The following is a 140,663-nucleotide window of genomic DNA, read 5'->3' as shown; positions in this document are numbered from 1 at the left end:
ACTGCTTCCTCACCCCCTTTCTAGGGGAGTTGGTGCCATTTTAAAGGCCCGATATCCTTTTCTCACAAAAGCCGTGGTGTGGAGCCCTTTCCTTTTCCCTCCATTGGAACAAATTATAAAAATTGCTCTCCATCGACCAATGTGTACAAATTGTACATACTTTAAAGAATTATGACAGTAGAAACAAAATCTGGTATATCTGTAAAATAGAATGCTATTTGGCAATAAAAAGGAATTAAGTACTGATTCATGCTACGATACGGGTGAACCTTGAAAATGTTGTTTTGAGTGAAAGGAGCCAGGCACAAAATGTCAGGTATTGCATGATCCCATTAGTGTGGAAAGTCCAGAAAGGCAAATCCGTAGAGACAGAGATTAGTGGTTGCCTAGGCTGGGGGTGGAGGGAACGGGAGTGACTGCTGATGGGGACAAGGCTTCCTTTGGGGCAATGAAAATGTTCTAAAATTAGATTATGGTGACGGCTGTACAACCTTGTGAATATTCTAAAAACCACAGAACCGTCCACTTTAAAGACATGAACTCAGTGGTATGTAAATGATATATCAATAAAGCTCTTTAAAAAAAAAAAAAATTGGGGGGCCGGCCCGGTGGCGCAGTGGTTAAGTTCATCCGTTCTGCTTCGGCGGCCCGGGGTTGGCTGGTTTGGATCCTGGGCGCGGACCTACACACCGCTCTTCAAGCCATGCTGAGGCGGCATCACACGTAGAACTAGAAGGACCTACAACTAGGATATACAACTATGTACTGGGGCTTTGGGGAGGAAAAAAAAAAGAGGAAGATTGGCAACAGATGTTAGCTCAGGGCCAATCTTCCTCAAAAAAAAAAAAAAGAATTGGGGCTGGCCCCCGTGGCTTAGTGGTTAAGTTCCACACACTTCCCTTCAGCGGCTCAGGTCCTCTTCCTGGGCGTGGACCTACACCACTCGTGTCCATGCTGTGGTGGCGACCCACATACAAAATAGAGGAAGATTGGCAACAGATGTTAGCTCAGGGCCAATCTTCCTCAGCAAAAAGAAAAGAATTATAACCAAACCGATACCAATGTGCCTTCTAGCTGGGTGGAGATACATTCTCCCACATCTCCCCACCCACCTACCCCACCAAAGAGAGGGACCATCACCCTCTTTCTCTCTGACATATATGTTTCCTTCTGGCATTCTCCACAGCGTCTTTGGTGTTTTTTTAATGTCAACTCTCCCATTATTCTTTTTTTTTTAACCCTTCCATTTTTTTAATAGCAGCTTTATGGAGGTATAATTCACGATACCATATGATTCATCCATTTAAAGTGTACAATTCGGTGGTTGTTAGTATATTCACAGAGTTGTGCAGCCATCACCACAGTCAATGTTAGAACATTTTCATCACCACAAGGAGAAATCCTATACCTTTTAGCGTTCGCCCCCTCCCCAGCCCTAGGCAACCACTAATCTACTTTCTGTCTCAGTGGATTTGCCTGTTCTGGACGTTTCATACAAATGGAATCATATAACATGTAGTCTTTTGTTTCTGGCTTCTTTTCCTTAGAATCATGTTTTCAGGGTTCATTGCTGTGGAACATGCCACAGTACTTCATTCTTTTTTTATGGCCAAATATTATCCCGTTGTACGGATAGGCCAGGCTGTATTTATCTGTTCATCAGCTGGTGGCCATGTGGTCTTTAAATATACAGATCCCTGTAGTGTAATTACCTAAAGCTAAGAGGACAATGTCCTTGCGGGACATACGGGGGTCAGCGCTCTGTCAGAATATTGGATGTCGGTAAGAATTTTGCCCATTTACCAGGTGCTCAAAGCATTTCACGTGAATATCCCATTTAATGCTCAAATAACCAGATGGGGTAGGTACTATGACCTCCATTTGTTAGCTGGAGCCCTGGTCTGTATTACATGTAATATACCCTTGGTCGCCTAACTGGTAGGAAGAGGCAGAGCCAGGATATGAAGCCCGGCGGTTAAACCCCCAGGCTGGTGCAGGCTCAGCCAACCCACAGTCCTGCCCCGAGGTTGTTGGCATCCTCTGTTCTCGGGTTGCTGATTCAACCCTGCGCCTCCTTTTCCCCGGAGGAATGATCCAATTTAAAATGCTGTAGCCAATTCACTTTGAGGCATTTATCCTCCTCTTGTGAACCAAAGGGCACGTATACAGGGTCCCATTGCAGCTCCCCCGTTCACGGTAGTAGTGCAGGTCGGGAAAAACCTAGGTGTCCATCAGTAGGGGATTCGTTCAACAGCTGCAGGGGTAGCGTCTTTAAAAAGAATGAGGCAGCTCTGTACGGTCTGAGGTTGAGTAACCACTGTGTTCCACAGTGTTTCATGAGAAAACCTGCAGAACTGTACACGTATGCTGCCGTTTGTGGGAAAAACATTTGTCTATGCCGTTTTCACCGGGTGCATCTGAGTGAGTGACAGTGGTGCCTCCGGAAGGGGATTTGGGTTCCTGGGGAGCGAGCCGGGAGGCTTACTTTTCACTGAGTTCCCACTTGTCGCTCTGAGTTTTTGACCATGTGGATAGAATGTCCCGTGTTGAAACGCATACGGTGAGGCGAGGCTGCACCCCCGTTCGCACCGTTGCCGCCCAGTGGTTCTCCGGCATCCCCCGGAGAGCGGGTGCGGGCCCCTCACAGCCGGACGGGGTGTGGGTCTCCATCACTTGCACGTGCGCAGCGGGAGGCTGATACGGCTCAAGTGTGCGAACCACGTCTGGGCGGGAGGCCGGGGGCGGAAAGTCTCGCCGGTTAGAAACGAGATGGGGCGGAGGCGGGCGGAGGCCGGGCAGAGGGGGCGCAGGGCTCCGGAGAAGCGGCCGCGCGCAGAGCCCCGGGCCCGGCGGCCGCGCGCACGAGGGAGGCCGGCTCGCGGGGACGTCGTCCCGGCTCCAGGCCGCGCGGTGCTCCGGGCCTTCGTCACCCGCGGCTGTTTTCCCGCTGAGGCGTCCGCCCCCGAGCCTGGCGGGGGCAGGGGGGAGGGCGCGGTGGCCGAGTGGGCAGTGACCGCTCGCTTGTTTCCGCAGTTCTTGACCAGGCTGACCGAGAGGTTCGTGCTGGGAGTGGACATGTTTGTGGAGACGCTGTGGAAAGTCTGGACGGAGCTCTTGGACGTTCTCGGCCTTGACGGTAGGTGTGGGGGGCGTGCATGTGAGACGCTGGTCTGTTCTGGTGGCTCTCACGGTGGGGAGGGGGTGCCCGCGGTGGGGGGCCCGGGCAGAGACTTGGGGAGGTCTAGTGAGGATGCCAATGAGCATTTTCTGCTGCAATAGTTGCGTATACGCACGGCCCATCAAAGCCGCGCGTCGCAGGTGCTCCCTAGGCTCAGGCGTGACTGGGCAGCGCCGACCTGTCTGCCCCCGGGCACACCGCACGCGCCGAGTGGGTTCTCTGGGTGGTTGGCATCCCAAACAAGCTACTCCAGGTATTTAGGCTGAAAGAGATCCAATCCAGAGGATGAGGCGCTCACAGAATCGTCAGAAGGGCTGAAGGAGCCACGTGTGACCCCTGGGACACTGCCCGCCTGGCCTGCCAGGGGCTGCTGCCCCGTTCCAGGAGTCAGGAGGCTGCCGCTGGGACCCAGGAATTCAAGGACACGGCCTTGGGCCAGGCCCCGCCTCTCACTCCAGGAAGTCTGCAGTGGCCTCCTGTGTGAGGCCCCCAAGACCACCCCGGGGCTCCGTGCATTGCTAGGGGTACTCGCAGGACTCAGCACACGGTGGTGCTCACGGCTGTGACTTATCACAGCGAAAGGACAGGACGCACAAGCAGCGAAGGGGAGGGCACGTGGGTGGAGACCAGGCTGAGGCTTCCAGAGCCCTCCCAGGGGAGCCACACAGGACACACTCGATCCCCCAGCTCCTGTGAAGTGTCGTCCACCAGGGACACCCAGGAGAGACTTAGCACCCAGGGTGTTTATTGGGAGCTGGTCACGTTGGTACCCTCTACCTGGCCCATCCCCAAATCCCAGACTCCTCAAAGGAGAGCAGGTGGTCAGCATGAACCGCGCTGTTTGTACGGCCAGTCCGGGCGCAGAGAGCCCCTCATCAGGGAATGGAGGGAGCTCTGCCTCCAGTGTGGTGGTTTTGTTTTTTCCCACACCACCAAGCAATGAACTCCATTCTTCTCGGACACCGACTAGGTGTCTCAATTCTGGGTTCTACCTGGAGATCGCGTCAGGTCCCACAGGTGAAGGCTCCGTCCCACAACGGTGCTTCCACTGCAGACGCCAATTTCAAGTCTAGGTTGTCACCCGTCCTTCACACCGACCAGCTATAAATCAGAGGTTCCCATGACCCCCTCCTCGGGTTCAGTTGATTTGCTAGAGCGGCTCACAGAAGTCAGGAAACCAGTCTGCTCACTCGACTCCTGGTTTATTACAAAGGATGTAACTCAGGAACAGCCAGATGGAAGAGACGCATGGGGCAAGGTCTGTGGGAGGCGCCTCAGAGCTTTCCTGTTCTCTGAGTTCAACCTGGGAATCTCTCTGAACCCCCGTCCTTCTGGGTCTTTGTGGAGGCCTCATTACATAGGCACCATGCCATTGGCCATTGGTGATGGAGTCACCCTCAGCCCCTCCCCCTCCCCAGAGGTCAGAGGGTGGTACTGGAAGTTCCAACCCTCTAATCACAATGGTTGGTTCCCCTGGCAACCAGCCCCCATCCTGTGGTTGTCTAGGGGTTTCCAAAAGTTACCTGATTAACATAAACTCAAGTGTGGTTGAAAGGGGCTTGTTATGAATTATCGACACCCTCATGGCTCGCATCACTTGGGAAATTCCAAGGGTTTTAGGAGCTCTTGCAAGGAATGGGGACGAGGACCAAATATATATTTCTTATCATAAATCACAACATCACACTTCAGAAATCCAAGTTCCCGAACGCCAGCCAAGGTCCCACCTTGCCAGCAGGCCTTCCGGAGGGCACAGCCTCGGGCCCCCTAATAGGGGGCCCTGCACACACGCCTCCTAACTCAGCTTCCTCTCTTGCCCTCTGTGGTCCCCGCTCGACAAATCAGCCGGAGAGATTTTTTTTTTTTAAAAACATGTCGGGTCAAGTCACTCTCCTTAAAGCTGCCCAGTGACCTCCTGTTGCACTTGGGATGGACACAGGCTTCGCACAGGACTGTAAGCTCCTAGGATCTGCCCAGCCCCTGGCCTCCTTCCCGTTCCTGGACGTGCCCTCTAGTCCCTTTAGGTGTTGCCTGCCTGGGGCGATCCCCAGCCCTTTGCCTGCTCAGGTCTTTCCCATCCTGGGTCTCTGGTACATGACGCCTCCTCCAAGGGGCCGATCCTGATGACCCCACGTAAAGGGACCTTGTCGTCTGTTCTCACACTGCCCATTCCTTCTCTTTATGGCACTCCTCAGCTGTAACGTCCCGTGTGTGTGTGTGTGTGTTGTCTCTCCTCTGGTACCTCAGCTCCTGTGAGCGGGGCCTTGCCCATCCCCTCCAGGCTGCACCCTCAGCCCCGGGTCTGCCCCTGGCACAAAGGGGCACATCATTAATAAGAACTGCGGGGCTGTTGGCTCCGCTGCTTTGCTGCTGGTGTGAGTTGACTTGTGTGCTCCCCAAAGCCCCGTACCTGTGTGTGTGTGACCTTATTTGGGAAGAGGGTCTTTGCAGGTGTAATCAAGTCACGATGAGGTCATCCTGGCTTAGGGTGGCTCCTAAATCCAGTATCTGGTGACCTTATAAGAAGAGGGAAATTTGGACACAGACACAGAGAAGCCCACAGGGAGAAGACGGCTGTGTGACGACGGAGGCAGACATCGGAGTGAGGCAGCCAGGAGCCACTAGAAGCTGGAAAAAGCAAGGACCCTCCCCTAGAGCCTTCACAGAGAGCACAGCCCTCCGGACACCTTGGTTGCAGAATTCTGGTCTCTAGAGCTGTCAGAGAATACGTTCCTCGTATTTAAAGCCGCCAAGTCTGTGGTCATGTGTTGCATGACCTAGCAGCCCTAGGAAACTAATACAGCTCCATTTTGTGCAGAATCTCTCGGAATCCTCCTGTTGGCCCTTGACACTCTCACCTTACAGACCGGAGACCTGGGCTTGAGGTTGAGCCACTGGCCGAAAGCTGCACAGGTTGGGGCTCCCTGGTCCGCACCTGCTGTCGCCCCCCCAGCCACTCAGAGCCATCTGCAGCCGTGAACCATTGAGTTCAACCTCCGAGAGGCCTTAGGCCAACTCAGGGCACCGTGCTGCTCGGGCCAAGAATCGGAGGCAGCAGCATGGCCGTGTGAGAGGGTGCCGTGCAGCATGCAGCCCCTGGGGCGGGCGATGGCCCCTCCTGGGACTCGGGCTGAGTCAACACATAACCCAGATACAGCAACTGTGTGCAATCCCGCTTGGAATCCCTATTCACTTGCCCGGATTGTGAAACGCGCAGTCTTTCCACCCCTGACCAGCGAGCCCTGGAGAAACAAACCTGATTGCAAGAAATTGCGTGCAGCTTGGAGTGAAGAACTACAGAGTAGAGACAGCCTCCTACCCACGTGGGAGAGGACCGGAGCAGAGTCGCTCTGCAGCAGAACGAGGAGGCTGTGAGCGCCCACGGTCATGATGAGCGTAGCTGGCACACTCCAGAGGCAGGAGTACCCACCTCCATGTGTGATTTTCCCCTTGTTATTTGATGCAGAAGCTTCAAGCAACCGAAGGCCTTTGGGATTTGTGTGTTAGGCTTAGAAGTTTGAGTGTGTGAAAGGCTTTACAGGAAACTGTTCCAAAGTTGGATATTCTTTTTTTTTTTTTTTTGTGAGGAAGGTCAGCCCTGAGCTAACATCCGTGCTAATCCTCCTCTTTTTGCTGAGGAAGACCGGCTCTGAGCTAACATCTATTGCCAATCCTCCTCCTTTTTTCCCCCAAAGCCCCAGTAGATAGTTGTATGTCATAGTTGCACATCCTTCTGGTTGCTGTATGTGGGATGCCACCTCAGCATGGCCGGAGAAGCGGTGCGTCGGTGCGCGCCCGGGATCCAAACCTGGGCCTCCGGTATCGGAGCGCACACACTTAACCGCTAAGCCACGGGGCCGGCCCCCAAAATTGGATATTCTGGTAAAAAATGTTTCCAAGAGCACAATCCTCTAATTTCCTCCTTCAGAATTTTTCAGGGTACAGGTTAAAATGGAGACTCCTTAGTGCAGAGTGGTCTGTTGGAAATCAAATGCCAGCCACATATGTGATGTTAAATGTTCTAGTTGCCACGTTAAAAAAGTAAAAAGAAACTGGTGAAATTAATTTTAATAAGGTATTTTAGTTAACCCACTAGATGAAAAATATTATCTCAACTTGTAGTCAATATGAAAAATTATTAACGAGGTGTCTTACATTTCGGGGGGTATTAAGTCTTCCAGATCCAGTCTGTCTGACACAGTGCATCTCAGTTCACACTTGCCGCATTTCAAGTGCTTGGTGGCCACATGTGGCCAGTGGTGTCCATAACGGACAGCACAGTTTTTTTCCACTCCAGATCTGCTGGCTCAGACACCGTTCTGGGAAATAGAGCATCTGTCCAGGAATTGGAAGGATGGATTTAAGTCTCTCATCTTCGTCAAGTTGTTCACTTTCTCTGCAGCCTCAAGGCCACTTCTAACAAAATGGGGGAAATATGAATTCTGCCGCGATGATGCATCAGGATAGCACAGGGAGTGGATGACTCTGGAGACTGGCCTCCCTGTGTCAAAACCCCAGCTCTGCCCTGCCCTAGCTCAGGGACCCTGGGGAAGTCCCGCTCTGTGCCTGTGTCCTCGTGTGGAAAATGCTGCAAATCTCATCATCACATGGTGAGGATCAAACGACAATTCATGCAGAGCAGTCAGAACAGCGCCTGGCCCACAAGAAATGGCTTGTGAAGGGGCTCTGCTCCAAAGAGTAAGTCATCGTGCAGTTCTGGGGCCCGCCTGATCTCCATTCTCTATGCTGAGGGCTGTCTGCGTCCAGCGCCCAGAGCCAGCTTTCCCCTGTCCGCCCATGGAGACTCTACAGATGTGCGATGACTTAAACCTGGGCCAAGCTGAGAAGCACGTCTGCCATCGAAAGGTTTAGTTTTCTTTGAGTGGTACCTGTTACGGGTTGAATTGTCCCCCAGATCCTTCTGTTGAAGTCCTAACCTCCAGTATCTCAGAATGCGACCTTATTTGGAAAGAGAGTCTTTGCAGATGTAACTAATTAAGATGAGGTCATGCTGGAGTAGGATGGGCCCTGAATCCAGGATGACCTCCTAAGAAGGGGAAATTTGGATGCAGAGACACACAGGGAGTCGGCCATATGAGGATAAAGGCAGAGATCAGGGTGATGCTTTTTCGAGTCAAGAATGCCAAAGATGGCCAGCAAACCACCAGAAGCTGGGGAGAGGCCTGGAACAGATTCCCCCTCCGAGTCTCAGAAGGGACCAAGCTTCATCTCCGGCTGTTCACCTCCAGGACTGAGAGAGAGTGAGTTCCTGTTGTTTAAGCCACGCAGCTTCAGGTCCTTTGTCACGGCAGCCCCGGAAACTACTGCAGTACCCTTTGCTAGACGGCAGGGCAGCCAGAGTTGCTCAGGTTCTATTTAGGATTTTCAGGGCCTGTGGGGAGTGAGGTTGCTTCTGACCGCCCTCCCTTGATTGAGACGGCAGTTTTGAAGTCCGTGGTTGAATGTGGAGTGCAGGTTAGCATTCTCATCTCCAGGCCAGGATTCGCCCAGGTGGCCTTGTACCTGCTGATCACTTGTCATAGCCCCTTGATAACAGGTAGTACGTATTATGTGGCTGTGTACATACAGTCGAGTCTAGCGGTTCTCAAAGTCTGCTCTGAGGAACCCAGGGGTCCCCGAGGCCCTTTCAGGGGAACTGTGAGGTCCTCCTCTTTCCAGCAACATGTCTCCATGAGGCCACGCATTCTTATGTGCACCAGTAAATTTTTTTTTTTTTTTTTTTTTTGCTGAGGAAGATTGGCCCTGGGCTAACATCCATGCCCGTCTTCCTCTACTTTATGTGGGACGCCACGACAGCATGGCTTGACAAGCGATGTGTCAATGTGCACCCGGGATCTGAACCTGCAAACCGCGGGTCACCACAGCAGAGCGCATGCACTTAACCACTGCTCCACTGGGCTGGCCTCTTCAGTAATTTTTTATATTGATTACGTGTTGATAATATTTTGAATATATTGGGTTAAATACAATATCTTAACATTAATTTTACCTGTTTCTTTTTGCCTTTTTAATGTGGGTACTAGAAAATTTAAAATCACACGTGGCCCAGATTTGTGGCTGGCAATTTATTTATGTGAATTCAAAAACAGATTCGAGGATCCGGCTCTCTTAACAAGCCAGATATTAAAGAGATTTGCAAAAATTGCAAAACAATACCACACTTCTCACTATATTTTTTTTTTTTCCGTTTTGTTTCAGAAAAGTTATTTTTCATAAAAATATATTTTTTTCTGTTAACCTATAATGGGTTCATCGTTACTTTTAAATGAATTAATAACTGTTTAAAAATTGTTGGCAACTTACATCTTCCACTCAATTTTGCTGTGAACCTAAAACTGCTCTGAAAAATAAAGTATTTAAAAAAAAAAAGTAGTGATTAAGAAAGATTAGCCTGAAAGTATGAAGTGTATTAAAGTACATAATCAAAAAGAAATTTTTTTTTAAGTTCAGAATGTATTAAATATTAGTTTTAGTTTCTAATATGGCAAATATAAAGAGAGAGAACCCATATAAATAAAAGCTCTTGGGGGGCCTGAGACCAAAAGGTTTGGTTTAGTCTCATCTTCTACAGGGGTTCCAGGTGAAATTCAGCTCCAAACTCAAAAGCACGTTTAGTTAAAATGCTCCCGATGACTCTGGAAGGCACCATGAAGAAGTCTGGCGCTCCGACTGTCGGAGGGTCTGAGCATTCAGCCCTGGAGAAGGTTGCTGTTTGTGGGGTTGGGCCCCAGAGGAAGTGGCCGCCTTGTGCACGACAGTCTGATCACCTTTGGGGGATGTGGCGAGGGTTCGAGATGTTCACGCTGTAGATGCGTTTAGAGACTTGAAAAGCCCTGGGTTCCAGTCTTCCCATCTCATGCTTGCTCTGGTCTACGCTGACCCTCTCCACATCATCATATCCCGCTTCACCCCGTGCCCCTCCTTCCCCGATGCCTAGAGTTGCTTGTGCATCAGCCAGTAGATCCCAAAGTGAGGCTTTCAGAGCAACAGCGGCAGCAGCGACATCCCCGGGACCTTGTGAGAGGTGCGGATTCCCGGGCCCACCCCAGACCTAGGAATCACACGTTCTGGGGGTGGGCCCAGCTGCCCGCGTCCACAAGCCCTCCAGGGGCTGCTGACCCACTCGCTCACCTGTGAGAACTGCCGGTGCAAGCTAAATGCACTCGGGATGTAACTCCCCGTGAACTTGGTGAACGACACTCTGAGGAGACAATCGGACATTCCAGGAGGGAGGACCTTCTGCAAGGAAACTAGTGTTCAGAAAGTCCGTGTCACGGGACTCTTCTGGATTAGAGGAAACTGACCAACGTGGCCAGTTGCAGTGCGTGAACCATAATTGGGTCCTGGTTGGGTGGGGGAAACAGATATAAATATATTCCTGCATACCTGGGGAAGTTTGAGTGAGGTTATGGAATTTTATATTCTTAGGTATGATAGTAGCATGGTGTTGAGGAGAATGTTACTTTATCCTTAAAAGATGAAAGGCATCAGAATTGGAAAGAAAGAATTAAAACTGTCTCTTTGCAGGTGACATGATTTTATATGTAGAAAACCCTAAAGACTCCCCCAAAAACTGGTAGATCTAATCAACGAATTCAGCAAAGTTTCAGGGTACAAAGTTAACGTACAAAAATCCATAGTGTTTCTATACACTAACAACACATTATCTGAAAAAGAAATAAAACGATCTCATTCACAATGGTGTCAAAAACAATAAGATACTTAGGAATAAATTTAACCAAGGAAGTGACAGATCTTTAAACTGAAAACTACAAGACGTTGATGGAAGAAATTGAAGACACAAAATAAGTGGAAAGGTGTCCCATGTTCATGGTCTGGAAGAATTAATATTGTTAAAATGTCCATAGTACCCAAAGCCATCTATAGATTCAATGCCATGTCTATCAAGATTCCAATGGCATTTTTCACAGAAGTAGAAAGAACAATCCTAAAATCTTTATGGAACCACAAAAGACCCCGAAGCCAAAGCAATCCTGAGAGAGAAGAACAAAGCTGGAGGCATCACACTCCCTGATTTCAAGCTGTACTATAAAGCTATAGTAACCAAGACGGTACGGTACTGGCGTAGAAACAGACGTGTAGACCAATGGAACAGAATCGAGAGCCCAGAAATAAACCCATGCATATACGGTCAACTAGTGTTGGGTAAGAGAGCCAAGAATACTCACTGGAGAAAAGACGGTCGCTTCAATAAAAATGGTGCTGTGAACATTGTATGTTTGCATGTAAAAGAATGATACTGGAGCCCTATTTTACACCACTCAACAGTGAACTCAAAATGGGTTAAAGACTTGGACATAAGACCTGAAACCATCAAACTCCTAGAAGAAAACATAGGCAGTAGGTTCTCTGACATCAGGCTTGGTGATGATTTTTTGGATTTGAGACCAAAAGCAGAGGCATCAAAAGCAGAAATAAACAAGTGGGACTACGTCAAACTAAAAGGCTTCTGCACAGCAGAAGAAACCGTCAACAAAATGAAAAGACAACCTACAGAATGGGAAAAAGTATTTGCAAACCATATATCTGATAAGCGGTTAATATCCAAAATATATAAAGAACTCATACAACTCAATAGCAAAAAATATTCCAATTACAAAATGGGCAAAGGACCTGAATAGACATTTTTCCAAAGAAGACACACAGACGGCCAACAGGCACATGAAAAGGTGCTCAACGTCACTAATCATCAGGGAAATGCAAATCAAAACCACAATGAGCTATCTCCTCACACCTGTTAGAATGGCTATCATCAGAAAGAGATAAAAGTGCTGGCAAGGATGTGGAGAAAAGGGAATCCTTGTGCACTGTAGTTGGGAGTGTAAATTGGTACAGCCACCATGGAAAAGAGTACTCAAAAAATTAAAATAGAATTACCATATGATCCAGCAATCCCACTTCTGGGTATTTATCCAAAGGAAATGAAAACACTGTGTGGAAGAGATATCTGCACCCCCGTGTTCATTGCAGTGTTATCTACAATAGCCAAGACATGGAAACAACCTAAGTGTCCATTGGTGGATGGATGGATAAAGAAGTTGTGGTGTGTGTGTATATATATACACACACAGTGGAATATTATTCAGCCACAAAAAAGAAGGAAATTCTGCCATTTATGACACCATAGATGGACCTTGAGGGCATTATGCCTAGTAAAATAAGTCAGACAGAGAAAGACAAATAGTGTATGATCTCATTTATATGTGGAATCTTAAACAAAAACAAAAACCAAGCTCATAGAAAAAGAGATCAGATTTGTGGTTACAAGAGGTAGGGGGAGGGGGAATTGGAGGAAGGTGGTCACAAGGTACAGACTTCCACCTGTAAGATAAATAAGTCCTGGATGTAATGTACAGCATGATGACTGTAGTTAACACTGCTGTATGATATATATGTATATATATATATATATATATATACACACACACAGAAAAGTTGTTGAGAGAGTAGATCCTAAGAGTGCTCATCACAGGAGAAAAACATTTTTTTTCTTTTCTTGTATCTGTATGAGATGATGAATGTTAACTAAAGTTATTGTGGTAATCATTTCACAATGTATGTAAGTCACTATGCTCTATACCTTAAACTTATACAGTGCTGTATGTCAATTATATCTCAATAAAACTGGCAAAAAGATGCATGCTGAAGTGTGATGTGTGCATCTTTCAAATGATTCAGTAAAAAAAAGTACGTGACTAGAGACATGAAGTGCAATATGGCAAGGTGTTAACAATTGTTAAACTTGGGTGGTTTCAATAGGAGTATTTATTTTACTGTTCTTTTAACTTTTCTGTTTGAAAATTTTCTTAAGTCGGGCACACAGAAGATGCAGCTCCTCCATTTCACTTCATTCTTAAGATGGGACTTCATGTGTGTGTACCAGTTACGGTTAGGTTTGGCTGTGAGTAACAGAGACCCCAAATAACAGCAGCTTAAACAAGATGGAAGCTTATTTCTCTTTTGTGCAAGTTCACAGGTAGGTGGCTAGGCAGGTAGGTGGCTTGTCCTCAGGACAGAGGCGCCTTCCATGTTGTTGCTCCCCAATAGGTGACTTCCCTTCCCCCATGGCCCAAGACAGCTGCTCCCACTCCAGCTATCACATCTACATTCCAGCAGGCCGAAGAAGAGGAGGTAAAGGGCACCTTCCTGCTACTTTTAGGAAAAATACCTTGAAGGGACCACATAACATTTCTGTTTACCTCTCCTTGACCAAAGCTTAGTCATGTAGCTGCAAGGGAGGCTGGGAAACGCCTTTATCTTAGGTAGCCATGTACCCAGCCTAAAACTGGGCATTTGTTACTAGGAAACACAGGAAGGAAGGAAATTGAAAGACAGTCTGAAGGCTCTTCCCTGCCATGAAAGGTATTTGAAACCCACGACACGGCAGGCAGTCTTATGAGCTGCCCTGTCTTCTCCTAAGACTTAGTCTGAAGGTCAGTGAGGCAGCTTAGTTCCTTGAGTTGTTGCACAGGCCCAGCAAGTGAGCTGAGCTGCCCAACCCCGCCTGCAGAGAAACCCCGGGCTCCCTGTAACCAGTCTCTGTCTCTCTTTTCTGTTTGCAGTCTCGAACATGTCCCAGTATTTCAGCCCAGCCTCGGTGGCCAACAGCCCGGCCCGCGCCCTCCTGCTGGTCGGCGCCGTCCTCCTGGCCTACTGGTTCTTGTCTCTGACCCTGGGCTTCACCTTCAGCCTCCTGCACGTGGTGTTCGGCCGCTTCTTCTGGGTGGTGCGCGTCATCCTGTTCTCCATGTCGTGCGTGTACATCCTGCACAAGTACGAGGGCGAGCCGGAGCACGCCGTCCTGCCGCTGTGCTTCGTGGTGGCCGTCTACTTCATGACCGGGCCCATGGGCTTCTACTGGCGCAGCGGCCCGAGCGGCCCCAGCCTGGAGGAGAAGCTGGGGCACCTGGAGAACCAGGTCAGACTGCTCAACATCCGCCTCAACAGAGTCCTGGAGAGTCTGGACCGCTCCAACGGCAAGTGACAATCAGCCGGCCGGCCGGGGCCCCTCGCGCCAGCGCCCTCTCTCCGAAAACAGAAAAGGAGAAGGAAAAAAAGAACACCAAACCCCAAACAATCTTAATAAACGTTCCCGAGCAAGAGAGTGGCGCTTTGTGAGGGTATTTCTGGCCACGTGTCGACTCCTGGGACACGTTCCAAGTGGAGTGATAGATCATTTGTGTGGAACTACCTGCGAAGTGTCATGAGTGGAGAAAATATTTTTTAAACAAAGGATATAACCGTCTTAGCTGTACAGTCAGAGAAGTTTATCTGTGCATAGCGCATAAAGTTAATTTTTTCAAGCATTTAAATACATCTTTTGTAAGGTTTTTTAATAAAGGCAGATCGAGTCAAGTTTATTGAAACTCTACGTTGAGGGGAAGAATACGCTGATTCGACGCTCTGGAAAAGTTTCGATGCTGGCATTTGTTTTTGCAGCGTACGGACGGGTGGGTGAGGTCTGTGTGCGTTGTTTTCATGTTCCCAAACTGTGAGCCTCATTCCTTGTTGTTTTTGGTTGATGCCTTAGTTGATGAGTGTTGTCGCTTCTGAATGTGGACGGGTGTCTTCGAGGATAAACCTGAACCTCTTCTGAATCCTAGCGATCCCCGCCAAGCTGCCGTCAATTATATCATTAGATGAAGAAATCATTGTTTGTACAAAACCTGAGATTTTTTTTTCCCCTCTGTATTTTGATGTGTTTTAACCTCAGCGTTTTGTAAAGGAAAATTCGAGGACCTGACAAGTGTCTTTGGGGTTTGAAGCCAAAAGCTGCTGGGTAAGCCTCGAGGCTTCTCAGGAATCTCGATCTGATGTCCTAATTCTGCCGTTTGCCAGCTGGGCCTCTGTAGGAAAGGTATGCTCTCGAGCGTTTTTTCTGTTTCATTTTGTTTTTGATTGACTGAAGACCTTAGAAGGAAACCACACCATAGCAGCTAATAACGTTTTCAAGTCTATTGCTGCTTATAAAGCATTCTCAGGAACCATGAGCAGCAATAAAGAAGCTTTGGAGAAGATCTGAATTGTTTTTCCTGCAATTTTTACAATACACGTGTGAGGTGCTTTTTCTCTGAAGTCTGTGGTGCCCTCCACTTAGGTGGTCTCTAGGGGCAGAGAGAGGTACATGCGGGGCAGATGGCTGCGGGGTCCTGGACAGGGGAGCCTTGCAAGGCTCAGATGGGGGGCTGGTGGAAACACCCCCTTTCTGGAGCCCCCAAGGGTGTTGTAAGCCCAGGGCAAGGAGAAGTCACAGCTTTTGCAGGACGCAGTTTTGCAGGCTGCCGGGGGTTGAGACTGTCTCCACAGTCCCTCCCTGCCCCTCTCTGCGCCCCGGCAGTGCCCCACAGAGCCCCTGGATGCTGATGTGCAGAGACCATGCCAGATCGGGAAGAAACAAAACCTTACGGTCCACGTATCATTTTGGAGAGAACTCAGCTGTCTGCCCACTTTTCTGTGGTGTTTCTGTGAGTTGTTATTTTTGGTTGCAAGTATCTGGAAGACAAAAGCAGACGTGTTTGAGGATGTTTATGAAACTTCTGTGTTTAAGGTGCACGTAATGGGGCCCAAACTCTCCCGCATTCGGTTCACTTCCTGAAATGCATACATGTTCTCCAGGATTTGCTTGGGCAGATCTTTGTCCGTGGGCATTTCAGCTCGTGGTTTCTGGGTTGAAACCGTTCCAGTTTTGTCACTGAGATACTCATAGGCAAATCTTTTTAGCACAGGGTATAAATAACTCTGGGGAGGTCATCTTTGCCCTCCTTCCTTTTGCTCATTTGGCTTTTGTGTATTTGGCGTGTTTAGGTACTAAAACATTGCTTTGCGTATGTTGGCCAGGGGAAAGTTAGCATTCTCTGCACAAAGCTTTTGAGTCTTAAACCATCACTGGTCTGGGTATAATATCCACTCCCTGCCCCCTCCCTGCCTCGCACATGAAACTTGAAGGGTACGGTGCTGTGTTGAAATCTAGACAGGAACACCACTCTAACTCGAGTCAGTCGAGGGGGGCAGGTGCGTATCTGGGCGTTGGTGGATTGAGACCACAAGCACCAACTGAAAATTGCTGTTGAGAATACCCACCATTTTACCAAATTCGCTAAGTGTAGGCTCTGAAGCCAATTTTACAGTTTGATGCGCTCAAGTGAAAAATGTCTTGATGTTTAATGAAAGAACCTGCACTTAATTAAGAGTCTCACTTCAGGGTAGAACCTTATTTGAAATTCTGATAGAAATCCTGGATGGTAGGTCTGAATTACTCTTGCTTTTTAATGCATAAATTTGACTTTTGTTCGGGCGTATTCTTAACCCCAAAGGGTTTGTGATTCTTTTTTCTCCATTCCGTGGAAGGGCACTTGGCCTTCCCCCGCCTCCCCTGTCTCTTTCTTTTCTCTCTCTTTTGTACGTGGAAAAATGTATTTTTGTACCATATCTCATACCTTGAAGAGAAACCGTTTTTGTGTCTTCAGGGCTGTAGACTACATTAGTGCGACACTTCATTCGATGTGGTATAAAACCATCCTGATGAAAAGTGCTGTGGATCTGTGATAATGAAGAGGCGGTTTCTGAGATAGCTTCAAGTTCATCAGTGTTAATTTCCCAATGCTTCAGTATCACCATAAATACCAAGCACAGAAAATAGTCCAGAAAAGAAAAAGGACCAACTCTCTCTAAATTGCTGGATTTGTGTGGATCTTTTGGGGTCGATGTTTAGACATCGACTAAACATGCCAGCAAAGATGCTTTCGTGGCGAGTAAGCCTCCCCTAAGTACGTTTTCCAATACCAAGCAGCATTTCCTGCCTTCTGGGGTTTTCTTGCTTTACATTTCAGTGATATCCCATATCATTTCTGGGAACGAAGCACAGCCACGGAATTTCTGGAAAGCTGGCTTTGTGAATTGTGCCGGGGTCCTTAACTTAGAAAGTGAGTGACGGCATGGAGAGGTTAATGTCATTGGAAGAAGCTTTACTACAGCTCCACAAAGATGACGGGCACAGCATGCCATGCAGGGCCACACGAAGCCTGTCACACACAGGGTCGGGAAACGGGGGACCTGAGACTATGCCTTGTGACTGTGGTGGGGGGCAGTAACTGGGTGGGGACATCCCCTGTTGGGCACTAAGTGTAAATGTGCAGGTCGGGGCCAGTGGTTGGGAGGATTGTAATATGACTTCTGCACGCCCACGAGGGCTGGCCTATGGGGAAGTTGTACCTGTACCACTTTGGTCATTAGTCTGGCCCTGTGATTGAGTGGCCTTATGGAGGGGTTAGGAAGAACATGGCAGATATCCAATGCAGAATCTAAAACACGGTTAATACACCTTGTCACCAGTGGGAATCCTGAATTGCTTCATTTCGATGCTTCCTGCTACTGCTGAAGATGCTTTTGATGAATGACAGCTGCCTTACGAGTTGATACCTCATAACTTCTCCCTGATGGGTTTTGAATTGGCTGACTTAACCGAAAAGCCAGCTCTCCACATCTAGTTAGCTCATGTTAAAAGGAATTCCTAAGGCCCTGAGGTGTCAGTCCCCTCTCCCAACTTTTTTTTTTTTTTAATTATGTATCACCATTCTGCAAAGGTTTTGTTTACGGCCATTTGAGTAGTTGGACTTTGCTCCTTACTTGTGAATAATAGAATTATATATTTTGGCAGGACCTAACACAATTAATTAATTAATACTGGACAACCCTCAGTATGATGTATGGTATCTGGAATAAACAACCTTTGTTCAGCATACTGAATTCTGTGCTTTGCTCCTCAATGATCCCTTGATATGTCGGAGATGCACCAGGACCAGTTTCCCCTTGTGGTGGCGTAAAGAGCTGATCGTCATTCGCATCGTCTCCTGAAACCCTGTGGCAGCTAGCGGCGTTACTGACCCTGTGTCCTAATGTCTTTTTGCAGATTTAAAGGTTTTATTCTAGTGTCAATTTAATATCCGCATGTGTGTTAAATCTCTGAATACCGTGTAATTAAATTGATTTCTTGTGATGGTGATGGTGATTCGTGCTCACTTAAAATCCAGTGAAGCAATTATTTCCCTCTTAACTGGAAATCATCTACGTGAGGTGTGGTACCCTTTAGCAACAGTGTATTCACGATTCAATTCGTATTTTGTGTATCTGGTTATAAATTTTATATAGCATTTAATTTGACACAATATAAACCCATTTGATTTAAATATAGTGGTGTGAGTGTGTGTGTGTATGTGGTGTGTGCACATTTTAGTCCCAGGAGCCTTGGGAAACTGTACAAATATCATATATAGACAACAACGTATAAGGCTTATTTTTTTTTTGCAAAGCGGTACATACGTTCCTCTTATTTATTAAATCACTGGCTTTGGTGTTGTGTAGAGATATTTGTAGACTGTTTTCAGAACAGAATTAAAATATTGTGAAAATTACAGCTGCATAAATGTTTATTGTAATTTCGTTGTACGGACTTCCTAATATATTTCCTCACTTCCAACGAAGTATTTGTGGCGTTTTCCCGATTTTGACATGTAACAGTGATTCTATGATTCTGTTCCCCAATCTCCTACAATCTTGGATTTAAGTGTTCAGTGTGGGGTAGAGTTGCCAAAATACAGGACGCCTGGTTAAATTTGAGTTTCAGATAAAGCACAAATTTTTTTCTTTTCTTTTTTTTTTTGTTTTTTTGCTGAGGAAGATTCGTCCTGAGCTAACACCTGTGCCCATCTTCCTCGACTTTGTACGTGTGTTGCTGCCACAGCATGGCTTGATGAGCAGTGTGTAGGTGTGTGCCTGGGATCTGAACCCGCAAACCCTGGGCCGCTGAAGTAGAGCATATGCCAAACTTAACCACTAGGCCACGGGGCCGGTCCCTACAAATACTTTTTTAATATAAGTATGTCCTGTGCAATGTTTGGGACATACTTATGCCAAAAAAAAAATATTTGTTGCTCATTTGAAATTCAAATTCAACCGGGCGTCCTGTATTTTCGTTTGCTAATTCGGGCAATCCTAGCAGGGCACTGCAACTGAGTACACCCCTCCACCCCACCCTGATGCTTTTGTGGGTGCTAAAAATTGTTTCCCTAGCAAACATTCAGCAACAAATGTAACAGAACAGTCAAGGTAAATACACTCATGATGCAAGAGTACTGCCCCCGGGGTGTATATGTATATAGCACAGAAAGTCTCACATGGGTCCGTCCCTAGAGCACAGTTTGAGGCTAGTCATTGTGATGTGATTTGGAGGTCATCTGGGTGGCCCACCTCTGGGCGAGTGAGCAGGTCAAAGGCAGGGACCCCACACCACGGAGGAGGACGCAGCGATTAGCAGTCACAGCAACTGCGCCGGGTGAGAGCAGGAACCAGAAAGATACGACAGCGTCATCCATTTGAGTGAATTAAATACATGCAATTAGTCATTTTGCAAGAGCACATTAAAAAAAAAAAGATTCCAATAGAACACAGCGAGCTGGGGAGGAGGAGGGGAGCTGGTCATGGGGACCAAGAGGAACGTTGAATAAATGGGCACAGCCTCGCCAGGACCCGGTGATGCCGTGTCAGGCAGAGGAGGGTGATGAGACACAGCGACGGAGAGACAACCACACGCCCTGCTGCGAGTGTGAGCAGACTCCTGCCCCCAACCTGGCCTCGTGTTACCTTGCCCGGCTTCTGCCATCCCTTCTGCCCGCGCCGCCAGCTGCCTCCAGCCACAGCCACCGTTCAGCCGGCACGCGGGGAACCTAATGCCCAGGCAGCTGGGTGTGGCACCGGTCCCCTTCACACCCGTTTCCAGTCCGGGCCTCCGACAGCCTGTTTCCTAAACGGCCTTACGGAGGAGTGACTGGCATACGATGAACCGCACATGTTTCGAGTGGACAATTTGAGACCTGGATATATGTCTCTACCCATGAAAAGGCCGCCATCAACATAGGGAGCATGTCCGCCATCCCCAAAAGTCCCTCGTGTCCCTTTTCAGTCCCTCCCTGTCACCTCTCCCCTCTCTCCCTTCCCCAGTAACCCCTGATCTGTTCTCTATCCCTGTACATTCATTTGCATTTTCTAGCGTTTTCTATAAATGGAATTAAACAGCATGTACTCTTTTCCACCCTGTTTTCTTTCGCTCGGCATAATCACTTTGAAATCCACCCAGGTGCTTGTGTGTGTCAGTGGTTCACTCCTTTTTATTGCTGGGTAGTAGTCCACGTGTGAATATATGTCAATTCATTTATCCATTCACCTGCCAATGACTTCTAGTTGTTTCCAGTTTGAGTCTATTACAAATAAGGCTGCTATGAACACTGATGTACAGATCTTTGTATGAGCATATTCTTTCATTTCTCCTGGGTAAATACTTAGGGGTGGAATGGCTGGATCATATAATAGGTATATGATTAACTTTTAAAGAAACCATTTCGCAAATTGGCTGCACCATTTTACATTCCCACCAGCTGTGTATGAGAATCCCAGTTCCTCCACATCCTCACCAACACTTGTATGGTCAGTTTATTCCCCCAAAACGTATATTCATTTACTGATAGGTAAGGCTAGCCATCTTTAATTAAACCAAGAAATGCTTATTTCTGACAAGTATAAACAGAATTTCAATAAACAGATATGTCTAAACCTTCTTAACTATATATACTAGCCGGCACTTGATCTTTATGGTGGCAAAATAACCACTCAAAAAGAATAACATGCATATATCCAAATACCTGTTCTAACATAGAAGAACCAACCATGTGATTGGAAGGTTGGAATTTTCAGCCCCAACACTCAGCCTCTTGGGAGGGGCAAAGGGGGCTGGGCACTGAGTTAATCCCCCATGGCCATTGATTTAATTAATCATGCCTATGTGATAGAATCTCCATAAAAATCCCAAACCACCTGGTTCTGAGAGCTTCCGGGTTGGTGAACGCATCCACGTGCCGGGAGAGTGGTGCACTCCGACTCCACAGGGACAGAAGCTCCTGCACTCGGGACTCTTCTGCACCTCAACCCATGTACCTCTTCCTTGGCCGGTCATCTGTACCCTTTGTAATAGCCTTTAAAAAAAACCCAGTAATAGTGAATAAAGTGTTTCCCTGAGTTCTGTGGGCCGTTCTAGCAAACTATTGAACCTGAGGAGGGGGTCGTGGAACTTCTGATTTGTACCAAGTCAGACAGAAGTATGGGTGACCCGGGGCCCCACTACCTGCGATTGGCGTCTGAAGTGGGGGCAGTCTTGTGGACTGAGCCCTTCACCTGTGGGGTCTGCGCTAACTCTGGGAAGTTAGTGTCAGAATTGCTTCATGTGAGGGGAAACCCCACACATTTGGTGTCAGAGTGTTGTGAGTAGAGAAACAGCTTTCCTTGAGATGAGTTTTCAGGACCAAGAGTCCCACAGGTTGATGTAAAAGGCAGCGGGAGAGGGATGGTGACTATGTGCCCCCTTAAGTGACAGCCGTAATTCTCATATACAGAGCCTTCTGCGTGTCGGCTCTGCTCTACCTGCCCAGGCTTGCTGCAATTGCACAATCGCTCTGCTAAGAAGGGATTATCTCTGTAATACAAATGAGAAAGCCCAGGCTCAGCAGAGAGGTTGAGAAGCAGCACCCACAGTCACACGGCGGGTTCTCAGGGAACCTGCGTTGAAGCCCAGTCTTGCAGGCCACCTCCCTAAAGGCAGAAATCACGAGACCCTTTAGGATCTCCCTCCCAGAGAAGTTGTGGCATTTGAGTGATTTTTTTGAACTCGTATCAATGGAGATATTAATTAATGGCCCTGATGAAACAATGACTGTATATCACGACAATCGAACAGCTCATATAACCACCATCTTCTCTATGGTGAAGAGCGGCAGCTGGGAGTGATGATAAATACTATCTGTTGTTTTACAGCTTACCAATTTTTTTTTAAATTTAAGCGTTACCTTACAGCACATTCCTGTTTTGTATGGGGCTCAGAGAGGTTAAGTGACTTGCACAAAATGGCACAGCTACTCGGGGAGTGTGGGGAGCCAGGACTGAACCTCAGCAGCTCTCATTCCACGTCCAGTTTCCCACTCCGTGCTGAGGCGTAGAAAGCGCCCTCTGTGTCGTCCGAATCTACATAGAGTGATCTTTCCTCCGGACAGTTTGAGAATCTATAAATGCATGCATTTGGCCATTCTCATTCGATTAAACCAATCTCTGGCTGCGCTGGGAAAGGAGGAGTTTATGTACATTTACAGCTCATTAGACACATCCAGGAGAACCTCTGCTCGGACGGACCTTTTCTGGACACTTTTAGTCTCGGGTTGCCCTATCAAACAGGCTAAACCCGACTAGGATTTAGGATCTTGTTGCCGGTAGGGTGGCCTTGTTCTTGCCTTAGGAATCAGACAATTTGCCCTGCATTATGACAATAAATTGTCACCTGTCTTAACATTTATTTTTCTGTGTCAGAATTCTTCTGGAAGTGTTTTAAGCCAATGATTGCAGGTCTCTCTGTTTATAGGGTTGGTCAGAAAACAGCATCATTAACAAGAGCTGATTTTAGAAAGCTGAGAACTCAAATATAAGCTATACATATTCTATACATAGCTTTATGTTTAGAAAAATGTTTAAATGAATAGAACGGGAGAAAATAACAGAAAAGGAAGTGAATCAGTATGCAGCCCCACCAGAGCCTGAAGCTATGCACCCAGGTTAAATTATCTTCCCACTTCTAGAGTTGTATGATTGGAGCATCCTTTTCCTCTTTCATTCTACTTTAGTGTTTTCAGTCATGTTTACATATTTTGACATTTATTTTAATTTGGTTCTGGCTCCCATCTTCACAAAGGTTTCAAGTTAGACTTTAGAACTTGTCTCTAAGAGTGATTATTTCTACAGTAAAACAGGTTCACCGATAGTTTTGAAAGTATATTCAAATTCATCACACAACTTTAAACTTTAAACACACCCTCTGTCGTAAGTGTGCAATGAATTAAAATCTTTAATAAATCCCCAAATTTTCCTCTGAAAAGCACAAAGCATTGCAATGTATATAGTCTAACATTGTACGTATTAAAATAGTTGGCATTAATTAAAAGCATTACCTTATTAAATGTAAACATTTAAAATAGGCATTTAAGGGCTGGCCCCATGGCCTAGTGGTTAAGTTTGGGGCGCTCCGCTTTGGCAGCCCGAGTTCGGTTCCTGGGCGCTACACCCTTCGTCAGTTGCTGAGGTGGCAACCCCCATACAAAACAGAGGAAGACTGGCACAGATGTTAGCTCAGGGTCAATCTTCCTCAGCAAAATAAAATAGGCATTTAAAATGTAACCCAGTTTTAACATTTCTTCACTTTTTTTCCTATACTCAAAAAAATTCAAGTGGCCTGGCCCACTTTTTTAACCTCTGAGTTTGGGTGGGTAGTGTATTACTATTTAGAGAAGAACTGCTCCATCAACATTGAAAAACTGAACTCCTGCAAGGAAAGGCAGTCATTTTTCTAGGGTTTTGTGTTGGGGGAGCTGGGCATTCTGCAATGAAGATCTGGGTCTCCAACGACGAGGACAACGCTGCCTAGACATGCCTGCGTCACGTGGTCGTGTCATGGGTCCACAGTCACCTTCACAAGGTCCTATAAGCTCATCACACCTCACCCCAAGGCAGCACGACCTAAGCAACGGGGCAAACCACATGCACATATATTCTGGCTCTGCCCTAAAGGGGCGCGTGATACTTCTCATGTCCATTTTGTCTTCAGGAGGGGCAATGAGTCTGGTGGGACCAAGTGGGATGGGGAGAGCATCCTATCCCCTCGTAGGCACCTGCGTTTGCGGGGATCCAGCCTGGGGGTCCCGCGCTTCTCGCCCCGCAGCCATGTAGGGGGCACGGCGGAAAACATGCCTCCTGGCAGGATCACAGCTGCAATTCAGAAGAGCCCAAACCCTAACTCAGACCATTCTATCGAAAGTCGCCCCTCCTCACCTCCATCCCAGCCACTCTCTGTACTGCGCCCTTGATTATTTCTCACTTCCCACTAACTTGAGTGATTTGCAGAGTCGCTTCACTTTCTTCCCACTGGACGCGTCTCCCACGTACTGGGAGCCCCAATCTGCATATACACCTGAACATATAAATGAAAGGATAAAGCTTCCCCAGACACTTCTCTTGCCCCCCAGGAGTCAGGCTCACGGCTGTGACTCAGTGAGGTCAAGGGTGACTATTCCGGGATTGGCGGAGACAAGCAGGGGAAAGACCGACTCTCCGGGGACCCATCCGGTTGTCAAGGTGACGGCGCTCGGCCTTCACGGTCGAAGGTGACCCCGCCCCGCTGCCCAGCTCCAATTGGGCACGCCCTTTTCTGGATCCCCTTTCGGATTGGCTGAGAGGCGCGGCCCGTGCACGGCGGGGCGCCTTGCGATTGGTTGGCGCTCGGGGCCGCCATCCGCGGCGCGGCGGCCTGGGCCGATGTGGGGCCAGCTCCCCGCCAGCCAATCAGCGTGCGGGCTGAGTCTGCCGCCCGCCGCGTGGCGCGGATCCTTCCGCCGCGCCGCGCGCGAGGCCCCGGGGGGCGGGCGGTCCCGGAGGGCCGGCGGGGGGAGCTGGGGGAGGCCGCTGTCCCGCCGGCTGGAGGAGAAGCGGCGGGAGCCGGGCGGCTGTGTCCGGAAGGGGCTTCCGCTGCTTCCAAGGACTCCTCTAGCTCATTGATACTCTTGCGTCACATCCTAAAGAAGATAAAAATAAAAAAATTTTTAAAAAAGCCACCACCAAAGGAATCATGAATATAAATACATGAAAGGATGCTAATAAAAATAAAAGAAAGGTGTAAATTGCCCAAAATATCCAAAAGAAATGCCCAATGTAGACGAGAGAGGCAGGTGAATTCTGAGCTGGGGGTCCGGATGTGTGCGGGAAGGAATCTGCCCGCGAGCGTGCGGGGCCGCTCGGGCCGGCCGGGAGCCCGCGGGGGCGCGCGGGGGACTGAATTTCTTTCGGTGGCAGTGCGGCGGGTAAAAACCGGGTTCTGGGGGCGAATCCGGGCGCTTCCCTGCATCGTACCCACGTGCAGTGAGTGTGGTGGGGGGAGGTTTCCAAACAAGGAGCAGCCTTCGGGAGACCCTTGCTGTGTGCATGGGAGATGGTGTGAAAAAGGAAAGGGGGGGGGTGTGATGATAAGATTTCCTTGCATCTTATTACACCGTCGAGCCCCTTCTTCACCATCTGTGCCAGATGAAGACTTTGTACTGGAGACTTGGTATTTTTCATAATCCTTTTCTCTGGAAGCCTGGCTTCTGCAGAGAGAGCTTTACACTTACCCCAGAGGAGAAAGAAGCCAAGTCAAACTAGAGGGTGGTGAGTCACCTCATCTGGTCACCCTTTCTTGTCCCGTTAAAAAGAAGCAGGAGAGGAAACCATAGCAAGCTTCACAGGACTGGTATGACTGGTCTAAATCTCTTTAGGATTCAGTGAGGCCTCTGCTGGCGGGAATACCTGTTTCACCATTAGCACTAGGTTAATAAGGATTCGTACTGTCCAAAACCCTTTTTATAGTATCCCATTGAGTTGGGGGCATGTTGAGTGCATGAGTGTCATCCAGACAACAGTGAACAAGTAGCCTGTGCCCTCTGAGTGTTTGCCGTGAGCCCACAGTGGTAGATATCAGTGAGCTGTAGGGGACAATGCATTCATGTGACAAATATTTGTTTTGTGCCTGCCAGGTGCCAACACAGGAGAAAGGTCCCTCCTGTCATGGAACTTCATTGTAATGGGGCGAGACAGAGGATAAAAAAGTAAACAAATTAATCAGGATAATTTAGTCTCGCACTGTGAAGGAAGCAAAAGGAAATAATGTGTAGAGAGCACCTGGGGAGGGTGGGAGGATTGTTTAAATAGCTGTTGGCTGGCTGAGGAAGAGGGGGTGACATTTGAACTAATGACAAATGTCTGTGTCAGGTGGTCCCAGCAGAAGTGGTCCAATACATCGAAAATCAATTTGCCGAAAGCCCGTTCGCCAAATAATAAATTCACTGGATTTGCAGAATTGGCCAGATTTACCAATTTACTAAAAAAAAACAATGTTTTATGGCTTAATCTTCTTGAACTGGATTCAAAGAATAAGAATATAGTCTTCTGATTATTTTTTCGAATATGAGAAAATGTGCTTCATGAATATATTCTTTGATTCAGCCTACTGAAGAACATCCAGCTGCAGGACCTTGCTGTGATCCTTGAATGTACTCGTCTCATTCTGTCTCTGGCTTGTAAGCTCTGGCGTGTGTGGCGGAGGGGCGCACTGTGCCTGTCGTGTACACTCTCGCAGCCCCTGACCAATTCTAGGCTTTCCCATTGGTCAGAAACAGTTTGCTGAATGATTGAGTTCCATGTCCAGACTGTGCCCATGGAGATCTTTCTCTCCAGGCTTTAGGAAAGAGAGGGCTTACAGTGGGAGGCTCTGAGCATAGATGGACATTTGGAAGCAGTCACATGAACCGTGATCCTTTATTATTTATTCCAGAGATCTTTACAGAGCATCCCTGGGTGCCAAGCTCTGTACTAGGCGCTGGTACTGAACAAAACTGACAAAGACCCTGCTGTCATGGAGCTGATGTTCTAAGGGAGAGCTAGATCATGAACAGGTAAACAAAAAGAGTAAGCTCTAACACTGCAAGTAGTCACAGGGTACATTCTCCTTATAAAAAATGGGAACATGGCAGGGGCCAGCCAGATGGCGTAGCGATTAAGTTCACGCGCTTTGCTGCGGCAGCCAGGGCTTTGCAAGTTCGGATCCCAGATGCCGACCTACGCACCACTCATCAAGCCATGCTGTGGCAGGCGTCCCACATATAAAGTAGAGGAAGATGGGCATGGATTTTAGCCCAGGGCCAATCTTCTTCAGCAAAAAGAGGAGGATTGGCAACAGGTGTTAGCTCAGGGCTAATCTTCCTCACCAAAAAAAAAAAAAAAAGGGAACGTGACAGACAAGATTACAGCATCTTTTGACATCTCTTCCATCCTGGTCCTGTCCTGCCTCCCCAGAGGTAACCACTGTCAGCAGTTGAATGAATATCTGTATTAGTTTCCCGGGGCTGCCATAACAAACTACCATAAACTTGGTGGCTTACAACAGTAGAAATTTCTTCTCTCACAGTTCTGGAGGCCAGAAGTCCAAAATCAAGGCGTGGGCAGGGCCGTGCTCCCTCTGAAGGCTCTAGGGAAGAATCCCTCCTTGCCTTGTCCAGTCTCTGGTGGCTGTCAGCACTCCTTGGCTTGTGGCTGCATCACTCCATGCTCTGCCTCCGTATCACATGGCCTCCTCCCTTGTGTCTTTCCTCTGTGTGTTTCTTATAAGGACCCTGTCATTAGATTTAGGGCCTTTGTGGGCAATCCAGGATGATCTCATCCTAAGATCCTTACCTTAATTACATCTACAAAGACTTTTTCCAAATAAGGTCATAGTCACAGGTTCTGGGTGGACATATCTTTTGAGGGTGGGGCTCCATCACTCAACTCACTACACTATCCTTCCTACACATATATTAATGTATGGAAAATATACATGCCAAAGAAGAAATCTATTTTTTAACACAAATAGCGTCAGGTATGTGTTTTTCTACAATTGTAGATATCATTCTGTAATTTGCTTTTCCTCCTCAACAATCTCTTTGAGAACTATGCTGTTTAGAGGTTGATCTTATGATTTTTATCTGATGCGTACAGTATTGCAAGGTATGGACTATATCACTCTCTCTATTACCCATTCCCTATTGACGGACTTACAGTTTGTTTCCAAACTTTTATCCCAGACTTGGTGAAGTAAAACACTCAATGTCATCAGTTTTGGGCCCTCCTTTTATTTTTATTTTTTTAAATTGTGAGGTGTATGAAGCATACAAAACGAATGAATAGTGTGTGTGTACAGTGTAAAGAATGATAAATGCACACTGTGTACTTATACCCAGCTTAATAGGGCATGACCAGTGGGGAGGGGAAGCCCCTCCCCAAATCCCACTCCCACTTCCTTTAGAAGAAACCAGTGCCTCAAACGTTGTTAAGCATTTCTTTGCTTTTCTTTATGTTTTTCTAACATGTACAGATTCCTAATAAGATATTTTGGGGTTTTGCCTGCTTTTGACCTTTCTGTAAAAGGAAACATACAGTTTCTACACTTCTGTGGCTTGCTGTTTTGCTCAGCATTATGTTTTTGAGACTCATTAGGCTGATGCATCTGTAGAGCGGTCCTTTTTCGATGCTGCATTGTATTCCACTGGATGACTATCCCACCATTTTCTTATCCTAATTCCCGGGGAGGATGTTGGGTTGGGGCCGCATTTTCTCCTCTGCTTCCCCATTGGGGCTGGAGAGGAGGTGGGGAGGTTGAACTCTGGGACATCACTTCAGGCACATCTGGCCCTGGGTAAGTGACATCCACCCAATTGCCACATCCCCGTGGGTGGACGGGGAGGGCCGAGGCAACCACACCATGAAGGCCACAAAAAGAGATCCTCAAACAACACTTTGGCCTGAAAGACTCTGGGAACTTCGCTGAGTCTCTGACTGGAATCACTCCTTCACCTTCTTTCTGGCCCGGCCTGGTAGAGCCTCGTAGCTGCAGGAAATGGAAATATGTCGGCTTTTTGCCCCTTCCGGTCTTCTCTCCTTTCCTTTAGCCCACTCCATTACTCCTTTGGTTATGATTTGGGGAAGATCAGTTTTATTTGTGCTACAACTTGTTCTCATCTCATCTGGGCCCCAGGACTGCTTGTCTAATGCAGCAGCATATCCTCTTCGTTCTAGCTTCCAAAATATCTCTACGCGAATATAGATATTTAAAGATGTAAATCTACATAAGCTTATGTTTATACATAGGTATCTATGTCTAGATCTATAAAGAGCCCTTTGCTCATCATCTCCGCCTTCCACCCTAGTCCAAGCCACTGGGACACCACATGTGAACTTCTGCAATATCCGCCTAACAGGTCTCCCTGCTTGCACTCCATCCTATGCCCCAAACCCCACCCCACTCATTCGCTTACCACACAGCAGCTAGAATAACCCTTTCAAAATGTAAGTCACATCACGTCCCTACTCAAAACGTTCCAAATGGCTTCTCAAGTCCTTACGCCAAGGCCCTATATGGCCACTACCATTTGACGGGGCCAAGCATGTCCCAGGGCCTTTGCACTTGCTATGCCCTCTGTCTGGAAGGTTCTTCTCAAGGATCAGCACTGGGCTAGATGCCTCACTTCGTTTAGGTGGAGAATCTTCACTTCTTCTCCTCCCCGTCTTTGTGGAACCCTGGGACACAGGAGCTGTGATAGAGGGGTCCGGGCTGGGGGATGTGACCCTCCCTAGTTACATGATGGCCTCATATCTTCAGACCAGGTGTCCAGGCCATCGCATGTGGGCGATGAACTACCAAAGTGAACAGGAGCCCCTTCAGGGGAACGCACACGTGAAATATGACCTTTGGTGACTGGTCCAGTTGGGATGCTTTTGGCAGCAAGTTATGATGCTCAACTCCCAGTGGCTGAAGCCATGAGGATGGTTACTGTGTATTCAACCAGAGGCCCAGGGCTAGCTTGCTCCGGCGGCTCCGCAGACGATCTAGGCTTTTCCCCCTTCTGCCCTGCCATGGTCTGTGTAAGGGCTTTCTTCACCCTTGTATCTCAGGGTCACGAAATGTCCATCGCACGTCCCTGCAGAAGGACCTCGCTCTCAGGGGACAACTTTTCCAGAGGCCCCTCCTAGTACCCAACCCTTTGGTCTCATTGGCCAGAACGTGGTCACATGCTCACCCCCAGGCCAATCACTGGCAAGGGAGAAAAAGGAGCACTGTGATTGGCTCAGACTAGTGGGTCTTTAAATTGGGGCACATTGATCCCTGCGGGATACACAGAGAATTTCCAAGGGATGTGGATGCACAGATTCTTTTAATGCAATTAATTTACAGATCCTCAACCACATAGTACTTGGTCCTTACAATTGCCAACAATTGCCAGAGAAAGTATCTCTGTGGTCCAACGTCCTTCGCCAACCGAACAACAGTAACAGAGGCCTACTCGGAATGCACCCCAACTTTGAGTGTGTGCCGTGCCCGGGGGTGTAAGCAGCAACCTGGCACCAAAGCTTCCTGAAATGGGTGAATGCCATTCTCTCCTCCTTCTCTGGCTTAGACATTTCTCCTAAGGGTCAAGATTAGTTTGGGTTGAAACATTCTGATTTTAGAACAACCACAGCAGTGAAATTTACTGACACTGATTCTTTTAAGTGAAACTGGAGTATTTTCCAGTACTTCTAAATTTCTCAAGATACATTGAAGAACATCCATGAGTATATTTTTAAATGCAATTTCTTTCAGATCTGGTGTCCCTTTATCAATAAGAGAGACAGCCCCCTCAGGGGAGGGGGCTATTCTGTAAGCCATGTTTACGTAGCAAGCACCTTGTTTTAAGTTAGAATCTATGTTTATTCGTGGTGGCCGGGAGATGGAAGCCGTTTAAGATTAAGTGGTGGAGATGGGAGGTTGCTTCATAAAACTCCAATGGTGTAAAAAACTGTACTTGGGGGAAGCTGATTGGGCTGTTGTGAGATGGAGTTACGGCAGGAATGTGGGAAGGTCCCGCACAGCGCTAACGCACAGTAGGAGTGCAATAAATAAATCTTCAAAATATATCCAAGTCTCATTTTTCTCTCCATTTCCACAGCGGCTACCCTGGTCCAGCCACCATCATCTCTTGCAACATCATCATAACTGGTCTCCCTGCTTATACCCTCGCTCCCTGAAGACTATTCTCAACTCAGTAGCCAGAGGGATTCCCATCACAGCTGCAATCAGAGCATGTCCCTCTTCTGCTCCAAACCTTCCAACGCTCTCATCTCACTCAGGGTAAGAACCAAAGTCTTTAACAGTCTCCAGGAGCCACCTGAGCTGCCACCTCTTCCTTCACTGACTTCATCTTCTACCCCAGGTCTTGCAAGTCAAAGACACAGGCCTCCTTACATAGTTCTCTAACCACGCCCAACACTCTCCTGCCTCAGAGCCTTAGCACATGCTGTTTCCTCTGCCTGGAAACTTTCCCCCCAGATACCAGTAGCTCATTCCTGTCACCTTCTTCAAGTCATTGGTAGAAGTCACCTCTTCAATGGGACTTTCCCTGACAACCCTGTTTACAAAGATTTAATTTATTTTTTTCTCCGAAAGCCCCAGTACACAGTTGTATGTCATAGTTGCACATCCTTCTAGTTGCTGTATGTGGGTCGCGGCCTCAGCATGGCCGGAGAAGCAGTGCGTCGGTGCACGCCCGGGATCCGAACCAGGGCCGCCAGCAGCGGAGCGCGCGCACTTAACCGCTAAGCCACCAGCCGGCCCCTGACAATCCTGTTTAAATGGAGATACTCCTCCCATGTTTTCTACTCCTCCCTGCTTTCTTTCTTTCCATAGTACTTAATACCTTTTATCATACGAATAATATTATACATATCATTCTAAGCACATTAGGATACTCACTGGTACACTGTGTCTATTACCGTGCGCATTCCACTACGTATGACATATACGATGTATCTATTTGTTAATTGTCTGCTCTCCTCCCCACACCTGTCCCCCACCCTTATCGCCCGTTGCTAGAAGGGCAGCAATGTTGCCTTGTTCACTGCTGTACCCGCAAAGCTCCGCACGGTGCCGGGTCCCCAGCAGGCGCTCAGCAAACACCCGCAGGAAGAACAATCGGTAACGACTGCAGGAGCGCCCGACCCAGCCGGCGCTGCCTTAACCCCTCCGCGCCCCACCGCGCCTGCGCAGCCCCACCCGCCCCTCGCGCGCGGGTTCGAGTCCTGGGCGGCGGGGCGCGGCGGCGAGCACTCCTTTGCGAGGCCGGCGCCCGCGGAGGGTTACACGCGGAGGGGGCGGGGCCTGCGAGGGGCGGGGCCCGGGTGGGCGGGGCTTCCCCGGGCGTCCCGCGCAGGCAGCCGCGCCGGCTTCATTCGCGCCGCCCGCTCCCGGCCGACAGCCCGCGTCCCGCTGCCGCCGCCGCCGCCCGCCGCCCGGCGTCCTGCTCCCCGCCGCCCGCGCAGCCCCGGACCCCGCAGCCATGTCCAAGGAGCCGCGGCCCGGGCGGGGGGAGATCCTGGAGAGCCAGGTGGTGTGGGAGCCGGACAGCAAGAAGGACACGCAGATGGACCGCTTCCGGGCGGCCGTGGGCGCCGCCTGCGGCCTGGCGCTCGGTGAGTGTGGGCGCGGCCCCCCCGGGGGCTCCGGCCGCCGCCCGGGCCAGCGGCCCTGAAATCGGGCTCCCCTCGGGTCCGAGAGACCGCCTGGCAGAGGGGCCCTCCTCCTGGGAGCCGGGGTGCCCCTCTTCCCGGGCGCTGCCGTCGGGGCCCCTCCTGGTTGTTGGAACGGTCTCCTGGTCCACTTTCCCTCTTCTGGGAGGCAAACTGGACGTGGGGGCCCCAATCCAGGGGGTGGGGCACCTTCTTACTGGGGGCTTTTGCCCCTTCTCTGTGCGGGGTGTCACCTCTGAGTTCAGGCTGCCGGCATCCTTACTGCAGCATGTCTCCCTGGGAGAGTTCCCCTCTTCCTGGGAGGGTCCCCCCTCTGGCCTTGGAGCCCCGGTGGACTGGGAGGTCCCTTGCTAGGCGTTCCTCCTTGTGAGGTGAGGTGCTCCCTGGGGTCTTGCTCTCCAGCCTGTGGAGCTTCCTCACGGTAGGGCCTCTCTGATTTTCAGCTCTTCCTCTCTGTGGGGGTCACTTGCCAGGCAATAGTGCCTTGTCCTGGCGGCCCCGGCTGACCCTGCTAGAAGGCCAGCACGGAATTCCAGGCACCCAGGAGGAGGATGGTCAGGGAGGAGCCTTTCTTTGGGATTGGGGCGGAACTCCTTCCCCTCATGTCAAGACTCCCAGCCCCAAACCGAACCTAGTCTAGGGCCCTCCTGCCAGCCACCGCCTGGCCCTCAGGAGCCCTCTGGCTGGCGTGGGCTGGGCAGAGCAGGCCCCTTTTCTGGGTGAGAAGCTCTTCCCATGCTTTCCCCCACCTCTAACTGGCTTGTCCACTACCTGCTGGACCATCGCCCTCAGGGCTCTTCAACCCATCGTGGCCTTTTCCTCCCCTCCACACCCCCTCAGCTGGCTTTGGGGACTCCTGTATTTCTCTTGGTGGCATCACCGTCCTCAGTCAGCCTCACGGAAATGGAGCGCCGGGTCACCTGCCTTGCAGGGACGTCCACCTCGCAGCACTGCCTTCTTCTGTCTCCCTCTTCCACCCCAGGGCCAGCACTCCTGCTGGGCCCTCCTTCCTCTTCCCTGAACACTGGTTGGTTTTCCTGCTTCCTGCTTTTCCTCCGTCCCCTGTCGAGTGCATCCTGCTTGGTTTGCCAGAGCAAACTTGAAGCAGCCTGACTTTGTCACTCCTTGGCTCACAGTGGCTCCTTGTTGGCTCTGGAATTGCACACAGTGCCATCTGGCAGCTTCCAGGCCTCCACAGCCTTCCACTGAGCTGCTTCCCAAGACTAACCCAGCTCTATCCTGCTCCCTCCCTCCTGCTCACTCAGAGTGGGCACCTTGGAGACAGGTGCCGTCTTATTACTCTCGGGGCCTGTCAGGTAGTAGTTGGTCAGTTAATGTGTGTTGGATTGGGAGAGAACAGACTTGATCCCCAAGAAGAGCCCCAGGGAACATTCTTCTGTTACCTTGCCACGATTCCGTCTCTTTCCTCTGCCAGCAGTAATGGTGCTTGTCCAGTCCTGATGCCTTATGAAATGCTCTCACATACGGGCAGCCCTGTAAGGTGGCTGACACTGATCTGTAATCTGACTCCCTGGATTTTAAACTGGCTCCGTCACCTCCTAGCTGTGTGATCAGGAAGAATTCCCTGGGGCTCTGCAGCCTCAGTTTGCTCATCTGGAGAATGGGCTTGTATCATCGAGAGGATCATTGTATCATAAGGAGAGGACTTGGATCATGGGTGGCTGTGAGGGTGACAGGAGATGATCATGCCCAGCACTCACCTATACCCGGCCTGTGGGGGTTGCTGAGTAAACACCACTGAGCACTGGTAGCTCGCCGTCTGCCTGCTGACCTCTGCGTCTTTCGAGGCATGTGGACTGGTGGGCCCATGGGCCGGATGGCACCTGCAGACTTAGTTCAGCGGCTCACACACTGGGAGACTGCGTAGGACAAGCAAGATTTCCAACTTCTTTTGAAAACCCAAAGGCCTCTGATGCTGGGTCTGTGTTCCCACGTGACAGCAGTCGGCTGAGCTGAGCGGGGTTCCTCTCTTGGTCTGGGGGTCGTATAGAGCTTGGGTCTTGCCTTTTCCTCCTCTTGCACTCCTGATGGGTGACCCCACCTGCTCTCTCCTTTCCTTAGGCCCGGCCCTAGAGGTTTGAGGCTTTGCTTTAAGACCCAGCTCACACGCTGCCTTCTCTTTGGTTAGTCTCTTGGACAGTTTTCTCCTTCCCTCCACTCTCCAAGTGCATGTAACTTGGATTTTCATCTTGCCTTGCCTTTTCATTTATTTCTGGGCATTCTTATTGCCTAAAGACAATGCCCTGGAACTTGGATCCTCTGCGCCCCCAACAGTGGCTTGCGTGCGGCTGGTATACAGTATGGAGTGATGCTGTTGACTGGATGCACAGAGGGAAGGCACACATCCTCCAGGCCCCCTCAGCCTGGCTCCAGCTCTGAGGATGGATGGATGGATGGGGGGCGTTCCCCAGCCTGGCTGCCTCTCCACAAGCCAGACCAGCGTGAGGTTTCTATGCCTGTGACTCAGGAAGGGCAGGGCCTCAGTGGAGTCACACATCCTCTTTCCACTCTCAGGGCCATGGGTTGGCTGGTTCTTGTCACTGCTCTGGCAGAGGTCACCTGAGGACTCCCTGCACACCCACAGAGACCTTGGGGTCCTCTGGACACAGCCCTCCTTGGGAGCAGCCTGTGGCCCCTGCCCAGCCTACGCGCCTGTGATGTGAGGCCTCTTGCGCAGGGCCCTGGGGGACGTGCCGTGTGTACCAGCCTGTGTAGCTAGGGGAGTGACACCAGCTTTCACACGTGCTCTCTTGGAGGTCTGTGCTAGGGGTCTTTCTGTAGGCCACGAGCCCGGATCCCCTCTGTGTCGAGAACCTGGGATAGAGTTTGCCAGCAAATAGAGGGCTTGGTCTCTGCTCTCCAAGGGCTTGAGTGTAGCTGGGGAAGAAAGCTCCTGGAAAGATAGCGCTTCAGTTGAGTCGGTGCTGGGCACCCAGTGTAGGGCAGCGTGCTGTCGGCCCTCTGAGCACTGCGCTGTGCTGGCTCTGTCAGAGAAGGCGGTTTAAAGGGGCCGGCCACATCTTGAGCTGAGATTCGAAGGTGGAGGCTGGTCACAATTCTCGTAGGTGGAGAGGAGAGGCTGACGTGGGAAGCAGGCTTGTGAACTCAGACGCCTACAGGGACCAGACAGGTGACAGAGATGCTGATAACAGTTATGACTTAGTGAGTTCTTTCCACATGCTGGCCCCATTTGGGCACTTTCCATGTATTAACTAACTTAATCCTTAGTAATTGGCCAAGTCGATGCTGCTTTTATCCCATTGCCCAGCTGAGAAAAGGAAGCTCAAAGTCTTGGTTGAGATCTCACCGCTGTAGGTGGTGGAGACGTAGTCCGTTTCCAGAATCATCGCTCTTAACTACTGTGTTATGTTGCCTCTCACGTGTGGGCGAAGAGCCGGGCGGGGCAGCCGTTACCAGCGCTAGCTGATTGTCGCTGTGTGGTGTGACAGTGCGTTAGTTATCTGTTGCTGCGTTACAAATTACCCCAGGACTCAGCGACGTCAGACAACGATAAACATGCAGTATCTCTCAGTTTCTGGGGGTCAGGTGTGTGGGAGGGGCGTAGCCGGTGTTTCTGGCTCGGGGCCTCATGAGGCGGGCTACAGTCCAGTTGTCAGCTGGGACGGCATCATCTGAAGGCGTGACAGGGGCTGGAGGAGCCTTTCCAGGTGACGGGCTCACGTGGCAGCGAGTCAGTGCTGGTTGTGGGCGGGAGGCCTGTTTAGTGTCCTCAGGGCCTGGCCCCTGGCTTCTCACAGAGCGAGTGATCCGAGGGAGCAGCGTGCAGAGGGAGTATCTCCTATGAACCCAGCCTCGCGAGTCATACTCAGTCATTCCCATGACATCCTGTTGGTTACACAGATCCGCCCTGCGAGGTATGGGGAGGGACAACACGGGGACGTGAATGCCAGGAGGTGAGAATCATTGGCTGGCTCCCACAGCCAGGTGCTCTCTTTCCTCAGGAGAAACCAGAAGTCTTGAATTGCCTTTGAAAATTGTGGTTTTAAGATGTTGGCAGCTAGTTCAGTTGAGTCTTTATGAACCCTGTGCAGACTGAACCAAACATGCCTGTGGTCGGTCGTCTTGTTTTCCGGATTGCAGCCTGTGAGCAGAAGCCTGAAGGGGGCTCTGCGCATCTGAAGAACCGTATTCGCTGACTTGGCCGAGCTGGCGGCGGCGGCGGCGGGGGCGGGGGGTGGGGGGTAGTTTCTGCACAAAGCCCACCCATTCTCCGAGTCGTCTGGGGTCCCTGTGCTGTTGTGACCGCTCATTCCCCAGCTGGGCAGGCGGTTACATCTTCCTCTCTCGAGGATGCTGTTGGTGACGGACTTGGTGAGGGGCTTTCGGGGTCTCCAGCAGAGGCCAGGATTTCGGGCCTCTGCTCCGTCTCGTATCAGCTTGGAGGAGTTTTTGGTGCTGGAACTCTGCGATTTGTGAGGAGCGAGGTGAGTAAAGAAGGAGAAGCAGGCTGTGGGAGAGAGGAGCCGAGGGGCCTGTTCGTCTAGTCCTGCTCCCCACAGGTGCATCGGAGCGCCTCTCCCAGAAACCGCCCGGGCCGGCGCCGCCCTCCTTCTGGACTCTGGACTGAGGACACGGCGTCTCCTGCTTCCTGGCACTGTCCAGTCCTGCATCCCTGTCTCGATGTCTTAGCGCCTCCTGCACCGTCAGGTGGCCAGTGTGTGTCCCACTCCTGCCCAACGTGAGGAGTGGGGAGAGTGGCTGACACATTCGGGCACTTTCCCCCTGCCACGCGCCGTTCTTCGTGCTTTCAGTGTTTCGCCTTGTTCAGTCCGCACAGTGACTCTGTGACAAGGACTGTTATCTTCCTTATGGAGAGAGAGACTGAGGCCCAGAGAAGAGGCCTTCCTCGTCTGAGGTCTTGCAGTTAGAGAGGCGGGATCTGAACCCGGCCAGGCGAGCTCGGAGCCTGTGCTCTTTCCGCACGTGCTCGATGGGTCCTCACCACAGCTGCTGCGTTTTTGTTTAATTGTGGTAACAGTGGTTTATGACAGTATATAAATTTCAGGTGTACATTATTATGCTTCTATTTCTGCATAGATTACATCATGTTCACCACTCAAAGACTAACTACAACCCATCACCATGCACATGTGCCTAATCATCCCTTTTGCCCTCCTCCCTCCCCCCTTCCCCTCTGGTAACCACCAATCCAGTCTCTGTCCCTATGTGTTTGTTTATTGTTTTTATTATCTACTACTTAATGAAGGAAATCATACGGTATTTGACCTTCTCCCTCTGACTTATTTCGCTTTGCATAATACCCGAAATGTCCATCCACGTTGTCACAAATGGCTGGATTTCATTGTTTCTTATGGCTGAGTAGTATTCCATTGTGTATATATACCACAGCTTCTTCATCCATTCGTCCCCTGATGGGCACGTAGGTTGCTCCCAAGTCTTGGCTGTTGTGAATAACGCTGCAGTGAACACAGGGGTGCATGTATCTTTACGCATTTGGTCACCACAGCTTCTTAAAGGAGCAGCTGTTGTTATCCCCATTTGACAGATGACAATGCTGAGGCTGAGAGGTGAAGCAGCTTGCCCAAGGTCCTCGTCTAGAAAGTGGCAGAGCTGAGATTCTAATGCAGGTCATCCATCCTGGCCCTGGAGGCAGGGTTAGCTCTCCACTGTCACAGGAGGATCCAGGGCCAACAGTTTCCAGGTGACACACAAGGGAAACTGAGTCCTAGAGAGGCAAAGTGGCCTGTCTGAGGTCCCCAAGCTTGGTCTCTAGAGTCGGCGCTGGCCCCAGCTTTCCAGACACAGTGTCCCTGCATGCTTGGTTGACTTGGCCTGTGGCCCCTGGCTTGAGTATATGGGGTGGGGCTGGGGGGGAGTGCTGGCATCACTGTTATGATTCAGATTCCCTTTCTTTGTTTCTTTCTTTCTTTTTGTGAGGAAGATCAGCCCTGAGCTAACATCCATGCTAGGAAGATCAGCCCTGAGCTAACATCCATGCTAATCCTCCTCTTTTTGCTGAGCAAGACCGGCTCTGAGCTAACATCGATTGCCAATCCTCCTCCTTTTTTTTTTTTCCCCCAAAGCCCCAGTAGATAGTTGTATGTCATAGTTGCACACCCTTCTAGTTGCTGTATGTGGGACGCGGCCTAAGCATGGCGGAGAAGCCGTGCGTTGGTGCGCGCCCGGATCCTGACCGGGGCTGCCAGTAGCGGAGCGCGCGCACTTAACCGCTAAGCCACGGGGCCGGCCCCTGGATTCCCTTTCTTTCTTAAGCCCGGAGCCCTAAGCTGCCATCTGTCTTCTCATCAAGGCTGTGCGACCTCTGGGCCAACTCTCCCCACTTCATCCGGGTTGATCATTCTCCATCTCTGCCGTGCACCCGCTCACTCCAGCTCTCTTTACTTGGGCTCTGGGCTTCCTCCCGTGTCCTAACCCTGCCCTCGCTGCCCGGGCCGGCCCCCTCCTTCCTCGGCCCACCTTGCTGCCTGGCTCCCAGCGATCACTCTCCTCTGGCTCCTGAGTCCAGCTTACCTGAGGACGACTATTGGATGCCACAGCGAGAAGAGACACAGCTAAAGGGCAGGGATCATTGTGTCTCTTCCTCTGTGTACCCTTCAGGGCTGGGAACAGCGAGGACAGTGAGAGAATTGAGCTCAGCCATTGAATTATGCCATTTTTTTCTGTGCTGTTGGTCGTAGTCCGGCTGTGATCCTGCTGTGATCGTATCCCTAGAGCCCAGCATGTGACTGTATAACCTGCTGACAATGTATTGTGATTAAAAAGGCCCAAAGAGGATACGGGACTCTCCCAAGGTCCCAGGATTAGAACCTGGTGTGAAGAGCATGCTTCCGTTTGTGTGAAAGTCGGAGAGAGGAATGTATTTACTCACACATAAAATCTCTGGAAAGACACAAAGAAATCTCTTTAACTGGTTACCTCTGGGCAAGGAAAGTTAGATGGTTGTGGGGTAAGAGAGGGGGACTTTTTACTATATAACCTTTTATACTTCTGTAATTTTGAATCATGTGAATGCATTGCTTACTGAAAAATCAAAATAGATAATCCAAAAAACCCCTCACAACATTGTACTGGCAGGAGAAGTCCTCAACAGGCTTCCAGTTTTGAACTTCTGGGTTTTCAAATCTATCCAATGTAGGTTTCATGAGTTTGGATGGTATAATAATAGCGAACTCTTACTATAGTTCTGATTATGTCCCAGGCCCTGTTCTAAGCGTTTTATACACGTGCTCATGTAAGTCCTCACAGTAGCCCTATGAACGGGGGTGCTATCAATTTTCTGCATTTTACAGATGGAGAAACTGAGACAGCATGCTTAAGTAGCCTGCCTGAGGTCGTGCGGCTAATAAATGGCCAAGCCAGGATTTGAACCGAGGTTCCTGGCTCCAGAGTCCCTGTTCTTCGGCATGCTGGTTAAGATACAGAATCACGCCTCGTCGCTCTTGTTCCTTTTGGGGCCTAGCAGTGCTGTGTTTGCTTCAGTAAAAATTCAGATACTGTGCCCCCACTGCCAAGAGCATTTCTCCTCAGATGCCTTCGAACCCCTTTGTTACACCTGTAATTCCTTAGATGTGTCCATTTTATTATTGAACTGCCGTGACTTTCCTTCCCAGTTTTATCTGAGCTATGTGCCATTTTATTTTATTTTTAGAAAATTATGATGACTTATACCACTGGTCAGTTGAGTCATATTCAGACTTCTGGGCAGAGTTCTGGAAATTCAGTGGAATTGTCTTCTCACGCATGTACGAAGAGGTAAGCAGAGATTTTGTTATTTGATTATCTTTTTATGGTTATGTTTCAAGGTGAAGTGTTAATTTTTGGGAATACTGAATCATATCTTTTAAAACCTCACATCAATGAGAAAAAGTCATTGCCCTGGAGAGTTGGCAGAGAATTGTGTTGGGGTCACGAACCCCATGGAGACTGCCACCTCTAGGCTCTCTGATGGGTGTGGACCCCAGGTCACATCCTGGGAACCTGAGCGATCCTAAGTAGTGGGGCATTGTTTTATATTTTTTAAATTGTGGTAAGATACTCGTAGCATGAAAATTACCATCATAACTACTTTAAAGTGTACAGGTCAGTGATATTATGTATGTTCACATTGCCTTTTTTTTTTTTTTTTTTTGGTGAGGAAGATTGGCCCTGAGCTAACATCTGTGCCCATCTTCCTCTATTTTGTATGTGGGATGCCGCAACAGCATGGCTTGATGAGAAGTGTGTAGGTCCATGCCCGGGATCCAATCCTGCAATCCCCGGGCCACCAAAGCAGAGTGCACGAACTTAACCACTGTGCCCCCAGGGCCGGCCCCTCACATTGCTGTTTTTTAAACTAGCAGTAGTTTCATCATTTTTTTAACCTGGATTTTAGAGATTTTTTTCAACTCCTTACACTGTAAATCAGTCAATATCTGAAGAAAGAGAGTCCTGTTATTCAGAATATAATTATTGTGTTTTGGCTTGATTATGGGGTGAACCATTCTGAAAGGTGCGTCTGTAGGCACTTGAAGAAGAGAACCAAGGTTCCCGCCCCTGAGGGAAGAGGTGAGGGGGTCACACTCCCGGAACATTGTGTGTGGGGGCAAGTGGGCCCTGTAGCTGATCTCCTGGTTTTTAGCGTGTCTGGTCAGAGCCTGGGCGATGGGCAGGTGCCACAGCCCTCTTGTTTACTTTCTGTCTCCCGCATCTCTTGTAAGTAGGTGCTTAATAAATATTTGTTGAAAGAGTAAATTAGTGGGGACAGTGTTTCCCTTTGGTGTTAATTTCTTTTTTTTTTTGCCTCTATTGAGGAATAATTGACAAATATAATTATATATATTTCAAGTGTACAATGTGGTGATGTGATGTACATACACTGTGGAATTAGCACATCCATCACCTCACGTAATTAACTCTTTTTTTTTTTTTTGTGGTGCGAATTTTTTTTCTTTCTTTTTTTTTTTTTTGTGAGGAAGATCAGCCCTGAGCTAACATCCATGCTAATCCTCCTCTTTTTGCTGAGGAAGACCGGCCCTGAGCTAACATCTATTGCCAATCCTCCTCCTTTTTTTTCCCCAAAGCCCCAGTAGATAGTTGTATGTCATAGTTGCACATCCTTCTAGTTGCCGTATGTGGGACGCGGCCTCAGCATGGCCGGAGAAGCGGTGCGTTGGTGCGCGCCCAGGATCTGAACCGGGGCCGCCGGTAGTGAAGCGCACGCACTTAACCGATAAGCCACCGGGCCGGCCCCATGTGGTACGAATGTTTAAGATGCACTCTCAGCAGCTTTCAAGTACACGATGCCATATTAGTGACTGTAGGGCATTCATTTCTATTTTCAGTTTCAAGCCTTAGGCTGGTTCAGACTAACGTCTGTGAAACGATTTAATGATGCTTTGGTCCAGTGAGTTAGCTGGCTTCTGGGAAGTGGAATCACTGTCGTTTATTCATGCTGTCATGTGTGTGTCCTGGTTTGCTGTCATTCTCTACAGGTCGTGGACAAATCGAAAGGGATAGCGGACGTCCCCGAGTGGTTCAAAGGCAGTCGTCTCAACTACGCAGAAAACCTTCTGCGGCACAGGGAGAACGACCGAGTCGCCCTTTATGTTGCAAGTGAGTCTGATAACTTGTCGGATTTTCCTCGGTCATTGTCCTAGATGCCACTTAGATGTGGGACCACGAGTTTGAACAGGCCCTGAAGCGTTCAGAAACTGCGCTCTATGATTTTCAAACAATATCTTGGCACATTTCTTCTTTTTTTTTTCATTGTGGTAAAAAACACATAACATTAAATTTACCATCTTAACCATTTTTAAGTGTACAGTTCAGTAGTGTTAGGTTATTCACCTTCTTGTACAGCAGATCTCTAGAACTTGCTCACCTTCTAACACCAAAATGCTGTGTCCACTAAACACTAATTTCCCCTTCTCCCCCCAGCCCTTGGTAACCGCCTTCTACTTTCTGCCTCTGGAATTGTGACTACTTTAGATACTGCATATGAGTGGATCATACAGTATTTGTCTTTTTGTGACTGGCCTGTTTCACTCAGCATAATGTCCTCAGGGTTCATCCATGTTGAAGCAGGTGACAGGATTTCCTCCTTCTTTAAGGCTACATAATATTACATTGTGTGGAGAGACCACATTTTGTTTATCCCTTCTTCTGTCAGTGGACACTTGGGTTGCTTCCACCTCTTGGTTATTGTGAATAATGCTGCAAGGAACACAGGTGTGCAAATATCTCTTGGAGGTCCTGCTTTGAATTATTTCAGATATATACCCGTTAGTGGGATTGCTAGATCATATGATACTTCTCTGTTTAATTTTTTGAGGACCCTCCGTACTGTTCTGCAGTGGCTGCTCTTGGTGCCTTCCACTGTAATTGAGATGTCTGTTGACTTGTTATTATCACTGGGAAGGGGAGGGGACAGTCGTGTGATCTTGTTTTATGGAGAAATTGAGACACCTGATATTAAGTAACTAGCCCGGAGTCACTGGGACAGTTAGTGATAGAACCACAGCTGGAATCTCCTCCCACGGGCTTCTCCTTTTAAAATAAAGTTTAAAGAGTTCCAATTTATGTACTAAGCAGCCTCCAGAAGAGTTGGTATAAAATGTTTTAAATACACCAGGAGTTTTCTTAGTAAGGAGATACTTGGGCTAGCCCCCTAATTAAATTAGGTTTTTGTAAAAGTAGCATTGAATTTATCTGGTGTTGGCAGGGTTTGAGGTATTCATATAAGTAAATTTTCCAGGTGACTGCTTTTCCCTGTGAGTATGAAGCTTTATTTGCCCATTTTAGACACAACTGTGGGGAAATAGGCTTAAATAGAGGAACCTTTTGTCTTCATGACTCAAGGTGTCCAGTGTTTGGACGCTGCCAGAATCAAATGCTCTCAGGAGCTAGTGAGGTGTGTGGGATGGTTTGCCACATCCTTTAGAAAAGGACCCAGGTTGCTGTGCTCTCTGCTGTCCTCTGCCTGGGTTTTGTCATGTTCCTGTCCCCTCCCTGGCTGCCTGCTCTCTCCTGGCAGGTGCCACCATCCTCGCCTCTAGCAACCCTGGTCTTCACCACAGTCACTATTTTTAGTAGAAGTGGTGTGGGAAGTGAGATACTCGTGCTTGTCCAAGTGGTGCCTGAACTAGGAGTAAATGGGGTCAGAGAGGATTTGAGAGTTTGAGTCCCAGTTCCACACTCAGTAGCTGTGTGACCTTGGGCAAGTCACTTAACCTCTCTGGGTCTGTTTCTGCCTCTGTAAAGTGGAGAGGAGGATAATACCTACTTCAGGATTATTGTAGGGATTAAAGGAATGAATCTCTCTCTGTGTCTCTGTCTCTCTGTCTCTCTCACAGCTGTCCTCGGCGCAGAGGACATGTACTTAGTTCTCAGTCGAGGTTATACCTCGGAAATCCCTGTGCAGCTTTTAAAATCATGGCTGTTCTGTTCCCAGTGTGAGAGCACATCTTCCAGGGGTGGGACCTAGGCTTGTGTATGTTTTTGAAGTGCAGAATTGCTTCTGATGCGCCTCCTGGTTGAGAAGGACAGCCCCATCTTTTTTTTTTTTTTTTTTTTTTTTTTTTTTTTTTTTTTACATTTTTATTGATATTTTAATGGTTTCTAACATTGTGAGATTTTGGGTTGTACATTTTTGTTTGTCCTTCACCCCATATATGACTCCCTTCACCCCTTGTGCCCACCCCCCACCCCCACTTCCCGGGTAACCACAGTCCAGTTTTCTCTGTCCATGTGTTGGTTTATATTCCACATATGAGTGAGATCATACAGTGTTTGTCTTTCTCTTTCTGGCTTATTTCACTTAACATAATACGCTCCAGGCCCATCCATGTTGTTGCAAATGGGACGATTTTGTCTTTTTTTATGGCTGAGTAGTATTCCATTGTATATATATACCACATTTTCTTAATCCAGTCGTCAGTCGAGGGACACTTAGGTTGCTTCCACTTCTTGGCTATGGTGAATAATGCTGCAATGAACATAGGGGTGCATAGGCCTCTTTGGATTGTTGATTTCAGGTGCGTTGGAGGGACAGCCCCATCTTTATGGAGGGTGTGGCTGCTCAGTGTTGTTTTGCCCCCTTCCTGGCTCCTAGCCCCGATGCAGTGTAGGCTGAGTGGACAGGTCGCGTCGGGAGGTGGCAGTAGTGCTGCGTCTCTCCTTGCCCTTTGAGGAGGTGTTTGCGCATCTACCCATCCATCCCTTCTTCCACTTGCTGCTCAGATCTGTCTCCAACGCCTCCCTGTGGTGGAGGTGCTGGGAACACAGCCTTGAACAGGACGGATGAGGTCCCTGCTCTCATATGGCTGACCTAGCCGGGGAGACAATAAATAAGAAAACACATATAATAAGATTCCGGGTGGCTCCAAACGCTTGGAAGAACAGCTAAAGCACCGTGATGGGAAGGAGATGATCGGGTGGGCTGCCGAGCTCTTTTAGACGGGGCTGCCGGGGAAGGCCTGTTTGGAGGAGGTGAGATTTAAGCAGAACTTGGGTAAGAAGGGGGAATCATGCAGAGGTGGGGGAGAACATTGCAGGCAGAGGAAGCAGCAAGAGGGAAGGCCCTGAGCAGGAGCGAGCGCTGGGTGTGTGGGGACGTGAGAGAGGCCCTGTGGCCGGGAGAAGGGCAGGAGGTGGGGTCAGGGAGGCCGGCGGGGGCCAGGGCGTGGAGGGCCTCGAGGGCCATGCCAGGAGTTCCGGGCTGTGTGGGAGGCAATGGGCCGCCCTCAGAGGATTTTGAGCAAAAAGGAGCCCTGTGATCCCATGGTGACCCCAGCTGCTGGGTGGAGAATGGGATCGATCGCATCCTGGGAAAGCAGAGTGTCTAATGTAGGAGTTTGCTCAGCACTCCATCTCTGGGTCCAGAGACTGTTTCTCTGACCTGTGGCAGGGATGGCTCCGATATAAAATTCTGGGGCTTGTGGAGGTGTCCTCAAGCTGTACCATGCTTTAGCAGAACCGTTAGATCGAGTCCTGGATTTATAAAAATAGATGAATGAGGGTTTCTTTAAATTCTTTAGGTATAATAGGACTTGGCTTACACCAGTATTTCAATAATGTGCCAGTTGTGTAAAGTGAGGTGTGCCCACAAGGTGGCACAGGTCACGGGTGGGACAGTGTAGGGGACTTGCAGGAGGTCGAGGTGGTGCAGTCTCTGGGAGGGGGAGAGCCGAAGGGGTTAGGAGATCTGTCTTTCTTCAATTGGGATATAATTCATGTAACGTAAAATCCACCCTTTTAAAGTGTACAATTCAGTGATTTCTAGCATATTCACAAGGTTGTGCAACGACCGTTTCTATCTAGTTCCAGAACATCTCTGTCACCCCAAAAGGAAACCCCATACCCTTTAGCAGTCACTCCCCATTCCTCCCCTAGCCCCTGGCAACCAGCAGTCTGCTTTCCTTCTCTATGGATTTGCCTGTTCTGGACGTTTCGTAGAAATGGAATCGTACAATATGTGGCCTTTTGTGTCTGGCTTCTCTCACTCAGCATCATGTTTTCCAGGTGCATCCATGGTGTAGCAGGTGTCAGTGCTTCATTCCTTTGTATGTCTGAGTAATACTCCACTGTGTGGATGGAACACATTTTGTTTCTCCATAACAGACTCTTAAAGGGCTGTCCTGCCCCCAGCGCTGCCATGCCCTTGTAAACCTCCCTGGGCAGCAGCCCTCTTGGCACCTTCTGTCCTCTTGAAGGACTAGAATGCTGGCTCTCCTGTCTCTTTCCTTTTCCTGATCCTTTAGATGTGTGTGTGCGCTTTTACCGAGTCTGAGGCGCTGCGAGAGGTCCTGGTTTCTCCTACAGGAAACTGAGAAAGGTCAGATGTGAATCTTCTTTAAAAAACAAAACAAACCAAACTTAAAAACCAGTAATATTTCTGATTGCTGGTGGTGAAACCACTGGTCAAAGTGGCCACGAAAGCCCTGTGAATAGTGGGGGAGCGTTGCCTGATACGGTGCCTGACGGGGAGGGCATGGCGCAGAAAGACTGGGGAGGGTTCTGCTCTGCACCAGGAGTCAGAATCGACTCTGCAGCGCTAACAACAAGGTGGGTAAAACCAGCCCGTCTTCCGGGTGGCTGGGTTTGGGCTGAATTGGCTACGCACCTTCTCTCTCTCAGAGGTGTGTATTGGCTGAACCTGGCCCCTTTTGCCTTAAGCCCAGCTCTGTCTCGAGCGTGGGCTGGGAGGTATGGTTATACTGCCGGGTCTGCTGTGTCCCTTTCGTCTTCTCTCGCCTGTCCTCCCTCCTCCCCACCCCGCCCTCCCCTCCGCTCTACATATTGGAGCCCTTGTTTTAATGAGCTCTCCCCTTGTGTTTGCAGTGGGAATCGTGCCCTCCAGCCAAGGATCGAGTTTAGTTTACAAGCTGGGCGTCTTTCTCAAGCCGCGTCTAAGTCGGCTGGTTATTGGCTTGGGGACTCTGGAATAAGTGCGTTCCATTTTCCCTGTGCTTTTCTGGTTCGTGCCTCCCCCCAGCTGTGTACAGGTGCTCATGGGCTCTGCTTCGCGCTCACTCAGACCTCCTCAGCCGAGCTCGTCCTTCCTACGTTTAATTCCGGGCTAGGTCACAAGGTGCCCGCTAAAAAGAGAGTATGTGCATGTCGCCTTCATGCTCCGGTGAGTAAGGAGTGACGACGCTCCTTAGCGTCGTCAGCGTTTAAGTTGTTAGAACACCCACCTGTATAGCACATTGGTCTTTGAACAGTGAGTTTCAGGTTACTGAGTATTTTTATGGGATGGAAAGTTATCTGGGTGGGAATATGGGAGAGGTAATGAAAAGGCTCCCCACCCAGGGAGGTGAGAAAAGAACCCTGGGTGGGCACATCTTCCTTTAAGTAAGTAGGAAGAGCCAGATTTATACCAGAGGGAAATCAGGGTGTTTATTCACTTTGGAAAACAGATACTTCATATTGTAGAGTTGAAAAACAGTTAGCAATCAGGAATAAAATATTTGTATCAAAGGTAGTGGTGGGAGGGTTAATATCTTTCCTCTAGGGAGTACATCCACACACTTTCTACACCTTCGCAGCATGGAGTCTTAGTTTTCTATTGCGTAACAGGTTGCAGAACCGTGGTTTAAAGCAGTAAACGCTTACAGTCTCATGGTTTCTGTGGGTGGCACGTTCAGAAGCAGCTTAGCTGGGTGGATCTGGCTTGGGGTCTCTCGTGAAGCTGCAGTGAGGACGTTGGCGGGGGCTGCATCCTCTGAAGCCTTGACGGAGGCTGGCGGATCCACGTCTGACACGGCGCACTCCCACGGCTATTGGCAGGAGGCCTCAGTTTCTCACTGCACAGGCCTCTCCCTGGGTGCTTGAGCGTCCTCAAAACATGGCCCTGGTTCCCCCAGAGCGAGCCAGGTGGAAGCTGCAGTGTCTTTTGTGACCGAGACTCAGAGGTCACTGTCAGTTCTACGGTAGCCTGTTGGTTTCCCAAGTCAGGCCCCTTCGTTGTGGGAGGACCCACGTGAGAACGTGAATACCAGGGGCAGGGGTCATTGGGGGCGTCATGGAGGCTGGCTAACCACACCGTCTTTTCCATTCTTACCAGTCCATTTAGGTGAAAGTCAGTTTTAACGTACATTTCTTTGATCGTTGGTGAGGTTGATCATTTTATTTTCTTACTCATATGTGTTTTTTTGCAATATCAAGGTTTTCTACAGTGAGCTTGCATTGCCTTTATAATCTGAGAAAAAAAAGCATTATAAAACCGAGCCAAAGGTGGACTACTACTCAGCAATAAAAAGGAGTGAATTACTGATGTTGTGTGCACCAACTTGGATGACTCTTAGGGGCGTTGCATTGAGTGGAAAAAGCCAATCTCAAGGGCTATCTGCTATGTAATTCCATTTATGTAACGTTCTTGAAGTGAGATTATAGAGATGGAGAACAGATTAGTGATGCCGGGGATAGGGGTGATGGCAGCAGAGTGACTATAGAAGGTAGCAGGAGGGAGATGGTGGTGATGGAAATACCTGGAGCCTGACCATGGTGGTGGTTACGGGAAATGCTGTGACATGACGGAGAACCACGCACACACATTGTGTCTGTGGCAGTCTCCTGGCTGTGACTTTGTACTGGAGTTATGCAAGATGGAACCAGTGGGGGAAACTGGGCGAAGGGTACGCGGGACTATCTTTGCAACTTCCTGGGAATCTATAATTATTTCAAAATGAAGTTAAAAAAATACCACAACCCCAATCAAAGGATTTTTTACTTAATAAAAGCATTCCTGATAGTAAAACAATCTTTAAATGGCAAATTCTGTGAGGGCATTTCAGAGGCTCACTTGCACACAGCCTTTCTTTTCCGTAAAGTTGAGTCAACTTGCGTCTTGGTTTGCACTCTCTGCGTCTGTGTCATGTCTCCCGGGAACGTATTTCTAACCTGCATTTAAACAGGTGCGAGCTTTCGTCTGTGTCTGTGACTCGGAACCTTTCATTTTAGGATAAACCACGTACGGTCTGTCCTTTTTCTCTTCCCAGGGGAAGGCAGAGAGGAAATTGTGAAGGTGACTTTCGAAGAGTTGCGGGAACAAGTGGCTTTGTTTGCAGCCGCGATGAGGAAAATGGGTGTGAAGAAAGGAGACCGGGTCGTCGGTGAGTATTTTTGGTGCTTGTCATGGTTTGGGGAGGAGACTCGGAAGGTTGGGACGACTTTTGAGTAAGTGGAGTTGTGTCGTGTTACTCAGAGCCTCGTAGGACTTCAGCTATACGTGTGGGCCGAGAAAGAGACGAGGGAGGTCACTGCCAGTGCGGCCTGGTCCCCGGTCCCCCTGCCCCAGGGGCCTGCGAGCACTTCCTCCTGCCTAGTGGGAGCCCAGTGTTTACAGACATGTCGTTTTTTTTATCACACATGATCCTTAAACGCAAGCCAGAGAGTTCATCAGGTGCTTGATTCACCAGACAGCCACCCCTTCCAACCAGGGAGAAACTGGCTGCTGCGTTTTCTGGGAGGTGATCCATCTGCCTTCAGCGTGACACTTTCCTGAGGAATTTCCAAGGGTAATTTCACCCTCGGATTTTCGCCATTTGTGCTGACGTGGTTGTAGACTGATTCCCAGTCCCCAAAACCCGGCAGCGGGAGTGTCGTTAGTGGAGACACTCCTTTGGCTGATGTCCTCTTGTGCGCAGACCCCGGGGTTAGAGCCGTGAGGAGCATCAAAGGCCGCCAGCCCCTCCCCCGAATTTCCCACATGGGAAACCGAGGCCCAGAGGAGAGAAGTAAACTAACCAGTTAATTTTTTTCATTTGAAAAGGATTTCATTTAAAATGAGTGTTGAGGGCCGGCCCCATGGCTTAGCGGTTAGCTGCGCGCGCTCTGCTGCTGGTGGCCCGGGTTCGGATCCCAGACGCGCCGCTTCTCCGGCCATGCTGAGGCTGCGTCCCACATACAGCAACTAGAAGGATGTGCAACTATGACATACAACTATCTACTGGGGCTTTGGGGGAAAAATAAATAAATAAAATTATTAAAATGGGTGTTGAGTTAAATAATATGGACAATTTCAATATGAAAATTAACTGAAAATTCACACGTGGAAATACTCAGCCTCTGAAAATAATAAATAAAAAATGTTACTTCATAGCAAGGCATGAAATTTCATAGCCAGAACACTTCATCACAAATTTGTTAAACAAATGAATTATAATTATTCAGTGCCAGGACATAGCTGATGGCGTTTTGAAAGCCATTGGCCAGTGGCCCGGATTTCCTGGTGTGGCTGGTCGCTTCTCTGCCACGTTGCCTCTCGGGGTCACCACCTGGACCGTCTCACGAGCAGTATCTCCCGCTCAGTCCTTCCCGACATGAGTTTGTTTCTTGGCGTCTGAGGGCGCCAGGCTCCCTGGAGTCGTGAGAGCTCATTTCAGTGCCTGGGCCGCTGACTGGCTGTGCGTTCAGACAAGGAGCATCATCTCCCTGGGCCTTGAGTCTCTTCCTCTTTAAAAGGGGCGGCTGAGAGCTGGACGGGCTGGCCACTCCGTCTTCTGAACACTAGTGTTAGGCATCACTCTCCCTTCTTGTCTCCCCCAGCTCCTGGCCCCACTGTAGGTTTGTCTGTTCTGGACGTTTCCTAAAAATGGAATCATACAATGAATGTGTGGCCTTTTCTGTCGGCTTCTTTCTTAATGTTTTAAAGTTTGTTCGGTTGTTAGGTGTCAGTACGTCACTTCTTATGGCCCAGTGACACTCCATCGCGTGGATAGACCACGTTGGCTTGTCCATTGTCAGTGGGTGGGCACTGGGTTGAGCTGCGTGTGGACGTGCTGAGTTGTGCTGCTGTGAGTGCCCTGGGGGCAGCTGAGAGGTCAGGGCTGGGCCTGGAGATGGGAGGCTCTCTTGGGCTCGTCTGGGGATGGTGGCAGCAGTGGTTGGGGCGTGTTTGTGAGGCCTTGTTCCCCCTGGCCACAGGGTCCCAGGGCTGCCCTCAGGGCCGTGGTCCCGTGGGGAGGCGGTCAGCCGAGCAGCCCTCTTCACCCCTGTGATGTGGGGTCCGCCCCAGGACTCAAGCCCACAGGAGGGACACCAGATCCTCAGATGGTTTCCAGGCTCGGGCTGGGAAACTGGTCTCCTAATTGGTGTCCTTTCTTCCCCGTCCCCAGCTGGGAGCCAGTGGTCCACGTGGCTCCTGCTAAGAACCCTGTCCTTAGCCCACTCAGAGCCTGTGCGCTCCCCTCGCGGGCCTGTCCCCTCCTCCCCATGGTCCCGCCCCCTGGCCCCCCCTCACTCCCATCCTCCTCCCTGGGTTTTCTTTCTTTTTTTTTTTTTGTGAGGAGGACTAGCCCTGAGCTAATGTCCGATGCCAATCCTCCCCTTTTTTCTTGAGGAAGACTGGCCCTGGGCTAACATCCGTGTCCATCTTCCTCTACTTTATATGGGACGCCACCACAGCACGGCTTAGCAAGCGGTGTGTCCATTTGCGCCCGGGGTCCGAACCTGCGAACCCCGGGCCGAGAGAGTGCGTGCACTTAACTGCTGCGCCACCGGGCCGGCCCTGGGTTTTCTTTGTAACCTGTTTCATCACCTGACCTGGTCTTATTTTCTCATTCTTTTTTTCAAAATTATTTTGTTGAGTCACATTGGTTTATAACATTCCATAAATTTCAGGTGTACATTATCATGTATCAATTTCTGTATAGGCTGCATCGCATTCACCACCAATAGTCTAGTTTTTATCTGTCACCATACATGTGTGCCCCTTTACCTTTCTGTCCTTCCCCCACCCCCTTCTCTTCTGCTAATCACCAGTCTGTTCTCCTTATCTGTGTGTTTGTGTATCTTCCACATATGGGTGAAATCATATGGTGGTTGTCTTTCTCTGTCTGACTTATTTCCGCTCAGCATAATATCCTCAGAGTCCATCCATGTTGTCGCAATGGCTGGATTTCATTGTTTCTTATGGCTGAGTAGTATTCCACTGTGTATATATACCATGCCTCCTCTATCCATTCGTTCCTTGTTGGGCACCTAGGTTGCTTCCAAGTTTTGGCTATTATGTATAATGCTGCAGTGAACACAGGGGTGCACGTATCTTTATGCATTTGTATTTTCACGTTCTTTGATAAACACCCAGCAGTGGAATAGCTGGATCATATGGTAGTTCTATTGTTAATTTTTTGAGAAATCTCCATACTGTTTTCCACAGTGGTTGCACCAGTTTACATACCCATCAGCAGTGTATGCGAGTTCCCTTTTCTCCACATCCTTTTGTTTGCCTTTCTCTGACTACTACAGTGTGAGCTCTGTGAAAGCAGGAGAGGGAAGGGCAGTTCAGGCAGCAGAAACAGCCTGTGCAAAGGCCCAGAGGCTAGTGAGAGCAGGGCATCTGCAGGGGGAACAGGACCTCCATGGGGCCCCGTGGGGCCGGGGCTGCATGTGGAGTACAGAGGGTGAGGCTGTTCCGGGACCGTTGTTCCGGAAGGAGCCAGTGTTTGTCGGAGCCTTCTGACGCTGAACGAGGTGAATGCGAGGTGAGTGCGAGGCCCAGCTCCTCCCCCTCCCTGAGCCCGGCCCTTCCTTTGGGGTGTCAGGTAGCGAGTCATGATTTCCTACCAAGAGCAACTCAGGTGCTTTTTTCTTGTCCCATTTGTTTTGGACTGCCAATTCAGTTTGGTTGTTCTGTCTTATGATTCTTCTAGTTTTCTCTTTGTTTATCATATGTGGTTTTAATTTGATTATTTGTTTAGTGGTTACCTTGAGGTTTGGGCGAAAAATCTTCTGTATGAGATAGTCCATTATCTGATAGCCTCCTATTTCCTTATACTAAGTCAATTCAGTCACTTTCCTCTTCCCCTTCTAAGTTGCTCTTGTTATACCTTATTCTATCTTGTGTTGTGGCTGTGTGTTTACAGTGATGAGGTTAAATTTATTTTTGGTGAATTTCTTCCTTTGATCTTTGAGTTTAGCATTTAAGTGGTTGCTAACCTATTCCGGTAAAGATCTACTATTTCTCTGATTTTGTCTACCTACTTTTCTCCTTACTCCAAGCTTTGTGTTCCCTTTCTCTTCTTGTTTTCAGGCCTGAGGGCCTTCTTGAGTATTTCTTGTAGTGGCGGTCTCGTGGCCATGAACTCCCTTAGCTTTTGTTTATCTGGGAGAGTTACTATTTCTCCATCATATTTGAAGGATATTTTTGCTGGATAGAGTATTCTTGGCTGAAAGTTTTTGTCTTTTAGTATTTTGAATATATCTTTCCAGTCTCTTCTAGCCTGAAAAGTTTCTGTTGAGAAATCCGCTGAGAGCCTGATGGGAGTTCCTTTGTACGTTATTTTTTGTTTTTGTCTAGCTGCCCTTAATATTGTTTCTTTGTCGTTGACCCTGGCTAGCCTTACCACTAGGTGTCGTGGTGAAGGCCTTTGTCTGTTAATATATATAGGCGTCCTGTTGGCTTCGCTTACTGGTATTTCCTGCTCCTTCCCCAGATTTGGGAAATTTTCAGCTATTATTTCCTTGAATAGGCTCTCTGTTCCTCTTTCCCTCTCCTCTCCCTCAGGAATACCTATAATTCTTATGTTACATTTTCTAATAGAGTCTGATATTTCTCGGAGTCTTTCTTCATTTCTTTTTAGTCTTAGTTCTCTCTCTTCTTCCATCTGGAGTATATCTGTATTCCTATCCTCTAAAGTACTAATTCTTTCCTCCATATTGTCAGCTCTGTTCTTTAAAGATTCCAGATTCTCCTTTATCTCCTCCATTGTGTTCTTCATCTCCATCTCACTGATAGGTTTTTCTTTATGATTTCAATCTCTTTTGTGAAGAAACTCCTAATCTCATTTAATTGTTTGTGTTGTCTCGTATTTCGTTGAGTGTTTTTATGATAGCTATTTTGAAATCTCTGTCATTTAGTTTATGGATTTCTGTGTCTTCGGGGTTGATTTCTGGGTGCTTGTCATTTTGTTTCTGGTCTGGTGATTTCATATATTTTTGCATTGTGGTTCCTGTGTTGGTTTTGATTTTCCTCATCCTGGAAGTCTCTGGTTGCAATTTCCACCTGCCGCCACTGTGTGGTGGTAAAGGGCTGTGTAGTCTAAGCCCCCTGCGCTCTGCCCCAGTTTTTCTGCTGCGATCCGCAGTTTTGTTTTGTTTTGTTTTGTTTTTTTTCCCCACTGCGATCCACGGGTCCAGTCCAGTTTATTCAGGTCTGCCTCGGACCGCTAGATCTGGTCGAGCTGCAGACTCTGGGTTGCGGGGAGGGGGGAGCTCTCTCTTTTGCCCTCTGGGTCCCTGACGTGGGAGGCTTCTCGTTTGCCCCTCTTTATCCGCTCTCTGGGTTGCTCAGATGTTGATGGTAGCCCTGTGGCTCCTCTGAGCCCTCTGTGCGGGAGTTTCCCACTGGCTGAGAGAGCCCGAAGAGCTACAGTTTCCCGCCGAGGGCCGCCCCTCCCCCCTCTCTGGGAGCCGCGCGGACCGGATCGCTGATCTGATGGGGAGGGAGCGGAGTTCTCCTTACCTCTCCCCACTTCCTCCGGGGGCCCAGCACGTTCCGCTCTCAGATGTGCGGCAGTGTGGATCCCTCCGCTCTAGCTTTTTACTGTCTGGGATTCCGTTGTTGGTCTGTGGCTGTTACTTTTGTTGTATCTTGTGGGGGAAGAATTCACGGGAAAGCTCACTCCGCCATGATGCTGACGTCACACTCCTCAGGTGCTTTTTTGATGATTTGTTTTTTCCTTCACTCTGGGAAGGGTTAAAGGGCTAAAGACCCGTATATGGACCTACTTTCTGTCCGAAGGAACTGTAGTTAATGTGGATGTGGGTGGATGTGTACGCAGGCGTGAGCAGGGGGAGATAAGATGGTGTGTCTTCCGTGTAGGCCTGGTGGTCAGGGCGCTGGGGCGGCCTCCCTGCCCCTGTGGTAACGCGAGCCGGGCCCCAGGACAGGCCTTGGGACCTCGGTGGTGGGCGTGGGCGCGCCTCCCCCCGGGGCGGGGGAGCGAGTGAGTGCTCAGCTTGTTTGCGCACAGGGCCGGGGAGCTGGCGGCCTTACTGTCTATAGACCAGGTAACCGGGCCCCCGTGTCTCCTTGGCAGATGAGGGAGCTGGGCGCGGAGTTGTCGTTCGCCGTGTGTTAGCTGACTGGAAAGGAAGCCGGTAGGAAGGGCCGTGCACCAAGTTTCCTCCCGTCTCAGTGCTCGATGGAAGGTTCTCCTGCATCTCCCCGGGTTCACCCTGGGTCATCAAGGGCTCTGCTCAGAGGCCATCCCTGCCCGTCCTGTGGAAAAACCCATCACCTCTCTCTCCCTGCCCCCTGCTTTATTTTCCATTGTCGTCCTTATCTCCCTCCTGAAGTCACAGGATTATTTGTGTGTGTGAGTGTGCACGTCTGTCTGTCTGTCCGCTAGTACTAGAGGACAGGGCATCCGTCTCTGCTCCCCGCACATCTCAGTCTGCGGGGCCCCTGGCTCGTAGGTGTGTCGGGAATGTGTATGGGATGAGTGGAGGAGAGTGCCGGGCCGGTGATCAGAGCAGGCCTTTTTGTAGTTGAAACCTCACTTTTCTTGGATTCTACTTGGTCCAATTTAATCTGTAACCTTTTGAGGTCTAGAAAAGGAATTCAGAAGATTCTTCTACCCTCCAATTTTCTTCCTCCCTCAGTTTTTTAGAATCTCCTTTGGAAGCACACGTGTCTGAGAGGAGGGGAAATGGAGGACGGGGTGTCGGGGCTGATGGTCGGGACCCTCTCGGCTGTGCTTTCTCGGGGACACCTGGCCTCGGTGCCCTCGGCTCTTCACCATCAGCCTGGTGCTTGGTGACCTGCCCTCTCGAGTGCCTCAGTTTGACCGTAGTCACTGGGCCTGTGTGTTTCCCAGAGGGAGTGCTCGGGGGTGACTCCAGAGGAGGGTCCGCGGGGGATGCTTGAAGGGAGCTGTTCACGGCTTGGGTGTCTTTGTCTGTGAAGTGGTCCCCGAGGCCAGCATCTCTTGGCTGCTCATCACTCCCACCCTGCCCTGGGGCAGTGGCGCTGCTGAGACACTTCACAGTCTTATCTCTGCAGCAAACTCAGCAGACAGCAGACGGGCCTGCCACCTGCCAGGTGCTCGGTGGAGCCCCGGGGGCTGAGTGAGCCATGCAGACCCCTGCCGCTCGGGACGCTTGTGGCCCAGCAGAAGAGACACAGTGAACCCAAAGAAGTACCAACTGCTGTGGTCAGGTTGGCAGTGCAGAGCTGTGGGAGGGGCACGGAGAGAGCTGTCAGGGCGCACTGGGTGCGGGGGCCGGAGGGCTTTTGTGGCCACCTGGGGAGCCGTGCTCAGGGGAGGCATTTGGCCCTCCGCTTCTGCGCCCTGCTGCCTTGTGCACAAATGCTTTCCTCTGGAACATTTAGGACCATCTGTTTAGTTGATCATAGTCTCTCTGGCCATAAAGATTCTCTGCCGCTATTGTCATAAAAGGCCAGCCTCTGACTAGATGCAGGGCCTGAGCCCCTCCCTGCTCCCTTGCAGGCTTGTATGTCTCTTGACCCCCCTGCTCATCGTCTTCATTCCCCCTCCTGCCTCTCCCTCCCTCCCTCCTTCGGTCCATCCATCTGTCTGTCCATCCATCCATCTTGCCAGCCAGCAGGCCTGTATCTGAGGGCAGTGATATGCAGGGCATGTGAAAGGCATTTGGTAAATCAGGAACAAGACAGGCAGAGTCCCTGCCCTCACATGAGCACCAGATATTAAATAGCCAGTTACACAGGTGATGATTCACTCACAGCTATGGCAAGTTTGGTGAAGGAGAAAGTTTGGTGCTTTGTGGGGGACTGGCCGGGGACCTGGGTTCATCAGGTGGCCTTGGAGAAGGCTTCTCTAAGAAAGTTGCACTTGTGTTAAGAGCTGAAGGGTGAGTCTGCACTGAATAGAGAAGACTGATGTGTGGAAAAGTGTTCAGGCAGAGCAGACAGCTTGTGCAAAGGCCCTGGGGCAGGAGTAGATTAGAACAACTGAAGAACTGAAAGAAAACTGCTGTGGCCGAGCCTAGAGGGAGGCAGAGCAGAGGGAGAAGGGGTCGGGGCGGGATCATGCTGGGCTGCGGGATCACTGATTAGAGCGTGGAGATTGGGTTGGAGCAGTTGACCATGGGAAGTAGATGGGCTGGCAGTAGGCGATGGGCCGTCCAAAGAGAGATGTCGAGGCAGCTGGGGTGTGGTGGGGAGGGAAGGGGTGGGGTTGCCGGGCTTCTTGGGCACCTCAAAGCCAGCTCTCTCCTGCCACTCCTGCCTGGGCTCTCGGTGGTCGCTTTTGGAAGTCCACTGCATCCTGTGGGCCCTGAACCCAAGGCTTTCCCCCGTGCCCCTCTTACAGGTTACCTGCCCAACAGCGCGCATGCCGTGGAGGCCATGCTGGCTGCGGCGAGCATCGGTGCCATCTGGAGCTCCACGTCCCCGGACTTCGGTGTGAACGTGAGTCGGGGTCCCTGCTGGAGGGGGCGCCTCTGCGCCCCGAGACTGCCGTGGAGGTGTGGCCGCTGCAGGGGAAACATTCCCGTGTGACTTTCGCAGGGAGGGGCTCTGCCCAGCTGACATCTTGGGGAGGCGGCTTGCGGGGTGGAATTCCCAGGGGAGCTGTGCGCCAGGGCTGGCAAGGCTGGAAGGAAGTGATGTCATGATGAGTCCCCCCCCCCCCCCCCGCCGCCCGGTCTCCCCAGCCGATGACACGAGAATAACGGGGAAGAAGGAGCTGAACCTTGTTTTTAAATCTAAAAGCAAATGATTCTTCCCTCCTTTCTGGTCTTCCTACTGTCCCATCAGTGTGCATTGCCACATTAGCGTGTCATACGTGACAGGCAGTGTCGTGGACCTAGCTGGAGGTGCCTGGTCGCCTCTCCCGTGACTTCGTGACCACAGGAGGTTTTCTCGATGTTCGTCCCCTGCAGACAGTTCTCCTGATTTGCTCTGAGATGTTCCCCAAGGCCTTGCGCCCAGTACTGCCGTTTCTGATCCCGCACTTGGAATTTGTGCTTTGCCCGCAAGGCAGGAGGTGGGGCGGGCCTCTTTATCCCTGTGGACCGAGGGGACCAAGGGCTCAGGGTGCACCCAGCTGCGCAGAGCGGACCAGGCAGGGGCAAGGCGTGCTCGCTGAACCCACCGTGGAGAATAAAGGGGCATAGCAGGGCGTGCCGGGGCCCCCACTCCCCACCAGGGACCTTCCTGGTCGCAGAGCCTTGGGGGTGAGGGTGCCTTAGGAGCCACAAGGACAGACCCCTGTTAGAGGACATGGCGAGTGTCCTCGTCCCTGACTGCTCTTGCTGGCGCCAGGCCGCTTCTGCTCTCAGCATGGCCCCTGCTCTGGGCACCGGTCACTGCAGCCCAGTGGCTAGAGGTGGCCTGGCTTTGCTGGCCGTGAGCCGCTGCAGGAGTTATTTATCCTCACGTGCAGGAGGGGCAGCGGGAAGAGAGAGGTTCGTGAAGGCGTGTAGAGGCAGGCGCCTCCTGCCGGGCTCCAGTCGGACTCTGCCACTCCCTGGCTCCGTGTCCTTGGTGCCCAGTGGAGGGAGCTTGTGGGGACCACGGGGTTAATACTCGTGCAGGGTTTGGGACAGCGCTGACCCACCCACCCAGCCACCCGCCCGCGGAGGTCAGTCATGTTTTAGCTGCTATCATGAGTTGGGAGGTGGGTGCTTTTTGAGTTAAATTGGAACTTGTAGCTTTTTGTAAGCCGGTCTTGAGGATGTTGGGAGAGCTGTGTGCGGCGTGGGGAGTGGTCGTGGGCTCCCGGGGCTGGAACGCAGCCCTCGCCTGACGACTCAGCAGTGGGCCGAGCTCCCAGGTTGGAGTTGGGTGGTGTGTCTGAGCCGCTGGGTGCGGCGTTGGGGGATTAGGGGAAGGCCAGTGTCCCGCCACCTCCTGCTCGGCTGTAGCATCAGCAGCCTTCGCCTGTTCTCACGGGTCCTGTGCAAAATGTGACCAACAGGGGCCGGCCAGCCGACTCTGGTCCCCAGGTTCTGCTCATGGAGAGGACACAGCCAGGGGATGGCTCTGTAGCAGATGCCTCTGGGGACATTCGTGTCCTGGCTCCAGGGTTTTCTGGAATCTGGCTGTTGTTGGAGCTGCTCTGGTGCGGGCCTTGCTCACCTCGCCGGCGTGCGCACTAGGTGGCAGCACGGCCCTGCGCTCCCCACGGTGCAGTCTTCAGCATGCTGGGTTCCGGGAAGAGACGCTGTGCGGGCTCCGTGGCCTGAGAACCCTGGTTCAGTTAGAAAGGGACGGGGCCTGGTGCCTCCCTGCCAGGAGGCTGCCCTCTGCCCCGAGTTCTGGGCATCGGTGCTCGCTGTGCTGGTGTCGTGGTGCAGAGCCCTCTCTGCCCTGCTGGAGACGGGTGGGCGTGTGCGCGAGTGACGGCGTTACTCTTCTTCGCCGAGCGGCGGGCAGGTAGTGTCAGCACCTGGGACCTCATGGTGCCTCCGCCCCCAGCTGCTCACACTGCCGTCGGCTCCCAGGGTGAGCCTTCTGGCCGGGAAGCCCTGGTCGAGGTACCGAGACACTATGCTTGCTCACCTGGGCACCAGGACCTGTGTGCTTGAGTGAGGCCCTGGGACGAAGCCGTGGCACTGGAGCCGCAAATGTCGGCCGTTGGATTCTGCTTGCCCCTTGGGTTTCGGGCAGGAAGTGTTCCTGGAGTTGATGACATGGTGGGGCCTGGGACTGGACAGAGCGGGGACTGCAGGCTCTGGACGGTTCTCGTCAGTGGATGCACATCTTTGCTTAACAGTCCCCTGTTCTATTTTCTGACATCACCATTTTAAACTTCAGTAAAGGGGATTTGTCTGAAATCTGCAGTGACACAGAGTGTCTTTCCTACTTTGCATCATGTTTCCTCTTGCAAATCACTGAAAATCCCTATTATAAAGGGGAAATTGCCCTTCTGTAAATCCTGCTTTTAATTATGTGGTTTTGTTACAAGAGGGCCAGGTTGTTATGGACTCCGAAGTAAGTGCTAGTGCCATGGCACATGTGTGTGGGATTATTGCCGCGGCACATGTGGGGGCTTATTGCCGCAGCAGACTTGTGGGATTATTACTGTGACACGTGTGTGGATTATTACCGTGGCACACACACGTGGGATTATTACCGTGGCACATGCGTGTGGGATTATTACCATGACACACGCGTGTGGATTATTACCGTGGCGCACGCGTGTGATTATTACTGTGGCACATGCATGTGAGATTACTCTCAGGCAGTTTACAAGTGTAGGGGGTGTCCATCCATTTGGATTCACCTGCCCACAAATGTCGTAGTGACCTTTCCTCGCCAGGCTGGGCTGGAAACGCAGGACCCGTCTCGGTTGCCATGCTGTGTACTGGTCCTCGGCGGGCTGTTCAGGCAGGTATGGGGACACCGTCTGTCCCCGAGGATGCTGGGGGACGTGTTTCTCACCTCCGCACCGCCCCTTTGCCCTGCGTGCTCCCTGCCCCGGCCTCTCTTCTCACCTTGTGCCCCTCCCTCCACCTTCTGCACTTCTCCCGCCCTCTCAGCTTGGGTACCTGATGCTCTTGGGCTTGGGGAGGGGGCATCGCCGGGTGGGAGGGCTGTGTGGTTCTTCAGGTGCCCCCTTTGCCAGCCTCACCGAGACCTCAGTCCTGCATTGTTCGCCATTTTGGTTTTGTGTTTGTTTCACTGTGTACCTTTGAGTGGGTGGCTTTTTCAAAGACGTTTGGGGGGTCCGACCGCTGGTATCCACACATCTAGGAGCTCACAAAGCATTTTCAGGTCGCTGTGGGTGGGTGTGCGTGTGTAACTAGGACAGCCGTTCTCCTCGCTCTGGGTGGCTGTGCATGTGATTCAACACTGGCTGGTGGCTTCAGCGCTCAGTCGGTTGCTAAGCACCGTATCCAGGTCAGCGCACCATCACAGGTGTGTTTGTTTTGTTGCAACATGAAAGCAATTCTCGACAGCAGCTTTCTCCTGGACCAGAACAGGCCCAGATGCTGAGAGATCTTGACCAGCCTGGAAACTTACACGACACATGGGACCTCTGAGTCTTCCCATGGTGCCAGGGCCCAGACCTCTGATTCTGAACACTTGTCGTCTTTGCTGTCTGTTCGCTCTCACCGTCCCTGAGGGTCACCTCTGTGACCTCTGAGCCCTGGGTCACTGGTAGGCTGGGTCCTTTCACCTTGAATTTGTTGCCACCTTGCGCGTGGGGTAGTCTGCAGGAGAGATTCTGGATTTCACGTGGACATCGCCGCCACCTTCCAGGGCTCCCCCAGTCTGGCTCCGTGCAGCTCTGTCCTGACCTCAGGCTCTCAGGCAGGCTCTTGCCCTCCTCGGCCCAGCTCCGCCTGCCGGCTTTGCTCTGGTGCCTTCTGCTGCAGGCCTCTCCCCTCCCGCCCGGCTTGACGCCTGGGGAGAGGCGCTGCCTGGACCTTGCTGGTGCTCTCCTCCTCCTGATTCGTCTCTGCCGAGTCGCTCAGCCCCCGCTCCTCTTCTGCTGCCCTTTGGTTTCCTGTGCCGTGGGTCAGTCTTGTCTTAGAGGGGACAGCACCGTGGTTAAGTGCACCAGCCTGCAACCCCCGCTCTGCCACTGGCTAGTTGTGAAACTTTGGGCAAATTACTGAGCCTGGCTGTGCCTCATCAAGGATGTGGAGCTAATAGTGCTGCCCTCTCCTGGGGGTGCAGGTCGAGGGTGTGAGTGCCTGTTGTTGCAGTAGAGGGGTGCCTGGCACGTGGTCAGCACTCACAATTACTAGGGATTTTTATTGGCAGAAATTTGCTTCCAGCTAAACCCAGGACTCTCAGCCCATCTTGGAGTCCTGGGGTTGAAGAACACCGTCTATCTTGCTGCACTGCCCTTGTCTGTGGCCCCCTTGCCTAACCAGGATTAGTTTAACGGTTTTCCTGGCGATTCTCGTGGATTTTCTACGTAGCCATTCCCATCGTCTGCGTGGGCAGGCTGGTGGCTTCCTTCCAGCCCGGTCTTGACACCTCTCATTTCCCTGCAGTGTCGACAGCTGGTCCCAGGAGCTGGCGTCTTGTCTTTCCGGGACGTTCTTGTCTTGTACCGTCATTTCTGCTACATTCCTTTTGTCAGTGAGGAAGTTTCCCTCAGCGTCCAGCCTATTAAAGCTTTTTGTGAGGACAGCATGTTGCATTTTATCGAAAGCTCTTAAGATAGTCCTGTGACTTTTCCCCTCTAGTCTGTTAGTGTGGGAGACTGCGTTGGTCTGTGATCTGCTTTTCTGTGTGTGTGTTCTCCGTCTCTTCCTGTCTTCTGTGATGGTTTGTGTAAGAGGAGTATTCTTGTCCGTGCAGGTGTGCTGGCGCTTGCCTGCCGTTCTGCCCACCCTGGTGTCTGTGCTGAGAGGTGGGCCTTCGCCAGCTTCTCCTCCCCTGGTTATTGTCTCTTCAGCTCTTCTGCCACTTCTGGAGTCAATTTTGATAGCTTATATTTTCTTGGGAAATCATCCATTCCATCTGGATTTTAAAATTTATTAACGAAATTAAGCATCGTGTTTTCTCATTTCTTAATTTTTATTTCTGTAGTAAAGTGTGATTTCTAATTTTGTGTGACTCTGTGCCTCAGTTTATTCATCTGTAATATGGGGACAGTAATTCTACCTGTGTCAGAGGTTGCTCTGAGCATTACACGAGTGGATATTGCCATGTGCTTAGGACAGTGCCTGAGACAGAATAAGTAGTATGTAAGTGCTAGCTGGAAATATCTTTTTTCTTCATCATATTTGTCAAGAGGTTTATTTCATTTATGTTTTGGAAAAAAGATTTTGGTTTTATTGATCAAGTCCACCATTAGTTTGTCCTGATGGCATTGGTTCCTTCGCTCCTTCCTTCTTTTCTTTTCCTTGGCTACTTAAATCTTGAGTGTAGTTCTCTGAAAACAGTTGGAAATTGAAAACAATAACATTTATAATTGTTTCCCTGTTTTTTTCCTGATAGTGTCTGTCTGGTTCCCTGGCATGGTGCCTGGCACATCATAGATGGAATAAGCAAATGCTTTCTCCCCCCAACTCTTCTCTGTTAATTCAGCCTCTGGGCATGCAAATTGGGCGGCATTGAAAGTAGAATCTCAGTCCTTGAACCTTTAGCCCAGAGAGTCTCAAATTTTATTGTGCATCAGAATCACTCGGAGGGCTTGTGAAAACACAGGTTGCCGGGCGCCCCCAGAGTTTCTGATTCAGCAGGTCTAGGGCCCCAGATGGATGCTGTCGCTGCTGGGGCCCCTCTGAGGGGCTCCCTACTTACTGTCTTAGATGTGTGCTCTGCTGGCTCCTCCCTGGGGCGCTCTGAGAACCAGTGCCTGGCCCCCGCCAGATCAGTTAATTAGTTATCCCAGTGAGCTTAGTTAATGGTCCCGCCGCATGAGGCTCTAACACATAGCAGGGTGGAGGCCTCTGCCCGCTAAGACCTTCCACAGAGGTTCTGGCTTCACTGCTGTGCCCTTGGAGTCCCCCGGGCGCTGGACCTGGACCGCTGCACTGGGCTGACGGGCGAGGGGACGGAAGAGCCATTCTGGGAGCTGCCTTCCCAGCTGCCGTTTTTGTGCTGAAAAGGCCCCGGCATGTTCTGAACTTGAAGGCTGGGAGGGGAGCTGAGAAGACCTGTCTGAGAGAGCTTTAACCTGTCCCCTCAGGATCACACTCAGGTCGTATCGAGTGTGTCGTGAGCTGCAGCTGTCAGTTCACGTCAGTTCCAGGAGCAAGTTCCACAGCCTGCATGGGAGGCCTGCCTTCTTGAGGGAGAGAGGTGTGCTTGGCGGACAGCGGGTTCCGTGTGTGGTGTAGACGGGCTCCTGAGTGTGGTGAGCCTGCTTTTTAAAGTGGGGCTGGTTTACTAGTAAACACATCTATAGGTTCATGCATTAGGTTGGCAAAAAGTACCCCTCGGGGGATCCAGGTACCCTTAATTGAAGGTTAAAGAACTGCAGTGCGGGACCACTCCGTGTGCTCTAGTTGCCTCTTCGCAGGTGACCCTTCTGTTATACGTGCAGGAGCGGCCTTTCTGCAAAGTGGGGAGTTTTTTTTGGTGCAAATACGCACTCTGTAATTTTCCCATCTTACAGATTGGATTTCGCTATTTCACTGTATGTCTCTAAGTCCTTTTGGAATTTCTTCGTATCGATGCTTTCCTTGAAGTGACGCTCGTTTCTCGGGTGCGCGTGGTGTTTTGCTTGGCTTTCTGTATTGGCCGCTGGGGACGGGGACGCAGGAACGTGGCGAATGCGCTGAGAGTGCTGCTTGTGCTTTCCCTTGAAATGCAGTGGTCCCCTTGGCTGCTGAGAGTTTTTGCTCTCTGCATGACCAATGACGACTCCTCCCTCCCACTTCCAGGGTGTGCTGGACCGCTTCTCTCAAATTCAGCCGAAGCTCCTCTTCTCCGTGGAGGCCGTCGTGTACAACCGCAAAGAGCATGGCCACATGGACAAGCTGCAGCAGGTCGTTAAAGGTGTGTGGCTCTTCCGGGTCTGGGCTGGCAGGGCGGGGGGCGGGGTGCAGAGATGGGAGCCCCCCTAGGAGTCACAAAGACCCCTGGAAGCTATAAGCTGCAGAGACCAGCTAGTCTCTTCCCTAGATTGTGTTACATTTTGGGGGGGAAAAACCCAGCAGCTATGTGCCCGTGTCTGTAAGCTTACTACGCCTTCTCCTCTCCCCCTTCAGGTCTACCGGACTTGAAAAAAGTGGTGGTGATTCCCTACGTCACCTCCAGAGAGAAGATAGACATTTCGAAGATTCCAAATAGGTAAGCCGGCCACGTGCTGGTCACTGGCTCCGTGCGGAGGCCACTCGAGGTCCTGCTGGGCGGTCGGTTCTGTGAACCCTGCCACTTGGAGTCGTAGCCTTGTAGAGGTGCAGGAGGTTTTAGCTAAAGCCATTGTTTTGTAGATGGGCACCTGAGGGCCCCAGAGTGAATCCCCCGAGGCCACCTAGCGAATTAGTGCAGAAGAGAGAAGGTCCCAGGAATCCTCATGCTTCCTGTCTGGTGTCCCTTTGAAGTGGTGGGGCCTGGCTCCTTGGATTGGCCACAGCAGTTCTGAGTGGTAATTAATGCGTGTATGCATGTGCACATGTGTATGTGCACACACGTGTGTACATATGCGTGCACGCACACAGTGTATACACGTGCACGGCATACACACATGTACACGTGTCTGTATATGTGTGTATATGTATGTATGTGTGTGTGTATTTCCCTTTTAGAACCTCATTTTTGTCCCCTTTGCTAACGGTATCTTCCTTTGCTTTTCTGACGTTTGTAAGCTCATACACCACATGCTTTGAGTACCAGATAGAATAGTGAGCATCTTAATTTTGAATAGAAATTAAGGAAATGGATTACTGTTTGGTCAAAGTTGAATTCTTCCCAAAGATCTTGGAGTTACACCCCTTCCTTCTTTCTCGAATCAGTCGTGGGGGAGAGTCGCGAGATCAGGTGTGTTTACCTTCGCAGGTAAACCTTTCTCTTTCGCCTGTGTCTGGGCCGTGGGCAGGAGCCTCGTGAGCAGGCGGCCCCTCCAGGTCCTGGGGGAAGCGGTTGCACAGGTGCAGCAGGGGTCCTGTGTCTGCTGCGGGAGGAGAGGGCAGAGATCGCAGAGGCCTTTTTAGTCAGGCATCAGCTGACGCCTGGCTTAGTCGTCTCCTGCAGGCGCTCTCTGGGGGCTGAGAGGGGGAAAGCCTGAGGGCTGTCCTCCGGGGGCTGCGCAAGTGGGCGGTACGCGACACCTGCAGGCAGTAGACACAGCGTGCTTGCTGGGGGTGGGGCCAGGAAGTGCCCAGGAGTTGAGAGAAGGGCCTGGTTGTTGATCTGTGGGGTCTGGAGAGGTGGCACCTCAGGTGACCTTGAGCAGGGTGTGGGGACAGAGGCCGCAGGGTGCTGCAAGCCAAGAGACTGTTCCTGAGGGCTGTGGTCTCAGGCCAGACTGCTCAGGTTCAGTTCTCAGCTGTGTGACCCTGTGCAAGTGGTTAACCTCTCTGGGCCTTGGTTTTCCCATCTGTAAAATGGGGACAATAACAGTACCTTCCTCACCGGCTGGCTGTGAGGATTAAGGAAACGAATGCTGAGCAAAGTGCACATAGTAGCTCTCAGTAATATTGTCTGTCCTATGAGTAGGTGACAGCCGCAGGCTGGAGTGGGCTCTGTCTCCTGGAGCGCCCGGGTCAGGATGTGAGGGTCCTTACAGGCAGGCCCGGGGGCTGGGACTGGTCCCCTAGACTGCGGGAACTCTGATAAATTACACCCAGATGACGGAGCCGTGGTCTTAGTTCATGCAGCAAATACAGCTCCCCGGGCTTTATTGGTGGGGCCACGACACAGAGAGGCCAGGAGGAAAACCAGACTGTTTGCTGGCCTCACAGTGGGCGCCTTGTATTTTTCTGAGTGTCTTTATCAGTAATTGATATAAAATGAGAGCATCCAGTAGCATTGTGTTAGCCACTTCATTTAGCTTTATACAATGCAAAGCTCCCTCATTAAACCCTGGGCATTAGACCCCCCTTGCTGTTCATCTTTTGATTGCTAGATGCCAGAGATAAACTAAAGACACGTTGGTGCCCATGGGCGGAGACCTGGAGGGGGACCACCCCTCGGGCTTTTCATTTTTTTTTTTTTTTTTTTTTGTGAGGAGATCAGCCCTGAGCTAACATCCGCCAATCCTCCTCTTTTTTTTTGCTGAGGAAGACGGCCCTGGGCTAACATCTGTGCCCATCTTCCTCCACTTTATATGGGACGCCGCCACAGCATGGCTTACCAGGCAGTGCGTTGGTGCGCGCCCGGGATCCGAACCAGCGAACCCCGGGCCGCCGCAGCGGAGCGCGCGCACTTAACCGCTTGCGCCACCGGGCCGGCCCCTCGGGCTTTTCATTTTTAGAAGAGCAACAGAAGTGATCGCTGTTAACCATGATTTATAGACTGTTGGAAAGAAAAGGTTTTTCTCTGTGTGAAGTATCCGATTAGATTGGGCACTTGGTATAAATGGGATTCATATGGGAGGTGGAGGTGAGATGGGGCTTTCATTGGCTGGAAAGTTCCACAGTGAATAATTTTCCTGACGCTCGGGAGCAGAAGGCTGTTTGTTTACCGCTCAGAGTCGAATTATTCAGGATGCCCTTTTTAAACCACTGCGCCTCCCCCAGGAGATATCCTCTTTAACGACGCCCTCCCGTGGGAGGTGGTGCAGTTCTTCATTTCAGTACCCATGCGTGTGTATTTCGGGGTAAGTACCCTGAGCAAGTTGCTGCAGGCTGAGGGTAACTGGTTTCTCCCCCTTCCTTCAAAGAGAGAAAGACCCATTTGTCAAAACAGTATGTTTTTTTCTTTCTTTCTTTTCCCTTTAAACCAGTGGAGGGATAGGGCTGGTGTTTTGGGATCGATGTTCTGCTGATCTCAAAATAGAGAAACCACCTCGCCCCAGATGGCCTTGCGGCTTCCACGGACCTGTTTCTGCTCAGAAAACAGATCTGTTCGTGTAGCCCCTTTGGTGGTTCTGGGCCACAGGCACTGACCTGCCCGTCAGCTGTGGGGGCGCGGCCGGGCAGATTCCGTAGGTGGTGGTCGGTAGCCAGGCTGCGTTTTACTTGTTCCTGGACGACACTTGTGCCTAGCTGTTGGACACCTCCCGATGTAGTGAATCAGTGGTGACACAGGATGGTTGCCTCGCAGCTATTCTGTCATAGAAACTGTGGGTTTCGGATCTCGGCCCCACCTTCTTGCTGTGACATTCACGTGTTGGAAAAGCTCGGGACTGCAGCACCTCCTTCCCTCCCTTCCCGTGGGGAAGGCAGTAATTCAGACCCGCTTGGCTGGCCTTCCCTTAGGGTGATTGTTGGAAACAAGCAGAGTTTGCACACAAACAGCAGACGTGTTAATTGTAAGTGATCTTTCTCCACAGTTTATTAAAGCTCCTCAAAGAGTCTCTGAAGAGACAGCCCTTGGCCCTGTCAGCAGCTCATAAAGCAACTTGGAGTTTTCTCTCCTTCACTTGGTGTGAACTTGTGAGATTCGACTTCCCCTCCCTCGAGTAAAGCTTCCAAGCAGGGTTAGTTTCCTGGAAACCCAGGCTCTCAGGAGGTTGCAGTGGAGGGCGTGAGTGGCTAGTCTGGCCAGGAGGACTCGGCAGAGCCGTCCGGTGTTCTGAACATTCATTGTTTGTTTCCCATGTGTTCTGCCCACAGTGTGTTTCTGGATGATTTTCTTGCAAGCGGAAGGGATGAGCAGGCCCCACAGCTGGAGTTCGAGCAGCTGCCCTTCAGCCACCCGCTCTTCATCATGTTTTCCTCGGGCACGACCGGAGCGCCCAAGTGCATGGTGCATTCCGCTGGGGTAGGTCTCCGCGTCCGTTTGTCTGCTCTCTCGGGGGCTCCCCGCTGCTGCAGGCAGGCGTCCGAGTCGTCAGGCTGCGCCCATCCCCGAGGTTCCAGCGTGCGGCCCTCTCGTCAAGTGGGGAGCTTCGTGGAGATCTGGACTGGAGCCTGGGCAGTGGGGCGCTGCTGTGTGCCTGTCACCACTGTGATGGGTGGGAGGCTCCATGGCGCCACCGTGGCAAGGCATGCGGTGGGTCAGCCAGTGTCTTTCACATTGTAGGGTCATGACCCCTTAGGGGATTGTGAACTCAGTGGACGGGCCCTGCCCGCATTTTAAAAAGAATGAAACAGAATAGATGAGAAGAGAAAATACAGCGCATCACAAGTTACACGAGGTGTTGGTGGTGTTCTGTGAAAGTGTCAATATATAAGTGCACATATGGATTATGTGTGTGTGCTGGGTGGCATCGTAGAACTTATATCTGACTGTGGGTTGTGGTCAAAAAATTTGAAAGCCACTAGGTTATGTTATAAAATGAAGCTAACTGAGGAAGAGCTTACCATGCTGTGTTAGTCTGCTCTGGCTGCCGTAACAAAATACCACAGCTGGGCGGCTTAAACAACAGGAATAAATTTCCTCACAGTTCTGGAGGCTGGAAGTCCAAGACAAGGGTATGGGCAGGGCTGGTTTCTCCTGAGCCTCTCTCCTTGGCTTACAGACGGCTGCCTTCTCTCTGTGTCCTCACGTGGTCTTTACTCTGTGCACACATCCATGGTGTCTGTTTGGTGTCTAAATTTCCTCTTTTTATAAGGACATCAGGCAAACTGGATTATCGCCCACCCTGATGGTCTCGTTTTAACTTACCTCTTGAAAGGCCCCATCTCCAGATACAGTCACATTATGAGGTGCTAGGCATTACAGTTTCAACATGAACTTTGGGGGAACGTGATTTGCCCACAACACATACTTTCCATTTTTCTATTTATTTAATCAAAAGCCCATCTTTATTAAAGCACCTGAAATAGTACATATCTACTAAGCATTAGATTTTATGCATATAGATTAGTGACTGTAGCCTTTTATTTTTGAAAAGATTTCAAGCCTGTGGAGGAGCTCCGAGGACAGCACGATGAGCTCCACGGGGCACTTCAGCCAGACGCCTCTGTTGTTAACATGCTCGTTTTCACATTTTCTTAAAACCTCTTCTGCTTCACATCTCTCTCTCTGTACGTGCACATATTATCACTGTCATTTTGCGTTTTGCTGGCCCTTTGCGAGGAAAGCTGAGACGTCCTGACCCTGCACCCTGAATACTTCATCGTGCGTCTGCCAAGAACAGGAACATTCTCGTGCAGAACTGTCGTGCGGTCGTCACTGCCAGGAAAGTCACGTTGGTGCGACACCGTCAGCTAACATCAGCCGTGCGCCGTCCTGCAGCGATGTTGGCTGTGCGGCGCTCGGCTGTCACCCTCTGCGTCCTTGGCCAGGGCTGCTCCTCAGCCTCCCTTTGTCTTCCTCGACATTGACGTTTTGAGGAGTCCGGGCTCCTTGTCTTGCACAGCGGCTCTCTTTGGGTTTGTCTGATGTTTCCTCAGGATTGGGTCCGGATCGCGCCTTTGGGGCAGGCGTCCCGTGGGAGTGAGCTGTGTCCGTCTCAGTGTGTCACGGCAGGAGGCGCCTGGCCGGTGTGTTTCATTGTCGTCGTTGACTGGGTCGCTCTTCAGAGGTGCACTTCCTGGGTGAATCTGCTGCTTTTCTGATAGCTGCGATCGCGTCTTACCTCCTCCAGTCCTGCTCTGCTTCCGTCTGGCTCGGGCCCAGACCTCCCCTGGGCTGGTGTAGGGAGCCGGCCCCCTCGCAGCCCCGTGTGCCGGGCACTCCCTCTCCGGTCGCCTGGGCCTTCCTGCCGGGCCAGCTTTGTGGCTCCCTCCACATCCAGTTTCCCGGTCTCTCCGGCGGTTGGCTTGGCCTGTAGGGAGGAGAAAGATCTGCAGTGTCTTGGTCAAACCTTGTCGTATCCTTCTTTTCCCCCTCCTCAGAAGAGGAGAATGAGCCAAGTGGGGAGTCTCACGTCCTCACACTGCTTTCTCGCTGTTGCTTAATAAGATGTTGGTGTTTGAAAGTGAAGTAGGAAATTTCTGTTATTCTAGCTCATTTACCTTTTACAGGTAAATGTATAGGTACAGGTCTGCTTATACCTAGAAGCAGTTTGAATCCCTTCCATAAAAAGGAACCATTTACATTTGAATCATTTTAAAGCTTTATACAGCTTTTTACAGTGTTTTCATCAGACAGGGAAAGGAGTTAACACAGCTTCCTTATTACCGGGATCTGGATGCGCGGAAGGTCCAATGGCAGGTCATGAAATGTTACAGATGCACAAGAGCCTGTTCATGCACAGCCGGTGACTTCCCCGGAGACCACGGGCACGGGGCACGGGGACATCAGAGGCCAGAGGCTTTATTTCTGGAAGTGACACTGGCCACACTGACCTGCCTTTTCTTAGGAGGGAAACCGTCCTATTTTATTAAATCAAGTCGGGGGCAGGCAGAGTCTCAGATGCCGCTCACTATGGTTGCTGGGATCGCGTTGTCCCTGGAGAGGGGAGCCCGGTCCGCCTGGTCAAGGCGTGTTACGGCGAGCCAGAGCGCGGAGCGTTTTTACGAACCTTGCAGACAAGGGCAGGGTGTGTGGGCAAAAGAACGGACTTTTTAGGAGAAACTGAAATGTCTCACTGTACTTTTATTTTTAGTGCTTTTTGCATAGTGAATGTCACTTTTTTAGGAGAGGAACATAAAAATATATTAGATATAATGTAGCGTGCTCATAAAGTCCTCATGCCTGGTGTATTTAGAGTATGGAAAAATCAGGAAAAATTATACTTATTCTGTCTTCACTGGGCTCTTGCATCTCCAGAGAAGTGACTCAGCATCTTGCCCATTTTCAAGAGTTGTCCTGACAAGAAACTTGAGAACAGCGAGGTGAAAGGCCGCAGCAGTGGGACCATTGGCAGTTCCTCTGGTTTACTGGGGAGGGTGTCTTCCTGGTTGGCTGTTTGCTGGTTTGTGTTTTCTAAGTCCGTAGAAGGCCTCAGAAAGCAGCTTTCCTCTTCCTTTTAAATTAAATTACTCTTCTTGCTTGAGGCCCAGGAAACCATGCTGCTCCTAGTTCCTTACCCTGAGATTCGGCCATAAATATTTAATTACGGGAAAAACCAATGTGAATTGTTAAGGTTCATACAGAGAGATTCTTGAGGGAGCAGCAAAGCCTGGCTTGTTTCTGCCCCCGAGAGGATGAGAATAATGGACAGATGAACAGATGTGGGTTATAAGTAGGCCACGCTGCAGCAGATCGTGTAGATGAAGGTACAGATTGAAATTAAATGCCGATTTTAAGTAAAAAAGACAATGGGGGGATGTTCCTGGGGCTGGCCTGGTGGCGCAAGTGGTTAAGTGCACGCGCTCCACTTTGGCAGCCTGGGGTTTGCAGGGTCGGATCCCGGGCATGCACCAACGCACTGCTTGGCAAGCCATGCTGTGGCGGCTTCCCGTATAAAGTGGAGGAAGATGGGCAAGGATGTTAGCCCAGGGCCAGTCTTCCTCACATGCAAAGAAAATGTTAAAAAAAAAAAACAAAAAACAGTGTTCCTGAAATGTTGTTGTCCCCAAATCATTGCCTGCCCACCCCGAGTGAGAACAGCGTGTGTCATGGAACTTTCCAGAGGAGCCCGTGCCTGCCCCGGCTGAGGAGGCCGTCCCTCACCCCGTGATGCACTCTCGATAAACCCGCTGGAGACGCGGCTCCTAGAGGCTGCAGGCAGCCTCGAGGAGTCCTCAGAAAGGGCCTGTCCCTCCCCGCAGTCTTTCTCCTGGCTTTACAGGGCCCACGCTCGGCTGGTCACAAGGGCGGCCCTCCCTGCCTGGTGATGGGTGCCGTCTGGGGCAGACTGTGGACCAGGAGATCCGGCTCTTGAATTAGAGAATTTGTTGGGTGGGATTGTTTCTGTTGAGCTTTTAAAGGGGTTGTCTCCTCCTCTTGGCTTGTTGTTCTCTTTCTCTTGGGTACCCTGAGGGTCGTCAAGGCTGGATTTAATACGTGGGTCCTTGCTTCAGCCCCAATCGTTCCTACACAAACAGGGCCACCGTTGCCATCGGCCAGGTGCTGGCATTTGCAGAGCAGACTGAGTGCAGTGGTCTGGCCCTGTCAGGGGCCTCGGAAGGGCAGCGTCCCCTGTCTAGCCTCAGCATCGTGTGTGAGATCCATTGTAAATTGGGGAAACTGAGGCCGAGAGGGATTACATGGCTGTAGACCCCCTTGCTCTGCTCTCTGGCTTGTGCTTGTGATGGGAACCTTCCGGTTCTCCCTGTCACCCTGTCACCTGCAGACAGACACGGAGTTGTTTGCAACGAGTGGGTCTGGGCAGCAGAATACTATATAGCTGTAAAAAAAAAAAAACCCATCTGTGTCCTGATAAAGAGCTCTGGGATATGTTAAGTGGAAACAGCCAAGTGCAGGACAGTGCGTCCCAATGAAAACCGGCAGGAATCAGTAGATGCTGACAGGCGAGGACTCTCCCTGGAAATAGCACGGGAAACCCGTTCACCGGCAGCTGCGGGAGAACCGGGTGCGGGGCAGGGGAGAGGGCAGGCTTCTCTCGGTGTGTGCTTTCGAGTTGTGGACCACGCGAATAGACTGCCCGTTAAACATTAAAATAAAAAAATAAAGACTGAGCGTGGGGGTGGGAGGGTGGGGGTGTGACTAGATGAGCTGAAAGCAGGGTCTCGTGCTGCCCCTCGGCCAAGGCGTCCCTGAGCTCTGACCTGGGGCCGCAGGGAGCTGCAGACGCAGCCCTGGCTGTGAGTCCCCGCGACAGCCTTGCTCTGCCCTCCGCCTTCCCTGTCCGCCGCGAGGGGCAGGGCGGGCCGGCGCCCTGTTCTGGATGCTGTGTTGTTGCCTGGAACCCCTGATCTTCGCTCTTATCTTTAACTGTGACCCCCACTCTACGGCCTTCACTCCCCTCCGCCTGAGTTTGGGGTCCCCTGATGCTCCCCAGCACTCTGGTGCCCAGAGCTCGAGGGCCGGCAGGAGCTGTCAGAGGCTTCCCCTCAGGTCCTCAGCGACTCTTGGGGCAGGTGGCAGGAGCATCACTCGTCAAGGTGAGGATGCTCAAAAGTCTGCCTCCTCTGGAAAGAAAACGGAGATTTACTTCTCCTCTCCTGCGGCAGCGCGTCTGTGACCTTCTCGCCCTGCATGGGGCGCCGGCAGAGGACGCGGCCCGGGTCACCGAGTCTCTCATCTCTCCCCAGGGCACCCTCATCCAGCACCTGAAGGAGCACGTTCTTCACGGCGACACGACCAGCAGCGACATCATCCTGTATTACACCACGGTGAGTGGGCTCTGCAGGCGTGGAGGCAGGGAGTGTACTAGGTGGGTGCCCTCCCCCTCCGCGTCCCTCCGAGGACTCGCTTTGCTTCCTTCAGCGTAGCCAGGCTGCGGGCTCCCTCTGCGTCTGTCTTTCCTCGTCTTCCCGCCTCTCCTCAGTCGCATATAACAAGAGCAGGAGCACACGAGGCCCCAGGCTGCGCGCCTGGAGTGGCTTCTGCTGGACGCTCTGTCCCTCGGTCTCCTCAGCTCTCCCTCTGGCCCTGCCTTCCCCCTCCATCCTGCTGCCCACTGGAGTCTCGGCACCGCCTCCTCTCCTTAACTTGGCCTGTGCTCCCCCGTTGACCCTGGTTGCCTCTGGAAGACCTAGTGCGCTGGGGAACCCTAGAGAAACCCAGGGGACTGACTGCCGATTGGGTCCCCTGAGCCCCTGGAGGTGCGGGCTGTCTCATGACTGGGATCTGCAGTTCGGCCAGCGGGACAGGAGCCGGCTGAAGGTGGCGTGAGGATGTCAGTTCTTAGTTGCACAGTAGATCGTGACTCTGACCCATTCAGGCAGAAAAGTGGTTTGCTGGAAGGCTCTTGGGTGGTGTAAAGGCAGAATAACGGCCCCCAAAGATGTCACCGTCCTAATCCCCAGAAGCTGTGAGTGTGTGGCCTTATGTGGCCTGCAGGTGTGATTCAGTTAAGGATCTTGAGATGAGGAGATCGTCCTGCGTTATCCAGGTGGCCCGCTGTGACCCGGGTCCTTACGAGAGGGAGGCAGGAGGCCCGAGGGAGCAGGAGGCCCGAGTCAGAGAAGCTGTGACGACAGAAGCAGAGGTCGGAGTGATGTGGGGCCACGAGACGAGGAATGCAGGCGGCCTCTGGAAGCTGGAAAAGGCAAACAGCTTCTCCCCAGGAGCCTCCAGGGGGGACGCAGCCCTGCCGACACCTTGATGGAGGACTTCTGACCTCCAGGACTTTCAGATAATAAGTTTGTGTTGTTTTAGGCCACGAAGTTCGTGGCTGTTTGTCATGACAGCAGTGACGGGAGAGGCATGAGGTGGCTCAATGACTGTGGCAGCTGGGGATCCAGGCGAGGAGACCCGTCGGGGCCTGAGGGGGGCTACCCAGCGAGACCAGAGCCACCCCCACACGGAGGGCCCGAGGTGCACTGTCCTTGCTCCAGGGGATGTGCCCCTTCTGCCCAGCCCCCGAGAAGCTGCAGGCAGAGGTCTGGCCCCTCAGCTTCCCCCCGAGGGGTTTGCCCCAGACCCTGCAAAGGCTGCAGCATTCCCCCCGTGAGGAAGGGGGTGCAGGCGGCCGCAAAAGCCGACGTCCGCGAGTGCCTGCTCTGCGTCAGCCGTCGCCGGGACCGATGGTGGAGATGTGTGGGTGGGGCTCTGCCCTCGGTTTACAGGGTTTAGTGGGGACTGTGCATCCTCAGACCGACCCTTGGGTTCAGGAGTTGGAGAGATGCCTGACCTTGACGTGGAAAGGTAAAAGCTTAGGACAAGTTGAAGGAAGGGGGATTTCATCCCAAGGAGGGGAACTCAGAATCGACTTTTTCCAAGACCACAAGTGTCAAGAGGTTCCATTTCCTGCATGACAATTCTGCACTGAGTTTTTAAGGAAACTGAACACTGGAGGCATGTCCCCATCCTGTGAGGTTGGTGCCCGGGCCCTGGCTGTGGCCCTGGGGACAGACCCCTGAGATCCAAGCAAACGCAAGAGGGGGAGCCTGGGAGCACTCTGGCTGTGTGACCGGGGGTAGGTCGCCACATCTCTCTGTGAGCCCAGCTGTCAACCAGGGGGCTTGGGCAATGACCTGGCTTTCCTTCAGGGAGAGCCCTGCTCTCTTCCTGCCCGCGTGGGGGGCAGCGGTGCCGGGCACCACCAGGCTCTGGGCCCTTTGCCTGCAGGAACCACAGCCCGCAGCGTTCCTGGAGTGTCGTTTTGAATTGCAGAAAGCGCCGGCAGCTGCACTGATACCTGACTCAGCTGCCTCTCGGGACATGGCCAGTTAAAGTGACAGGTTTCACGTTGAGGGGGCGGACACAATGGGAGGTCTCAGAACTGAGCAGTGTCCTCACAGGCATTGCACTTTTCCAGGAAGCGTCCTGCCCGTGAGGGAGTGGGCAGTTGGATTTTTCCGTGGAGCAAGCCTGGTGCCAACAGCAGCCTCGGGTGGTGGCTGGTGTGGGGGCCTCGCCCTGCCTGAGTCAGGCCTGTGAGGCGTCGGGCCCAGCGACGCTGGGTTCCTCTCTTGAGAATGATTCCTAAATTAAAGAGATTCAACGTAGGACGTTAAAACCTGTTAACAAAGCAGCCCAGCTAACTGGACATTTTCGTGTGGCCCCTGTTCCCTTCGCGGTGTGGTTTGCCGGCTAGACTTACTGGTTGTGTCCTAAGTGCTCTTGCCTGTGGGTTCTTAACTGGGGCTGACCTCAGGGCTGCAGGTACCGCCCCCCCACCCCCACCCCCGCCGCCCTGGCGGGATTCTGACCTGGGGGCGTGGGGCAAGCCCGGGACACCCAGCGGAGTCAGCTCCAGTCTTGCTGCAGGGCCCGCTCGCCTCCTTGCTGAGGGCGCGGAGGGGGGTTGTCCCTTTGCCCTCCGGGCCGAGATCCCTCTGGAGCTTCCCTCCTGCTCCCTTGCTCTGTCATGGTATTTGTTTAGCTCAGGGACCGCCCACACATTCTCCCTGTGTGGATGGGAGTCCCGTTGTCACTGGGGCTGTGAGCCCCTTTTGGCCTTTAAAAAATTTTTTTTGAAAAGCTGTGCTTGCATTCATGCAGCACACGTGGGTACGCGGTGAGAGGTTGGCGTCTTCCGGGGCCCAGGGGCAGCCACATCAGTCCCTCTCGTGTGTGTTCTGTGTATTCTTGCGGGACGTGTCGATGGCTTTACCGGTCTCGGGGGGTGTGTGTGTGTGTTTACACATCTGCCCTTTTCTGTGTACAAGTGGGGCTAGGCTGCACCCCTCTGCTGGGCTTGTTTTGCCCCGTAAGTTTGTCTTCGAGAATGTTCCACATCCACCTAGACCTCATTCTTTTCATGGCTGCATAGTGGCTGCCTCCCGAATGCTCGCTGGGAGCCAGGTGCTGTTCTAAACCTTTGATGGAGTCCACTGACGCAGTGTCTGGTGTTCCAGACCACCTGGCACCATCCTGCGTCGATGGGCGTCTCCGTTGCTTTCAGTCTCTCGCTGTCACCAGCGAGGCCGCAGTGAACAGTCTTGGCCACATCTTAGTGCACACGTGTGAGCCTGTCTGTACCGTACACTCTTGACGTAGAACTGCTGGGCCAAAGCATCGTGCATTGGGCATGGGCGGTTCTCACCAACTTTTGGCTCAGTTTTAGGTGGCTTTCTAGGGATGCGAGAGGCTGAGTGACAGCTGACGGGAGCTGGCCCAGCGCTCGGCTGACACCTGCTCCTTCTGCCTCTTCTAGGTCGGCTGGATGATGTGGAACTGGATGGTGTCTGCTCTTGCCACGGGGGCGGCCCTGGTCTTGTACGACGGCTCCCCCCTGGTGCCGACGCCCAACGTGCTCTGGGACCTGGTGGACAGGATCGGGTAGGTTCCCAAGGCAAGCGCTCAGCCGCAGAGCTGCGCTGCCGTCCCCTGGTGTATGAGTCTGTGCCGTCTCTGGAATGCTTTGCTATTCTGGATGTCTCCCTCTCGGGGGTGCTGTGGGAGGTGTCAGAAATAGTTGAAGTTGTCAAGGAGGGGCAGGAAGGGGTGGGCGCCCCTGATAGGGACAAACCAAGGAGATGGGGACTCTTCCGTGTAGAGGAGGCCCCACCCACCCCGCCCCAGGGCCCGGAAGTGAGCTCTCAAACATTAGGGCTTCGGGAGCAGGAATGTGACCTTATTTCCATAACTCGAATCTAAGAACTTCCGGAGAGGCTCAGAGGAAGCTGAGGGCCAGTGAGAGTGCTGTTTCACCTGGGGCTCCTCCCCTCAAGGGTAAGACAGAGTGTGACAGGCCGAGTGTGCAGATCTGGCCCGGGGACATGTGGACAGACTCACGGATGGTCCGTGCAAAGTCTGTTACTGGGGCGTTCGCAGCCTGCCTTTCTCCTGAGCCCGACAGTGAGGAGGAGAGCCCTGCTTGTCACTAGCTGTGCCTCAGTGCTGGCCAGCTGCCTCCTGGAGTCTCCTCGAACCCATCACAAGTATGCACCAAGATGCTTTCCCAGTGCTGCAGAGGGCGTCTCTGCCTCCTGCAGTCCTGTCGACAGCCTGGTCCTTCGTTGGGTGGCAGGTGGGGTCCTAACGAGCAGAGGGAGAAGCCAGTTACAGTGGAGCGTCCACACCCCTCCTGGGGTGAGAGTTGTGACAGTGGGAAGGATGAAGGGCCCCATTTCTCCCCCATCCCCTCCTCCTTGGCGTTGTTAGAAACTGTCAGAAGACCCTGCTCATCACGCTCTCTTTGCTGATGAATTAATCATGACTGGTTGATGCATAACCCGTCTTGCCATTATGGTTCGTGGTCACTGTTGGCCTGATGATGGTGTTTCCAGGAAGGAGAAGACAGAAGCCAGCAGAGCTCCGGGGGCCCGCGGTCAGCCACGCTCAGAAACATGCTCATTACTTTAAGTTTGAATTTGTTCGCGGTGGGGAAACAGAAGAAACCACTAATGTTTTTAAATCCTTGGCCATTAACATTTTAGATATAACTTTGCCTGGCCTGGGTAATATTTAAATCCTGACATTTGGCTCACAATATTGGTGAGGAGGGTTATTTCCTAATGAGATTGTTTCCAGCGAAAGGTTAATGGGATCCCTGGGAACCTGGATGGCTTCCAGATCTTTACCCGTGTGTGTGTGTGTGTGTGTGTGTGTGTGTGTGTGTGTGAGTGAGAGACAAGAAGAGGAATGGAGAGGAAAATATACATCATTGGGGCTTAGAGCTAATGAAGGTGAAGGATGAAGGACCCCCCGGAAACCCAGTGTGTGAGTGTGTGTGCGTGTGTGTGTATGCATGGGTGAGAGTATGTGTGTACATGAGTATGTGTGCAGAGGTGTATGTGAAAATGTGTGATTATGTGGGGATGTGAGCAAGTGTGAGCATATGTGCATGTGAGGGAAAGTGAGTGAGTGTGTATGCATGTGCATGGTTGTAATGGGTATATGAGAGTGTGTGCACACGTGGGTGGTGAGCATGTTTGTGTATGAGTGCCTGCGTGTGATTGTGTGAGTATATGTGTGTACGTGCCTGTGTGAGTGTGTTCACAGCTTGTGCCCTGGGTCTGCATCTGCCTTCCATCGACTGGGTCGGCCTGTGCCCCGGACGCTGACTGAGACGTGGCCTTGGTGTCCGCAGGCCCCCTGCCCAGCCCTCCCCGGGCTGGGAGAGCTTACCTGCCGGCCTCAGCGAGGTGGTGCACCTTCGCAGCCTGGGCGGGGCCGGGTGAGGGTGCTTGGGAGGACCGCGGGCCTCCGTGTCTGCTCCGACCGCCAGCGGCAGTTACAGGAGTGGCTAGGTGGAGGGGAGGAAGCCTTCAGCTCAGCCTTGTTCACGTGCTGAAAACCAAGTAAATGTGGGCGCAGAAAACTCTACTGGTTTGTGGCAAGGGGAGCACTCCTCAGAACCGCAGGGCGGGCAGAGTCGGCCAGTGCTGTTTCAGTGCCTCCGACTTGCATAACAGTGTCGATAAATTTAGGAAGGAAATTTTCCTTGACTGTTACCATGTCGGCTCACAGACATATTAACAGGTTGGGTAACTGAGTGTCGGTTTTGGAGGCACGAACAAGAGTCTTTTAATTTTTTATTTATTTATTTATTTTCCCAAAGCCCCAGTAGATAGTTATGTCATAACTGCACATCCTTCTAGTTGCTGTATGTGGGACATGGCCTCAGCATGGCCGGAGAAGCGGTGCGTCGGTGTGCGCCCGGGATCCGAACCTGGGAAGCGAGCAGCGGAGCGTGCGCACTCAACCGCTAAGCCACAGGACTGGCCCCCAAGAGTCTTTTAAAAGACTAGTTTTCTGCTTCATTTGGGGCGTATTTCTGGGCTCTGGGAGTCTAGCCGGGGGAACATTCTGGTTGGGGTCAGGGCACAGGTCTGGGATCTTTTGTCCAGGGTTTCCTGGTAACTGGGCAAGCAATGAAGTCCCAAATTGCCCGTGTCCCGTCTCCTGGCGGGCGTACTGTAAGATGGTTCTCGATGGGGCATTGTGATGGGTGAGCAAGCTCATCTTTCAAGTGACCTTGTTGGCAACCATTTGCCGGTACCGTGTGCACACCCTCCACGTGTTTGGGTGTCTGCTCTGCGCCAAGCACCCTGCTGGGCCCTGAGCACACACAGCAGGACGGAGGTGGAGCAGGTGGCTGTCCCCATGGGGCTGGCTCCCAAATGGGGGAGGTAAGGAGAGGAGAAAGAGGGTGACTTCAGGCTGCAGTCGTGGACCTGGGGTCAGGAGGCCCCTCGGAGGTGACGGCGTTGGGGCGGGGGCCTGGACGTTTACGACTGGGGGACGTGTGTTCCAGGCAGAGGGCAGAGCAAGGGCCGGGGGCCCTGAGGGGGGCCCGAGATTGGTGTGTTGGGGAAGCTGGAAGGAGACCCTTGTGGCCCAAGTAGAAAGAGTCGTGGGCCGGGGAGGGAGGCCAGTAGAACCGGGTGGGGGGTGGGGGCAGATCCTCCAGGGTGTCCAGGCTGTGCGCAGGGTGGGTTTGTTCTGCATGAAATAGGATTCCTCTGGAACGTTGGAGGCAGGGGAGCTCCCCGATTTGGTCCTCAGCCTCGCTCCCACACGGAGAAGGAGTTGTGGGGCTGAGGGCAGGTGCAGGGAGACGGGTCTTAGGCTAATGAAGACCCCCAGGGGCGGACGGGTGGCCTCGGAGGAGCTGTCTATGCACGGCCCCTCGCAGGCGCTGGCGAGGGGCATGAGTCCCAACACAGAGCCGGGCAGCCGCCTCGTTCTCCCCGTGGTGGTCCCGATGGTACTGCCACGATCCACAGCCCGGGCGCCCACACAGGCTTCCACATGGCGGGAACTAAGTGTTTTTTTAAACCATCTTGTGCAAGCCCGGGAGGCAGATGGGGAGACCTTGCCAGTCCTTCAGACTCCGGCGGGGCCCAGGCCCGGGACCTTCTCGGTCTTTGTACGTTGTCAAGGTCAGGGTTACACGTGTGACTCAGGTGCTCTTGAGAACCTCGGAGAGCCCTCCATTTTGGGGAGAGGGCTGGGGGCGAGTAGAATAAAACCCACGTGTTATGTTGACGTGGTTGGTGATTGGAGGTCCTGCTGTCAGGGCCCAGCGTTCCACCATGAGAGGGAGACGGGCTCCCTGGTTTTCTGTTAAAATATAGATATTCCCTAGGGGCGACACCCTAATCCTCAGAGGTGATTTTGAATTAGTTAATCAGACTGTCTGAGTTTATGAACTATCCATGGGGGGGTGTGGTGGGAGGAGTGGGTACATTTCCTGCTTCCCACAACCTCCCCCTCTGGAAGCAGCCCTCTCTAGGGCACAGCGACCCGGGAGGTGCCAGAGGTTTTCCTGGCAGTAGGTGGTCCTGGTGAAGTGAAGAGGATAAGGGGGCAGGAGGTACAAAGGCAGTAGCTTTGGGGGGGCCCCACCCTGCTGTTGGCCGCTCCCAGCCCAGCAGGCCCCGAATCACTGAATGTCCTGTCTCTCTGCCTGTCAGCATCAGACAGCATGTGGCTGTCTCCCCAGAATGGATGAGGTCTCACTGCCCAGAGGGACGAGGAAGGCTCTTGATGTTATAGTCTCCTTTGGGCCCCACGAGAAAACGTTCGTTAGTTAGGAGAGTTTACACGTGAAGGGCTGCCTCGCTGGAAGAACAGCCAAGTAAGGAAATGGAATATTAACCAGCGCTTTCCCCTTGAAAACACGCTGATTTATACCCAACATAATGTGTTGTCCTCCGAGTGTGAACGTGGGGATCAAGGACTGTAGGTTCTGAGCGTTGGAAAAGAGATGAGCTGTGATTTTCTAAGTTTCGTAAAAATATGAGCTTGTTTAAGAAAAGGCGATGGGTTGAGAATTCCAAGTGTGGCACCTGTTCTAACGAAAGACCCTGGAAGATGAACATGTGAGGTTAGAATTGAGGGGTCCGATTTGGGGCCTCCTTAGGCTTCCCAGAGAAAATATGTGGTTGGGAAGACCATGGGTTTATGTGCAAACGGTTGTTTTAAATAGAACCAAATGTTAGAGGGGGCTGGGGCACTCTGCGCGTTGGAGTCGGTGTGCAGACCTGTCACTGCTGTCAGCTGTCACCGAGTAAACACAGGTGTTGGGACTCGCTTTCAACTAAACGTGAAGTATTAATTCAACCCAGAAAAATGATGTGTCTTGAATTTTGCAAACTTGTCAGAAACGAGTCACTAATTTTAGAAAGCTTTGGTGCATGGAATAAGCAAGAGCCTTGAAGAGCTTCTGGTGTGTTCTTTCCCTCCTGCACCCTTAGCATCACCATCCTTGGAACGGGTGCCAAGTGGCTGGCTGTGCTGGAAGAGAACGACGTGAAGCCAGGTGAGTGGGCCTCGCAGAGCCTGTTCCCCGCGTCCAGCCGGGCACGCAGATCCGCTGTGTTACCTGTTCCTGCGCGCGGGGCAGGCTCAGGGGGTCGGACGGAGTTCTCATCTCCCGTGATTCTCCGCCCTAGCGGAAACCCACAGTCTGCAGACGCTGCACACCATCCTGTCCACCGGCTCCCCGCTGAAAGCCCAGAGCTACGACTACGTCTACAGGTGCGTCAAGAGCAGAGTCCTCCTCGGCTCCATCTCAGGTACGGCGCCTCTCTGTCTGCCTGCGCTGTGGAGGGGGTTCTGGGTGAGTGAGAGGAAGTGGGGTCACGGCCAGGCTGGCCCCCTAGGTGTGCACACCCTCTGACCCAGCGAGTCCCCTGGCCTGAATTTATCCCACGTAAACAATCAGCGGGATGTGCAAATACATACCATTGATGTTCCTTGTTTGCGGGAGGTGTGTTTATTCAAGTTGTGTGAGCACTGAGTTAGCGAATACTGAACCGTTCCTCCCGGGGAGATATATATGAATACACACAGACACGTCACGTCGATTATCATCTTTAATCCTAAAAACAGCTCATCCTGGCAGATTCTGTTTTCTTTATTTTACAAAAGAGAAAATGGGGTTCGGAAGCGTTAAGTGACACAGCCTGAGGCTGCCCCACTACCTGGGTACAGAGGCCTGCAGGCCCCAGAGCCTGAGCGTCCTGCCCTGCCCCAGCCGTCTCCGTCCGCTGCTCTTCTCTGTGTGAGAGCTGAGACCAGAGGGCAGGGGCACTGCCTGGTTGGGCCCCAGCTGGGAACATGCCCGTCAGGTGGTTCGAGTTTTTCACCACTCTGCGCATGTCCTCCAGCTACTTGGACAGCGCTCAAGTGTTGATTTTGAGGTTACAAATAAATTTTATCAAGCAGCCAAATTCACAAATACAGAATCTGTAAATAGTAAAGATTGACTGTATATAATGACAATTATTGTGACATTGTTTATATTAGTTAAAAACTGGAAATCATCTGTATGCCTAGTAGAAGGGAATTAATTGAATAATTTATAGTGCATCCTTCATTTATGCAGCCATTAAAAGTGGCATGATGAAAGTATTTATTTAGACGGAAATGTATTTGTTGACATTGACAGATGGCCATGGATATGTTGAGTGAGGAAAGCAGATTGCAGAATTATAAAGGGTGGTCATTTTTGTAGATTGAAAAAAGGAATATAGGGGTGTATATCTATATACACACTCATATGGGTTTATATATATATATGGGTGTTAGGATTTCGAGTGACTTTCCAATTGGCTGCTGGTGTATCTACTCGACGGAATCCGTGACGCCTGGAAAGCAAGAGCAGTGTGTATGAGATGCTACTATTTGTACGACGAGATGTTGGTCTCTGTGTAGAGTCCCTCTGGCCACGGAGGGACCAGGTGTCAGGGAGACGCGGTTCACTCTATCCTCCTGAAACTTCTGAGTTTTGTTCTCCATGTCAGCCGGGGACTAGGGTGCTGGGAGAAAGCAGGAAGGACGGCGCATTTCGATTCTCTGCCTGAGGGAAGAAATAGACCCGTCTTAGAGTTGAGGCCAGAATTAAACCCTGCTGGTTGTTGGAAGCATCGAGTCATTTTGTGTGGATCTGGAGCCCCCTTGACCCCTAGTTCGTGTCCACAGAGTGTGATTAAGGAGAAAGCATGTTTTTAAATTAAGAAGATATCTTTCCAGGTATGCAGACAAGTATAAAGAGGAGCAGAGACTCCAGCGTTCAAACCGCTGAGTTTAGGAAAGGGACCTGTGTGTCTGTGCATGTCTGTGTGTGGTGTGCGTGTCTGTGTGTGGTGTGTGTGTGTGTGGTGTGTCTGTGTGTGGTGTGCGTCTGTGTCGATGTGTGTGTGTGTGGTGTGCGTGTCTGTGTGTGGTGTGTGTCTGTGTAGAGTGTGTGTCGGTGTGTGCACGTCTGTGTGTGTCTGTGTAGTGTTGTGTCTCTGTGTGGTGTGCGTCTGTGTGTGTGTATGTGTGCATCTGTGTAGTGTGTGTGTCTGTGTGTGTCTGTGTAGTGTGCATGTCTGTGTGTGGTGTGCATCTGTGTGTATCTGTGCGTGTCTGTGTATGTGTGCGTCTGTAGTGTGTGTGTGTCTGCGTGTCCGTATGTGTGCGTCTGTGTAGTGTGTATGTGTCTGCGTGTGTGTGCGTGTCTGTGTAGTGTGTGTGTGGTGTGCGTCTGTGTGTGCTGTGTGTGTCTGTGTGTGGTGTGCGTCTGTGTGTGGTGTGCGTGTCTGGTGTGCGTGTCTGTGGGTGGTGTGCGTGTCTGTGTGTGGTGTGCGTGTCTGTGTGTGTGCGCGTCTGTGTGTGGTGTGCGTGTCTGTGTGTGGTGTGCGTCTGTGTGTGGTGTGCCTGTCTGTGTGGTGTGCGTCTGTGTGTGGTGTGCGTGTCTGTGTGTGTGTGTGTCTGTGTGTGGTGTGCGTGTCTGTGTGTGTGTGCGTCTGTGTGTGCGTGTCTGTGTGGTGTGCGTGTCTGTGTGTGTGTGCGTGTCTGTGTGTGGTGTGCGTCTGTGTGTGGTGTGCGTGTCTGTGTGTGTGCGTGTCTGTGTGTGGTGTGCGTGTCTGTGTGGTGTGCGTGTCTGTGTGTGGTGTGTGAGTCTGTGCTTGTTACACCCCGCAGGGTGGTAACACAGGTCCCTACCCACCCAGGGGCTCGCGTGAGGGACAGTTTTTAGGCAGCGGTGGGTCTAGGCTGGGGGGTTAACACCACTTCCTCTCGGTGGACTCAGGGTCTGGCTCCCTCTCGACTCCTTCCTGAAGTAGGAATGTTTTCATCCAGTGCGTTCTGTCTTGCGTAGACTCACAGTCCGTGGAGCGTGGGCTTCCGCTTTTCCGACGATTGAGTGAGTGTGAACCGCAGCAGCGAGCCTCTGGCGGTGGCCGCTCTGCCGAGGCCCTGCCCGCAGAGGAGAGCTACCAGGGCAGCGTCCTCCCGTTTCCCGTGAAGCAGCGTCTTGAGTTCCAGCGTGACCGGAAGAGGCCGTTTATCTAGTCTCTCCTCCAGCAGGAAGGCTCGGTCAAACAGTAAATCACCCAGACACGGGGGGTTTGCTGCCGTTTCTAAACCGCCTCTCCCCTTTCTCCCTGCAGAGGAGCTCCTGCTGTCGGGGTCTGTGGTGTTTACTGGAGAAACAGCAGTCGGCGTCTGCCCTTGGGGCCTGTCTCTGTTGTTGCTCCCTGGCAGAAGCACGAGCGGTCTGTCTCAGTCTTCTGAACCTTGAATCTCCTTTGCTGTGGCCTGCAGGTGGCACGGACATCATCTCCTGCTTCATGGGGCAGAACTCCTCTATCCCTGTGTACAGAGGGGAGATCCAGGCCCGGAACCTGGGCATGGCCGTGGAGGCGTGGAGCGAGGAAGGTGATGGCTTCACTCACGTCCTTCTCTCTGTGCCTGGTGTGAGGGTAACTTGGAAGTGCTCGGCTGCGTAATGTGGGTGCTGGTTCTCCAAAGCCGCCCTGTCTGAGGGGGGTGGCCCCTCTCGCTTGCAGGCTGATGTCCCTCTGGCCTGGTTAACACGCGCTGGCTCCCCAGCCCCCTTCAGCCTGCCCACCTGAGAAGTGGGTGTTAGGCTGGAGCACAAATGCAGAGCTGTGCTCGGGAACGGCAGGCGGGCAGTCATTCCCCCAGCATCCGGGAAGTCGTTCCCCTAGCATCCGAGCGTTGGAGATGCTGCGGAGGCAGGCCGCTCCCTCGCTAGCCTGGTGCCCTGGCCTTGACGAGGACCCAGACGGGGAGCTGGGGGTTGGCCTCTGTCTTGGTCTCAGGACAAGCTTTTGCTTCGTAGCCTCTAGCGGCCACTGTCTATAAATCAGCAAAGCCGGTGTGTGTCCCCAGCACCAAACAGGGCCTGGCGTGTGGTGTGTGCACTGTGCAAGTTCATGGACTTAAACTGTTTGCACTGTAGCCACTGTTATTTTAACCTGACGGAGGGGATGGGGAGGTTATGCCCCCCCCGAGGAAGAGGGAAAGACCACAGCAGTGGGGGCCATGCCGTGTTAGGGGCCGGAAACTTGGGGAGAGCAGAAAGGGTCTCTCCCGCCTCCAGTTCATGACACTGTTGCCAGCGACCTTTCTGAAAATCAGTTCTTGGTTTGAGAAGAGGGTGTCTCCCTTTTGCCACCCAGAGTGATCTGCTCATAAAAGGTCTCTGCTCATTTGTCTGTGTTCTTCCCGGCTGGGTGAACCATCTCTCTTGGGCCTGGCCACTGCTGCATTCTGTGGCCTGCTCAGGAGGGAGCGGCTCCCGGCAGAGAGAGCCAGACGAGGGCTGTCTCTCCAGCTTGCAGATGCACGTCAAATCATCTGTCCGTCTTCTGTCTCAAGGGTGTCGTGGGATGAAATGAGCTAGCGAGGTGAAAGAAATCTGAAAAGTCAGGAGCCTCCACAGACTTCTCTAATACAAACCCTACCATGCTCTGCCCGTGGAAGGTGCCAGATAAACAGGCACCAGCCGGCTGACCGCTTCTGCGAGCCGAGTCGTCAGAAGGGATGTCCTCCTATCCTCTCTCGTTGGCCTCTGCGGCTGAGCTGTGCACAGGGCTAGAAACGGGCCACCCTGGAGGGAGCAAGTGTGACTCGGGAAAACTCCTTCAGCAAACCATCTGGGGACAGTGAGTGAGGGTGGGGACGTGTAGGTGCCCGGGGATCTGGGAATCCTGCCCCGGGGAGGAGTACTGCAGATACGAACAAGGTGGCCTGTACAAGAAGGTTCCCAGCAGCAGGGGTCGTAATAGGAAACACGATCGGGAATGACACAAGCCTACGTCTCAGGGAGGATAAAGTGCTGTGGTCCCCACGGAGAGTTACGGGCAGCGAGGGTGAGTGACGAGGTGCTGTATGGTTGTGAGCGAGTCACCGGCTGCGACGCTGCGAGAGCAGAGCACGACGCTGGACAGCTGCAGGGTGGCACCATGTGTGCGGAGCTCAGACACACGCAGAGAGACGTGTGTTCAGAGATGCGTGTAGACTTGGTGGAAGTGTTACCGTGCCTGGGAACGAGAAAACATTACGGTCAAGAGAGGGGTTTGGGGGAGGGCGTCAGAGGAAGGTCATTGGGGAGGAATCAGCTTGGCTTTCATGGCGCAGATGTGCTGGGCAGTGGTGTGGATCAGCTCTGCACTGTGTGTGTGTCCGAAATACTGCATAATAAGTAAGAGCTTGAAAAAGAGAGAGAGCGAGCGAGCCGGGGTGTGTGGCTGTGGTGTGTGCTCTGTTAATTTTTTAATTCCTCCCCAACCAGGAAAGGCTGTGTGGGGAGAGAGCGGAGAGCTGGTGTGCACCAAGCCGCTTCCCTGCCAGCCCACGCACTTCTGGAACGACGAGAACGGGAGCAAGTACAGGAAGGCCTATTTCTCCAAGTTCCCAGGTAGGTGGGGGTGCAGGCAGAGCCGCCCAGGCTGGCCCTGGGCTGGGCCTCCTGCGTGCAGTTCAAGATGCTCCCCCACCCCCTCCGGAGCCTGGGAAGCTGCTCACGGCTCGTTCCGCCGATGGGTGATGATGAATTTTTGAGCAGTATCTTGTCATTTCAGCTTGAAGCCGTCACGTGGCACTGTAATCTGGGTTTAGTGTAATCCTAACCACCCCGTGCCCAGAGCCCTTGGCCCCAAGCCCTGCTGTCCGGCGCTGCACGAGCCGCGGGTGTGTGGAGGGAGGGCGGAGGGCCCACCGTGTCTGCCTGTTGAGAGAGGAATGGCGTGTGCACGTGGTGTCTGGCCGGGTCTCCTCCTTTCTGTCCCCCACACCATCACCCGGTCCTCGCGGAGAGGTTGGGGGAGGAGCACTTGTGCGGTGGGGTGGTTTACAGCCGGGCCTGTCGCTTGCACGCACACGGACACCCTCGCGCCTCCTCTTCTGAGGGGCGCCATGCTCCGGGGCGGGCATGTTGTTGATTTAGAGCTCTGACTCCTGCCTCCCTCTTACCTTATTGCATAAGCAACCCCGAGTTACTGCTGCTGTATAATTCATAGCGTAGTGAGCCTTCTGTTCCGGAGTTACTTATATGAGGTACTTGCTTTCTGTGGTCTCTGGAAGGCAATCAGACGTTCCATAAACCACGTGTGGAGCATCAGAAAGCAGCAGGTGACCCTCGGTGCTGGAGTTGATCACGGATCTCTCCGTTTCTCTGCTCGGCCTCGTGTGTTTGCGCATCCTGTGTAAAAGCCTGTGTACTTGGCATAGCCCCCCCCATATGGGCGTTGCAGGAGCACCCCCAGATGTGGCTCGGCCTCCACTGGATAGATACCTGCACGCCTTGGATCCTGCCATTGTGCAGCTGTCCAGACAGACTGAGGCAGGACAGAGAGAGCACATAGAGAGAAATGTTCCTCAGATGACCCTGCAGAAGAGGGCAGGGGCTCCTGTCTTAGGAAGGGAGGCCAAAAGGATTAGAACCTCAGCTTGAGGGTCTGTGTGAGAAATGACATCTCTTCATCTTCTGCCACACTGTCTGTGAAAACCATCTTTTCTGTCACTTTTTGTTATGTATACAAGAGTTCACGTGATATTGTCTTTCAGGACTAATTTCAGGATAAGTCTTTCATTGTTTTGAAGCTCTGATATTTCTTAGAGAAGACAAATACTTTTATATTTGACCTGTTAAATATAAATGTGACCTGTTATATTTCCATTTTTGCCTTGGCTACCAGGAAACTCAGAGCTGAAATCATTGCTTTGTTGTAGGAGTCCTCTTACTTCCAGTGCAGGGTTTCTGATTTTTCTTTAAATAATCCCGTCATGTAGTCAGTTTTACGGGTAGCTTCCTCGAGTTCTTCCTGGGAGTTATGAATAAGTGTGGAAAGACAGAGGCAGATGAGACAACAGGATCTGAAGTTGTTGGTCATGGACAGGGTGACGCAGGTTGAACTTAGACTGTTTCTCCAAGCTCCAGCACTGAGAGATTTTGGGACTGAGTAGGAAATGGGTTGATGATAAAAGAAAACAAAAAAGCCAGGTCTGTCTTTCTGCAGTGGGCAGTCACTTACAGACATCATTACCCTGAAAAATTAGGCTGGGTGACAATGTCAACAGGCAATGATATCCAAGAAATTAGGTGAAAAACAAGAGTTCAGAACAGAGGGCATAGTGTCCTTTTTGTGTAAATTTTAGAAAGGAAATAGATGTGTGTGAGTTTGTGAATAAACGCACAATAAAGGGTTATCTGAGCGGTGGGATTTGGAACCATTTTGATTTTCTTTATGACTTTTCATTATTTTAAAAACATGAAAAAACGTAAAAAGAATTTAAAAGCAGATGTAAGAAAGATTTAGATCATTCTGATTCTTCAAAGCAGTGATTTTAGCTCTGAGTTTCCTGGCAGCCAAGGCAAAAAGGGAAATATAATAAGTACAGATGGTTGCAGATGACAAATTCCGAACAAGAGACCAGGCCTGCCCAGGAGCTGTCAGGGTTTTGAGCCTGATGACATGGAGGCAGCCAAAGCTTCCCTCGGCCCTCGTCAGCGAAAGAGGTCGAAGTGGAAGGTGGCCCGAGTCGTAACTCCTGGGGTCATAGGCCCTTCAGTAAGAGAAGCGTGTGTGTGTTGATTCGTGTTTGTAAATAATGGTCCGTTTATGGACGTGGAAAGCTGTGGCATCATCTTTTTTAACGTACAAAAACGCACGCTCACTGTAAGAAGAGCTCAGGCAGTCGGCCTCCAGGAATTAGAGATGAGAGAAAGGCTGAGCCGGCCCGTTTGTCCCACGTGTCTGTTCACCGTCCGTCACTGAAATGAGAGAGCAGGACCAGCAGGGAAGCAAAGCCGTTGGCTCGGGAAACAGTTTGACCTGCAGGTGGGGGGCTTGGAAACCTGGAAGGAGACCCTCCGTTTCTTTGACGTGACAGCCTGGCACCAAGCCCCCAGCCCTGTGGCGTCATCCTCTCAGCTGTGTTCTGCAGGGGACCGAGGCATCTCATTTCATGTTCACAGACGAACGTGTCTTCAGGGTGGGTCTGCCTCTTCCTCTTTCTCGGCATTCCCAGGCCCTCAGTGACGATCAGACTCGCGGGAGACCCAACTCCACACAAACCAGACTGTGTGGATCCTGGCATGCACGTTCCGCGACGAAGAGGCTTCCTGGGCGGCGGGCGGGCTGGGCTCTGCTGCTGTGTCTGCAGCTCCCCGCCTCCTGGGACTCCGTTTATGAACCCGCTTTTCTGAGTGGCATCGTGATGTGCTTCTGCAAAAACCTGCCATGCCGTTTGCAAGCCTAGGAATGATGTTTCTTCCTGTTTGTGTAGGTGAATCTTTTAAAAGTCCAGTTGGAAAGAAAAGCTTTCATTCCTTTGCCTGGGAGGAGGGAGGAAGGTCCTGGGGCCTGCAGTCCTCTTGTGCGTCAGGATACATGAGTTTATGAGTCCTTTGTTCTCAAACTGCCTCCCGAGGACCCTGCTCCCTGCAGACAGGCGTCCTGGCTTCCTCTCCACAGAGCCTCAGTCGTGGCCACGGCAGCGCCTGCGTCAGGACGCTGACCTTGAGGGACCGGGGATCAGCGGACTACCTTGTCGGGGGAGGGGCAGCGCCTCGTGAGTGGAGAGCCCACTGGGCGAGCACTTCAAGTCGGGAGGTGTCTCAAGAATTGGGAAGGAAGAGATGCTCTCAGTGAAGACGGGGGAGCAGTTGTATTTAGTATTTTCCCTTTCCGGAAAGGAAAGTGTGCAGTGTTACTGCACAAATGGGGTTCTCCTACCTGGTGGGCATAAAAAAAGCCAATTATTACGGCATCAGCTTTGGGACAAGAAATGTAGCTTTATTTTGCGAGATTGATCTCCAAGGAGACGGGCCTGTGCTCTCAGATCTATCTCCCCAATCCAGAGCTTGGGGCACAATTTATGAGATGAAGGGCAGGGCTCATGGAAGTGTGGAGATGTTACCACACAGAATTGGAGTTCTCTTGCCCAATGTACATAAACAAGCCAATTAATTACGGCATCAGCTTTTGGGAAAAGAAATCAGCTTTATTCTGCGAGATCAGTCTGCAGGGAGACAGGGTATGTGCCGTCAGATCTGTCTCCTCGATTCAGGATTTGGGGTGAAATTTAAGAGGTTAGGGAGAACAGGCTGGCACGCGGAAACGCAGCACAGGTTTTCATTCGTGCGCTTCAAGCATTTATGGTAGAGTTCTCAACATTTGTGGTGAGGTGGAGAGGGATTTTAACACGGGATCTTCCTGAATGAGGGAGCCCTCGCTGCTGATGAGAGTCCGACTTTCAAGTTCTGGTCACGTCCTGGTCCTTGGGATCTGTGGGGAAGAGAGTCTTTGGTTCCGCAGTCATCTCAGGTCACGGTTTCTTCTGCGTGTGCTCTGGCTACGTGACTTGGCACATTTTCTGAAAGGCAATTCTTTTTTTTTTTTTTAATTTTTTGTTTATTGCAGTAATATTGGTTTATAACATAAAAATTTCAGGTGTACATCATTATACTTCTATTTCTGCATAGATTACATCATGTTCACCACCCAAATACTAATTACAACCCATCACCACACACATGTGCCGAATTATCCCTTTCGCCCTCCTCCCTCCCCACCCCCCTCTGGTAACCACCAATCCAATCTCTGTCTCTATGTGTTTGCTTATTGTTGTTATTATCTACTACTTAATGAAGGAAATCATACGGTATTTGACCTTCTCCCTCTGACTTATTTCACTTTGCATTATACCCTCAATGTCCATCCATGTTGTCACAAATGGCTGGATTTCATTGTTTCTTATGGCTGAATAGTATTCCATTGTGTATATATACCACATCTTCTTTATCCATTCGTCCCTCGATGGGCACTTAGGTTGCTTCCAAGTCTTGGCTATTGTGAATAATGCTGCAATGAACACAGGGGTGCATGTACCTTTACAAATTGGTGTTTTCAAGTTCTTTGGATAAATACCCAGCAGTGGAATAGCTGGATCATATGGTAGTTCTATCGTTGGTTTTTTGAGGAATCTCCATACTGTTTTCCATAGAGGCTGCACCAGTTTGCACTCCCACCAGCAGTGTATGAGAGTTCCCTTCTCTCCACATCCTCTCCAACACATATTGTTTTCTGTCTTGTTAATTATAGCCAATCTGACGGGTGTGAGGTGATATCTCATTGTAGTTTTGATTTGCATTTCCCTGATAGTTAATGATTTTGAACATCTTTTCATGTGTCTGTTGGCCATCTGTATATCTTCTTTGGAGAAATGTCTGTTCAGGTCTTTTGCCCGTTTTTAAATTGGGTTGGTAGTTTCTTTGTTGTTGAGATGCATGAGTTCTTTATATATTTTGGAGATGAACCCCTTATCAGATGTATGGTTTGCAAATATCTTCTCCCAATTGTTAGGTTGTCTTTTCGTTTTGTTGATGGTTTCCCTTGCTGTGCAGAATGAAAGGCAATTCTTACTCACTGTTGATAAGATGGGGTCATTGAACTGGTCCTGGGGGCCTGCGGTTACAGCAGGGACTTGGGGGCTCATTTCAGGAGGCCAGGCTGCTGTGGCCCGTGACTTCCAGGTCACTGTAGAGCCAGCGGAGACGTGCTCTTGATTGTTCAGGCTCAGTTGGCCCCGTTTGTGTGGTGACCGAGGCCACTGCATTTGCAGTGGGAAGAGCCTCTCACCTGGAATTGCTCCCCTGACGGTTCCCTCGTGGGCGTGGCTTCTCTTTACTGTCCGATGTGGGCTGAGGGTGTGTCCGAAGCCAGGGGTTTGATCCCTTGGGTGTATTTGCTTTGCTGTGCCCCAGAACGAGGGCCTCTGCTGCACACGGCTGGCCCAGGACCCAGCCACACACTCTGGCCGTGTGGGGGTGGCTCGGTGTGGCTTGGTGTTGGTGTCACTGTCACCTCTGAGTCTTCCCCCTCCCCCCGTGTGCCCTGGGTTTCACCTGCTAGTTAGCTCTCTGTTCAGAGAGCTCTCTGTCCCCGTGGCTGGTGCTGAAGTTCAGGCTTGCATTACTGGGACTGTCGCTGTAGCCTCCTGCCTGGTTGTGCTGCTTGTTTATTCCATTCCAAGATTGGCCCCACCCCCTCCAGACCAGCTCCCTCAGCCGCCCCAGACCACCCTCTTCCTAAGACATGGCCTGTATTTCCCACCCTCCATTCAGAGGGCCCTCCCCAGAGCCCCCATGGACCTCCCCCAGGGCCCGGTCTTCACATCCTCACAGCTGGGGTTGGTCTCACCCCCATGAATTCCCAAGGCCCTTGTCAGCGCCTGCAGGAGTGGCATTTCTCAGATGCTGGTGTGAGTCAAAGCTGGGTGTACGGCGGCCACCGCTAGCAAGTGTGCTTCTTGGGGGCACAAACTGTCTGGTTCACTTCTACCCCCGCCCCTGGGCCCCCAGCCCCTTTATCATACCTGTGTCTGGGCCTCGGCTGTGTCCGCTGACGAGAGTTATGTGCTGAGTTGACGAGCCCCCTGTTGCTGTCGTGCCTGCCGCGGTGTCTGTCCAGCCACCGGTCAGGGCCCCTTCTCCTCGGGGTGACTGGGCGCCTCTGTTTCCCTGCAGGGGTCTGGGCGCACGGCGACTACTGCAGGATCAACCCCAAGACCGGGGGCATCGTCATGCTGGGCCGGAGGTGAGGGGTCTGCGGAGCCGGCTTCCCTTTCTGAGGCATCTGGGGAGGGGGAGGGGAAATGCTTACTGTGTCCTGGGCCCCTCTGCTCGGTCTGCAGTGGGGGCCCTTCCCGTGTCAGAGTCCTGAGGGCCGAGTCTGGCCTGATCCACATTCTCTGCCCCAGAGTGGGGGGTTGGGGGCGTTGGGGTAGGAGGCCCGTAGCAAAGGTGCGGCGTATATCCATGCACAGTGATGACGGCCCTTCCGGGACAGGGGGTGTGTGGGTGTCAGGGTGCACACCACCCCTGGGAGTGGGGCACACGTGTACAGGGTGGGAGGGGCAGTGAGTTGACAGATGCTTCCACGCAGAGGGGACTCTCTGGATGTCTGGCTGAGTTTAGAGAGAGACAGAGGGGTGGCTAGTTGGGATAAGGAGCCTTCCTGACTGGCATGGTAGTGTCACGTGGAAAGGGGGTGACTGCCCCCCGGGCCCCCTCTGCGACATGCTCACTCAGGAGCTGCTGTGTGTTCACTACCTCATCTCTCCAGTGACGGCACCCTCAACCCCAACGGAGTGCGCTTCGGCAGCTCGGAGATCTATAACATTGGTATGCATTTCCCTTTCTCCCTGATTATTCTCAAGTCAGCTGGGAAGGAGGGAGCCCCAGGGTCTGCTTCCCAAAGGTCCCACCTTTTGGGATAACTCTGGCCCATTTGCCTCCACGTGTGAGAAGAGACATGATAAGCATGTCCTTCTTCCCAGAACGTACCTCATCCACATTGCTTGTAGCTCAGAAAACCTCAGAACGGGGCTCTTAAGGTCACATGGCCTATCCCCGTTCTATTACGTTTCATCGTCATGGTGAGCTCTGTCAGGTTGGTTGACTGTGTCTACTCTTTATGGCTGAAGAAGGAGAAGCACAGAGAGGTTGCGTGATTGGTGAAGATCACACAGCACCATTCAGGACACCAGATCAAGACAGTGGGGCTCACGGCTGCATAGTATAGTCACCTGTGGGGCTTCAAAATCCCTCACCAGGGCCCTGAAATCAGCCTCCCTGGGAGGTGGCCCCATACAGATGTCGGAGTCCCAAAGTCGTGTCGAGGCTGTGCGGCCAGGGTGGTGATTCCAGCCTTTGTTCTTCCCCACAGTGGAGTCCCCACCACGGGCACTTGCTTCCTTTCTGTTTTTAAATTAATTTGTGACTAAGTACGTAAGGCCCGTGTGTGCTCCCCGTCAGCTCCACCTCGGCAAGCTCTGCCTCCCCAGGGTGGGGCTCCTCCCGGGAGGGCTGGGAGGACACACGGGCGGTCCCCCCAGCCCGGTGGCCCGAGAGGCGTCGCTGGGCGAGGCGGGACAGCGCGAGAGTGGCCCCTGCCCTGTGCCCGCAGTGGAAGCCTTCGAGGAGGTGCTGGACAGCCTGTGTGTCCCGCAGTACAGCAAGGACGGGGAGGAGAGGGTGCTGCTCTTCGTGAGGATGGCCGCCGGCCACGCCTTCCTGCCCGGCCTGGTGAAGAGCATCCGCGACGCCATCCGCGTCGGCCTGTCTGCCCGGCACGTGCCCAGCCTCGTCCTGGAGACCAAGGGCATCCCGGTACGGCCGCCGAGGGGCTCTGTCGCCTGCCCCCGGGCAGCAGCGACCCGAGCGCCGTCGTCCCCCGAGAGCCCGCACACCGGGGACCCTCCTCTGGAAGCTGGCTCCTGCTCTGTGTCGAGTTTGTCCGCCTTGCCTGGCAACCCCGTCCTTCCTTTTCTCCGCCACTTCTGTTTTTCACGCTTCCTAAATTGCATTCAAGGCAACTTCTGCTCAACACCGGTGCTCAGAGGGTAGGCAGGCCCCGCCTGCACGTCCAAGCGGCTTTTCCCCAATGTGGTTTCAGTGGTTCTCAAAATTATTAATGAGAAAATTAATTTTCACTTTTTAAAGAGCCGCTGGGGTGCTGTTGCTCTCGCCTTTTAATTTTGAGTTCTGCCTGCGGAAAGAGGATTTGAATCTGTTTAGAGGCCGTCTCCAGAAAGCTGCTCCCCCGAGAGCTTCGTGTAGGTTCTGGTGGGGGAGGAGGTTCGCCCGGATGGACCACAGCTTTAACTTGCAACATGGACGCCTCTGTCTGCCAAGAGGAGAGACTGCCGTGTGCGTGAGCACACGCGTGTGCACACAGCAGTCTGCACACACAGACACGCAGCAGGCTGCGTCTCAAGGCTGCAGAGTGGCCGCTCAGGAGGAGGAGAGGAGCAGATACTAACGGGGCAACAGGGAGCCAAGTTCTGATGTCGCCCCAAGCAGACGGGGCTGTGAGGGGCAGTAGAGATGGGGTCTGCTAGGAAAGGCAGCTTCCTGGGAGATCCAGAAAGATGCAATGCCCTTGACTTTGAACCCCCCTGAGCAGACAGAGCCGTGCTGCCCCGATCACGGTCGGCTTACACGGTGACAGGTCTTCATGCGGGCACGGAGCCTTTCACACATCATTTCCTTTGCTCTCTGCTCCGTGTCCCCTCCTCAGAGGCTCTCCCCGAGTGTCCTGTTCACGACCATGTCCCCTTGCCCCTGTCTTGACCCCCACTCCGCTGTCCTCTCTTGGTAGTTCCCCTCTGGGCCAGGGTGGGTTCTTGTTTACGGGCCGGGTCTTTTCTGTCTGGAGGGCAGGGACCCTGTTGGTTCACGCCCGTCTCCCCAGAGTGCAGCCTTCTGCTAGCAAACAGCAGGCACTCAGACGTGTCGCACGTGAGCGAATGAGTGGTGTGTGGAGCTGGCCCTCCTGGCTTCCTGGGGAGGAGGGATGAGCTGGGCTCTTTCTTGTCTGCTCTACAGATGAGCAAACCCAGAGAAGGTGAGCGGTCCTGCCCAGGGAGGTGAGGATTGGTGGCCAGAATAAAGCCCCTGGGACTTGGGGCTGGTCACGGCCGAGGGGCGCAGGCTCGGGGCGTTTGAGGGTGGCCAGCCTGGCCGGGCGTCAGGCAACCCCGACTGCCCTGATCCTAGCAGATCTCTGTCCCCGGTCACAGTTAGGTCCCCTGGCCCATCCTGACAGGACGCAGCGTGACTTTTATCTCTTGGGGGGCCCGGGGCAGGAGCCCAGGGAGTATATCCTCCATCCCCCCCGCCCTCCTCACCAGAGGAAACTGGCAGGATTTCTTATAAGACGATGCCTGGTTTATTTTGTCAGCTAATGGAAGATACACATTTCTAGTTCCCGTGAGTGTTCTTGGAGCTTTTGTGTAAAGCTAAGCAGCACAGAGAGCACGTGAGACGCTTGCATTTCAAGGCGAGAGGGCTGATGACACGAAGTGACAGGCAGTCCCTGGGAAGCCAGTGTGTAGATCCTTAATTGGTTCACACGTTGACTGGGTTTTTCAAATGAATGAATTTTAATTACATCTCAGGTAAAAAATAAAAAAGGCAGTGCCAGCAAGGGGAGAGATCAGGGCACTGGCAGCTTTATTAAAGGGCTCTGTTGTTCTGGAAGCTTCCTAGCCCCTAAAGACACTAACGCTGCTGCCAGAATCCATTGGGACTAAAGATGAAACACACATGCTACAAATTTTAGAGGCAGCCTGAACACTGGGGAAGAGTTGGACTACGAGAAGCAGCAGTGGGCCATCCCACTTGCGAGTGGGTCTGAGGAGAGATTTTGTGGAGTTTTGATGAGGTCCCTGGACGAGCCTCAGATTCTGTTCGCAGATGGGTGATGGAGTCGTAGGAAGCCAGCTCCCTCCTGAGACAATAGTGATAGTTGGTCTTTATAACACAGTAAAGTGTAATAAGATAAATATAGATCGTGAAATAGAACCAGTGTAAATAGTAAACGAGAGCAGCGAGGCACTGCAAGGGCTGTGAGTGTGTCACCTCGTCGAACCTGCCCCCAGCCTCTGGGCAGATGTGTCAGCCCCGTTCACAGCCAGGAGGCAGGCTCTCGGGAAGGGACTTGCCCACAGTCACCTGGTGCAGTGGCACACGTCACCTCTGCCCACCTGCATTGAAAGCCCCTCCGTCTGGGGCCTGTGTGGCCGCAGGGTCGCCGCGGGGCTGAGAGGCACGCGCTCAGTGCTCCGGGATGACACTGGTCTTTTGGGTTGGCATGTGCCGGGTGTCAGAGCTGAGGGATTTTTCCCCTTCAGGTTTAAATGCTGTTTTTGTTGGTTTTCTCTGCTCTTCCCCGGCAGTATACCCTCAATGGCAAGAAAGTGGAGGTGGCCGTGAAGCAGATCATCGCTGGAAAAGCCGTGGAGCACCGCGGGGCCTTCTCAAACCCCGAGACCCTGGACTTGTACCGGAACATCCCTGAGCTGCAGGACTTCTGAGCCGCCCGGCCTGCGGTCTCTCGGCCACACGCGTCTGGACTGTGACTTGTATGTTCAAGAATTGCTTAGAAACCCCCGCTTTTCTGACGGGGGATTCGCACCCCGTGTCTGTAGCTGAGGAAGAACCGTCTCTCTGTTCCCAGCTCCGTCTGGTGGGTGCCTGAGGCTCCACACGCTGGAGCGGGGTCCTGACCTTCAGAGGCCGAGAGGGAGCAGCCGGGCTGCGTGTGGCAGTGCTTTAGTTTGTATGTCTTTGCACACGTGCTCCCACGTGCACTCCCAGAGGAGCCGGGGTCGTGTGTGCACACACGGTCACGCCGACGCCCTGTCGACTACAGGGTTGACCAGCATTCTGGCGACAGCACACCCCTGAGGGGCGGCCTTGCCTTCCGCCTCGTACTTATGGTTCCCCTTCGCTCTGTCAAGGCGCAAATCTATTTCTTCCCTGTGCATTGGTCCCCAGGCTCTGGCCGTGTCCCTCAGGGCCCGTCGTCCCTCAGGGCCCGTCCATCTGCTGTTGCACGTTGACTGTGACCAGGCCAGTCCCCGTGCGACTTGACAGCACCTTCTTTCAGCCGATGGCTAGCACTCGGCGGCCACAGCTCTCGCGTTGTCGGTGTGTGATGGATAGAATACATGCGGTTCCTGGTGGAACTGTGTGTCACCCCCCAACCAAACGGCGCTTCCCAGCGCACAGAAAGTTCCCTCTGGAGAACGAGTGGGTTTCAAGCTTTAATAGGATCTCTTTATTTTGTGGACATTGAATGGTTTAAAAATTTTTTTACTGTTACTTAAGTGCGGGGTGTGTGGGTGTTTGAAGAACCGGACGTCCACCCTGGGGGGTGGTGTCGCCTTCGGGGGTCTGGTGACCCCCAGCAGCGGGTCACTGTGGGTCCTGTGGAGACTGAGCTGCCCCCTCCTCCCGAGGGCTCCTGGGGCCCTCACGTGGAAATCGTGTGGACAGTGCTTGTAAATTGAGTCGCAGGGTTGACAGCCGGGTGGTCTGTATGTAAAAAAGTGCAGCATGTTAACAGACTCCTGTAATCCTAGTGTTCATTTTTGTATTTTTTTAAACTGAGCACAACGAAATACTTTTCTGAATCCTTTTTCCTCTGGATTATAAAAGTATGGTGGAAAAGTGCAATGAGGAGTTTGATGCAGTAAGCGTGTGCACACCCACACGTGCGCGGTCTGCCGCGTGTTCTCTCTGCAGGAGGGCACTGGGTCCCGGGGTGAAGCAGCTGTTGCTGATGCGCTGGCCGGAGGCCGTGCCCGGGGGACCTTTGTCCAGCTGGTGGGCGCCTTGCCCGGGCCCCAGGTACTGTGCATCGGTCCCTGGTGACCAGATGGCCAGCGAGGACTTCTTGGTGTGCAGCCCCACGCAGAGGAGGGGAATGTCCTCGTGCTGGGCACCCCCGGGCTCAGAGCCGGCCGGACTTCTGCACTGCAGGTCTTGTCGTTGCAGGAGTCCTGTGTCACTTGGATTGTGTCTGGCTGCATGTTGCAGAATCCAGGCTCCGCACAGCGGGGCTGCTCTCTCTCCCGTCACAGGAGCTGGGAGGCAGGCCGTTTCCCTGGGGTTGATACAGTGACTGCGCAGTGAGCGGCGTCCAGCCCCTCTGTTGTCCGTGCTCTGCCAGCATCAGTGTGTGGCTGCCCCACCTCCAGCCTCCGTCTGTGTTCCAGGCAGGAGGAAGGGAAGTGATGGGGGCTGGTGAGAGGCAGAAGGCCCACCCCTCCTGAGTCCCCTTTTTATCACCAAAACAGTGGCCTTTCTGGAAGCCCACCACGTGCACATCTGCTTATGCTCAGGGGATAGAATTGGGCCACACGGCCATCCCTGGCTGCAAGGGAGTCTGGAGAACTGTGCATTTTTAAACAGAATCTATTACGTTTTTGTAGTAGTTTCTGGTTGCTGCTGTAATAAACACCACAAACTCCGTGGCTTAGAACAACACAAGTTTATGATAGCTCTGGAGGTCAGAAGTCTGACGCGGGTCTCCCTGGGCTGAAGTCAAGGTGTCGGCAGGCCGTGGTCCTTCTGGAGGCTCCTTGCCTTTTCCAGCTTCTAGAGGCGCCCACGTCCCTTGGGTGGTGGCTCATTCCTCCATCCTCGAAGCCTGCACTGCCTGGCACTCCCGCCTCCCTCTGCACATATGAGGACCCTGTGATGACATTGGCCCCCCACGAATAGTGCAGGGTAATGCCCCCATTTCAGCGTCTGCTGACTGGCAGTCTTAATTCCATCTGTGGCCTTAAATCCCCCTTGCCACGTAACGGAACATTTTCACAGGTGCCGGGGATTGGGATGTGGGCATCCTCGGGGGCCGTTATTCTGCCTCCCTCACTCTGCAAACACGCGGGGGTCCTGCTGGTGAGGAGGAAGCGGGGAGGGGTCCTCAGGAAGCTGTGAGCCCTGAGCTGGAAGAAGGAGCATTCGGGACCCCTGGTTGTGGACTGCCCCAGGCTGGGCTCGTCCTCCCCGTGTGACCGGCCTGCCAGCCTCCCTCCTGTGCCTCAGGTGAGGCCCGGGACCCCAAGCCGTCTCCTCTGGCCGGGTGCTTGGAACTCACCTCACACTGACCGCACCTGAGGAGTCATCAAGGCTCAATCGCCATGCCCTTAGTTCCTGCAGGGCGGCCCAGGCTGGCCGGGCCCACACGTCCTTACGAATAAGCCGCGCTGCACAACTTCATTAACAGAGACAGATGGTCTGGAACAACAGCCCCAGACCCCGCGGCGCCGGCCCCCCCGTGCTGTGCCTTGGCCCGAGCGTCACTTCAGAAGCCACCACCTGCCAGCCAGCTGTCTTCCTCCTCTCGGTGGCTGCCGCGGGCTGCACCACGCCTGTCATCTTCCTGCCAGCCCCTCTGCTTCCCCGCCCTGCATGTGCCCCCAGCAGCTTCAGGAAGCACAGGGATCTCGCTGTGGGCTGCGGCCCGGCTGGGGCTGCCAGGATTCCGGCTCCTGCTCGTCTCCCGCAGCCCGCAGGCCTTCAAGCGCTGTTCCTCCTCGGGGCCTGCCTTCCCACCTCCAGGAACTTGCTCAAGGCTGGAGGCTCCTTCCCACTTGCACCGTGCCCACCCTCACCTCCTCGCCTGTGCGGACTCTCCTCGGGCCTGGAGCACCGTGTCAGGTCACTTGATCCTCGTCCCCCTCCGTCTGTGCTGGGCTCCTCTGCACTGGCTTCCCATCTCCCCACTCTCGCTGCGGGTCCCTGCCTGCTGGCCCCGTCCCTGCATGCTGGGCCCTGGAGGACCCCAGATGTGCTCACTCACCTGCATCCCGAGCCTCGAGCAGAGGCCTGAACCCACCAAGGCTGGGGACAGGCGTCTCCGTGACCTGCTAACCCACCTGTCGCTGTGGGTGGGGGTGGACAAGAGAGACCGTTCCCCCAGAGCTTCAAATGCCCACGATGAGGGCGTCACGGGGAATAAACCTTCTTCGAGGGCCCAGCCACATCCCCCAACCCTGGGCTCCAGCCTTCAGAGGGAAGGTCGCGCACACATTTACGGAGGATAAGTTGTAGTCAATAGGGTACAGGCTAGGCTGCTGTGATGAGCACCCCCAAATCTGGCTCAGTCGGGAAGTTTTTTTCCTGTAACAGCCCAGACATAAATAGGTGGACTGGGGGGTGGGTGGCTTGGCTTTGCAAGGTCGCCCAAGGACCCAGGTTTCTCCCATCTGGTTGCTGCGCCATCCCTGGTGTGTGGCGGTCTCGTCCATGTGGCCACTGCTGGCTCACCGCATTCACCCCGCAGCCCCATCCCTTCTGCATACGTCCCATCAGCCATAGCTTTGTCACAACCGCACTCAGCTGCAGAGACGCTGGGTAGGGTGCTCCCTGGCTGGTCCTCCCTCGCTGAGTCCTGCTGACCTGTCGCTGGAGAGTCGACCTGGGCGGAGGGCGTGTATGCAAGGGCAATGTTTGTTTGCATCTGCGTCTCTACCTTTTGACGGTAAACTGTAAGGTTTGTGAGACAAACTTGCTGGTTTTTATAACATTTTGGCCGTGTGTGTGTATGTGCACGTGTGTGAGTGCTTGTTTGTGTGTGAACGTTCATATATGTCTGTGCATGTGTATATGTGGGTAAAGATGTGTATTTGTGTATATGCTTATATTCACATTGTGAATGTGGGTGTGCGTGTGAAGGTGTGTGTACGTGTGAACATGCATATATTTGTGAATGTGTGTGCATGTGCGTGTGTAAGGGTGTGTATTTGTGTGTGGATGTGTGTGAACGTGCATATATGTGTGAATGTGTGCATGTGTGTGCACGCCCACTGAGACTGCACACCTGTCCAAACCCAGAGGAGCAGAGCAGTGGACCCGTCGGACGTTGTTTCTGTTTTCAGCCCAGGGTAGTGACCAAGCCCAGCGCCCACCCTGGGGCGGCCAGCAGTGCTGTTCCCTGTGCTCACGTTGCCCCGCCCCCTCGTAGCTGCTCACAGCTACACGGCCTCAGCCCAGGCCCCGAAGAGTTTCCTGTTTGGGGACAACTTTGTGTCCCAATCAATGGCTTTTCCAGGGTGTTCTGCAGAGCGGGGGCCCAGGTAGTAACTCATTTGTTCAACTGAGGTGCCCTGTGTTTGTCACTGGGGCCAGTGTCACCAGGGCCGGTGAGCTCCTCGTGCCATGGAGTGTCCATCTTGGGGAGGGAGACAGATGGTCAACAAGGAAACAAGAGAACGTCTGATGGAGAACGGTGGTCAGGGGCCTCCGAGGAGGTGACACTGAGGCCCGGCCTGAGCGGGAAGAGGCCGCCATGTAAGCCAGCGGGAGAGGAGAGAGCGCGAGCAAACGTCCGGAGAAGGGAGTGGACTGACCTAGAGGGGGAAAAAAAAGGTGATTTTGAGAAAGCAGGGCTGGAGAGCCGAGGGGGAGAGGCAGGCCGGCCGCGGGGCGGATCTGGTGTGGACCGTGCTCCAGGGCAGCACAGTCCGCGTGGATTTCGAGCCCTGCAGTGACATCGGCGGACGCGCATTTACAGGGTGGCGCCTGGCGGGGGGGCGGGACGGTCTGGACTGAGCGCGGGGTGGGTGGGGGACGCCAGCCCACCTCTCTCCTGCCTCCCGTCGCCTCCTTCACTGTCACCCCGAGCACCGCTCGTGCACGACACAGCACGGGTCTGGCTCCTCCGGCAAACAGGCGTTGAACACACGGCGGAGCCGACCCGGAGCCCGAGGAGCCGCGGTTCTCTCCGAGCCAGCCGGCCGCGCCCAGGAGCGCGACCTCCTCTGAAGGCCGCCCGCCCTCTGTCCCCGCCTTCAAGGCGTCGTAAGCAGATCAGGAGAGGCCCGTGAAGGGGGTGCTGGAAATACAGTCCGAGCGAGGCGCCGGCCCGCCGTCACGGCCCCTCAGCGGAGCGCGCTCCCGGCCGCGCAGCAGCACGCGGATGGTCCCCGATTTCATCAGACGACTTCGGGGGACGAGCGGGTGTCAGTCAACGCATTATGCGCGGGACAGCTTCCAAACCTCCTCCTCTTGGGATGCCCTCCCTGTTCTCCCTCACGCTTCTTTCTTCCCATGATCAAACGGCGAAATCTCGAGTCAGGCTGGGTTTGGGAGAGTGACAGGGACTGGTGGCCGAGGGGTCCCCAGCTTGGATCCAGTTTTCGTTTTCCGGCCTCTGAGCCGTCTCGCCGTTCCTGCTTAGCACGTACCTGCTGGCCGAGTTCAACGCTTTTTGGCGTCCACTTCCTTTTTGCCAGCATGGCTCCGGATTTTGTTGGCTACAAGTAACAGAAACCCCAACCCAAACTGGCTCAAGCAAACAAGAGCATTATTGGCTCAGTGTTGAAAACTCCAGTGCTAGGACTAGCTTCAGGCATGGCTAGATCCAGGGGCTCCACGATGTCCCCAGGGTGCTCTGTCTCCGTGTCGGCCCTGCCTTCCTGTCGACTACGTTCTCAGACGGCCTCTCCTCTCACGACGGCAAGACGGATCCTTACAGCTCCAGGCTTACGTCGTCACGGTGCCGAGAGGGGAGACAGATGTTTCCCCTCCTGGTTCCAACGTGAGTCCCCAGTTGAAGCTGATTGGACTGTTTGGCTCACAGGCCCAAACCTGAGCCAATCACTGTGGCCAAGAGGAGAGACTATGCTGATTGGCCAGGCCCGGGTCAGGTGACCCTCCCCATTTGGCGCCAGCTGCGCTGGGGGCTGGGGTGGGGGCGCCGGTCCTGGAGGAGCGCAGGCGCCAAGCGGCGCTCGGCTCTCCTCTGTCGCAGGTGCCGGCGCTTCTCCGCTCTCCTCGCTCCTTTCCCGGGAGGGTCTCGAACCTCTCGCGCTCCTGGCCCCTCCCGGCACGCCGGCTCTCAGGTTCCCGGAGAGCCGTGTCCTGCTGACTGTCAGCCGGATTTCCAGATTAGGGGAATGGGGGGGGGTGAGGAGAAGTGGGCTCTGATTTTCCAAACCAACTCTGGAAAGTAAAGCTCTGAAATCGCACGTTTGGCTTTAAAAAGGTCGTGAGACTGTAGATTGACATTTACCTGCCCCCCTCTGAGCCCTCTGCGCCCCGCTGGGCCGGCCCGGCTGGAGGAGGGGCCGTGTGGGCGGAGGGCTCGCCCTCCTGAGGGGGTGGCACAGGGCCCTTGGCCCTGCCTGCTCCCCCTCCCCTCTCCCCTCCCCCTCCTCCCTCTTCCTCCTCCCTCCCCTCCCCCTCCCGCTTCCTCCTCCCTCCCCTCCCCTTCCCTCCTCCCTCCCACCTTCCCCTCCCTCCTCTCCCTCTCTTCCCTCTTCCCCCTCCCCTCTCCCTCCCCCTCCTGCTTCCTCCTTCCTCCCCTCCCTCCCATCCTCCCCTCCTCCCTTCCATCCTAGTTCCCTCCTCCTCCCCTCCTCTCCTCCCCCTTCTGTTTCCTCCCCACCCCCCTCTTCCTTCTTCCCTCCTCATCCCCTCCCACAACTTGACTTAAACCAGTCACTTCACCTCTCCGTCCCTCAGTTTCCCCCCTCAGGACATGGGATGGTAAGAAATAACCGCCTGCCACGGCCGGGAGGCTGCGGTGAGGCCGGAGCTGAGAGTCACTATGGCAAAGGTGCCAGAATTGCTCAGGTCAAACCCTGTCTCTCCTCCCTGAAGCTCTCACTCCCCAAACCAGGGCTCCTGCAGAGACAGGCCCACACCCCCCCTCCCGGGAAGCCTGTCCTGCTGCACCGACCTGGATTGACGTGTCCCCCTCTGGGGTGGACACACCCTACAGTGGCCCCGTAATTCCCACCCTCAGCACCCACACTTCTGTGTTACCCCCCTCCTCTTGAGTGTGGGTGGGCCCTGTGACCTGCTTCTAACCAATAAGCTATGGCAAAGGTGAAGGGATTTTGCAGATGCAATTAAGGACCCTAATGAGTTGACTTTGCACTAATCAAAAGAAGACTATTCAGGTGGGCCTGACCTAATCAGATGAGTCCTTTAAAAGAAGCTCCAGGTCTTCCCTGAAGTCAGAGACTCCAAGTAGGAGAGGCTTCTGGCTCTGAAGAAGCAAGCCACCATGAAATCTACAGTCAGGCCTCCAGATGAGAATGCAGCCTGACCTCCACCTTGACTGAGTCTGTGTGGCCCTGAGCTGAGAACCACTAAGCAGTGCGTGGACTCCTGGCCCATGAAAACAGTGAGCTAATAAATGTGTGTCGTCTTAAACTGCTGTTTGTGGTAATTTATTGTGCAGCAATGGGAAACTGATACACCCTGTCAGTGGCCAGGTGAGCACGTCCCACGTAGCACCTTTCTGTGTGTGAGTCCTGTCTCCTCAGCCCTACTCAGGTCCTCGAGGACGGGAGCGTCGTCCTTTACCTCTTCTCGGTGTCCCCACACCTCAGTCCCAACCACAGGTCAGGCTTCTGTCAAGGGCTCATTTCAGTTGACAGTGGCACTCTTTCAGATGCAAGTGACAGAAAGCCATCTCTTATCACTGGCTTCAGGCTCAGCGGGATCCAGGGGCTGGGACAATGTGATCAGGATTCAGCATCATGCTCTCATGGTGTCTTAAGGGCAGTAGAGTGTCGTGGATAAGAACATGGGCTCCTAGGCTGCCAGCTGGAACACAGGATGCTCAGTTCAACTTGAATTTCAGATAAACAGTGAAGAGCTTTTTAGTGTATATGCCCCCAATATTGCAGATGACATATTTATACCAAAACAGTATTCATTGTTTATCTGAAATTCAGACTGAACTGAGCATCCTATAGTTTCACTAAATCTGGCAACCCTACTCTGGGACCAAGTGCCTGGATCTGAATTATGGCTCTTCCTCTGTCTGTGTGACCACAGAGAAGTGACTTACCCTCTCTGAGCCTCGTTTCCCCCATCTATAAAAGTGGGGACTAAAAAGACTATGCATCTCACAGCGTCGTGATGAGAGTGGAGTAACCACATTGCCTATAAATAGTGCCATGCATAAGTCGGTGCCCAATAAGCATTATCTACTGTTATCTTATAATCCCTTGTCCCTACTTCCTTCTGTGGAGGCTTCCCTCTTTGACCTTTCGCCTAAGTTCCAATGGAAGGCCTGGGGGGGAATCTCCATGGCCTGGCCGAGGTCGTGTGCCATCTGGGAACCAATCACTGTGTCAAGGGGAAGGGAAGGTTCTGATTGGCTGCACCTGGGTCACGTGACCACCCTGCAGCTGGCACGTGGGGCCGGGCCACCCTGACGTTCGTGGGATGAGAGGAGGGGGTCCCTCCGAGGAGAGTCGGGGCGCCGATGCGGCGGGGCGGTGGGGGTGGGCTCCTGAGGCACAGGCCCCCCGCACACTCGCGGGGGCGTGAGTGCAGGGGCCGAATCCTGGGTGGGGCAGAGGGCTGTGCCGCGTTTGCAGCTGAGGCGCCGCCTCGGTCCCGGTTGCCGGGCTGTGCCTTCCGCGGTGGCTCCCCGAACAGTGCAGGCGAGTGCACGTGAGCGTGCGAGGGGGGTGTGTCAGGAGGGGTGGAGGATTAAAGAATTGCCCGCGTCTTGCCTGGAAGACTTCCCAAATAGAATTTTAAGGAAACACGTTTGTTTTCTGGTTCTGCACGTCCCCGTGTAATGAACACAAATGAGGCTTCTGTGCCCGGACAGCAAACGCGAGAAGTGGGTGTGGAGGATCAGCCGGATGGAAACTGCAGTGGGCCGCCCCTTGGGGGGAAGCCACTCCGTCTGGGGTGAGTCCATCCCATCAAGTCGTGGTACTCTCCAGGCTGGCATTTCCTCTGAAGAGAGGCCCCTCAGGAGTTGTGGCCGTTACAGGAAAATGGCAGAACTCAGACGCTTCTCTCGGTCAGGGGGCGCGTCTATACCCCCTCCCCTTGCATTTGGGGGCGCTGGTTTGATCTATCGAGTGTGATGGGGTGACGCTCAGTGACGTACAGGCTGGGACAGGAAAGCCATGGAGCTCTCTGTGCTTGTCTTGGGGTCTCACTCTGGGGGACCCCCCCACCGTGGAAGAAAGCCTGAGGTCACCGTGCTGCAGACGCCACGTGGAGGCGCTCTGGTCGAAAGTTCCAGCAGAGTCCAGCCTTCCGGCCACCCCGCCAAGGCACCGGGCACGTGAGTGGAGCCATCTTTGAGCCTGCAGACCAGCCATCTGCCAGCTGAATATCGTTGAGTGACCTCAGGTGACACCACACAGAACAGAAGAATCACCCCGTCGAACACTGCCTGAGTTCCTGGCCCAGGGAATCCATGAAATATAATAAAATTAGCTTTGTTCTCTGCTACTAAGTTTCTGGGTAGTTATGCAGCACTAGTAATCAGAACAGGGCTCCTTTAAAGTATGGCCAAGCTGGTGATGGAAATACAAGAGGGTTGGGCACAGCCCTAGGAGAGCTGGGGATGGCAGGAGCCTGCTCTGTCTCAAGGCGACAGCCATTAGTGCAAAGCATAGGTGTCAGAGGGCTGCTCTGGAGCCGACTGTTGGGTTCAAGTCCCGGCTTGACCAGCTGGGTCACCCTGGGTAAGTTTCTTAACCACTCAAGGGCCTCAACTTTCCCGCCTGTAAAATGGGCCTATCGTGACCTGCAAACTTGGTGGTGAGGAACAGACGTCTCAAACGAATGGCCACGTGTTCAAATCCAGCCTGCAGATGTATCTTGCTTGGCTCCCACAATTGTTGTTTTATTATTTGGATCCAGTTTAGAAAGTGGAGATTTCACAGCTTTTCTTGCAATGGCCTGGTCCTCACGGCCAACACAGACTGACCGCTGAGCACAGGCTGGACACCGTTCTAAGGGCTTTGCTGGGACTGATTCATCTGACCTCAGGCAGCCCTATGAGGTCTGTACCGTCGTCATCCAGGCTCCGGCAGAGGTGGTCCAGGGAGGGTGGAAGCCACCTCAGCGGGTACCACTGCGGAGATGACGATGAGAAATGTTGCCTCCACCCCTGCTGTGGCAGGACACACCCCTGCCCAGATATAGGCACAACCCTGGGGAGAGGGGAGGCCCCACACGTGACTGGGATGAACTTCGAGTCCTTAGGAGAGTGGGGTTCAGGAAAGAAATTCATTCTGGTTATCAAAAAATAAAGTCGATTTCTGCAAACTCAAGCCTGTGGGCTGAGTGCATAGCAGAAGCCACCAGGGGAGCAAACCCTCCTGGAGCCCTTAGGCTGATCCCAGCCATTGAAACATCCGCCCATTTAATCCTTGCAACTATCCCGCCAAGAAGATGCTTTTATGATCCTGTTTGCACAGAGTGGAAACTGAGGCACAGAGCTCAGCTGGCCTGAGGTCATACGGCTAATAGGTGATAGCACTGGCCTTAGCCCCAGGCAGCCTGGCTGCAGCCCCCCTGCAGTGTGTGACACTGCCTGTGTCCATCCACAACCGCTTTCCCAGCAGCATCTCCTGGGAGCCCAGGGGCGGGCCCTCTGCAGCCCCGTCAGTGGTCCCCACGTGGGAAGGAAGCCCCAGGCGGCCCGGAGAGGGTCCTCAGCCTGCAGGCGGGCTTAGGGACCACTGGTGGGAACCGGAAACTGAGCAGAGACGCTTGCAGGAGGGAGGTGGGTGGGTGCTCGTCTCCCACCAGGTGGGGCTGGAAGAAGGCGATGAATGTCACACTGCCTCAAGCAGGCTGTGGCCCCTGCGGTTTTGGGAATGACTGCCCGGGGCCCTTCTGCACACTGACAGCTGAACCAGGTGCCAGTAGCCGAACGCAACAAGCTTGTTTTCTGTCATTCTGGGCTGTTCTGGTGGCCGAGGGCCACGGGGTGGTCTGTTGAGCCGTCCTTCTATAATGAGCAGGGCTTAGGACCACGGGCTTCGGGGGCTGGAGCCGTTTGTCTGGACCTTGGCTGGCTGGTGCTAATACCAGCTAACGTCACTGTGGCGCATATGAGGAGCGGGGCGCTGTCCCAAGGGCACAGTCCTGCCTACAAGCCTGGGAGGTGCGAGTCATCGTTATCCCCATTTTGCAGATGGGGAAGAAGGTGCTAAGTTCAAGGAACTTGTTCAAGGTCACAGGTGGGCCGGCTCCCGACTTGCGCCTTGAGCTTCTTCCTGAGACTTGCGGGAAGAGCGCCCAAGAGAATGGAGAGAATCCCTCTTCTGATAAGCCCCTTTTACAGTCCTTTTTGTGGGTAGTTCTTGAATGTCTAGATTGATTAAAAGAAATCATACCCCAGGGAGGAAGATGAATTGCCACGTACGGTTTCCCAGTCACTTTGACGCTGTCACAAACCCTCTCATGTGCTCCAGCCTCTAATTAGATTTGGAGGAGAATCAATTCATGTGTCATGAAATTTTAAAAGACAGCGTTCCATGAATGGTACTTCCCCGTATTCCAGCTTGATTGAAATTGTGGGTCTTTAAGAGGATGCTATTTATACTCTTAAGACGATGGAGCTTTCAAAAGGATTCTGATTCTTAGGTCTTCATATGTGATTTCTAGGAAAGTGGAAATTTTCAAATTTTCATAATGATTGTGTTTTTGTGGCTTTCCTTCTTTTCTTTTTCTTTCTTCTTTTAAATAACCTGACTCGGTAGCATCTCTCTCTCCACGATGGGAACCTAGGTTCTTGCCAAAGTATGTATCACATAATTGCTCTCATGTTCAGACCCAGCGAGGGCAGGTTGTAAATGGCTGCGACACAGATGTGACAATTCTATTAGGCCTGGGTTCGTGCATGGTTGACCTTGCAAATTGAATTTAGGGAGGTCAGCCCTTCTGCCTGGCTGCTAAATTTCATGCTCGCAGTTTGGGGAGAGGCCTGGGAGGAGCGGGCTGGAATTTCCATGCCTGGGCGTGGCCAGCCAGGCAGCCACTCCAACTTGTCCCATCCTGCGTTCCCTGTGTCCTGGAGTCTTCCTTGGCTCCCCACACGGAAGGTGGCACCTGTGATCGATGGGTTCCTGTCTGCTGTGGCATTATTAGCCACTCTGTCAAGGTGACAATGTCATTTTTAATATTCCATCTTCAGACCTGAGGTTTATTTTTAGGAGTCAGCCAGCCTTCCCAGAGAGAGAACCGCAAAGAGTCTCGGGCCTGGTTCTCGACGCTGGCAGCTGTGGAGGTTTTCAACAGCACCCGTGCCCAGAGGGTGCCCTCTGGGTGCAGGAAATGTTCTGTATCTTGATCCACATGGTGGTTACTTGAGCTTATATATATGTACAAAAAATTGAGCTTTGGTGACGATGTGGAAAAATCAGGACCCTTTTGCATTGCTAACGGGAATATACAACGGGGCAGCCGCTGTGGAAACAGTCTGGCCGTTCCTCAAAAACTTAAATGTAAAGTTACCATGTGACCCAGCAATGCCGCTTCTAGGTGTTTACCCAAAGGAATTGAAAGCAGGGACTCAAGCAAATACTTGCTCACGAATGCTCACAGCAGCACTGTTCACAAGAGCCAAAAGGTGGAGACAACCCAAGTGTCCATCCACAGAGGGATGGGTAAACAAAATGTGGTCCATCCACACAACGGAATATTACGCAGCCGTAAAAGGGAATGAAATTCTGACACCTGCTATAACATGGATGAACGTTGAAAACATGATGCTCAGTGAAAGAAGCCAGACATTGTAGGATTCCACTTATGTGAAATACCTAGAATAGGCAAGTTCATAGAGACAGAAGGTAGAATAGATGTTATTTGAGGGTTGGGGAGAGAGAGGAATGGGGAGTTATTATTTAATGGGTCAGAGTTTCTGTTTGGGATGATGAAAAAGTTCTGGAAATGGATTGCACAACATTGTGAATTGATGCCACTGAACTGTACTCCTAAAAATGGTTAAAGTGGTAAATTTTATGTTATGCATACTTTACTGCAATAAAAGAATAACTAAGGGGATGGCCCAGTGGCGTAGTGGCTAAGTTCGCACACACTGCTTTGGCAGGCTGAGGGTCACAGGTTCGGATCCCAGATGTGGACCCACGCACTGCTTGTCAAGCTGTGCTGTGGCAGCATCCTACATATAAAGTAGAGGAAAATTTGCTTCCTCAGCAAAAAGAGGGGAACTGGCATTGGATGATAGCTCAGGGCTAATCTTCCTCACCAAGAAAAAAAAAATGAGATGTGTGTCTGGGATGTGTGCACTGGGCTGTAAGCCTGTGACATATGCTGATTCCCAGGCCCTACACCTAGAGATTCTGATTTAATGATCTGGAGAAAAGCCTAGGTATTGACAGTTTTAGGAAAACTTACCACAAGGAATTAATGATATGGGAAAAAGGGCAAAACTCAGGCATGGAAAACCCTCAAGAAAGGACAGAATTGTGGAATTGAGGTCGAGGCCATGTGGTCTGTAAGGCCAGTGTGTTAACAGCAGAAGTGACGTGTGCTGTTTCCAGGCCAGAATGTCTGATGCTGATGTGAGACCCTCCAAAGCTCTCTTTCCCCCTCAGCCTGATCCTGAGTGATCAGGATGGACAGAGCCCCCACCCTCCACCTTGCAATGGACATGAGTGGGCATGAGAAACAAACCTTGGTGTGCGAAGCCCCTGACATGGCGGGCTTATTTGTTACTGCAGCAGAACACAGTCTACACTGACTGATACAGGCTCCTAGCCTGGGCCTGAACGAGGCATGGGATTCCCACAGGCAGAGGAGGGAGGGCTGTCAGGGGGTGGGAGCTGCTGAACTGAGCCTGGGTGTGGGACTGTGCAGGGTGTCAGACAGGAAGAGCTCGGTCAGGTAGGAATGGGGTCACCCGACAGGGAGGGAGAGGTGACGCTGGGCAGAGCGGAAACGACCTCAAGGCTTCATGAACGACTGTTGGGTGGAGGGGTGATATTTGTCAGATGAAGTGTCTTTTTTCTTCACTTATTTTGCTATCTTTCCTTGACCCTTGCCCCCACCAGGCAGCTAGGGTGCTCTGTGTGCATGGCATCAGGGAAGATTTATGACAGCAGAGGAGAGAGAGAGAGAGAGAGAGAGAGAGGGAGGGGAGTTATTTCATAGCTTTTACTTTTTAAAAATCTAGAACCAAAAGGACATGCAGCACAGACGAAAAATAGGGAAAAAAACAAGATGAAGAGCAAGTGTCCTCTGCCCCTCCCCCTCCTCAGCAGACCAGAAGAAGATTCTCTGGACTGGAGGAGAAGCCATGTGGGAGAAGACATTGATGGGCGTGAGCAGGGGCATCCTGGCTCCCTGGGCTGAGCCCTCTGGCAGCAGAGTCCCCAGATTCCTTATTGGGTCTAAGAGCAGAGGGGCCCTGGTTTCCTGAGATGAGGCCTGGGTAGGTGGCAAGTGCTTGGAGAGCTGGGAATGCTGTGGCTGCAAGTAACAGAATACCCAAATGGCAGGGATTTTACGAGTGCAGGCGTTTAATGATCTCATGCAAGCTCACAAGTGCAGAACAATATCAGGCCTCTGGGCACCATCTTTGTGAGTTTCTTGGCCTTCTCCTCATGGTCACAAGATGGCTGCTGCAGCTTTGCCATCACACCCTCACACATCTGTGTTCAAGGCAGGATGTGGGATGTGAGGCAGCCAGTGCAGCGAGCAGTTGCTTTGTGGCCCTTTCTGATCTTGCCAGGGGGAAATGTTTCCCCCAGAGAGACCCCAGCAGCCTTTCCCTCCAATTCATTGACCAGAGCTGTTTCTCACGGCCAACTTTAGCTACAAAGGAGGCTGGGAAGCAGGTATCCGGATTCTTTTTATTCCTTCGTTTTTTGTTTTGACATAATTTCAGACTAAAATAAAAGTTGCAAGAATAGCACAAAAAATTCCCAGTATTCTTCACTCAGATTCCCCAAATGTTAACATTTTCTTTCTTTCTCTCTCTTCTTACATACATACACACACTCATGTGCATACACACATATGTATGTATGTTTTTTCTGAATTGTTGGAGTCAGTTGCAGACACAATGTCCCCCGATCCCTAAATACTTCATTGTGTATTTCCGAAAAACAAAGACCTTCTCTTATATAACCTCAGCGCTGTGATCAAAACCAGGACGTTAACATAGAAACGATGCTGTTACCCAGCCTCCCGACCTTCTTCAGATTTCACCAACTGTCCCAGTAATGTCCTTTATAGCAGAACACAACCCCAGACCATGCGCTGCGCTCGGTTGTCGTGTCTCCTTGGCCTCCGTTAGTCAGAAGCACTTCACCTTCCATGACATCGATGTTTTGACGAGGACAGGCCAGTGACTCCGCAGCAGGCCCTTGCGTTGGGTTGCCTGATGGTTCCTTACGTTTAGATTCGGTGTGACCTTTTGGGACCACCCGGAGGTGATGCTGCATGCTTCCTGATGCAGCGTATCTGGGAACACACGCTGTCGATTGGCCCCACTCCTGGCCCTGCTGATTTTGTTGACTTTGACCCCTTGGGGGAGGTGGGGTCTGCCAGGGGTCCCCACCACAGTCACGCATCGCTTAGACGGGGACACATTCTGAGAAATGTGTCGTTAGGCAATTTTGTCATTGTGCGAACATCACAGAGTACTTACACACACCTGGATGGCACAGCCACTACACACCTCGGCTCCATGGTGCTGATCTCGCGGGACCCCCGTCATATACGCGGTCCGTCGTTGACCGGCACGTCGTTATGCAGCACAGGAACGTATAAAGTTCCTCTTTAGGCACTGATTTCCACCATGAGAGAGGGAACGGCTGTCGGGCCGCCAGCCCACAGAGACCACGACAGTCTCGATCATCCGAGTTTGTGACCTGTGGTTCCTGTCCCCTCCCGTCATCGCTAGTCTTGAGTTGAGGGGGAGGATGTCCTGAGGAAGAAGCAGATCTGACCCTCTCTTTTCACCTCCACTTTCTAAGGGCCTACTGTGTGCCAGTCCCCTGGACAAGGCCCCACAGGACACAGACAGTAAGAGACGACATTGTCTACCTCATTGACCTGCCTGCCCAACGGGAGCCAAGGGACTGCTTGTACACCTACTATGTGCCGCACCTGGGGTTAGGCCCTCACATCCACCATCTCATTCAACTTAACGTGTCAGCTCGAGGAGGCTGTGCCGTTACCTGGATGACGATCTGGGGGACTTTGTTCCTTTAGAACTACGGAAACCATTCACAGCCTTTTCTGATTTTTTTTTTTTTTTTTGTGAGCAAGATCAGCCGTGAGCTAACATCCAGGCCAATCCTCCTCTTTTTGCTGAGGAAGACCGGCCCTGAGCTAACATCTGTTGCCAATCCTCCTCCTTTTTTTCCCTTTTTCTCCCCAAAGCCCCAGTAGATAGTTGTATGTCATAGTTGCTCATCCTTCTAGTTGCTGTATGTGGGTCGCGGCCTCAGCATGGCCGGAGAAGCAGTGCGTCGGTGCGCGCCCGGGATCCGAACCCGGGCCGCCAGCAGCGGAGCGCGTGCACTTAACCGCTAAGCCACGGGGCCGGCCCCCTCTCCGATTTCTGAATCTGCCTCCCCTCACTTGAGTGCAGTTTTTTAAAAGCATCTGAAATATTTTCCATATCAAGTGTTTCAAGGACCTAATTATGAACTTCATTATAATTGTTCATTAGTTATATTTTGTTCAATTACTTTAACAAGTTGCCAAATGGAACACAAAGCCAGCAATTAGCATTATGTAATTGTAATGAGACACTCAAATTGCGCTACGGAATGTCGTCGTGGCTTGTGTGTTTTTCCCTCAGACGAAGACAAACTTTAGGTGGCGGCTGGCCCCCGGTCTGCTCACCGGGTCCGTCAAGCCGTGGGGGGTGGGGAGCAGCCTCTTTGGTACAAAGGTCAAGTTCAGAAGAACAGAAATGTTTAAGGATGGCGCTAAAAATGCTTTAGATGAGATGCTGATATGTAACGCTCATTACGTGGCAGATGCTGTTCTAGGCACATTTACACACAACAACTCGTTTAATCTTCCTGTCAGGTCCCCGAGGTGAGTGCTACCATGTCCCCATTTTACAGGTGAAGAAATCGAGGCACGAGTCTGGGCGACTTGCCCAAGTTCACGCAGCTCAGAGGTGTGGGAGCAGGGCTCGACCCAGGCGGGCTGGCCCCAGCGCCCCTGCTCCGGACCAGGACTGTCTAGTGGTCCCTGAGTCTCAGAGAAAAATGTTTACTGTAATTTGAAAAACATAATTACCCACTTTACCCAACAGGAAACCATCAACGAGAAAAAATGACACTGCATTTTAGCCACTTCATTGTTAGTATATGAATGCGTTTCAGAGGCAGGAAGATGAAGGCAACTTTCTAAAACGTGTTGTAGAAGCACGTCACAACACTGTCTCACGTGGCCGTCGTGGACCCAATCGCTGTGGCGGAGGGGAGAGAACACCCTGACCGGACAGGCTAAGGTCCCCTCTCAGAGAGTTCGATCTGTGAAGATGTTTCTACAGGATTCCATTAACTAAAATATTCCCCCGTGGGACCTGAAGACGCCGGCTTGACTAAGAATGTCAGGTTCTTTGGAGTGCGACGACAGAAACCTCCACCTCTGGCTTAAGGAAAAGGAAAGACTTCATTGGTTAAGGCAACTGGAAAGTCCAAGCGTAGATTTCAAGCCTGGCTGGATCCAGGACCTCAAACAATGTCCTCAGTGCTCCCTCCGTCTCAGCAAGGGCACTGCTGTCCTCTGCGTCGGAGTCACCACTGGGCCAGCTGTCCTCGCAAGGTGCCAGGAAGGCCACCCGCAGTTCCCTGTGTCCCCACCATGAGGCCTCCTCTTCCAGGAAGTCTGCCATCAGCAGTGAGGAGTGCGGTTGGCTGACAGCTTCCCTCTGGGGCCCCTGCAGGGTCTGCCTCCGCCTTTGAGCCAAGGCCCCGCTGATCCCAGGCTTCTGCAGCCAACGGCCGAGAGCAGCGGTGGGACGAGGGCTCGGTCATCTCTGCTCAGTGCTTATGCCAACGAGCGGCGTGGTCAGATCTGATGACGGTCTGAAGCTTCTGCCCAGGCCTGCTGCCTCCCCCCATCCTTCACAGGTGTCCCCCCAACAAGTCTCTTGCTCTCCTAACTTCATCTCAGTGTCTGCTTCCTGACCACCCAACTAACACACCAGCTCATTTTCTAAGAGGTTGGCCTTCCCAGGGGCAAAGAACAGGGCTTTCCCCAGAGTTCCAGCAAAACCCCCTGGCCCAACTCCCATTGGTTGAAATTGGGTCACATGCTTATCCTCAAGCCCTCCCTGTGAATCTGATTGGCCAGGCTTGGGTCACGTGGCCACTTGTGGGTGGGGTCTTGCAGACGAGAGAATTGTAGTTCCCCAAAGGAAATCTGGGTCCTCCTCACGGAGGAGAAGGGGAGTCGCTGCGGGTCAGGCACAAACAGTAGATCCGCCCTGGAAGGCTGTGAATGCAGAAGGCCCGGCCCTCAGCCAGCTTGTCACATCACCTCTTTTGGGACTCAGTGTCCACATCTAGGAAATGGGCATATGGCAAATGGCTCCCACTCTCTGTCTCTTTCTCTTTCTCACCCTGTCTCTCTGTCTGTCTCTGTCTCTCTGTCTCTGTCTCTCTCTCTGTTGCTCTTTCTCTCTCCCTCTCATCTGATCTCTGCTCACAGCTCTCCTAACAGCATCCATCTGGGCTCCGTGCGGGGGCCCTCCTCCAGATGGTGGGACATGGTGGGACGGATTTGAGTTGATGGCTTGTGTGCTAATGACATGGAGCTAATTCTTAATAATGATGAAATGCGATAAAAACCTCATCTGGGTCAGATCAAGTCTGAACTACACTCTCTGCTGCGGTCCTGGCCACTGTCACCAGGACAGGTGTGATTGTTCCAGAACCAGGGTCCATCTGCAGCCTCAGGGTTTGGAAAGCCAGGGTTGTCTCAAGCCAGGACCGGTGAGTGGCAAAGACCGAATCCCTCTCAGAGAGCTCGGGTCACAGGGAGCTCATTGCGAGGGCAGCTCGTGGCTGCAGGGGTCCGTTCAGGACCGCAGGTGTGCACGGTTCAGACAGCACCGTGTCGGTCAGGATGCCGGGATGTGGGCAACGGAGGCTGAGTCCAGCTGCTTCAAGCTGAGGAGGAGCTGATCGAAATGATGCTGGGGGAGCTCACAGAGCCGTCGAGAAGCTGCAAAAATATCCTCCCGAAAGGGTGGAATGAGGACATGCAGACAGAGAGAAGCGTGCCACAGAACTAGTGTGACGAGGCCATCGCTGCCACTGCTGCCGGACCCTGATGCCCCTGGACACTGGGCACTGCTCTGCCACCGGAAGAGCTTCTCCTGTCCCTGCTCCTTCAAGCTGGTAGCTCCCAATTCAAAGTCTGGTTGGCTGAGTTCCGTCGCACACTCACGCCCTTGCTGGAGAGGAGGTGAGGCATTCAGCACGTGGGCTCTGGAGCCGGGCTGGGTGCGTTCCAATCCCGGCTCTGCCACTCATTATCTTTGTGACCTTGGGCAACATGCGTGCCTCGGTTTGCTCATCTGCAAAATGGGGATAATAACTGTGCCCACCACCAGGGGGATCTGTGAATTAAACGACAGAATATATGCCAAGCATGTCGGAGAAGTAACTGAGTAAGCATTCTAAGTTTTAGCTGTTCCTCTTATTCTTCTAAAATGGTCAGTTGGCATTTATTGCGTGAGGCAGCTGCTGTTTCTTATGAAGACTCATCGAGTGGGGAATTCCCCAAATGTAGACGGGGGGGATTCACACGACAGGCGTCTCCCACAATAATTCCTTTTGCTTTTTTTACTACTCAAATTGATTTCTATTTTGAGCCCTGACTCCCCTGTGGCTTCTTGAAATCTCAGGCAATCTGGGGACACGCCTACCTGTTCCCCAGGATTGCTGCTTCTTCTGTTTTTTTTTTTTTTGTGAGGAAGATCAGCCCTGAGCTAACATCCATGCTAATCCTCCTCTTTTTGCTGAGGAAGACCGGCTCTGAGCGAACATCTATTGCCAATCCTCCTCCTTTTTTCCGTTTTTCTCCCCAAAGCCCCAGTAGATAGTTGTGTGTCATAGCTGCACATCCTTCTAGTTGCTGTATGTGGGACGCGGCCTCAGCATGGCCGGAGAAGCAGTGTGTCGGTGCGCGCCCGGGATCCGAACCCGGGCCGCCAGCAGCAGAGCACGTACACTTAACCGCTAAGCCACGGGACCGGCCCCAGTATTGCTTCTTAAAAATGAAGTCTGAAGGCCTTTAGGCAGAGCATGCATTCTCCAGTTTGCCACAGTCCACACCACTCCCTATTGCCCTGCACCTGCCCCATTTCACTCATTTATGTTGCCTAGCTTGGTTCCTGTAGACATTTGAATTTATGAACCCAGAACCAAAGAGCTGGGGTTTCTGGGAGACAAAGGGTGAAACTTAAAGGCTTTTGTATCTCCTATCATCCAAGTTACATCCCCACCCTGAGATAATAATAAGCATGGGTCCTATCATCTGCGAGACGGGGGAAGGATGGAACGAAGACACAATACTCTCCAGCCACGTGTGGATGTGGGGACTGCTCGTGGGGCCCCAGTGCAGGATGTGGTTGGCCTCCGGGGAGCTGGACAGTCACAGCAGCTGCTTCCTCTGCCCCTCCCTCCGGGGCTACTGGCGTCCTGCCTTGGCACTCTCCGTGCTCTGATTTTCCCTTCTCCTTGCAGTTACGTCCGTGGGCACGAGCCCATTGCCGCACTTCCTTTGTTGTGAAATGAGCTCCCAAGTAATACTCGAGCAGGCCTGCCATCCATTTCATTCCCAGGGACGCTGGCACACTTGGCCTCTGCCAGAGAGCCTTGCAGACCGAGGCACTCTGACCACTGGTGTGTCCTGCTGCCCTTCGGGGGAGACGGGCTTGCTCTGTCTCTGGTGGCTGAGTGCTGCCGCTGGCCTGCTGCTCCGGGGTCCCACTCATTAAAATCCGGGAGCCCATCCCAATAGCGGTACCCCCTCACTGATGTATTTCTCAACACCTTAGTAAAGGAAGCGTCTTCTAGGCCTTCTCCGGGGATGGAGTTGGTGGTGGGTGTGCAGGTCGTCGTGGTAAATCCTTTCTAACTTTCCAGTCCCCCTAAGCTTTTGGATTCCCTCCTCCACATCACGCCAGGGCAGCCCTGGCATCTCACCCCATTAAATGTCAGCCGCCACTGAGTCCTAAGTCCAGTCAAGCAGCCAAATAAGCTTTTAGAGCCACCTCCGGTGACATAGGCTAACACACTATACCCAAAATCTCTAGTTAGTGCAGCCGGATCAATGAGTTCAGCCAGATCTAGAGTTAACGTTCTGCCGGCCTCGGCCTGCCCGCCTTCACGTGCCCCTCAGGTTTCTGTCGATATACATCGCCAAGATCCTGCCGCTCTTTTGGTGTATAAGCTATTCCACCCTGGGCCGTAGCGCACCTGGCCCGCGGAGCATTCTGAGATTCTAGCTATGGGCCGACAGGGAGCGGTGGTGGTGGGTCTGAAGGACGGTGGGCATCTCCTTGCGAGGCACCTGCCCCGGGTGAGTTCATCACACGTTTTGCAGGAAAAGGTCAGCTGGTCTCCTGAGACACAAGAGAGCCAGCTGCTTCCTTCGGCAAGGGAGGCTGAGTGACTTGGGGATTCGCAAGCCCCAGTTTCATCTGAATCCCTCCAGACGTGCCCGTGCCAGGTTCCGGCATCCCGTTCGTTCCCATTCAGCGTCCTGCTTCGGCGTGAGAGACCTGGCGAGGCTGTGAATCCGACTGATGGTGTAATTCCACAAGCCACAAATTAAACTGTGCTTTTGATTTTCAGCAGCGTTAGCCCCTTGGCTACAGTAAAGGTGACTTTTCACTAAGGCCCTCGGAGCTCTCGCTCCTGTGGTTTGATGTGAGTTAAGGACCTGGGGTTTCCGTGTCCTTCCTGGAAGTGCTCCGGCGCGCACAGTGTCCATCCCACACCACAGCCCTGAGGCCACCACCATGGCCACGAAGGGCAAAGACGTCGGCCACCTGAGCTGCCACGGCAAGAGCCTCAGTTGTCACTTGGTCAGAACTGACCACAGCTGACAACCCGCCTGATTGACGAATGTGACATCACTGCGTGCCCTGGTCTCTGGCGTCCTAGTTCACACTGCCCGCATCTCAGCACTGCACTCAGTGGACGTGGCCAGGATCATCTCGAGACCCCATCTTTCGGGGCCTGTGTCCTGGAACCACTCCCATAGCTCGTCGTCCATCAGTCAAGGGCCGGTCAGGAGGCAGAACCCACGTCAGTAACTTGAACAGGGAACGTTCAACACAAAGAATCATTAACCAGTGAGAGGTGGTTACCTTGCTAAAAGGGTAAAGGAAGACTCTGAGGGGTCCAGAAGCAGCAGGTGCAAGAGTGCAGCTGGGGGAAGGAGGACGATGGCGGGACTTCAGGCCTAGAAGAGTCCTCCCTCCTCCCCAGGCTGAGACGCAGACTTCTTTGAGGAGGGCACGGCACGTGCCGTCTGCCGGAGTGAAGAGACGCGTCAGAAGGCGAAGGCTGCAGCTGGTCTGTACGTCCAGTCCGCCGCTGCTGGGGGCGTGAGCGCCGTGGCTGCTCTGCAGGAATGGCCCACCAGCTGGGAGAGCGTGGTCCGAGAGCACGGCGCTGCCCGCTGGGTGGGGAGAGTGTGGCCTGAGGGTGCGTCCCGGCCCTGGTGGATGCGGGCCGGGCGAGGAGAGCAGGGCCTGCGAGAGCTGCTGGAGCGCTGGCTGGGCTTCACTCTGAACATAAAGGAGGACGGGTACCTAGAATGGGAGCGTCTTCCTTCCCCCATAGCTGTGCCGTGTCCACCCATCGCCCTCTCTTGACAAAGCCTAACATTCTTCCAGCCGGCAAAGGAGGAACGTTCACAGGTCCTGCTCCAGGATCCCAGAGCACAGCAAAGAGCGTAAGCTTGGGGCTGAGAGAGGATAAAGTGACCACAGGCCCAGGGAGAAAGACGCAGGGGCCTGGGAGAGAAGATTTCAGGAGAGCGTGGGGGGATGACAGGAGGGATGGAGAGTGAGGGATGTGGATCAGGGAGGGAAGGAGAATTTTAAGCACTATTTCTGTGGACCATCTATCTCCTTTATGGTAAAAACAAGTGTAAATAGGGACCTTGAATTATTTTGGAATTCCTTTATGACTGATGGACACTGTTACTCTGACCACAGTACTATTTTGAGACTGGACCACTTGGGTCCTGGGTTTATAAATGGGTTACAACAGTTTTCTATTGGCCTAAACCCATAAAACAGAGGTTTACAATGAAGGTTTTCTTTTTTGAGATCCTCTTTTATATTAGGGGTTCTCATCTTTCCATGTGTTGCACTGGGAACTGGGAAGTCCAGGTTTTAGTTCTGAGTCTCAAGTTTCACTGCATAGCTGTGTGATGCTCGGCAAGTCACTTCTCCTCCCTGAGTCTCAGATTTTTCTTCTGGCACATGGGGAAACTAAAGTCTGCTCATCTGAACTCTCAGGGGTGTTGCGATAGTGAGAGGAGTCCATGGATATGAAATTGCTTACACAAAAGATGAAACTTTGCTATACATAACCATACAGCTGGCATATTGATAAATGATTTTTGCTTCCAGGTAACAGGAAACTTCACTACTGGGGCTTAATAAGGATTTCCTTTTCTCATGTATCAGGGGTTCTAGAGGTGGTTATCTCTGAGTGATGATAATGTTGCTCAGTGATGTGAGGGCCCCAAATCTCTGGGATTCTCTTGGCCTTTCCTCATGGTCCCAAGACGACTGCTGCAGCTCCAGCCATCATGGCTACATTTAAAGCAGGAAGAAGGGCTAGAGCCTGGTCAGGCACCTCTGTCCCTATTTGTGGTAGGTAAATGTATTCCCAGACTATCTCTAGACCTCTTCCGTTTCATCTCACTGGACAGAGTAGGTCTGCAAGAGAGTTTGGGAAGATGAGCACTGCACTTTCCCGCCTCTTATAGAGTGAGGAGGTGGGGGAGAGGGAAGCGGGGAATGGGCGTTGGATTAGATAGCTAACCGTGTTTGGAATAGCTGGCAAGTTCTAAATGGCAAACACTAAAATTGGTCTGGAATGGAGGGGAAACAGCCACTGAAGGAGTTTGATTTCCACCCCTGTGATGACTGCTGCTGTTTACTTGGGCCCCTTCACGGGGCCTGGCTACGTCTGAATAGCGAACATTTTACTTTGGAGGTGGAATTATATTAAAAATCAGATGCTCGTCATTATGCAAATGGCTGTCTCGCTATAGCTTAGGATTTTCATTTTTCTATGAATTATTCCTTTTTCACTGCTTTTTTTCCCCTCTTGGAAGAAACAAAAACAACCACTGACTGATCAGAGGAATTTTCCAATCATTCCTTTAATGGATATTTATTGAGTGTCTTCCTCGTCCCGGGAGCTGTCCTAGGCTCTGGGAGACAGCAGAGCATGAGGTGGTTTCTGCAGGATTGGAGCTTAGATTCCAGTGGAGGAGATAAGCAATGTGTAAACAAATGAAGTAATGTATGAGAATGAGGCATGCTGTGAGGAGAATAAAACATGGTGTGTAAATAGATTCGCAGGTGGGGCGGGCTTCTTTAGATGGGGTGGTCGGCAAAGGCCTCTGGGGAGGTGATATTTCAGGAGAAACTTGAAAGATAAGAAGAGCCAGGCGTGTGATAATCTGGGGCAAAGATCTTCCAGGCAGAGGGAATAGCAGGTGCAAAGGCCCTGGGGTGGGAACAAGCTTGGTGTGTTTGAGGAAGGGAAGGGAGGCCAGGGGGTTACTGCATGAGGAGAGAGGAAGGGACCAGTAGGTGACAAGGTTGGAGAGGGGCGGGCCACATCACACAGGGCTTTAGAGAGGCAATTTGGCTAAGGTTCCGCCTGTTGGGAGTTGGTGTGCTGGCATGGACCTCACTGGCTGGAAGAAGTGGGCCATGGAACCTTAGCCCTGGGTCCTGGCCCTGGGGGCCTCATCTTTCTGGGATCAGCATCACCTCCATCTGACCTTACCGTGTTTGTTTCCTTGGCCACTGTCTATATCCCTAATTTGAATACAAGCCCCACTGGAGGGAACCTTATCTGTCTTGCCCATGACTGTGTCTCCAGCACCTGACTGGGACCGGGACATGGTGGGTACTCAAAAATATTTAACGAATGTGTCTTAGTTTTCTACTGCTGCATAATAAGTTACTCCAAATGTAGCAGCTCAGAATGAGACCCGCATATTAGCTCCCAGCTCTGTGGGTCAGAGCCCAGGCGCGGGGGCTCCCCGGGCTCGGGTCCCGCGGGCTGACATCCAGGCGTGGGCGGGCTGTGCTCTCGTCCGGAGCTCGGGACCCTCTTCCAAGCCCGCATGGTGTGTGCACTTCAGTTCCTGGGTGGTAGAACCGAGGCCCCGTTCCTGGCTGACCAGTGGCTGGGGCCGTCTTGCTCCTCCAGACCACCCATCCCTTCTCGGGTGGCCCTGCCAGCTTCAAAGCCAGCGATGGAGAATCTCTCTCGCTTCAAATATCTGACTTCGGGAAGAGTCCAGTCTCTTTTAAGGGGTTGCCTAAGATAATCTCCCTTTCCTAATGTCAACTGTGCCAATTAACGTAACCTAATCAAGGGGTAAAATCCATCATATTCACAGGCCCGGAGATTATAAGGGCGGGAATCTTAGGCCATCTTAGAATTCTGCCTGCACGGATGAGTCCTTTCTCGCCCATCCCCTCTTCTTCTCCATCAGAAACCATTTCCCTGCCTCTAGCAGCCCCACCACATTTGCTCGTTGGTAGCTACTGGTTTTTTCTGGTTGCTGGGAGCTATTTTCTTCTGGCCATGGAGGCTGCAAAGCCCCTAGTCTGGGCTATGGGTCTCCTTTTGTGCCTTTTTAATAGTGGCACAGACCAACCCCGGGGCCTTTGCACTTCCTGTTCCCACTGCCTGAAAGGCTCCCCCTCAGCACCCATGTGGCTCATTCCCTCACTCTTTTAAGTATTTCCTCAAATGTCACCTTTTCAGCGAGGCCTTTTCTGACTCCCTTCCCTTCCCCTCCACTCTAAAAATACTTTCTTTACTTGTTTTACTTCTCTTCTTTGCACTTATTTTTACCCGACCTGCTATCTATTTTATCTATTTATTCGGTTTGTGGTCTTCCTCCCAGAGCAGCATATCAGCTTCCCGTGAGCAGGGAATTTGGTCCGATTCCCTCATATCCCCAGTGCCTACAGCAGAGCCTGGTGTGTTCTCGGGGCTCCATAAATAACCACCCAGAGAACGAACCAGTGAGGTTTAAGGAGGGCAGTTTTAACTTTCTTCCTCTGTTTTTCCTTTCTCTCTCTTTTTTTTGGAAAAAGCTGAGCAGGCACAGTCTGCCTTCCCCAGGCAGCCTGGTTATATAACCAGGGCCTTCTTCTGCAGGAGCTGTCAGCACGGCTTTGAGCGGTTACACGGGTGTTTACAGGCTCTCCTGCCAGCTGCCTGCGCTCTGCTGAAGGGCCCTGCAGCTCGGCTCTGGCACAGCGCAAGGAGGCCCCGGGGGCGGAGGGGGCACTTGTGGGCAGCGGCGGCCACGCAGCCCTGACCTCGGGGTCAGCCCATGGCCGGCGTCGTGCTCAGAGCACCCACATCCAGGGGACGGCGAGTTCTGTTCTGTCAATCCCAGAGAGGAGAGGCCGAGGGCAGCAGCAGAAAGAGATGGACTGAGGTCGACTCTGGGCTCCGCCGCTTGCTCGTGTGTGTCCTCCAGAGCCCCCGAGGATCCCAGTGTCTCGAGGACTCAGGCATCACAGCATCTCCAGCTCGGGGACTCGCTCATGTTTCTGAAGCAGCAGCAGACGTCACAGAGGGCAGCCCCCCAAACAGCGTCCCTGGTCGTGGCGGGAGCTCGCACACCCCGTCTGGGGACCCACCCAGTGAGGAGGGAAAGCCCTCGGCCTCTCCGAGACTCAGCCACCAGCACTCAAACCCTCAGGAGTCGTGTGTGCGAAGGCTCCTTCCACAGCCAGTTTATCTGAGGTCCACAAACCCAACCTTGTCTGTCTTATTTATTCATTTTTAATATACGCTCTCTGTTTGATGCAATTAATAAAAGATTTCCATTTCAGATTAGTTCATTATACATTATGAATTTGTAAATGTCAAGGAGATGATCGCAATGAAATTCAGATGCTGTGGCTCTGAGGATGCCTTCCCCAGGGGACTTTAGCCACTGCCTTTAATAAACTTGGTGGCGTCGCTGCCCCAGAACAGGTGCCGAGGCTGCCTGGGGGCCCCGAGCTTTGGCGTCTTTAAGGCCCGTGAATGTTCGTGGCAGGGACCCTGAGTGTTTTGGTGGGTCCCTGCCTTCCCAGCCGGTCGTTTTCTGGATGTGAGGTTCCGGCAGCAGTCCTGACAGCTCAGCTGGTCATTCCTGTTCACGTTCAGTGAGGTGCGGCAGTCACAACCGCACGAGTCTGCTCTCGAGGCGGCTCGTCCGAGAGCCGCTCCGCAGTGGATGTGACCGAGAGGCAGTGCCTCACCCCTCTGGCAGCAGCTCTGCACCCGACGTCAGGAGCGGCTTTCTGCAGAGACGGAGCAAGAGGACAGGGGTGGCTCAGAGAGGGCTTTGGGGACAGCTAGGTCTTGGTTCGAACCCCAGCTCTGCCATGTTTTAATGACTTGGAGCAAATTGATTAAATCCCTGAGCCTCAGTTTCCTTATCTCTAAAATGGGGGTAATAATACCCCTCCAATTTTACTGGGGTGGTTAAATGGTCTGTCACGTTGGAAGGTCTTAACAGACGGTGAGACAAAGATGACCACGTTCAGTTGACCAGACGTTAGGGAGCGCCCGGAGCCGGACACCTGGGCTGTCGTGGTCGGGTGTCCTCCTCTAAGGCAGGAAGCGTATGCTGGGGCCAGGCCCCCCGGAGGGAGCCCGTGAGCATATTGTTAATGATGCTCCGGTTTGCGCTTCTCTCTGGGTCTGCTGCTTGGATGTGTAATCGAGACCTCCTGCCTTACTAAGTGTCGACTGTGATAAACGGGGGTAGCCCAGCTCTAGGGTCCCAGTGCAGGACTTGTTCAGTGCGAACATGCTTAAGGAAATGCAACCGCATTTCAAACCCTTTTTTTACCTCCTCAGAGGCAGAAGCATCACCTTCACCCCTGTCTTCTGTCTGCTGAGTGAGCGTGTGTGGGACTGTCAGGGCGAGGAAGAGGCGCCCGCGTCAACAGGGCAGCCTGCTTCCCGGGTCTGTTCTCACACCCAATCCACATGCATGGATGTCTGTTGTCCCGATGCTCTGTGTGCGCATCTTCTGGAAACACCACCCTGATTCTCCTTGGGGACCCACACCCCCCCACCCTGAGGTTTGGGCGGGGGCTGATGTTCCTCCCAGCTCCAGGCTTGGATATGTGACTCAGGCCTGGCCAATCAGCATATCCTATCCCCTTGGGCACAGTGATTGGTCCAGGGATAGGCATGTGACCTCACTGTGGCCAATGATATTCCTTTCCTGCCATGCTTCTTCTGACATAGTATCCTGAGGACACTGGGCTCCTGGAACCAGCCAAGCCTGAAGCCGTGGACACTTTGATATGTGAGCCAACAAATCCCTTTTGACTTAGGTTTTTGTCATTATAAAATATAACACTGTTCTGAGCCCTGTGGTTCCAGACAGGAAGAAATCTCTCGGCCCTTTGTAGGCTAAACGCAGTGCTCTGACAAGCCAGTCAACTCCAATGTGGGTCCTCCACGAGAGGAACGTGCAGGGCTGCATCCACCACGCACTGGTCTCCTCTGTCCATCGATGGTTCCATAATCCCGCCCCATCCTGTCCTGTGCTGAGTCATTTCCTGTCCCCGGGGAGCCTGCGTGCTTTGCAAACACTGAGAAGCTAATTAACGTCAATCCTGGTGTGGTACTAAATGCCCTCTAATTCTCCCACAGGAAGCTCCTCCAAACAAAGACTAAAGAATAAATATAATTTGCGAGAGAAACAAAAAAGTATTTAAAAGAGCACACAGGCGTATGTGGTCAAGAGAAAGAGCTAGGCAGACGGCCTAGGCACCCATTTTCCTGACAATAGCACACCACCATCCCTCACACCCAGATTTTACCACAGGGGAGTGGGTTAAAAAATTAGGATACTAAGTGATGATAAAAGTACAACTAGTGGGGGCCGGCCCGGCGACATAGGGATTATGTTCTTGCGCTCTGCTTTGGTGGCCCAGGGTTCGAGGGTTTGGACCCTGGGCACGGACCTATGCACCGCTCGTTAAGCCATGCTGTGGTGGCGTCCCATATACAAAATAGAGGCAGATTGGCACAGATGTTAGCTCGGGGACAATCTTCCTCACCAAAAAAAAAAAAAAAAAAAGTACAACTACCGATGATTTCACTAAATTTCTAAATTTCATTGCGACCATCTCCTTGATATTTACAAATTTGTAATGTATAATTGAATTATCCTGAAGGGGATATCTTTTATTAATTGCATCAACCAGAGAGTGTATATTACAAATGAATAAATAAGACAAACAAGTTCAAATTTGTAGACTTCAAATCAAGATTTGAGCAAGGAGGCCCTGCCATGTACCCACAGGAATTTGAATCAGTACAACTTTTCTGAGAAGCATTTGATGTGAAAATCCCTGAAACGCACGAACTTTTACTTGACAATCCTTTTTTAGGAATATGCTCAGAAGAACTAATCCTGTACGTGGTTATCGGTGCAGGAACAAGACTGTTGCTTTTCAAGAGTGAAAAATTGTAAATGACCTCGATTGTTCAGCAACATGGAAGTTGGTTAAATAAATTATGGCATTTCCAACGATAGGATTGTACACATTAAAACTGTCATATAGAAAAATACTTAAATGGCATGGAAAGATGTTCATAATATATAATCAACTGCAAAGAGCAAGTTAAAACAATGTGTATCATGTGCTCCCATATTTAAGAAATTATATAGAGAGTATGCATGAGAAGGGACTGGAAAAAACATGAAAATATTAGAATTTGTTCTCTCTGAGGGGTGGGGGTTATGGTTTTTCAATATTCATATCTTTTTTGCCAGGAACACATAATTTGAAAAGATAATTTAACCCTCACAAAGTCACTATAAAGGAAATTTAATTTCCTGTGTTTTTTCTACCGTTTGACTTAAGTTATTCTGCTGAGTGGTAAATATGTATCACAGCCAATTTGGCGCTTTTCCTGTACTCGCCTTTATCAATTAGGCTGCTTTTGGCTGCAAGTAATGGCTGTCCAAATAGCTGTGATGCTTAAACAATCCGGTTCATCACCTCAGCAAGTGGGAAGTCTTGAGGCAGCACCACTGGGGCTGACACGGTGGCTCAAGGATGTTTTCAGGAGCACCCTGTCTTTCCATTCTGCCATCTGTAGTTGGTGGTGGGCACTGTGGTGCCTCAAGGGCCAAAGAGGCTGCCAGAGCCCTCCTATCACACCCTCACTCTACAAGATGCCAAGAAGAAGGAAGGGGGTGAAGGGCAAAAAGGGCCCTTTGCCTCTCCATCTGATCAAAGAGAGCAGCCTTCCCACAAGTCCCCCTTACATCTCAGGGGTACTGGGTCTCAGGCCTCCTCCAGAACATTTCCTGGCAGGAGGGAATGTGATTGGCTGAGACCTATCAAGATCCCTCCCCTCGCCCCCAGGGCTGGGCATGTTGCCACTCAAAGCAACTGGGAGCCTGTTGGGAAGAAAGATAAGGCCGCGTGGAGATCCGGGGTCTTGGGTTGTGCCCAGGCCCTGCAGGGTGGAGGAGGCGTAACCCGTCCCTCTTGGTGGCTAACAGATGCTGGGGGCAGACTGCCTGCCGTCAGATCCGATTCTGCTGCTGGCTGGCTGGCAGGGCGACTGTGGGCAAATTGCTTCTCCGTGCCTCAGTTTCCTCAGTCATGAAACGCATGGAAGGTTGTGAGGATCAAATGAACTAAAACCTGTGAGCCCAAAAGAATTGAAAACAGATGTTCCAACAGAAATGCGTACACAAGGGATTCCAGCGGCACTATTCGTGATAGCAAAAAGGCGGAAACTGCCCAAATGTCCAATAACAGGAGAATGATAGCAAAAGCGCCACATCCCCACAGTGGAATCTGCTTCACCATATAAAGGAATGAAGCACTGACACAGGCTACAACCTGGAAGGACCTGGAAACACCATAGTGAGTGCAAGAAGCCAGACACAGAAGACCACGTGTGGCATGAGCCCACTTACAGGAAATGTCCGGAACAGGCCAGTCCACAGAGACGGAAAGTAGTTTGGTGGTTGCCAGGGGCTGGGGGGAGGGGAGAATGGGGAGCAGCAGGGTCCAGGGTTTCTCTGGTGATGGAAAAGTTCTGGAACTGGATGTCCGTGTGGGTTGCACAGCATCGTGAATGTACTCAATGCCACTGAACTGTACACTTTAAAATGGTAAATTTTATGTTATGTGTATTTTACAGCAGTCAAAAAACAAACCCTGGAAAGCCCTTAGAGCCGCGCCCGCCTGGCGTGTATGGACTGCCACGCCGTTACTCGTTCCTAGCCTTCGTTCTGCGCCGGCGCATTGAAAACCTGCTCCCAAATCCCGCCCTTCGGTGCATGCACTCCAGGCTGCTTTCTCACTCCCCAACCTTCCTGCCCATCTTGGGCACCCAGGGATCCTTCTGTCACCCCCACGCCCTGCTAGGAAGCTGGGGGTGGGGGTTATTTGGGGTGCTTTCTGCTTAAACACGCCGGGAAGCCATTCTTCCCCGGGGTCTCCCCACCCACTGGGGCTCTACCTGAAGGTGCACTAGAGCTCCTTCTGTTCTCCGTTTTCACAGGCTTATTGGGGCTTGTGCCCCCTCCCCAGGGCTTAGCCCTTCATCTACTGTCCTGTCATTCATTAATTTAACCACTGTTTATGGGATATCTCCCGCCCAGCCCTGTTCTGGGCACCAGCTGTTTGGTGAACCCCAGGGGCTGGCCTTGAGTGGAGGAGACCAGCAGTAATGAGGTTTCTCTCCCTGTGTCTATGATGCCGAGTAGTAGCAACCGTTTTGCAGGAAAATCAAGTAAGGAAACGGAACAGAGAGAGAGAGATGGGAAACTTGAGGTCCTGGGTCCCCAGAATGGTTGCCAGACAGGCGCCCCCTTCCTTCCATCACTGGGCCGCACACCCAGGTGTGCCAGCAACTGGATCCTTCTTGATTTCCCATGCAAGTGGGCTCGGCTGCTATTCTGAGAGGCTCCCTCTCCCACCTTTCACCGGGTGGTGGAAACGCGATCGGAATCGATTCTCTTCCCTGGAGAGGAATGCCAGCGACCATTTCGCTAACCAGGAGTGTTTGCACTGGAAAACGGAGACAGTCCGTCTTTGCAAACAACATCTCAACTGGTGGGTCCCGACGGGGGTCGCCGCCTGCGTGCTGGGAATGTTGGCGGTGCAAAGGATACAGGGGTCTTTTAAAGGCTCTGCGACTTGGGGGAGGAGGGGACATCGCTCTGCGCAGTCCCGCCGGCCCCGCGCCCTGGCCGCCGTCTTCCCTCGGCTGCCCGGCCGGGCCCGCAGTGCCAGCGACAGCCGCGAGATGGCAATGTTGCTCCACGCGTGCGGCCGGCGCGCGTGGGCTGAGCGCCCGCAGAGGTGGGTGGGGGCGGGGAGGCGCGAGAGGGCCCGCGGGGGGCGCGGCTGCCCGGTGGGCGGGGGTTGGCGGGGCCTGGGGGCGCCTAACGCGGAGGAGAGGGCGGTGGCCTGCGGCCCGCGGCTGGCTCCTGCTTGGATCTGCCTCCCCACACTCACAGAACCTGGGGCAGGACCTCTCCCGGCCCCGGTTTCCCCGTCTGTACACAAGGGAGGAGTTCGGGCTGTGTAATTCTTATGATCCTGCCCTAGACTATGAGGCCAGCAGGCTGGGGGTGAGATTCTGGATTTGCTGGGTGGGGGGATGGGGTGGGAGTGAGAGGACGGCTCTGCCCAGCCCTGGGGTCTCCTAGGTCACTGCTGCCAGCCCCTGCCCCCTTCCCTGAGCTCTTCACGATCCTGGAAGGCCTTGTTCCTGCTCAGAATAACGCCAGAAATGCCCCCTTCTATACAGACTCGGGGCCTGGTTAATATGCAGAAATCCTCACCCAACTACAGACAGGCTGAGGCAGGGCTGGCATTCGCATCCCTACTCACAGATGAGCTCAGAGAGGATTAGGGGCTTATCCAAAGCACACAGCCAGGGCGTGGAGAAGGCACCCTCAAAAACAGATCCTGCTCCTCAGCCTCTGGTTCACCCACCGTCGGCATCGGTCAGTCTGGCCGAGCACCATGTCTGTCTGCCTCAGCTCTAAGTACAGCAGTACTTAGAACAACGGTGAACAGGGCTCGAGAGGCGGCGGGGGCTGGGGGGTCTACTTTAGATGGCGTGGTCTGGGAAGGCCTCTCTGAGGAGGTGACATTTGAGCTGAGAGCTGAAGGGAGGAGGAGCCAGCCTTGGGAAGACCCGGCAGGGCGCGCCAAGAGGCGGAAGCTGCAAGGGAGAGACGCGGGGGTGGGAACGCGGGGTGCCCGAGGGACAGACGCGAGGCCGGCGTGGCTGGAGCGCGCTGAGCTGGACAGATGGACGTGCCCACGCCCCAGCCCCAGCCTTGACCTCGAGGGGGCGGGGCGGCTCTGGGGGGTGTGACGGGGTGGTCCTGAGTCGGGAGGAGGGAGGCGGTGTCTGCCATCCCACCTAATACAGGATGACCCTTGGCTTGGGGACTCACTGGACCGTTTCGCCCCTCCCCATGCACCTCTGCCAGAAAACGACTTCTCATCTTTGGTCACAGACCCCCAGCCCTGGCTGGCCCGCTGCCTGGTCAAACCTGCCAGCACCTTGGCATAAACACCCCAGGTCGCTCCTGCTCTGCGCTCGTCTGCTGTCACGTTGCCCGGTGATTAGGTGTGTCTGCATTTCTCCCGGAGGGGCAGGCTCCCACACTCCATTCATCAGCCCACACAGGCCTGGCACACAGTAGGTGCTCAGCTCAGCACATACTTATGAAAGAGAAGCGGTGGCTGTGGCAGCAGGGCACGGAGGATTCCAAGAAAGGCCTGACAGCGTCTGGGGGATCATCCTCCCTGCTGGGGAAACAGTCACAGAGAGAGGACAGAGGGCCCTTTGCAAGGCCAACCCACACCCAAGGAGACCACCCATTGTCCAGCCTGTCGTGTGGCTCTCCATGCATGGCAGGCCTTGCCAGGGAGCCCAAAGGGGGCTCAGCCAGGGCGGGGGTTCCTTGGGAAGGAAGCCTATTAGTTGCAACCGGAAAATTCCTCTGTCTCAGAATTAACCTGGGCTGGAGCCTCGCCTCGCCACCTGCCCCTAGCTCTTTCTTCCTGCTTTTATCTAAGAAGAGCCGAGAGCTGCCTCTGCTAATGAGCTTGTCTGTACTAATGAAGCAGGTGCCCTGTCTCCCGCCATCCCCCCTCGCCAGCTGGGGGTGGGGGGGTGCGGAGGATTGCTCTGATGTGAGCTCTGGGCCCACAGAGGAAAATCAGACACATAATAATAATGACCATAACGATGAGAATGATAATGTCGACAGTGGATCCCTTTAAATGAGCTCCGACTTCATAGGTCAGGGGCTTTACATGGGTTATCTGGGACACCAGGTGGACCCACATGGCTTCCATTTCTCAGATGGGTAAACTAAGGCTCTGGGGTTAGCCTGCTCAGGTCGCACAGCTAGAGAGTGGCAGAGCCGGGATTCTCAGCCCAGACTCCCTGCCTCTGAAGTCTTCCTCAAATCTGTCTTGGCATCACCCCACGCGGCCTTATTGACAGGTTCCAAAGAGTTTGACCCACTTTTTCATGGAAAACGAGACACTGGAGCCAGTAGCTGCTATGACGGGGGCTGGAGCAGAGCAAGGGCTCCAACCCCGGCGCCACCTCCCCCGCCGGGCGGCCTGCTCTCCCACTGGGCGGGGCGACTTTCAAGGCGTCTGAGGACCGCTGGCGGACCCCATGTGCGCCCAGCGTGATTCATCCGTTTTCCCCGCGCACCCGTTGCCTTGCCCGGGTGGCGGGTGGAGCGCCAGGGGGATCTAGGACTTCTGGATTATAGGTCTGGGAGCCCCGCTGAGGCCCTGCCCCTGGCTGGAGGAATCCGACCACCCAGTCCCCATCCCCGCCGCCGCTACACCCCCGGCGGGCGCTGTCTGACCCCGCGCTGGGAACTCGCCCCTCGGACCGCGAGGACCGCTGCTCTGGCCCGCGCCCCTCCGCCTCCGCGCGCTCTTAGGGCCTGTGAGAAACAGGAAGGCGCGTCTTCTCGCTCTGGTAAATAATGGCCCGAGGGTCCCTGCCTGTCACCCCGGTAGACATCCCTAAGACGCCTTCAGTCTCTTTCAGGATCCCTGACGGCGCCCAGCCAGGGCACCCCGCCCCCGGCCTAGTGCTCTGTGGAAACGCCCCAGGTATCCCCCAAGTCCCGCAGGCACCCCTGCCTTCCCCTCCCCCACAGGCACCCCCAAGCTGTGCCAGATTTATCTTGTCTGTCCTCAGCCTCGCAGTCCCTGTCCCCCGCGGACACCTCCCCTCGAGACGTCGCTGCCCCACTCCGAGGACCTTCCTCTGTCTCCCTCAGCCTGCGACCTTGGGAACTCCCACCACTAAGCCCCGAACACGTCCCGATCTGTGTGCGCTTTGCCGCGCAGGTCACCCCTCCGGCCGCCCTGTCCCCGCCAACGCCCCTGGCTGCCCCTGCGGGTCTCCCCAGGCCTCTGCGGCCAGGCGCCCTCCCCCGGGGACGCCGGGGAGTGGCACGTCCCGCCGCCTGTCGCAGGGCAGCCGCCTGGTGCCCAGTCTCCCGGCGGCGGGGCCCCTCCCCCGGCCTCCCCGGCCCCTCCCTCCCGCCGCCTCCCTCCCTCCCTCCTCCCCGGCGCTCGCTCGCTCACTCTCTCGCTGGCTCGAGGGGCGGCCGGCAGCTGGCGCGGGCAGAGGCGGCGGCGGCGGCAGCGGCGCGACCGGGATGGGACGGGCGCTAGGGCGCAGGAGCCGCGGCGGCGGTGGCGGGGGCCGCGCAACTCGGGCCAAGTGCCGGGCCGCCGGCGAGGGCGCGGGGTGCTGAGCCCCCGCGGCCCCCGCTCCCCGGCCGCGCACGGCCGAGCCCGGGAGAGCGCGCAGAGGCGCAGCCGAGGAAGCGCCGCCAGCGCCGGCCGCCTGCGTCTGGGGAAGAGCGGCGCCCTGGGAACGAGCCATGCCCGGCGCCCGAGCGTAGCCGCCGGGGGCTGCTCCCGGGAGCCGCGGGCCGGGCCGGGCGCGCGACAGGAGCAGCCCCACGCCGCGCCCACCGCGCGCCGAGGACCATGCCGCCCCACGGCCGGGCGCCGCCGCTCGGGCTCCTGCTGGCGCTGACTGCGCTCCGGTGCCCAGGTAACGCGTCCCCGGACCCCATCCCTGACCCCCGCCGCCGCGCTCAAAGTTGTCTCCCGCGCGGGGCGGCCACCTCCTTCTCAAGTCCCCAGTAGCTTGCATCTCCCGGACTTGGACAGATGTGGGGAGACCCTGGGAACCTAAGGGGTCCCCAGCACGTACCCCTTTGCTTGGCGCGAGAGGCCTCCTGCCTCCCTCCCCAAACCCCTAGCTCTCCTGAGGATCTTCAGGACGCACGGGGGCAACAGACGGGCTGCGCTCAGCCTACGGAGGCGGGTGGGGGCGCGCCTTCAGGAATCTAGCCCCCTCCCCGCCCCGCCTTGGGGCAACCTCCCCCAGTTCCCGCGGGGTTTTGCTGCGGCAGGGCGTCAGTGGACCCCTTCTCCTGGTTTCCTGATGGCCGCGGACGCACGGCCGTGCTTTCCCGGGACACACGCGGGGCCCCCGCCTTGAGGTCGTCTCGGTTGGAGCTGTGTGTCTTGTCCGCAGCCCCTCCCCACGCCCCGCCGCACCCTCCTACTTTTACGTTCTCCCCGAAGGTGCTCCCTCCCCAAGTGGCCTCTCCTTGGCCAAGGCGCAGCCGGATGCTCTCCTCCTGGAAACGCGGGCTGCCCCAGCGCCCTGACCCCAAGGCGGGCGCGCAGGGCCTCCTGGAACGTGGTGATGCTCAGAGCCGTCGCCTGGGTACCAGGAAGCCCGGCTCCCTGCTGACACCGGCGCAGCTGTCTCCAAAACCTAGCGAGTGGGAAAAGCAAAATAGTCAGATATTTTGCCTCCGCTGGAGTTTGGAAAGCTTCCTGTTACCTCGGTGTGGCTACATGTTGGTTCTAGAGGAAGCTTATCCCAAAATGCCACCTCCTCCCCTCCCCCCACCCCAAGCAGTGGAGAAAATCCTAAAGGCTCAGACGACGGGGAACAGTCAGGGGCAACAGTCATGTGCATTGGAAGAGCTCAGTTCTCCCAGCCTTTTAAAACCAGGGCCCATCATTTGCTTTAGAAAATTTCTTCTCCTTTCCTTAACAAACAAACCACACAGACACCCAGAATTCAGTAGAAAAATACAACTTTAACTTTTCAGCTTTAACTGTCTTGGGAAGGTTGCAGTTAGGAGCAAACCTTGTATGCCAACTTAATGTGTGATGTATTTGCACAGAAAAAGTAAATATTGTCTTCCTTCGAGATGCCCTTATGTGACCCAAAATATTTAATAAAACCTTCGACTTGGAGAAAACCTTCTGTTAGAGGTATCTGTCGGCATTCAGCTTTGGCCCGATCTAGACGGTGGCATTGGGCTTAACGTGGCCTCGTCTTGGATCGGCTTGGCTGATAAGCAGCTGTGGTGGTGGTTCTGCTCTGGGCATCCCTCTGTGGCACATAGAGGGGCTGTTGCCATGGATGAGGCTGTTTCCTTTTAGCCGAAGCTCCGGGACCTCTTCCCAAAAGCGCACAGTCCCTCAGACTTGAAAATTGCAGTTTTGTCTCTATTTTGTTTCTCCGTGGGGGTCAGCGTTCGCCTGGATGTGTTCATAAGCAGATATTGGAAGTCTCTCAGAGAAGCTGCCTGTCTGACGCTGTGTAAGAGAAGGTGGGGCACCCCCCTCCCTCGCCCCTAGCAATTGAAGAGCCTTTGCTGGCTCTGGGGGTCCGGGGTCCGGGGAGGGAAGGTGTGCTACCCCTGAAACCTGCTGCTGGCCCATCTCCTGGCCCTGCTGCCCTGCTGCCCTCCAGGAGAGTCCCCACTGGGTGACTTGTTCTGCACGGGGCGCTGGGGCAGAGCCCCCAGTGCCATCGCTGGGTCCTTGGAAGCACATGTAAGTCTTTCACTGGTCCCCACCGGGGACATAAAGAGAGACAGTTTGATAACTCTATATTTAGCACCAGTTAGGAGAGCTGGGGAAAAAAACAAGGCTGAATTCCTGAAAGATACTTAGCTGCCTCCTGTTGGTTGAAAGGTTGGGAGGAATTAACTAGAGCTTCCTTCGGAGCTGGCTGGATTTTCTGGATAATTTCTGGCTTGGTTTACCCACCGCGTTTGGCCGAGGCTCTGGGAGATGGGTGGAAGTTCAGAGGCGAGGAAGGACGCGCTGGCTCTCCATCACAGCCGGGCTCTGGCTGCTGGTGCCCCCTCCCCCCTCCTGCGTGGGTAGCTGCCACGGCAGAGAGTGTGGTGGGTGTACTTCTTCCAGCCTTGGAAGTGCCGAAACATATGGAACTGTGCTTGGTAAGAGTCAGCACAAATCCCCCGGCTTAGCGACTGGGGGGCCCCATTATTCAAGCCACTTTTGTGCATGCTATGGCTTTGCAAATTAGCGGCGCTGTTACAGCCCCTGCTGGGGAAAATGGACGTGTCTTGCTTCATTGGCCCATTATGTTCGGGGTCTATAAAATCAGGGTGGGTGGAGAGCCCCCGACAGAGGGGCCTTGTGAGTGGCAGAGCCTGCTGTGGGGGGGAAGGGGGTTTGGCTTCAAGGCAGAGGCGCTCTTAGCCCTGCTTGGCACCTTGGCGTGGCATGCGGTGTATTTCTTGCTCATCACAAAACTCATTTGGGAGGGGGTTGCCTGTTGTGGCATTGCTCTTCTGAGAGGTGGCACTGGAAGGTGACGGGGAGTGGTATGCAAATACTGTCGTCTCCCCAAGTGATTTAATGGCAGTTTGGTGGAGGTTCCCAGAGTAAATCATTTCACTGCTCCCACTGGATGCGGGGAACTTGGGAGGCATGGGGCTTCTGCATGGGCTGCGATGCTCGGAGCAACAATGAGCACGGTGGTTGCCATGATTCAAGGAGCCAAAGAAACCGCTCGCCTGTTGGCGTGGAGTCTGGGAGGGTGGTCTTTGGGCCAGCAGAGCCCTTCAGGGGCCTTGTTCCCAGACGAGCCTCCGGGTTGTGTGCGGCTGGGTGGCTCCTTTCTTCCTTCCCCGGGTCTGAGATTGAGTGGGGACGGAGAGGGTACCTTTCCCTTTGGAGGTATGGGGTTCAGCAGATGCATCGCTCCCATCACCGTGGAGAGATAGTGGCACCCTGGCACCAGAGGCAGCATCACTGGGTGACAGTGGTACCCCAAAAGTGGCCTTGTAGAGTAAGAAGTTGTCTTAGAGCGTCTCCTCCGTCAGCCTCCTCTGCAGATGGAGACTCAGGCGTGGGGACTGACTTGCTCAGGGCCTCACAGTGAACTGCTGTCAGATCTGGGTGCGTGGCTCGTGCACTTTCTCCCTTTTATAAAAACCCTCGCCCAGGACTTTCTCGCCCTCCACAGAGGCCTTTCAGGTAAAGGATTCTACGGTCCTTTAGGGGCCTGGGCCTCCACATAAGGAGCGCAAGGTCGTGTGAATGACAGCCGCTGGATGTGGCCCAAACAGCAGATGCCAACTCAGAAAGACAGACAGCAAGTGGTCCCGATGATGGTGGTGATGGCGGGCGGCGATGGACGCAAGCGCCTCTGAAGTTGTCGCTGTGTTGCAGGTGCTGTCCCAGGCCTTTCCTTGTATGAACACGATGGGATACCCCTCTGGCAGGCAGACGCTGTCACTATTCACAGTTCACAGGGGAGGATATTGAGGTCCAGAGACGCTAAGTAACTCACCTGAGGCCACACAGTGTCAGGAGTCGGGTCAGGCACTGGTCTGTGCACAGAATGGTGGACGGGCTTCCCGACAAGCCGGACTTATATTCCAATGTGTGTGTGGTTATTGAGCCCCCTCCATGTGCCGTCTTTGCTGAGGGCCTTCACTTCCTTTCTGCTCTCTCTCAATAAATCCGTTAACGCGAACTGAGGTTGACAGCCAGACAAATCAAACAGATTGGAGTCAGCTCTGCAGGCAACTAGGAATCCTTTAAACTTTGTGTCTCGAGGGATTAGAGGGTTACGTTAAAGGGCGAGACTTTGGCAGACAGACTCCCCTCTGTTCCCTTTGGTCTCAGGAGGTTCTTCCTCTTCAGCGGACCTCAGGATCAGAAACCACACCATCACCACCTGATCTACAGCTTAGTGTGTGTGTGAGCCCTTCGCACGCAGATTTCACTGCAGCGAGTCCTCAACAACCCCAATGGGGTGAGGACTTGCATTTGCCCCATTTTACAGATGAGGAAACTGAGGCCCAGAGAGGTGCAGTGACTCCTGCGAGGTCACACAGCCACAAAGGGATGGGCGTGTGAACCCACCGTGTGTCCACCTCAGAGCCAGTGCTGTTAACCGCTACCTTCCCTGTGTTCGTGGGTGCTGAGTTTCATGGGATTTTGTGAGTTTATGGATTTTGAGACTAATTTGGGCCCAGGGCATTCAGGGATGTGTCTCGAGCTGAGGGAAGAGTTGGTCTTTTTTGAGAAAGCTGTTTTGGGGAATTTTTTTTTTTTTTTGGTGAGGAGATCAGCCCTGTGCTAACATCTGCCAATCCTCCTCTTTTTTTTTTTTTTTTTTTTTTTGCTGAGGAAGACTGGCCCTGGGCTAACATCTGTGCCCATCTTCCTCCACTTTATATGGGATGCCGCCACAGCATGGCCTGACAAGCAGTGCATTGGTGCGTGCCCGGGATCCGAACCGGCGAACCCTGGGCCGCTGCAGCAGAGCGTGCACACTTAACTGCTTGCGCCACCGTGCCCACCAGTTTTGGGGACTTTTGGTCCCTCTAAAGTCAGCCCCCTCAGTCAAGAGCCCTGGGGTGCACCAGCAGCGAGGGGCTTGTATTTTGGGAAATAGAGCCAGCGTGGAAGCCAGTGCAGGGCCGCTGGCTGCCTCTGGACCACGTCTGGCCCGCAGACTTCTCTTGTTAGTTGCCAGTATTTAAAAAGTGGGAGATGTCAATGTCATGATCCAGGTTTCTGGCTTCTCTCAAGAAACTGGGAGATCTGGTCTAGTCCCCTAACCTCTCTGAGACTCAGTTTCTCCTTCTGTAAAACAGGCCCTGTCTTAGTCCATTCAGGCGTCTATAACAAAATACTACAGACTGAGTAAGTGGCTGATGAACCACAGGCATTTGTTTCTCACGGTTCTAGAGACTGGGCAGTCCGAGATCAAGGTGCCAGTGTGGTCGAGTTCTGGGGAGGGCCTGCTTCCTGGTTCATAGCTGTCTGTCGTCTTCTCCCTGTGTCCTCTCTTGGCGGGAGGTGCGAGGTTGCACTCTGGGGTCTCTTACAAGGGCCCTGTCCCATCATGAGGCTCCACCCTTGTGATCTCATCACCCCCAAAAGCACCCCCCCAACACCATCCCCTTGGGGCTTAGGCTTCAACATAGGAATTTTGAGGGACGCGGACATTCAGCCCAGAGCAGGCCCTGCACTCCCTCTGCTGATCTCGTATGAGGTCGGGGGGCACCGACAGTGTGAGGGGGCCGTCCAGCGCGGCCTGCGGTTTCTCAGGCGGGAGGAGAGGCAGGAAGAGACGGGCAATGGGCTCTTTGCTGCAGCAACCACAGCTGTGAAGACAAGGATACTGGACCCTCGGCCGTCTACCCAGTGGTTTCTCACTTCAGGATTTCACTGATTCTTGGGAGACGGCCCAAGGAGAGGTTAGGGGCTCGGATGTGTCCCCAGATGGGGACACCCAGGCTCAGAGGATGCAGGGATCTGCTTAAGACATTACAGACCATGAGTGGCAGGGTGGGGCCTCCTCCCCAAAGCTTCCGACTCCTGTCTCTCCTGCCCCTAAGGTGCTTCCTTGTCCTGGAGTTTTGCCTCAGTTTCCCCACCCTCAGGCTTAGGTGCCTGTGACCTCAGGGGCTTGCATTCTAGGGCAGGTTCAGTGTGACAGAGACAAGAGGCCTATAAATCTACAAATGGTAACATCCCAGAGAGTAACTTTCGCTCTTCATATTCAGTACAAGGCTATACAATAGGGAGTGATGGGGCAACCCAGGAAGACTTCTTGGAGAAGGTGGCTTTTATTTGATCTGAGACCTAAATGATCCAAAATGATCCAACCCAGAGAAGGGTGTTCCAGGCAGACGGAATGCAAATCCATGCAAGGTTCTTTGCGCAGTGCCTGGCACGCAGCAAGTGTGAGAGAGATGCCACCTCGCTCACTCATTCATTCATTCATTCATTCAACAGACACATGTTAATCCGTGCTGAGCACTGGGACACAGCAGGGAACGTAAGAGGCGTATCCCCCACTCTGAGGAGCTGTCATTCAGTGGAGCAAGACAATAATAAAACAATGGACAAACAA

At 52.8% G+C, this 140,663-nt stretch overlaps 2 protein-coding genes across 8 annotated transcripts in view; both read left to right on the top strand.

The window, feature by feature from the left end:
- The window catches only part of BRI3BP (BRI3 binding protein), a 24,932-nt gene extending 6,302 nt beyond the window's left edge, over window positions 1-18,630 (top strand). Inside the window, exons 2-4 of one of the 2 annotated variants that reach the window (XM_058531246.1) lie at window positions 3,034-3,136; window positions 13,268-13,351; window positions 13,783-18,630. In XM_058531246.1, coding sequence (XP_058387229.1) covers window positions 3,034-3,136; window positions 13,268-13,351; window positions 13,783-14,204 — 609 coding nt within the window. In that variant the 3' untranslated portion in view covers window positions 14,205-18,630. The remainder of the gene's footprint in view (window positions 1-3,033; window positions 3,137-13,267; window positions 13,352-13,782) is intronic. The other variant, XM_058531247.1, reaches the window with a different exon arrangement.
- A 13,538-nt stretch (window positions 18,631-32,168) lies between these two features.
- On the top strand, window positions 32,169-99,054 carry AACS (acetoacetyl-CoA synthetase). 6 transcript variants are annotated; one of them, XM_058531239.1, is made up of 18 exons: window positions 32,170-32,374; window positions 40,104-40,207; window positions 41,926-42,046; window positions 48,931-49,044; window positions 57,229-57,326; window positions 64,211-64,325; window positions 64,538-64,619; window positions 68,048-68,195; window positions 73,484-73,564; window positions 76,996-77,120; window positions 81,986-82,050; window positions 82,184-82,306; window positions 85,326-85,439; window positions 87,322-87,447; window positions 93,559-93,628; window positions 94,157-94,215; window positions 95,000-95,202; window positions 97,773-99,054. In XM_058531239.1, exons 1-18 carry the CDS (start codon window positions 32,242-32,244, stop codon window positions 97,908-97,910), a joined length of 2,019 nt encoding a protein of 672 aa, XP_058387222.1. In that variant the 5' UTR covers window positions 32,170-32,241; the 3' UTR covers window positions 97,911-99,054. The 6 variants fall into 6 exon arrangements, with proteins under 6 accessions (XP_058387225.1, XP_058387228.1, XP_058387222.1 ...); XM_058531240.1 differs by lacking the exon at window positions 32,170-32,374 and adding an exon at window positions 38,931-39,401; XM_058531243.1 differs by lacking the exon at window positions 95,000-95,202.
- The last annotated feature ends 41,609 nt before the right edge of the window (window positions 99,055-140,663 follow it).

This window comes from Diceros bicornis, chromosome 35 (assembly GCF_020826845.1).
Source record: "Diceros bicornis minor isolate mBicDic1 chromosome 35, mDicBic1.mat.cur, whole genome shotgun sequence".
In the NCBI taxonomy this organism is placed as follows: domain Eukaryota; kingdom Metazoa; phylum Chordata; class Mammalia; order Perissodactyla; family Rhinocerotidae; genus Diceros; species Diceros bicornis.
The sequence above is the reverse complement of the archived record's forward strand: the minus strand, read 5'-3'. Positions and strand labels throughout refer to the sequence as shown.

Excerpts from the sequence above, each read along its gene's own strand:
- AACS (XM_058531239.1), top strand. The coding sequence starts at position 32,242 with ATGTCCAAGGAGCCGCGGCCCGGGCGGGGGGAGATCCTGGAGAGCCAG. Across the intron at positions 40,208-41,925 it reads TCTCACGCATGTACGAAGAG|GTCGTGGACAAATCGAAAGG; the intron begins GTAAGCAGAGAT and ends CATTCTCTACAG. Across the intron at positions 93,629-94,156 it reads ATCGTCATGCTGGGCCGGAG|TGACGGCACCCTCAACCCCA; the intron begins GTGAGGGGTCTG and ends TCATCTCTCCAG.